Consider the following 139497-nt stretch of genomic DNA (forward strand, 5'->3'; position numbering starts at 1 on the left):
TAAAGTTTATTATCAGGCACTGTGTAAGCACACTGAGATGTTTTTTCCCAATGAAATTTTTCTTAAAAATGCCATAAGATAATCTACACTATGATCCCCATTTTACAGATTGGTAAACCAAGGTTCAGAGCGTTACATGACTGGTTCAGGATCATGTCGTGTCTGAGCAACAGAGAGAGGGGATTTGAACTCTTAATTTTGCCTCTAGAAGCCCAAGAGCTCTACAGTCAGGGTGTTCTCTCTCAGCTCAGGGCCCTGCTTCTGCACCCAAATATGACCAGAATGCTCTCGAAGAGGACAGCAGAGAAGCCTCATAGATGGAGCCTGCTCTCTCCTCCACCTGTCTGTCTGCAGGAGAGGGAGGCTAAGGGGAGAAAAATACACATGGGCTCATAGCTACAATAAAAAAAAAAAAAAAGGATAATTTGCAAGACCAGTATGCTTCTTGATTACACAATGTAGACATAAAATAAAAATAGTAGGTAATAATAATAGTAATGGCTAATATTTGAGTGCTGACTCCATGTTGACAGGTACTATTCTAGTGAAGGATGATGATTTTAAAAAAGTAAACTCTGGAGTCAAAATTTTAAAAAGTGCCTGGTTTCAAATGCTGGCTCTGCTCTTGTTCCAAGCCTCAGTTTCGTCACCTGTGAAATGGAGGAGACAGCACACAGCAGTTGTCAGAATCACGCGGATACCAGACGTAAAGCCTGGCGCAGAGCAAATGCTCGGAAAAGGCACTGCCTACTACAGTGATCTCACCGAGTCCTCACAACAGCCCTGGGGGCAGAGAGGGTCAGTAATGGTAAGTGGGAATGTAGATACTGCCTTAGACAATGAGAAACTTGTCTGAGTCCATTTCTAAGAAGTGCAGGTGGTATTCAAACCCGGGGGTGGGGGTTGGTTCTGGGATCTGCAATCTTAACCAGCGTGGTAGACAGTGCAGGATCTTGAACAATTTGTAAAGTCCTATTTTTTTCCTTGTTCTTCCTTTTTAATGACACTTTCCATCTCAGTTTCTCGAGATGTGGAAAGTGCCTGCTCTGCCTGCCCGGGGCTTTGGCCGCAGCGTGTGGGACCGTCCACAGCTCCGCGTGAGCACAGAGAGGCAGCTGCCCCCAGGGGCTGCGGGGCTCAGCTGATGAGTTGCCCGGAGGTCCCGGCGCACCCCAGGTGCCACAGGTACCCCGTGGCAAGCTACCCTTGCCGAGAAGGCTGGGGCTACAGCATGGCCCGCTCTTGGGACTGCTCGGGCCCCGGGAGTGTCGGGGAGGTGGAAAGCAGCCCCGGACCGGACCCGGGTGAGCCTGCCCGGAGCACAGAGCTGCTTCCTGGGCCCGCTCTGTTGTCCGCTGTGCCGCCGACGGCTCGGTGCTGCTGACCTCTGGTGGCGATGAGCTGCCACTCAGCCGAGTCCCAGCCCCGGCTCCCAGCCCAGCCTAGGGGACGCAGGCCCCGCAGAGGGCCCGGCTAAGCTCGGCCTCTCTCCTTCTTCCAGGCCTCGGTGGCATCCGGAATTGCCAACCCCAGAATCTCACCGCTTTGAGGCTGGAAGGGCCCTCAGCAAAGGGGCTTTACTTACCCACCATCAGATCCGCTGACGCTTCTGAGGCTGAGCAGGTCCCGGACCCAGCACAGGCCCGGGTCGCCTGGAGCATCGGCCCCCTCGGCCCCTCCACCCAGCTCAGTGTTTCCAGCTACGTGTCCTCTCCTGAAATGTGGTTACACTGCACCATAATAATCCAACATCATATTGTGACACTGATTTAGGAAAAGAAATGTTCTTGTCTTATTATTTTCTCTTTGGGTGGTGCGGGAGTAAAACCGAGAGACGTTGAATCATCCTCAATATGATTCATGACTCTTCCTCAAGCATGTCATTCTGTAAAGATAACACATGAAAGGGAAAACGTAACTCTGGCTTATTAAGGAAAACTATGGACTCGAAAGAGACGAAGAAAATTTTTTTTTTTTTTTTTAGTAAATTGACAATTGATAAGAAAAAAGTTGATAGTTACATCCCTGGAGGCAGGAATCTCATTGTTGAGCATCCAGCGCCACCTTGTGGCTGTTTATGGGACAGCGACCCCAGCCTCTGCTCATTTCTTCATCCACCCCTTAAGATTTATTTATTGAGCATTTCTTATGTGCCCTTTCACCTCGGTTCCTTTTCTAAACCCCTTATCTGGACCTTTTACCTCGATGAAATTTGCACTGAAATCTCTTTCCATACAGCCACTAATTTTATCATGAAAAAAAGACTGCGTACGCTCAACGCACTCTTAACGCAGTTAAGTTGGCCCAAGCAAGAAGGTGCCTATGGAGAATTCTTTATCTGTGACCCCTCCAAGCTATTCCGATCTTAGCCCTGGGACCCTGGAGGTCACTTAGAGATTTAATTAATCATGTCTCTTAAAATGTGTGTGTGCCTTTTCTTTTTCTCCCTTTTTCTCGCTGGAAATCCATTTTCCTATTTCTCAGGCACCAGCCGCTCTGGTAAGGCAGGTGAACTTTAGCACACACAGGTGGGGCGTGCGGATGTCAGGAGGTCCAAAAATTTGGATTTGAGACAATGGCTGTTCTGACCTGGTGGGTGACCAGGTAGACAGAGGGTGGCAGGCCTGAGGTTTGACGAGAATGGAGAAGGTACAAAGGGGTTGTGGAGGTGACAAGAGGGTCACTGAGAATGACGCAGCCTGATGTTGCCTCACACTCCTGCCGTCTGGCTCCCCCGGGGCCGCTCTGCCTTTGGTCCTCCGTGCAATGCCGGAGGGCTTCTCCAACATAAGCACTCATGGAGGGGGTGGAGGGAAATGGTTGCCAGGCCAGCGAGGAATGAACAGCGTCACTCAGACCTGGAGAACAGCAACAGAGAAGTTCAAAAGACAGGAGCGAGTCAGCACGGAAGGGCAGAGGAGAGGGAGACTCCAGCTCCAGCCTGGACATACTGAACCAGTGGTCACCGATCGGCAGGGCCGGCTTCGTGGGCATGCCATCTGAGCAGTTACCAGCAATGGCTCCCTGGCTGGTTTAGTGTTCTGCTGTCGCTGTCTTGAGATTCTTAGCAAGTTTTGAATAAGGGGCTGCATGTTTTTATTTTTCACTGGGCCTCACAAGTAATGCAACCTGCCCTGCCCTATAAAAAACACTCACCTGTCCAGAACATGGCCAAGAGTGGCTCCTGTACAGTTGGGAAAAAGTCCTAAACAGAGGGACTGCGGTGGTTTTATTGTTCAAAGACATTTACTGCTGCCCCCTAGGGAGAGGGGATTATGCTTCCTCACCCCTGTGGCACCTGGCTTGCCGTATGATTTTATGATTTGCGTTAGAAGAGCGAGTGCCTCCCTCCTAAGCAGAGACTGTAAGCCCCTGCACGTGGTTTATTTGCCATGTTTTATTTTCCCTCTGTTATGAAACCAGTAATGCCCCACATAAATGGCTACCCTATCAGCCAGGATCCTGAAGTGACGGTGTCCTGGGGAGGCGCCACAGCTGAGCTGAGGTGGAAATGTACAGTGAGTAAGAGAAATTTTGTTGCATTCACAGGCACTGCAATTCAAGGGTTATTTGTGACTGCAACATAATCTAACTTATCCCGACTATTAATAACACAGAATGGCCTCATTTCCTAGGTCCACATCAACTTAAAATCAGCCAATTATGAGGTCCTAGGGGGGCTCTTCTCTAATCTCCAGGACTTGGCTTTACATGCAATATGCTTTTGTTAAATTCATAGTAGGGAACACTGGCCTTCTCCAAATAATGTCCAAACTCCTTCATCTGTATTCACAACTCTCCAGGCCAATCTTGACAGCTTTATCTCCCATGACCCCAAAAGTCATCTGTTCATTTATTCATTCATTCATTCCTTTTTTTTTTTTTAGAGATGGGGTCTTGCTATGTTGCCCAGTCTGGTCTCAAACTCCTGGCCTCAAGCAATTCTCCCACCTCGGCCTCCCAAAGTGCTGGGATTACAGGTGTGAGCCACCATACCCAGCCCTATTCACTCTTTTATCCAATATATACTGGTTCCTGCTCTGTCACAGGAGGGTGTTTGGTGCAGAAATGTGTACACAGACTGGGTCCCCAGACCTTGGTCATGCCATTTCTCTCTGTCAAGAGCATTGCTCTGACCCCCTCTGCCTGTTTTAGCTGCTCACCATCCTTCTAGACACAACACAAACCCCGCCTCCTTCCGCTAACCCACTCATCACCCCACTTACTCCGGAGCACCCTCTCCTTCCTCTCAACTCCTCCACCAGTTCTTTGCTTCTAAATTACTTGCCTATTAGTTATATCCTGCCTGATGGCCTCTCTCCTGTTGTGTTTTGAGGATATATTTAAATCTCATTATTAAAACAATTATATTTTTATCTTATGTCATTAAAGAGGCCCATGGAAGCAGCACATTCCTTAATGCAGACTGAATTAATCATTTAATTAAAGCCAAATGTAGTGGCCTTATTTGTATTATCAGCCTTATTTACATTCAACCAATTTTGACCCAGAAAAATAGAAATTTCCTGTGGTTCAACCTGACAATTGTACTGTGGAAAGCAACCTGTTGGCTTTGGAGGCCTCTTCCTTGCTTGGGTTTCGAGGAAAGAACCAACACAGCCTGTCCTCGCACGGGTGCCACTCGCTGCCTCCACCCCACTGGCCCAGCATCCCCTAAACTCTCACCCCTCAGAGACAGTGTCGGCAGGAACTGGGGGAAAGAACTGATCCCACGGCATCTGCTCCTTCCAACCTCCTGACCAAGTCTGTCCCTCTCCTTCTGCACCAGGCAAGCTTCCAAAGATCTAGCAGAAAGGAAAGAGAAAACCAAAAAGGGGGAAAGTAGTGTTAGTTGAGCATCTGCTCTGGTCAGGCCCTTGGGCCAAGTGTTGCGTGTACAAATGCTCGTTTGATCCTGCAGGACAACCTTAAAAAGTGAGCACTCTCCATTTTCCAGAGAAGGAATCAGGCTTCAAGACTCGATGTGCCATGCTCAAGGTCACTCAGCAGCAAGGACCAGTGTCCCCTTGCCTGTGATATCCATGCAGCCGACTCATTCTGGTCTGGTTTTACAAAGCCTCTAGAGGACTCGTCCCAGCTATTCTGCTTGATGGGTATGATCTCTGTCCCCCAGACGCAGAGCTGCGCTCCAGACGTGAGCCTGGCCTCTGCCGTCACAGCAGGAGTGAGTGACAGGAGGAGAGCTTCAACAGGGCGTGGGAGTCGCCCCGCTCGGCCTGGCAGACTTATTGGCACGGCCGAGCCAGCAACAGGATGCTCATGCCGGGTGGCTGAATGATCAGAAGCAGTGAGGCCTGATCTCTAACCACTATCATTTTAAGGATTATCATGCACAGTTATTTCAGCTAATTAAACCTTGAACACCGGCCAGCTCAGCTTCCAGCTCAGAGAGGAAATGCAGGCATGCACCGTCTCAACTTCCCCTCCAGCCTCTCTGCCCCCCGAGGGGCCACAGAGCTCAGAGCCCAGGGGCCTCTTCGTTCATCCGGGCATGGCAGGCAAGGGGGTGAGTGGGGTAGCAGCGAGGGGAGGGGAGCAGACGAGCTGGCCTTCAACCTCAGAGAGACCACCTCCCCCCAGGGACAGGCAGGTCTGGTCTTTGCCACAGGAAAATTCCTTGACCTCTGTTACCCCTCCCAGGAACGGGCAGTTAGGGCCTGTGCTTTAAGGTTCATCAGGGAAAAGCCAGGCCTGGCTTGAAGCCTGGGGTTAATGCCAGGAGCAGAGTTGGAGTCCAGCTTTGTGGCTGGGAGCGGGGAGGACTTGGAGAATCCCCTGTTCTGTCATCTGCCTGCTGTCTGAAATGTAGCTTCACCATATAAATGAGGAGACAGTATAACCTCGTTCTGTGCCCGTCCGATACAGGAGCACGAGCCACACGGAGCTATTTAGATTTTAATTAATTAAAATTAGATTAGATTAAAAATTCAGTTCCTCGGTCACGCTAGCTGCTGCATGGGACAGGGCAGCCATAGCACAGCTCCAGCATCACGGACGTTCTCCTGGACAGCACTGGCCGCGTGATTGGGGGTGTGTGCACTGATGTGACTCTCGGATGCAAATCCCAGCTCCACTGCTTGCTGGTAACCCTGGCCAGGCTCCTGAACCTCCCTTCCCCTCAGTTTTCTCACCTATAAAATGGGAGATTACAGGGCCAAGCTCATAGAGTGGTTGTAAAGACTAAACGAAAAATGTAAGGCACCTAGAAGAATGCCAAATAATGGTAAACACACTACAAATATTAGCCCTTTCTACATCTTTTGGAATATATATATAAATTCACACCAGTATGGGGCTTCACAGTTCTACAAATCAATTTCAAAATCACCATCTCGTTTGCACTTCACGGTGGAGGCAGGCAGGGGCAAGAAGAGTCAGCTGAGCCCAAGGTCACGTGACTTCTTGAAGGCGTGACCGACCTAGGACTTGAACTGTGTGAATAATTCAGCAACTAGCATTGCTGCACCCTTTCACACTCCATGTTCTATTTTGGCATTAGCATAACCTCAGGACGCCAGGGACGTCCCCTCTACTTTAAGAGTGAGGTTCTGGGAGGGGAGTAACCCTAGCACTCACTAGCCCTTGCACGGCGTCTACTGGGTGCCGGGCACTGTCCTGGAAGCTCCACAACAACCCAGTGGGGTAGGTACCCATATTATTTCCATTTTAGTGATGAAGGCAAAGCACAGAGAGGATAGGTAACTTTCCCAAAGTCACACAGCCAGGAAGTGGTGGAGTCAGGACATGAGAACCCAGGAAGTCTGGCTCCAGCCTGGCTTGAGAGATGTCTCGCTTCACTCGCCCACATCCCAGTGCAGGTGAAGGAAGCAGGAGGAGGACGGATCCCCTTTGTTCCCAGGGCCTCTCTGTTTCTCTCCCTCTCTCTCCCTCCATCACCTGTGTCCAAGGAGGGAAGAATGCAGGTCCCTAGCCCCTGTCAGGGGGCTGCTGGGGGGAGATGGGGGTGACATATGAATTGGAGGTGGGGGAGCAGTTCAGGCCACAACACACCCCGCCTCCCTCCTTCCCTCCTGCGCAGTCCACTTCCTGGCCACCTGGGAAAGTCAGCGGGAACAAGACTCTGGGGGCAGAACTGCAGGGAGCTGGTGAATAGAGAGGAGTGTTCACAGGAGGACAGCAGACACTCTGGGCCCCAAATGACAGCCTCCACCACTGTCCACCGGGGCCGAGCGGGACAGATGAGGGGAAGGATGGCATTGTTAATCATTGCAATTTACTGACTCAGGCCCTTCAACACATCGTCTCACTTCATCTCCACAGCAAGCCTTTATAACAAGTTGGTGTTAGTATCCCCTTTTATGGATAAGAAAAATGATGCTCAGAGGGATATAAAAGCCATCTGGAGTGGGGAAGCCATGGCGTTAAGAGTCATGGGCTCTAACTTCTCAGGTTAAACAGCCAGATAATTCATCCTATTTGTTTTGGTGATGTTGTAAAATTAATAACAAAGCTTCTCTGAGTAGAAAAATAAAGAAAACCTACCATCTACCAAAATCTCAATATCTCAATCTCTCTCTCTCTCTCTCTGACACACACACACGCACACACACACACCAGCATTTCATTCATGCTGAACCTGTGCAAACAGAGGTGAAGTAACTCATCGAAAGTCGTGCACCGAGCACATGGCAGGGCTGGAGCTTAAACGTGGGTTCACCCGACCCACTCCCTCTTTTCTCCACATTAGAGTATGGCAGGGGTAACTGGAGAAGGAGCCCACTTCCCTGGAGATCTTAGAGCAGAGTCCTGGGAGGAGTAGGCTTGGTAGTCGGCCTGGCAGGTGGGTGTGAAGATGGAGTTTGAAAGAAGCTGCCATAACACTGGCGATCATCTCCAAAGATGGTGCCACAGATTCCTTTCCTCTCTGTTCTTGCTCACAACTCCTCATATCAGAAAGTGAGAGCTCTTTTTCCTGCCCTTCAAAGTTAGGCTTATGACTTGCTTTAACCAATAAAATATGGCAAAATGACATTGTGCCAGTTCTGAACCCAGACCCAAAGAGAGCTGGCAGATCCGCCTCCTTTCTCTTGGAAGCCAGCCACCATGTAAAAATCTAGGTCCCCTGGGCCCACCATGCTGTGACGAAGCCCAAGGTAGCAATGGACAGAGACACATGGAGAGGAACAAGGGCCACATGGAGTAGCATCACGGTGCCAGATACAGGAGTGAAGCCTTCATAAACCTTCCATCCCAGGCCAGCTTCCAGCCGAAGGCAACTGAGTGAGTGAATCCAGCCAACCAGAAGAACCATCCAGCTGAACCCTGCCCAAATTCCTGACCCATAGAATCATGAGGAATCATAAACCATTGTTTCAAGACATTCAGTTTGGGAGTAGCTTGTTTTGCAGCAAGAGTTCATTAAAAGACTACCCGGAGGGAGAGGAGATATGGACGTGTGTTATGAGAAACAGGCAGAGGGTGGGCAAGGGGGGGTCAGGCAAGAGCCAGCAGGAGAACATCATGAGCCTTAGCTGGGCAGAGGAGGTCGTCTACAGGCTGGCCCCTGATGCTCCCTGGTGCTCCAGGCACACACAGCTACGTGCTGATCTCTAACTTTCCTACCACTTTGCCTTTGCACGTGCTGTCTCCTCCTCCTGGCCTGCTGTTCCAGACCCAATTCAAAGGGAGACCAAAAATTATAGGAAGGAAAAGGCCCTTAGAGTCCCATTTGTGTCTATTTCTCCAGCTTCATCTCACACCATCTCCCTCCTCTCTCTTTGCTCCAGACACACGGGTCTTGCTAGTTCTTTCCACATGGCTCGCTCCTTTCCTCTACAGAACCTTGGCAGATGCTGTTCCCTCTGCTGAGGAGGCTTCTCCACCTCCACGCTCACTCCACTTGGCTAGTTAATTCCTGCTCCTCCTTCAACCATCAGCTGAAGCTTCTGCTAGATCCCAAAGCCAAGTCTGGTTCCTTTGTTATTTGTTCTCATAGCATCACGTTCCTGCTCTGCCCCACAGGTTGTTCTGAGAAATCAAATGCGCTTGTTCCCACTAGACTATCAGCTCCTTGAGGTCAGGGACCGTATCTACTTGGGGTCATCACCACATCCCCGTACATAGCAGAGTATATAGCACATACTAAGTAGATGCTCAATAAACACCTGTTGAATGAATGAATATTACCTCCTCTCAACAGCCTTAATTGACACTCCTTCCCCTCTGAGATTCAGGCTTCCTTTCTCCTCTTGGTTCCCATGACACTGAGTTTTTATTTTATCTCTGCACATCTTAGACTGAGTTGTTCTAGTTACGTGTGTGAGCCCCTCTAAACTGTGACTCTTTGAAGATAAGGCCCGGGTCCCACTCATTTTTCTATGCCAGGAGCATAGCTCCGAAGCTGGTACAGAGTAAGCTGTCCACTGTGGACTATGGAAGGGTGGAAAGGGAGCAAGTGGAAATGCATGCTGGTGGTGAGATTCCCCATCGCAGGTTCAGAGAGCCAGAGATGATTTTAGAGAACCAAGTCAGTGTACCAATCAGGACTCCCAAACAACCGAAAAGTCCAGCGGCCTCAGGTATGGTGAGATGCAAAGGCTGACAAACAATGGCATTGGGGTGTGGCCTCTGTCCTTCTCTCAGCACTATGCTTTGCTGTGTTAGCCTCACTCTTAGGGAGACTTTCTCTCTGTACTTAACTAACTTCCAAAAGCTCTAGGGCATAGCCTTCCAACTATGAGTCCACCGAAAAGAGAGATTCTATTCCCAAGTAGTTCAAATAACAGTTCATCAATAGAATCCCATGGGACCGATTTGGCTGCATCCTCACCCCTGAACCAATCACAGTGGCCTAGAAGAACTGATACTGTGATTGGTGAGGCCTGGGTCCCTCACGCAGCCCTAAAGTTGGAGATGGAATTGGCCCCGTGGAACCGATGGATTTAGAGCAGGCTCCGTAGCCAGGAGACGGGGCAACGGACACCGGGCACACAGAACCCACCACGCTCACGCTGGCCAGTCTCTACAACTCTGTGCACTGGTGCCCCTGACACACCTCCGAGGCTGCCACAAATGCTGCTGCAGAGGCTCACGGTGGCGCATCCCACTCATGGTGGCTCTGAGACCTCACTTGAGTGAAGCACAGCCTGGCTTCCCGCCATCCTGCTCTCCGCGCATCACCCCAGAAGCCTGGTAGACTGAAAGCCAGAGACCTGCCACTATGGTACCCAGGATGGAGAGTCCCCACCCCTCCCCACCAAGCCCCTCACACGGGGGGACCCGCCCAGGAGAAGCACTTAGCCGTGATGCCGGTTTCCTGTCACTGCCCTTCCTCTCAAGACGTCACTGGCCCTGGCTCCCTTCCTGATTTTTCTATTTTTTTCCCAGCTCCTATTAAAGAGGCAGCAGGACAGTAAAAGGACTTGTCCAATAACCCCAGTGTCTTAGGCTCTATCTGCCTGCTGGTTAGAGACTCCCTCGCTGATTCTGAGAATGATGTGTATTAAATTTTTCTTTAGTTTGTTGGGTGGGTGGATGGATGGGTGGAATGAAGACTGCCTGACTTGGTTCCAGGTGCCCTCAGAACCCCCATCTCCTCGTCTTTCCATACTCACCATCCTTGGCTCCCGACTACTGCAAGGAGAGAAAGCATTTTTCCTTGTCCTGAAATCAGTCCCCCAGTCCTTCTTTATCATAACAAGGACTGATATTTAGCGTGGCTCATTTTATCAAGGACTTACCCTATTTTAGGCACCAAGCTAAGTACTCATTCGATCTTCACAACAGCTCCAATAATGGTTGCCATTATGGTCTACAATTTACAGTGAAGGAAACCAAGACCCAGAGAGACTAACTCATCCAAGGCGCACAGGCAGTCAGTGGCAGAGCTGTATTCAAACTGCGTGACCTTAACCGCTATGTTATAGGGCTGTGAACAAGGACTCTCAGTTCCACGCACACCAGTTTTCTCATTCTCCTTTGACTCTCGCTACTCTGCCTGGAATAGAGTCTAGGCTCTCCTCCCCTCTGTGTAGACTGATAGCAGGAAATACATGTGTCAGAGTAACGCTAGGCTACACCCTGAACAAATAAACCACCAAGTCTCAGTAGCTTATCACAACACAGTCCTGCGCACGACACAGATGGATGTGGGTCGAGAGGCCCTCCTGCATCTTCAAGGCAGCCTCCCACAGGGAAGGGAGAGATGGAAGAGGAACATGGGCTCTTAGTTGTCTCAGCCTAGAGACATTTCTGCTCACATGTCATTTCTGCTCACATGTCATTTCTGCTCACATTTCTGTGGCCCAACCAAAGAGTGTGTGAACACACACTGGCAAACACATACTATCTCTGCCACAAAGAGCCACACAGCTTCTCCCAAGGGGCAGTCAGAAGATAAAGGCTCATCCCGCTCAGGCGGCCACTGCAAATTGAGGGGATGTGTGCAAAATGGCCAAGATCCAGGCTGGTAGTTGGGGAGCGGGGAGGGATGGAAAGGATTCTGGGATTAACCAAGTACAAAGCTCCAAAACCCAGAGCTTGGGTGGGACCTCATTTCTATTGTTTTGAATATTGCTCAGCAGTGAGCCAACACTCAACCTCTTGGCTAAGACTCAGAACTCTTGTTATCGGGATTTGGGGCTGTTAATTACAGGATTTGACCTGAATTAAGGGAACAATGTAATAAGAATAACAATCCCTGACTTTTCAGACTTTAGAGTTTACAAATCACGCTCACAGCAATCATCTCATTTGACCCTCACGATAACCCTATGACGTAGGTGTGCTATCTCCATTGTGTGGAAGGAAATCTGTAGGATGATGTAATTGACCAAAGTCACCCAGAACCTGTGCGCGCCGGAGGACTTCTCAGGGCCAGTTTTCCGATCCGCTCAGGGCTCTTTCTTCTACAGCTCAGCCGCATCCCATGCAAATGTCTATGGAAATCGACAATGTGAAAAAGAACATCAACAGGATCTGGATCCAAAAGCGTGGGTGCTCGTGCATCAAGAAGGAGGAGTTTAAAAGTGCAGGTGTTGAAGTCAGACAGCCTGGGTTTTAATCCCAGCTCTGCCACCTGCTAGCTGGCTGATAGCTGGCAAGTTACTCTAGTTGGGCTCACTTTCCTCATTTGCAAAATAAAGATGAACTGTAACTAACCCATAAGGTTACGGTGGGGAGTCAATGAGATAAGGAGTAGAAAATGCTTAGCGTGATCCCTGGCTCAACGTTAAAGCTTAATAAGCATTGATTGATGCTGCCAAGATCCTTCTGGGAGACAAAAAGATGCCACCCTCCCTTCCTTGCTCCCCGGGCATGATCCTGTCTCGCTCCCTTACACTCTTGGCTTCAGCCGGAGAACAATGTGACCATGTAACCCGGCTTCTCCCGCTACTGTCTACAGAAGGGAACGTTCTCTTCTTTGTCTGAGAATCAGCACAGGCCATCGCCTGCAATCCCCAGGCCTTTGTCTCAGTTTTGCTGCCACCCAGGGGCCACTTCGTGCCATGCCAGGGTTACTCTCAAAAGTGCTCCTTTTAGGATAGTGGTTTTCAAAAGAAAGTGGGGGGAGAAGGGGCGGGATGGGGGAAACACACCCAACTCTTGGGGGTGGGCGAGGCTTGGGGGTTGAAAGAACCCCACAGGGGACTCTGACGTGCCCTCCACTCTGCCCCACTTGAGACCCACTGATTTAGGCAAAGCTGAAAAGAGAGATGAGGGGAAAGGGAACCAGGAGGACCCATCTGTTTTCACCAGCACCAGGCAGGTGCATGAGCTGTTGCTTCCAAGGGGTGGCAGCTCTGCCTCGGGGAAGGGCCAATGATTTGTTTCTGATGCAATTCTCCAGCCGGTAAACACGGGAACAGGGAAGTTATGAAATGGCCTTTCAGAAAGATCCTGAAAAATAAACCAGCATAAAGGACTTGCATTGAGAATATATAAAGAGCTCTGACGACCCAGCAATAAGAAAACAAATCAGCAAAAAGTCTGAGCAAGGCCAGTAAGCAAATGGAAAGGTGACCCATAGGAAATGCCAAGCAAAACCACGAAGACGGACCATTTCATATGCACTAGTTCGGCTAGAATCAAACAGACAGGTGTGGGTGAGAATGTGGGGAAACGGGAACCCTCATACACTGCTGGAGGGAATTTTAAATGGGTGTGAATGCTTGGAAATCAGCTTGGCAGCTCCCCAAAAGGTTAGACATATGACCCAGCAATGCCACGCCAAGGCATGTGCCCAAGACACATGGAAACATACGTGCACACAAAAACATGCACACAGATTTTCATAAAGGCATGATTCATAACAGCCAAATAGTGAAAACAGCCCAAACACCCACCAAATAAAATGTGATCTAGTCACACAATGGAACCTTATTTGCCAATAAAAAGGAATGAAGTACTAATGCATGCCACATAACATGTATGAGCCTTGCAGACACTATGCTCAGTGAAAGAGGCCGTCACAAAGAACCACATATTGCACAATTCCGTTGATATGAAATGTCCAGAATAGGCAAATCCATACAGACAGAAAGTAGATTCATGGCTGCCGAGGGCTGGTGGGAGGAAGGAGAGATAAAGGATTATGGCTAAAGGGTGTTGTTATGGGATGATGAAAGTGTTCTCCAACTGTTTGCGATAATGATTGCACAACTCTGAATACACTGCATGCCATTGAAATGCACACTTTAAATGGCTGATTTATATGGAAGGTGAATTATACCTCAATAAACCTGTTAAAAAAATAAAATAAATCAGACTCTTCTTTGTACACCTGCTTGAGGCAAGGGCAGTTTCCAAGCCCCTGCATTCCCACCAGTGTGGTTCACAGAAAACAAAAGCAAAGATAGAAACAAAACGAGCCCTCTGGAAGGCCAGAAGCTTTTACTGTGCTTCGAGCCCATGTCCAGAGGGCTCCTCGGTGGCTGCGGCAGCTTGTTGGCAGTGGGCAGCATGGCCAGGCTCACTGAGGCTGGAGCATGCACGACGGAGGGCCGGCACCGGGTCCCAAGGTGAGTGACGCAGCACTACTAGCCTGGGTGTGGCTGTGAGGCCGGGTGGAGGCATGAAGCTCCGCAGCGGCACACACGGAACCAGACCCGCAGGCACCTACCTGCTCCGCAGACAGAGACGGAGCAGAAGCAGCACGAGCTTTGGCAACAGATAGACCCAAATTGGCACCACGTCTCCTCTCTTAGCTCTTTGACCTCAGGCCCATATTTATCTGTTAAAAAAATCAATAATAATGCCTATCGTATAAGCCGCCCCGATTCCAGCCTTCCCCCGGACCTGCTTTGTGTTGTTTTGCTTGGCTACCGTTTATGGAAGGATTCCTATGTATTTCATACTAAGCAAATGCCGTACATGCATTATTATTTCTGTTAGGCTTCACTGCAGCCCTGGACAAATCCAGGACTAGTCCTCATTATGCCTTTTTTTAGGGACAAGAGGACGGAGCTTCAGGGAAGAAACACAATTTCTCCATTGTCACACAGCTAGCAAGTGACAAAGCCACTATGCCCACCCGTCACTTTAAATGCCATTCTATACTGTATAGCAAGGGTGACATTTCATAAGTAGATAAAGAGCTTGACACAGAATCGGGCCATCAGAAAAGAGTTCTGAGAGCCAGGGTGCCAAAGCCCTTCTTGAGTGGTGGAACCCCTGGCATGAGGAGGGAAGGGTCATGTTTTTGATACGTGCATCTCTTGAGCACGACGTGCCTGGGGCTGTGTTAAGCAATTTGCTTGCACATTCCAGAGACTGTCTGAGCTCCCCAAATATCCCATGTGCCCCCCTCCTCAGCAGAGTCTGACAGGGAGGCAAAAATCTGTGGGAGGAATCACACTCTTCCCAGGAGATGCCTTGTGCTCTGCGGGGAGAGAGGGCAAAGAACTGACGTCTTGCCTAAAACAAATCAGAGAAGCTGTGAAGAAAGGACCAGAGGATGAAGCAGAGGCCAGGCTGTGAAGCAGCCAGTGGACTCAGGAAGGCAGGTTTTCTTGCCATTTCCCAGCGAGTGAGGAGCCTAAACTCACTGTTCCACAGTCCAGCCGCCTCTCACCCTGTGTTCTAGTTATTATTGCTACATAACAAATTACCCCTAAAATTTAGCATGTTAAAACAACTATTTCATTATGCACCTGTGCTCTGTGGGCCAGGGATTTGGGCAGGGCACAGGGTGAACAAGAAGACCACAGGGCTGACTTGTTTCTGTTCCGGGATGTCTGGGCTTCAACTGCAAAGACTCAGAGGCAGGGAGTGATTTATGGCAGGGGCTGCCTCACCTGAGCCCATCACACACATGCTGGGGGACTCAAAGCTGGGACTGACCACAGAGCACCCAGGTGTGGCCCCTCCAGGAAGCTTGGCTTCCTCACAGTACGGTGGCCTTAGGGGACTGAGACTTCTTCTATGGTGGCCCAGTGCTCCAAGCACCAGTGTTCCAGCTAATAAGGCAGAGCAATGTCAAGGAATTTGGAGACTGTGCTTTAAAACCTTCACACCGTAACTTCCAGGGAGGAGCCAAGCTCAGGGGCACACATGGAAGAGCCAGAAGAGGCTCTTCCCTGATCCAGCCACTCGTTTCCTGCAGAGTCCAATGGCAGAATCTCCCACGCAGAATCACAAGGGAAAGAAGCCGGTTGCCAAAGAGCGCAGACTGTGACTCCATTTCTGCAACACTCAAGGTAAGGCTGAAGTCAGAATAGTCGATACCTGGCGGCGGGGTGCAAAGGGGTACAAGGGAGGGAGCCTGCTGGACTTCTGCCATGTTCTATATCTTAATCCCAGTGGTGGTTATACTAATGCATTCCTATGTAAAAAATTCATCAAGCCCTACACTTGAAATGTATGCACTGACCACACTATGTATTTTCCAGCTCAATAAAAAGTTTTAAAAAGGATTATCCAGCCAGAGCACGTCAGTCTCCATCCCTGCCCCCAGCCAGATTTTCATGCCCTGGGAGAGCAGATTCCCAGTCCTCTCCACTCTGGCCGAGGATGGAGTGTAGAGGCCGCTCTCCTTAGGGGGGCGGGAGCCTGTGCACCCCTCCTCTGCCCTTCTGTCCCCACTGCCTTCTCGGTTTCAGAATCCAAAAGTGCCACATGGGGTAGGCCATTCCCTGGTTTTATGGTGGTGGGGAACAGGAAGCAGAGAGGTGGAGGAACTTGAGGTGCACCAAGGGAGGCAGCGTGGCGTCTCCGACTCCCAGCCCAAGAAGGCCACGCCCCACTGCAGGGACCAGGCTTCTCCTTGGATCTTTCTCTCTATGAGCCATCAGACTCTGCTTAGTGCAGGCTTTGTACAACCGTGTCTATCCGAATGGGAGTTTCTGGAAGGCAGGAAGATTCTCCAGTTGATAAGCTTCTGGGACCCAGCCAGCTGGGCAGGGATTTTCCACAGAGCCCAGGCAGGAGGCCAGTGCTGGCCCCTTCTTGGGGCATGGCCCGGATTACCAGCCCTGGAGGCTGTGGGCCTGAGATCTCACGCCTCCCAGGCCTCCCAGAATTACCAGCTCTGGGGACAGGAAGATGAGATGCTTTCACTTTCCAAGGGTCCTCCCGAGGTCTAAATCAGGAGCCAACACCTTTAAGTCCTAAAAGGTGAAGCCCAATCCTGACAGTCAAGGCCTTTCCTGATCTGGCTTTGCCCACCCGCCCCAGCCCCCGCCCCAGGCCCACTTCTCCCCTCTTCTACAGTCAACTCCTGTCGTGAGCTAAATTGTGTTCCCCTAAAATTCATATACTGAGGTCCTAACCCCTAGGCCCTCAGAACATGACTATGGTTAGAGTAGGGCCATTAAGGAGGTAAATTAAGTTAAAATGAGGCCCTTATCCAATCTCACTGGTGTCCTTATAGGAGGAAATGTGGACACACAGAGACACCAGGGATGGGCATGTGGCAGAGGAAACTGCCCGTGAACACACAACAAGCAGGCGGCCACCTGCGAGCCAAGGTGCGAGGCCTCAGAGGAAACTAACCCTGCCAGCACCTTGCTCTTAGACCTCCAGCCTCCAGAACTGTGAGAAAATAAATTTCTGTTGTTTAAGTCTTTGGCATTTTTTATAGTAGTCCCAGTAAACTAACACAACTGCCACTTTCTGAGTGTCACCCATTTCCTCCCTCCTCCTCTGACCCTCCAACAAGCTCCGCCTGCCAGGCCTGCCTTGCTCACTGCTCAATGACATGTCCCCTCAAGCCCCGCCCCCGAAGGCTGGCACTGTGCATATGTCGCCACTGCCATTGCTATGACACCACATTCTGGCTAACCTTTTTGCCAGACTTGGAGCCCGGAGACAGGGGCTGTCCCTGACTCATCTCTGCGTCCCCAGCACGGTTAACAGATGGCTCCATAAAACGTCTGTAGGAGAGGATCGAACTGGGGAGTCTGCCGAGTGCCTCAGCATCCCCTAGCAGGGTCTCCAGTCCTCAGACCCCCGCGGCTTCCCCTTCAGGGCATCGACCTCGTGCCCTGCTCAAACGCTAAGAAAGGCCTTCAAGTCAGAAGAATTAGCACTGCCTTAGAGATTGTATACAGAGGGTTCCGGACTTACGACAGCTCAACTTATGACTTTTTGACTTAAACATGGTGCTAAAGCTATACACATTTGTAGAAACTGCACTTCAAATTTTGAATTCCGATCTTTTCCTGGGCTAGCAGTGTGTGGTAGGATAGTCGCGCGATGCTGGGCAGTGGCAGTGAGCCACAGCTCCCGGTCAGTCACGCGACCGGGAGGGTAAACAGCCCATACCCTACAGCGAACCCTGTTGCCAGGTGACTTTGCCCAACTGTCGTAAATAAGTGTTCTGAGCACGTTTAAGGTAGGCCAGGCTAAGCTGTGACGTTAGGTAGGTTAGGTGTATTAAATACGTTTTTAACTTTATATTTTCACCCTGCAGTGGGGTTTATCAGGCGTAACCCTGTGGCAAGCTGAGGACTGAGGAGCATCTGTATTCTAAAACAAAAGCCCAGGGAAGGGCAATGCTTAACCCAGAGACACGGGTTGTTAGTGATGACAGTGCAGGATGCCAGGGGCAAACATAGCTGACTTAGGGGAGGGGAGGCCTTTCCCACCTTGCCAGCACCCCAAAGCTTCAGTCAATAGCTCCTTCTCCCACTGGGAGAGCTGTCTACGAATCTGGCCCTGAGCTGTCTACGAATCCGAGGAAATGTGTGTGTGTGTGTAGTGCACGTGTGTGTGTGTGTGTGTGTGTGTGTGTGTTTTGGAGAGGGTGGGCGGGGGGGAGAATGTGTGCATCTTGAGGTGGAAAAAAACCCTAAACTCACCTGTGTGGTACAGAGCTGGCGGCTTCCAGAACCCTCGGGAGAGCACAGCCTTTGAAGTTCAGACAGACTGGGTTAGCAGCCTGGCTCCCGGGCTGCCAGCTGATCAAATGAGCCACACGGTCAGATGAAAGGGGCCGGCGTAGCTCCTGGCCTTGGGGGACGCCCTTCCCCTCTGAGATGCTACTCTTCTCCGAGGTCCCTCTCGGCTAGTGCCAGAGTCCAGAACACACAAGGCATCCTGTCTGGGGCCAGGCTGGCTGGGGTTAACAGGAGAAAGGCGGGCTGTTTCCCGAAAACAAAAGGCTGGGTCAATAAATCTGCGGCAGCAGCCATTGATCAGCGAGGGCAAAGGCTCCGCGGGGAGCTGCCAGCCAGTTCCTCCGCAACAGCCCGCACACAGCCATCCGGAAAAGCGAGGCCAAGGCTCGAAAGGCCCTTAGGTCCCGGGGTTGATGTCATCAGGTCTCTTTCCTCACCCCCAGGACCCCTAGGGATCAGACCCCGAGTCACAGAGCTGGAGGAGACCCCAGGCACCCTCCATTTCAGTTCTTCACCCGGGGTCCCTGTTAAGAATTCAGCCATCTATTGGCCGGGCGCAGTGGCTCACGCCTGTAATCCTAGCACTCTGGGAGGCCGAGGCAGGTGGATCGCTTAAGGTCAGGAGTTCGAGACCAGCCTGAGCAAGAGCGAGACCCCGTCTCTACTGAAAAATAGAAAGAAATTATCTGGCCAACTAAAAATATATATGTAGAAAAAAAATTAGCCGGACATGGTGGCGCATGCCTGTAGTCCCAGCTACTCAGGAGGCTGAGGCAGTAGGATTGCTTAAGCCCAGGAGTTTGAGGTTGCTGTGAGCTAGGCTGATGCCACGGCACTCACTCTAGCCAGGGCAACAAAGCGACACTCTGTCTCAAAAAAAAAAAAAAAAAAAAAAATTCAGCCATCTATGAACTTAGACTGAGGGGGAAAAAGGTTCACTAATCTGTAGCTGAAATGTAGCATTTCTTTCTATTACGAACATAGGCAACAAACTACAGAAGAATTAGGAGAACCTAAGACTTTGTCACCAAGGATAAGGACAACTATTTTCACAGCTCATTACAGGTATTGCAGAATTCTCAAAACACTTTTACTATCACGACCTTAAAATTGAAGTAATGACTGTGCCTACCGCTAGATCTTGTTGCTTCATGCATTAATGAAAAAGTGTATCACTGTATCACAAATTTGTTTTTTTTTTTTGAGACAGAGTCTCACTCTGTTGCCCAGGCTACAGTGAGTGCCGTGGCGTCAGCCTAGCTCACAGCAACCTCAAACTCCTGAGCTCAAGGGATCCTCCTGTCTCAGCCTCTCAAGTAGCTGGGACTACAGGCATGTGCCACCATGCCCGGCTAATTTTTTCTATATATATTTTTAGTTGTCCATATAATTTCTTTCTATTTTTAGTAGAGACGGGGTCTTGCTCTTGCTCAGGCTGGTCTCGAACTCCTGACCTCGAGCGATCCACCCGCCTCGGCCTCCCAGAGTGCTAGGATTACAGGCGTGAGCCACCGCGCCCAGCCACAAATTTGTTTTTTAATGGTTTGATAACTGTACTTCAGTGTAGTTAACTCTGTTATCCTACGTATTTTATTTTACCAGCCTGCCAAAAGTGTCCATGACACAACAAAAGATTAAGAATTCCTACTCTGTTTCGAGCCCCAATGTCGATGGGGAAACTGAGGCCCAGAGCAGGCAGGGCTTGTCCTGGTCCGATGGGTGCACGGACGGTGGATACATTAACGCATAGAAGTACAAATGAAAAAATAGCATAGTAATAACAACAATAGCCCTCACTGACTGCGTGCCCCGGGCCAAGCATTGTTCTAACCAACTGAACTCTCACAAGGGCCCTATGAGACAGATAATGTTCTTGCCCCCATTGAAAAGGTAGGAAAACTGAGGCATAAAGGTGTGAGGTGACTTACCCAAGCCTACAGAGCCAGTAAGTGGAAGAGCTATGATTCTAACCGCGGAGCCTACACTCTGAACCAGTCTGGTCAAGCTTGGTCTGGTGCTAAACTCAGGGATCATAAACCAAGCACTGATCTCCAGGTCTGCCACTTGCAAGCTGGTGACTCTGGGCAACTTAGTGCACAACCACACGTTACAGTTTTCCTCCATGGCATCAAGACAGCAGCATCACCTCCATCGTGCGGTCGCAGGTGGATTAATAAGGCACGGAAAGCACTGGGCGCGGTGCCTGCCACACAGCAAACGCCGGACACTTTCGTTTTTAATGAATGACAAGACCAAGGCACAGACCCATTTAGAATGGTGATATGTGCCTCTGTGCCAAAAAATCTCCAGAAATAAGAAAATAAAAGTGGCAAGGCTGGAACCCAGATCCCAACTCCTGGCAAGATTGATGAGTCACGAGAATTAACAAGTGCCCTGGAACTTTGCTTTCATTTTGGGAATGATATAGATAAGCGGATAGGTTTAGACCAGAAGTAAATTTATGAAAATGCTAGTGATTATTGACTTCCTTCCAAAGAGTACAGTTTGCAAAGCGGGGGGACGAATACCTTTACAGTGGAGAACACTGACAGGCACCACCTTGGCCAGCTGATCAAGGCTACGGTTAACAGTGACAAACGGTATTGACAGCATGCACCTTTGATGTGCTATATGTACTATCATAGGTAGATGGCACTTCACCTCTGTCTCCCAAAAACCATAACCCCAAGTCTAATCATGAGAAAAAGTATCAGGTAAACTCAAATTGAAGGACATTCTACAATATACGTGGCCAAAACCTCTCAAAACTGTCAAGGTCATCAAAAACAAGTCTGAGAAAACTGTCACAATCTAGAGGAGCCTACAGAGACAGGATGACCAAAAGATCCAGAACAGAAGGGCATTAGGTAGAAAACAAGGAAATGTGAATAAAGTATGGACCTTAGGTAACAACACTGTGTCAGTATCGCTTGATCAGTTGCAACGAATATATCATATTAATGTAAGATATTTAGAGGAAACCGGGGGTGGGGTACAGGAGAACTCTGTACTAACATGTCAACTTTTCTATAAATCTGAATCTATTCTAAGAAAGAGTATTCTTTTTAAAAATGCTACTAGTATATCTGGTGGTGAGGTTACAGGCAACTTCTTTTCTTCATTTTTGTCTGCTTGTTTAATTTTTTTTTTTTTTTAGGGATGGGGTCTATTCCAAGTGCAGTGGCTTCTGACAGCCATGATCGTCACACACTGCAGCCTCGAACTCCTGGCCTCAAGCAATCCTCCCCACTCAGCCTCCCAAGTAGCTGGGTCTGTATTTTTTAAGTGGTCTACGATGAATATGCTTTGCTTTTGTCATCAGAAGAAAATTCAATACACATTACTTTAGGAAAAAAAATGAATGGATGCTGGGCCCTTTGGAGACAGAGCGCTATATAAATAAAAGTATAATTAGAGTTATTCCTTGGGCAGCGATTAAAACCCACTTTATCACTCTGCGCCCAGGCAGCTCTGGCCACCAGGGCCTGGCACTCGCCCCAGGGGAGGGTGGTGTGTTTATGAACCCTGCCAGCATTTTTCCTGTCTGTGATGGGCACTTGCTGGCAGGACAGAGCGGGGGAGTCTGGGCAGCTGCTGCCGCGGCCAAAGGGCTGTCCCAGGTGAGCCTGCCCTGCTGGCTCAGAGAGGGCCCAGAAGCAAATTGGCCCGGGGAAAATCTCATCCACCAGCTTTCAGGCCAAGCATCAGCCTGGGTCATCGGCCCAGGAGGCAGGAGGGCTGCAAATGGTCCTCAGCTCCCACCATGTGAACAAAGGAAAAGACCAGACCAGCAAGGAACTCATGCTTTATCCCAGGCACTCGGTTCACCATTGTCCGGAATATCCAGACCTGGAACAGTCCCGTCAGGTGGATTCTCTATTTCTGCACCTCTTTTAAAACTGAGGCTCAGAGAGGATCCCCCGCTCACTAGGGTCAGAGCAGGATACAAATTCTGATCTGCTCACTCCCCCTCCAGAGCTGCCCACGAGAAGGGCACCTGTCTCACCTTCTCGGGGACAAGACTGCGACCACGGCAGATGGCTGGACCACATTTGGGAGACAGGACGATGGAGGAAGGCAGAGCCAAACTGTGGGTGGCAGCACCCTTTGGAAGACACTCCATGACACTCCACTCCACCACCACCGCCCCAATACCAAGGGCTGGGCAAAGGACAAAGAGCCAGCTTGTTCTCAGGCCCAAACACCAGGTCCACCTCCTGGCTCATGGAGAACATAGGGAACCCCTAGGACTGCCCCCCCACTTCTGGCTCTACTACCAATCAGATCCCAAAGGCATCCTCCGCCGCCCTGGTGTCCATTTCATACATGGATGGTCCCTCCCCTCGGCGAGGGCCTCAAGCAGGGGCCAGGGGAGAGACAGCATTTAGACATTTCCAACTGTAATGGGATTGGGACCAGATTCTCCGACAGTTGTAACAAGCACCCCAGGGAGGAACAGCTCGGCTTTCTAACAGGTAGAAAAGGGTTTGATTTTTTTATAAACACATTCAGCTGTTGCCTTCAAAGTGGCCCCCAACTTATTCTAGTGACTCCTCCAGAGCTCATTCAGCCCTTCATAAATCAGAGCCACCTTTGACCAGAATTGATCAGCCTGCTTGATTGTCCAAAGTATTCCCCCACAGGGGCATCCAAGTGACCTTCAGCTGTTTCCAAAATCCAAATTCAGGTTCAAAAGACCAAGACCTGCCCCTCTGAGGCCACTCCCGAGAACCCCAGACGCAGTCTGAGACAGGGCTGCGTGACATGAATAACATCACCTTCCCAGTTACGTCATCTGTCAGACACCTGCCTCTGTGGTCAAAGCCTGTGTGTGTTGCCCTCCTCACTCCCTGACGGCGCCACTGCCCGACAGTGGGAGAGAGGGGGACACCCCAATCCACACTCGGGACCGGCTCTGCCTTGCCCGGAAGTGGTGCCCCTGCCTCGTCTCCCTCCCAGCACAGAGCCCGGCGCTGGGATCGGCCCAGGCTCCGTTTGTTCCTCTAATGAGTCTTAAGTGTTTGGCTTGGGCTTCTGCCAGGCCTACTCCTGTGGGGAGGAGGAGGCAGGAGAGAATGGGACAAAGCTCATGCCAGCTCAGCTCTGCTGGGCCCGGGGAGGACTGGCACCGACCCACCCAGCAGTGCAGCCAGGCACCCCCGAGAGGCTCACAGTCTTTCTTTACCCTCCACGGCAGGGGCTTCCCACAATGCAGATTCCTGGACACACCTCTAGGATTGGAGTCCTGGAGGCAGGCCCAGGAATGTGCATTTTCAATAAGCACCCCAGGAAATTGTGATACATAGTGCAGTCTCAGAAACCCTGCTCCAGGAAGTCAGTGATAGGGATTTGGGCTGGTTTGTAAATTGTGTACACAGCTTTGGTCAAATTCTCAAATTCGGTTGATAGTCTCCATACTCCTTAAAGAAAAAAAAAAAAAAGGCTAAGAGGCACTGGTAAATGACATGGTGTCTCAGTTCAGCTGTAGCTCTGATCTGCCATAGCTCAGAGACTCCGTTCAGGCCCCCGTCCAGGCAAGGTCACAGGTCCCTCTCCTGCTCCGAAGCCCCAGGGAAAGACGATGCCGGCCCTGAAAGGCTGGCAAATCTGGGGAAACCAGGAAGACAGAGAATCAGGCAGAGGGACACGAGGATGCCAATGGCCAAGGGATCAGGTGGGGAAGGACAGAGCCTGGGGGACACTCCAGAATGCCTGGGCTGAAAGGACCCTTAGATATCAAAGGAACCAACCCCCTGGCAAGAAGGGTAAATTTCCACCGATACCCAGTCCTCCCTGGCCACACAGCTAAACTACGTTTCCCACTCCCCACAGTTAGCCGGGGCCATGAAGTGACTTCCGCCCAGTGGAATGTCGGTCTCTGCCATGGTCTGAATGTTTGCGTCTCCCCAAAATTCCTATGTTGCAATCCTAACCCCCAAGGTGATGGTATTAGGAGGCGGGGCCTTTGGGGAGGGGATCAGGTCACGAGGTTGGAGCCCACATGAATGGGATTAGTGCCCTCCTAAAAGGCCCCAGAGAGCTCCCTTGCCACCATGTGAGGACACAGTGAGAAAGCACCATCTATGAACCAGACCACACACGGAATCTGCCAGGGCCCTGACCTGAGACTTCCCAGCCTCCAGAACTGTGAGGAATATATTTCTGCTGTTTCCAAGCCACCAAATCTATGGCATTTTGTATTAGCAGCCTGAACGGACTTACTCTTCCACAGGACTTCCCCCTCTTTCCACTTGACGCTGCGGAGGACTCGGCCCCAGAAGATGGCTGAGCCACAACAGGGAAAGAGCTTGGGCTCTGAAAGACTTCGAGGCACAGAGTGCTCCCACCACCAGCCCACCCGGGACTGTGCCGTGGGTGAGACACAAACCTGTGTTAAGCTACTGAGATTTGGGGGGGTGGAGGCAGCACCTGAATTAGCAACCAGCCTATTATAACCACACCCTCCTCAGGGACACTGAGCCCAGTACACAGAAGGGTCATGACGTGCCCAACGTCAGAGGAGGCTCCAGGTGAGACAGAGCTAGAACCAGCGTTTTCCAACTACAGCCTTAGATGAGGGGAATGGGCAGCCACGACCACACCCCACAATGTGGACAGCACCAATTCCCAAAAAACTTTATTGTTTCAAGTGGCAAAATGTCATTGGTCTCTGTGGGGCACCTGGTGGGGCAGAGGGAGACCTGGGCGGGGGCAGGGGTAGAACTCTGCCCATTACAAAAATCAAAGGCTTTTTATAAAAAATGCTATAAATTGGTATCAAAAGAAAACCCAAGGGAGGCTGGAGGAGAAAGCAGAGAGGGAGGGGGACCAAAACCTTCGACCACTAGTGACGGAATCAAGGCTGGAGGGAAGGTGCAGAGGTGGGGGTTTGGGGAGGTGATACAAAGTGCATAAATGTGCCTCCCAGACGCTCCTCAGAGGTGGAGGGGGACAGAGGCTGCAGCCTGGGGCATGGTGGGGCTCCAGCCGTCTCCTCGCCCGGGCACCCCACAGGAACAGGCACTGCCTGAGACTGCCAGATGGGAGAGGCCCTGCAGTGAGGAGGGAAGAAAAGAGGTCAGGAGAGGACACCGTGGAGGCTCCGGCTTCCCCTCCCCCACACCCCTTCCGGCTCCCACAGCTGAGCCCAGGCATGAGAAAAGTCCCTCCTGGGACCTGGTGGGTGTCCCCAGGGGTCTCAGACCACACAGGCTAGCTGACCACACTCGGGCCAGACACAGGGGATGGGGGACTGTCCTGTCTGTCCCTGAGCCCAGGGAGGCAGGCTGGGATGACAGCCCTCCTCCTCCTCTTCCATCCCTGCCAGATAACACCCTGCACTGTGGACAAAATCTAGGGGGAGCCAAGGGCCCCACCGAGTCTCTGGAGCTTGGCTTTGCCTGCCTGTTTCCAGCCTCGCAGAGAGAGGGGCACGGGGAGGTAAGGGCCAAAGGGGAACGGGCCTCCCGAGTTCCCCAGGGCAGGCCCCACTCACGCCCAAGTCCCAGGCTGGGTCCAAGCCCAGGATCCTGTCCTCACCTCAGTGGCTTCTCAGACCTTCTTCTTCTTTAGCTTCAGGGCCTGCAGCCAACTAGGTGACGATCCCTCTGACCTAGAGGGCAGAGGATAAAGTCCAGAAGGTGAACTTTGGGGAAACTGAACAAAATGAGGTGTGTAGGGACAGAAATCCCCCTTCAACTGAAGGCTGCAGGGACCGGAACTCTGCCACCAATTAACACAGTTCACTATGTCAACCTTCTCTCTAAGCATCAGGTTTCCAAGTAGGGGCTTCCCTTTTCAGGCTAATACAGTGGGGGTCAATGCTCAGAGCTCAGGGCACCTACCCTGAGGACTTCTCTGGCTTGGGAGGTAACGCGAGGGGCTTCCCCAGCCCCGGGACCTTGCAGGACTTGGAGCGCTGGACTGCGGACTCTTTCTGGCTGGACTTGCTCTCCACCGGCTCCCCTTCCTCAGCCGAGCGGTTCCGGGGGCGCAGCTTGGCCTGGGAGACAAGTTCAGATGCAGACAGATGTTAGAGGAACAGGCAGAAGGATCCACAGAGGGCCAGGCCTTCTCTGAATCAGAGTATGCAGTCCCCAGAATCAGACGGACACCCCATGCAGTAATTTCACCCCCATGCACGTGGAGTCACTTAAAGATGCGCTTCCCTCAGAGCTGAGTCAAGCTGTGCACACAGTAGGTCCTCAAGAAGGTACTGCAGGACTGAATTCAGACAAACTGGGCTGGACAAAGCCATTGCGGACCTCCCACCCCTGTTCCCTCTGCCTGCCACACCTCCCCACAGCCAACTCCTGTGCCTGCCTCAAGGCTAAGATCAAATGCCTACAAGAGTCTTCCCCACGCCCCTCCCATGCCCACCACCCCCATTGGGAAATAACTCCTCCCTCTCGGAACAGGCCCAGCCCTTATCCTGCCTCCCCAGTGACACCAACACTTCTCCCCTCACCCAAGCTAATTCTGGGCATGGCTCATGTCCCCCCCACCCACCGCCCCGAGGTTCCAGGACAAGAACCCAGCTTGTTCTTCCTTCCATCCTGCCTGGCACACAGCACAGGGGCCAGCAGGGCACAAAGGGATCTTCTGGGGCCCTTACTGGGGAGAAGCAATGGGGGAGGGCAACTGGGGAAGTGAGAAGATGGTCGGAGAGAGGAAAGGCTGGATGCCAGCGGGGCTGCATGTGCTTGCTGAGTGATCAGACGGTACCTTCAGGGCAGACGGGCTCAGGCCAGGAAAGAGGTTGACTTTCAGGCCCTTGGTGCCCAAGGACATCCGCGTCCGGCGGCTCTGAGGTTCCTCCGCTACCTCTTCGTCCGAAGACGGCACCCGAGAAGCCCGTGGCTCTGCAAAGGCCCAGGGAGGGGGCTCAGCACACCCAGATCACCTGCCCCAGCCTCTGCACAACCTGGGCCAACGCCCCAGACATCGACAGAGACACCATCAAACGATACATCGGCCCTACCCGTGGAGTCCTGGAACAGGCGTGCGTCCGAATCTGCTGCCTCCGACAGGCCCAGGGTACCTCCGGGCCGGATGGCGGGGGCTCGGTGCCCACGCTTGCGCCCCAGGTTAGCACGGCTGCGGTACATGGCACTGTCGAGGATCTCAGTGTCCTGCACGGGACAATGGTGACAACACTGCCACTGCCGCCCCACGGCCCTGCCCCACCACACAGGACCCCCACAACAGCAGCTGGCCACGAGCTGAGCCCTCCCTGCTCCTGTTCACGTGACATGCCCACAGCCCTCTTTCTGCCTCCTGGACAGAGACAACCAGGCAGGCTCCAGGAATGGGACTCTGATCCCACCACCCACATTCCCCCCACGACAGCCCAGCCACTGTCCTGGGCTCACCACCCACTGACCTCAATGAAGGAGAAGTCCTGACTGGGGGTGCTGGGGAGAGGGCCTTGGGAGGGGCGCCGAGGGGTCGGGGCCGGCCCCTGCTCACCCCGCCCTGCCCCTGAAGGACCCCAGGTGCCGTCCACATCTTCTGTCCGGCTGGCTTCACCATCAGGCTGGGGCCTCCAGGAGGGCAGAGGGTCCCTGCCAGGCTCCAGAGGCGCCCCTTGGTCAGCACCTGCTGCGGCTCCTTCCTCCTCCAACTGGACCCTGAGGCCCGAGGTCACCGAGTCCCTATGGGCCACCGTCCGGGAGCTGCTGGCGGCCAGCATCTCCTCCAGCAGGCCCTGGGAGCCAGAGGGCGGGGAGCGGGCTGGGCACCCGCCGGGGCTGCAAATGGACAGACCGAAGGACAAGGTCACCCGTGAGGCCCCGTCTCCCACCCCGAAGCCCACTTTATGGCATTCTCCTTCCCCCAGCCTCTCCCTCTCCCTCCTCTCCATGCTGTCCCCAGACTCCTCAGCAAGGACACGGCCAAGGCCTTGAGCAACAGCACACAGGGTAAGAGCTGGCTGGCCCGGCGGGCTCAAATCCCTGAGACCTTGGATGAGTCCCTTCCCCCACAGACGCCTCGGGCTCCTCTGTATGGAGTCGCTGCGGGTACAAAACAAGAATCTAAAGCACTCGGTACGTGCCCCATAAGTAACAGCTATCATTACTGCTGATGCTGTCGGTGTGTCCCCTCCCAGGGGCACCTGTCTGGGCAGTGACACTCTGTGGGATGAGCCAGGACTGGCCTCTGCCTGTCCAGGCTCATGTCACCTTCAACCCTCACACACTGCTGTCGTTGAACAAGCCGTTCCCTCGCCTGAAAAGGTCCCCCCCACTGTCCCTTCATGTCCTTTGCCCTCCATTCAATTCCCCTTCTGATGCCGCCCCGTCCCCTCTCCAGGCACCGTGGCCACCTCAGCTCCTGCGTGTGCCAGCCCCTGCTTCTGTTCTGTGATTCTTCGCCCCACTGCCTGTCTGTGAGCTCCTCAAGGGCAAAGACAGGGTCCTTTTGCCTTTGTGCCCCCAGCACCTGGCCCAGAGCCTGGCCGGGAGCCGGGCTGAGCAAACATTTGCAGAGTGAGCGAGAGGCCGGGTCACCTTGGACCTCGGTGGAACTTCTGCATCTCCTGCCTGCTGCTCCCTCGAAACGCGACACAAGCGCACCACACACCCTCACTAATTCACACCTCACACACTGTCCGCTGCCACTCCCTGAAATACAGACATACACTCACACACTCATCACACACACTCGGGCAGGAAGCATGGCACTGTCCGCCTGTCACTCCCTCGAGACACACCTTGCACCCACCACACCTGCCGGCACAGCCCAGAGCCCCACCCGACACACGCATGCACCCCACACGCACACCACGCAGACTGCCCGGAAGCCAGGTCGCTGGTTCCTACCAGGACTGGAGGGGACGGAGACCGAGGGCAGGTGAGACAATACTGAGCAGGAAGAGGGGGCAGAGAGAGAGAACATGTGTCAGTCTGTCCTTCCACGAGCTGCTGACAGATGGAAATTGAAGCGGCCTGGGAAGGGGGGCGGGTGCAGAGGCAGCGGCGGTGGTGGCGGCTGCAGCACACAAGGCAGCAGAATGGGAACAGCTTGGACGCGGGCCAGAGCCAGCTCACCCTGACGACCAGCTTAAAATCAGGGAGGCCCAGGAGGGAGGGGGCGGCGACGGGACCCCACCCAGCCTGCAGAGGCCGTGCCCAGAGCCTCTCCCTGGGGTGGGGCAGGCCTCAAGAGCTAAGGGGAGCTGGCAACGTCCACCCCCAGAGCGAGAGCTGGCCCCCAGCCACGCAGGCAGAGGTCAGCGTAGGGAGCTCAGTGGGCTCTGGGGGTGGCCTTGAGGAGTGGAGAGTGGGGAGAGCCCTGGAAAGTACAGTGTACGTCAGCCCCGCCGGACTGCCTAAACCCCACACGCCCTTCACACCCACAGCAGAGGCCTTCCCGGCAGGGCAGCAGAACATTAAGAACGTGGGTGCCAAGCCCTGCCACTCCACGACAGAGCTTGCCTATGTCCCCTACTGTACCCGTGGCCTTGGCCACAAGTTACTTGCCCACTCTGAGCCTCAGTTTCTTCATCTGTAAAATGGGGTTAATAAAAGTACCTAAATTTTGCTCTGTTGGCAGAAATATGTGCCTAGCACATAGGAAGCACTTGATAAATATAACGAATTAGTAGGCTAATCATCATCACTCACAACGCGGGTCCCTGGCCTGGGAGGACGTGCCTCATCTTACACTGCCTATACCCTGCACCCAGCCTAGACTTTAGAGTATCCTGAGAGCCGTGACTCTATCCAACCCCACACTCCGCCGCTGCTGCAGGGACAAACGTGGGGGCCAGATCTGCAAACAGTCAGCTCCCCAGTGTTCCCGGGGAATGATGTGTCCAGAGGAAAAGCAGTTGGCCTCGCCAGAGACACAGGCGGGGCGCCCAGACAGGACCACAAGGCCGGGGCCCGAGGGGACATGAAGAACCCACAATCACCAGTTGTGGGAACTTCAGCAAGTCACACTGCCTCTCTGCACCTCAGTTTCCCCAGTTTTGCGAGAACTAATTAACTTAGTCCTCACGAAAACACTATGAGTACTGGGTGTAAATGATTCCCAATTTACAGATGAGGAATTGGAGGCCCTGAGAAGTAACTCGCCCCAGGTCACAGGGGTGGTGACGGAATCAAAGCCATAACCTGGCAGAGGGACCCAAAGTCAGATCACTCTGAGTTATTCTCAAAGACTTTTTGTTAGAAAGGGACCCTCCAAAATTTTCTTTAAAGAGCAACTTGCTATATACTCTGCTTTCTCTTCAGATCGTATAAATCTTTTGCCTTTGAAAGAGCAACTTTCCAAAGTGTAGAATTTCCCTGCGTCAGATGCTTACTTAGCTCCCTGGACCTTAGTCAAGTAAGTCTGGGAACCGCTGCACCACGCACGTTTGGGGCACTAACTAATTCGTGCTAACACGCAAGCTACGTCTCCCGCACGGCCCCGGCATCTTCCAGACACATCCGCGGACTGGTATTCTTGAGGACATGCTTTAGAAAAGGCTGACCAAAAGCATAAAATTCAAACAAACCCCTCTAAGGCAACAGTTTCCTTTCAGCTTTGGAGGCACATTTTCTGTTGCACACCACGAGGCTCCCCTTCCACCGCGGCCAAACCCTGAACTTGGGGAAAGTCAGCACAGGCCAGATTACGGTAACGTGGGCAGAAAAACCTGGGCGCGTTGAAGGCGCGACGGGACCAAACACAGACAACTGAGTGCTTCTCTGCCTCCCTCAGAAGGGAAAAGCGGAGAGCTGTGGGTCCCACTCCGAGCGAGTCTAAGGGTCTTGAACCCAGCGGCCACCGCTGAAAGCAGTTAATAGAAACAAGGTGGAAAAGGGTATTGCGGACTCTGTCACCTTGAGCGGGTCACACCACCTCTTGACCTGCCAACAGAGAGGATAAGAACCCCTTTCCTGCTTCCCAGGGCAGCGGTGAAGATCAATGAGGTAAGACGTGCCCTGAGCACGGGGCATGCAGAGCCGTGCGAGTCCCGGGAAGAGAAATCGGGAGCCGCCGCGCTGAGCCTGCACCAGGAACGTTAGAGCTGGAATCCCGGGTTTCCGAGTCCAGCTGTTAGAAACAGGCTCGGAGAGTCCAGCAACTCGCTCAAGCTCACAGGAGCCTCCCAACTCCCAGTCCTGCGCACACCCTTCCCTGCAGTCTTCATCGCAGCCTCCCCCAATGCCCCCCTCAACAGCTGAATCTCCAGAAAGCACCCCCTCCTCAACCCCCCTGGGCCCCTGCTTGCCACCTTCCTCTCTCCCTCCTCCATCCCAAATGCCTCTCCTGACCCCCCTGACCCCAAAACCCCAACAAGCCTCTCTAGCCCCTTCCTGGTCCCTCCTCTCCTCCCACTACAGCCAGCCCCTTCCACTTAGAACAGTCCCCAACCACCACCTCCCTTCCCTGCCCCCTGCCCCATGAGAAGCTCCCAGTCCAAGGCTGGAAAACGTAAAATGTTCTACTCCCTAAAGAGAATAAAATAAAATCTCGGGGGATGGAAATGTTAATGAAATAGATGCAATGTCTTTTTAGCACCCTTTCCAGATGCAAAATGATATCAGTTGGTTGTAAAACAACCATGAGACAGACTGTGGTTGGCCTGTAAAACTACCAGTCCGTTCCTTTGGAAAGTTCTCTTTCAGCAACTTTGCGCACAGAGGCCAAGGTCATGGGGCCAGAAGCCAGGTCCCAACACCCTTCAGGTTCTTAAACTTGCTCTCCCGGGCGCTAGGACAGGGCAGGCAAGAAGCACCAAGTTCCCAAGAGACCTTTCTGAGAGCCAGTGAGTGTCGCACTCCCAGCTGCAGTGGCACCGGCCAAGAAGACACAGAATCCTCCTTCCTTCACCGATGAAAACACCCGTGTTCCACGGCCCAGGAGCACCTGTGGCTCAGGGCTGTGAGGCCTGGGGAATGACCACTGTGTAGAAGAGTAGAAACCACCAGAAACTATCCACGTTGTGACAAGTACCACTTCCCCCTGCACTGTCACAATTCAAAATCACCAAGAAAGCCCAAAACGTGGGTTACAAAAGAATAACACCTCAAACATTACAGTCATCCTTCAAAAAAGGAACTCACCTGTGTGTCATACCATTTTTTTAAAAGTAGAAATAAAAATTCATAGTCCAAAATGTCTCAATTTTCCAAATACTAAAAGTTCTTGGGAAAAACTCTTTCTTCCCCCTTCAAAGGTTCCGATTTCAGACAGCTGCCGCACTTTCCCTCCCACACGAGGATGGGGTTTCCTTACCTGGCTCCAAAGCTGGGGCCTTCTCCTGTCTCCATTCTGGGGTCTTCGGGGTGAGTCTCCAAGGAAGGCAAGGAGCTGTCCTTGCCCTGGGTCTCTGGCTCACTCGTCTCGCCGACCCCCAGCTCCCTGGCCACCATGGGGTCTCTGGCCTCCAGGCCAGGGGACAAGCTGCTGCTGTTCCCCAGGCCAAGATCTGGGCACTCGCTGACCTCTCCCACCCCACGCTCCCTGGCTTCACTTGGGCCCCCAAAAAGCTCCACATTCCGGGGCCCCAAGTCCTGGGCCCAGTCCATCTGCCCCACTCCACATCCCCGTGGCTCCCGGGAACCTCCAGACTCCAGGTCACAGGGCACCTCCAAATTCCTCAGGCCCAGGTTGTCACCCCACTCCATCTGGCCCACCCCCAGCTCTCTGGGCTCTCCGAGGCTGCAGCCTGCCCCAGGGGCCATGTTTCTCAGCCCCAGGTCAGGGGTCCAGTCTGCCTGGCCAACTCCACGCTCTCTTGATGTAAGAAACTCTTGGGCCTCCACCCCTGACCAGTCGGTCTGCCCCACGCCACTCCCTCTGGCCTGGCTGTGGCCCACCTCCCCCGCCGTAGCCAAATCTCTGCTCCTCACCCCGACATCAGAAGTCCAGTCCTTCTCCCCAGCTCCAATCCCCCTGGGCTCTTCGGACCTTCCACTTTCCAAACGGCTGGCCAGGTCCACGTCTCCCAAGCCCAGGTTGTCTGACCAGCCCATCTGTCCCAAGGCATTCGCCCTGGTGTCACTCGAGCCCCCAGAACCCACACAGCTGGACACTTCCAAGTTCCTGAGACCCAGCTGATCAGTCCAGTCCATGGGCCCGGCCGTGGCCTTCCCAGGAGGCACAAAGTGACCACCTCCCATCTTGCTGGAAGGGCTCAGGCCAGCACCACTCACTCTGTCGTCGCCAATGATGCCAAACTGATAGCTCCTCTCGGGGGCCTCAACACAGACGTCCCCGCTCCAGTCTTGCTGCCGTGGGCTAAATGCCACCTCTGGCCGGGGGGCAACACCGAGGCTGAACTCACCAGCCCAGCCTCGCTTCCCCATCTCCCCATCTTCCAGGTGGGGATCGCCAGGGCTCTGAGCCCCCGCCTGCTGTCTCTCCTGCAGCCCTCCCACCTCGTGGAAGGCGTCGCTGCCTTGCCAGGTGCTCTGGTCTCTGTGCCCAAGTGCCCCATCCCGCAACGGGGCGGTACTGGGACTGAACAAGCCCCCGGATTCTCTCTCTTCCGGCCGGCCTGAGTCCCCACCGGCCTCGCCAAGGCTGTCCTCACCACTCTCAGTCTTCTTCTCAAATTCCTCATCTTGCTGCTGGGCTTCCTCGGGGCTGAACCCAGAGCTCAGGGCCCTCATTCCGAAGCCTCTGTCCTGGGTGCCGACGGTCCTGGAGCTGCCACTGCTACCGAAGTCCCTCATCCAAACACTCTTCCCAAACTCCTGGTCCTGAGCGTCTGCACCCCGGCTGCCGTAGGCACCAAGTGAAGAATCTCTCTTTTCAAACTCCCGGCCCTGCTCCTCGGCATCCTGGCTGCTGAACCTGCCCACGTGGTCCTTCTTCCCTGACTCCCGGCCCTGCTCATCCTCATCCTGGCCGGCGTAAGCATCCAGAGAATCTCTTTTCCCAAACTTCCAGTCCCGAAGGCTTGTATCTCGACTGCTGTAAGTGCCCAGCGAGTCTCTCTTCCCGAATTCCTGGTCCTGGAGTTCCGCATCCCGGCTGGAGTAAGTGCCCTGGGAATCCCTCCTTCTGAACTCCCAGTCCTGAACGTCTACCTCCTGGCTCCGCTGAGTGCCAAGGTGGGCTGGCTTTCCAACAACCCGGTCCTGGGCTGGGAGCCCCCCAGGGGCAGACGCTTCACTCTGGTCTTGGCCACTGCTGACCTCAGCCTCCTCCTGGCCAATGCCACACCTGCTGGCCCACTCCCTGGTGCTCCCTTCCCCCACTCCTTGCCCATACTTGCTGGCCCAGTCCCTCTCTCCAAGGCCTGGGTCTCCTCTAGGGCTTGTGCCCCCAAGGCCATAGTCCTGAGAAGCACCTTGGCACCAGCTGGAAGGACTGAAACTGCTGGGATGTGGGTCTGCTGTGATCCCAAATTCACTCTGCAGATCTTTCTGGGCCCAGCCAAGGAGTCCCTGGGAATCAGAAAAAGAATAGAGACAAAGAAAGAATGCTGAGTCAACTGAGATGGGAGTCAACCCTGCCTAGAGCCTGACAGCCCCACTTTGGCAACAGAAAGCTGTGTGACCTTGAGCAAATAACTTGACCACTCTGGGCTTCAGGGCCCTCAATTTTAAATGAGGATAATTCCTACTGTGTGGGGCTGGCGTGACCAAGCATCCAGCACAGCGCCTGACACACAGTGGGCACTGCATCCATGATCCCATGGTCATGTTTACAACCCTTGGGCAACAACTGGCTGACAGCCAGAGAAGTCCTGCCCGGAGGAGAGGTCTTCACGTAGGAACTGGGAGGGGAGAGGAGGTCACTTTCAATTAGGAGAGGACAAGACTCAAAGCCCCTCCGCAACCTGGCTTGCAAGGCAAAATTCCCACACTAAGCAGACCCCTTCCAGCCTGCCCTTCTTCCCTAAGGACAGCGCCCCTGCCTAGCCCTCCCCAGGAAGGCCTCTCAGCTCTCACCTCGGCCCTCACCTCAGCCCCAAGAAGGCAGGAGAGGCAGCCTCTGGCACAGGGGAAAATCCCAGCCAGGGCTTCTTGCACTCCACCCCCTCCCTCTCCCTGACTCACCCCCGCGGGCGGGAGAGCCCTCGGCTCAGGGCTTCGGAGCCTGCCGGCCTCATCCCGCAGCGCCGCGTTGGCCAGCAGCCGCTCCAGGACAGACATGCTGGCCTCCCCGTCCCCGGGCCGGGCCATGGCTCCCCGCTCCCCACCCCCAGCCCGCCCCAGGGCTGCAGGGTGCGGCCAGGCTGGGCGCAGGGACAGGGCTGGGACCTGTCCGACGGCTCTGGCTCTCACTCACCCTGGCCCTGCTCCCTCCGGAGCAGCTGCAGCTCTGGCAGCCCCGCCCAGGAGCCAGTTGAGTCACCCACATCCCGGGACAGACACACCTACTGCAGGAGTCGGCTTGGTCTTAACCCTTCCTGCTCCTCCACCTTCTCCCCCTGCCCCCAGGGCCCCCTGGCTCCTCCCCCTCTCCAGCCCCGCCTCTACCAGCACAGGCCAGGCTTGAAAAATACATTTCAAAAGCCACCTGGCCCCCAGCCCTTAAATTCAGAGGCAGCCTGGTAGGACAAAGGGCACTGGGCCGGGAACTGGTGCCGGCCCAGGCCCAGGCCCAGGCCCAGGCCCAGCCACCAGCTTGCTGGGGAACAGCACAAGGCTCTGCCTCCTCTGGGCCTCAGCTGCCTGTCTGCAAAGCAGGTCTTGAGCTCAGTGCTAATAACTATCGTTTGTAAAAGCCAACACTTATTAAGCACTCACGATGAGCCAGGCACTATTCTTAGCACTTTACACATCTTATAACTCATTTACTCCTTGCCATCGCCCTCTGATAACTTGCCATTGTTATCCACGTCTGTGAGATGCAGAAATTGAGGCAGCGGGTGGAAAAGCAACCTGCTCAAGGTCACCCCTGGGCAAAGAAACAGCAGAGCCAGGAGATGAACCCAGGCAGTTTGGTTCCAGAGCCCACGCTCCAAATGGCTACGCTGTTTTGCCTTGAACAGTATTCACAGACTGAAAACCAAGCACCAAGGGCTTTGCATATCTCCCTGACCCATAATGCAACTCTAAGAGGCCAATGCTATTATGATGAAAGAACTCTGAAGCTTAGCAGTGAAGGCACATTCCCAAGACCAATCAACTAGTGAATGCTGGAGTCGGGACAGGGACGCACGCTAAGCTCTACGTGCCATCCTGTGCGGCTCTGCGAGCTTTGCCAGACCTGAGAGCTATGAGGCCAGGTCCCCCCCGCCCCCGCCAGCTGCCTTGCTCACCGCTGTATCCCAAGTTCTTGACATACAGAACCCATGTTGAAAGAATGAAGCCCACCCGAGCCCTGGCCTCCTCCCTCAGAGCCACCCCCACCCCCACCCCGCGCCCATTCTCACCTCGGAGCAGGCACTGGGGGACTGTGCGTCCTTCAGCTCGGATCCAGCTCCCCGCCTTGCGCTGCCAGCGCTGGGCGGTGGCGAAGCCAGGAGGTCATCCAGCCAGTGAGAGCTGCTTTCTGGGCCCGCAGGCTCGGGAGACGCCCTATAGGAGTCTTGAGCTTCTGTCCTGGGTTGGGTGGTCTCAGCCCAGGCTAGGGTCACGGCCTCCTCCTCAACAGGCAGGGCCTGCCCAGGGCCAGGGGCATCAGCAAAGAGGACACAGGGCTGGTCAGGGGGTGCTGGCTGCTGCTGCCCCAGGGCCGGCTCCAGGACGGGAAGGGCTGCTTCCCTGGCGGCCACAGGGAGGGGGGACTCCTCTCCAGCCAAGGGCTCCCGATCCTCACACCTCTCCTCTGCCTGCAGCAAGGGCGATGCAGGTGCACCCCCAGGTGTAGGGAACACCTCAAGGGGAACAGCTGGGGACTGAGGCTGACTCTCCCCATCGCCCCTCTGGGTTGGGGAGATGCCTGAATCATCCCCCTGCACCCAGGAGCCAGGCCTTCCTGCACCCCCTGGAGCTGACCTGGTCCCTTGCCCCTGCTGGGACACTCCTTCCTCCCTGCCAGACACAGCCCAGTTGCCAGACTCAGCGGCCTCAGCTGCCTCACTGGCCTCGGTGATGGGGGAGGGGGGTGGGGAGTCCAGCCGCCACACGCCCAGACCCGAGGGCCGCGTGGGAAAGGTCCATTCAAAGGACTGTGACAAGCTCCAGTTAGACTCTGTCCCAAAGGGACGATCCAGGGCCGACTGGCTCCCCTGGGTTTGGGGCAGGGCAGCCAGAGAGCCCCCCAGCTTCTCCTGGTCCTGGCCAGGTGGCCGGAGCACGCCTTCGGAGAATCGGCGCTGAGCCAGGCTGCTGGGGCGGAGGAGGGCTGCGTCACCCTCGAATGCCCCCTCCTCCCCAGATGGAAACGTCCGAGCGAGACCCAGCAGCTCAGCCCCCTCGATCAGGGGCCGGGGTGAGGAGGCTGGGGGCTGCTCTGGGCTGTGGGGCCCCGAGGCCTCCTCAAGGGGAGGGCTGCTGGGTCTGGGGGCCTCTGGGGCTCCCTCCGCAGGGAGGCCCGGGCTAGGGGTATGACAGGGGCCCTCATCTGGCAGGGCTGCACTTGGGGACGCTGGAGTCACAGGCAGGCAGGGAGAAGCCTCGGAAGCTGCAGGACTCTGGGCTTCAGGAAGCTGAGAGTCGCAGGGAGAGCTCTCATCATTGGGCGAGTGAAGACAGAGGGACCCCGGGCCGGGGCCTGAGGCTTCGGTGGGGAGGCCTGGGCTGGCAGAGCCTCCGTTCTCTGAGGCAGGGCCTGGACTTGAGGGGACCTGGGGCTTGGAAACCTGCAAGAGGAAGTCAAGAGCCGTCATTCACCCCTCGGCTGGACGGGGGAGGCCCATTCCAACCCCACACAGACCCCCCACTCAGCTCCTCCTCGGGATCTCACCCCACAGACCGGGAGGAGGAAACCAGGACTCAGGGGGCACCTCTCAGGAGCACTTGGGAGGCCCCCGAGATGACTTGGGGCAGGGCTTCTCAAACTTCTTAGGGTCACAGAGCCTAAGATTTGTGCACTGGCCTCTCGGCACAGGACTTACACAATGGCTTCAGTGGGACACCTGGGAGAGAAAGGGGGCGGAGGGGACACCAAGCACCTGGCGCTTCTTCACCGCTCCACTCTACCTGCCCCTGACCAGTGAGTCTGGCTCTATTCTGACCTCTGCCCTCCCAAGGTCACGCGTCCCTTGCCATCCTCTCCAGTGCAACTGTTTCTCCCCATCATCACATACTAGGTCCAGGTCTGGGCAGAAACAGGGGTCCTGCTTGCTTCTCAAGGCTTCTTCATCCTCCCTCCCCCTGCAACATTCTAGTTTCAGAGCTTACACCCTAAAACTACGCCACCCACAACGCTCCTGCTATTGTCCCCTACAAGCCCCTCACTCCTTAAAAAGCGCAGCTCCTGGATCACTGCAGGCCCCTCGGGCACCGCTGGTAACTCACAGTGATTTCCACAGCCAGGGTGACCCTTCCAGCATCCTGTTCCTTGACCTCCTTCCTCTTCCCCAGTGGTTTTGCAACCCGTCCTCTCCCAAGGTCACACCTTAGACCTTGTCCTTACCAGTGACAGCAACCCCTGCGTCATCTCGATCCCGGTGTCCCGCTCACCCACCCCCACCGCCAGTCTGTCCAGCTCTATTTCCCAGCGCGCTCATTGTCAGCCCTTCTGGGAAGCACAGCCCATTAACCCGAACTCCTTCTCACTGCCCCTCCTGCCCACCCCGTACCCCCGCTTCTCTTTGTACCACCATTACAGTCGCTCTTTACACTCCGCCCAATTCCCTCGCCGCTTCATCATACTGTTTGATGTGTTTAGATGCAGCTCTCCCCGCACCAGGCCTGGCCCAGCACCTGAGCAGCTGAACGTGGCTGCAAAAAACTCGCAACCACGACGGCTGGCCTTACTTCAGACCCACCACTGACCTCAAGCTGGTCCTAGGGCCGCCCAGAGCCCCACCTCACTCCCCCTTCCATTCGTGCCTGACGCCTGACTCTCCTAGGCAAACCGCCGCCACCTCCTCCCGTCCCATCCTCTCTCAGCTGATAGCCTTGCTTCCTGTCCCTGAGAACACACAGGCCACCAGCAGGGAACACCAGCACCCTGCACACTCACACCACCCGCCACCGGCACCCTCACACCCTGCACCCCACACCACCCACACCCTGCACCCTCACACCACCTGAACCCTATACCCCCACACCACCTGAACCCCCCACCCGCACCCTCACACCACCCACACCCTGCACCCTCACACCACCCACACCCTGCACCCTCACACCACCTGAACCCTATACCCCCACACCACCTGAACCCCCCACCCGCACCCTCACACCACCCACACCCTGCACCCTCACACCACCTGAACCCTATACCCCCACACCACATGAACCCCCCACCCTGCACCCCACACCACCCACACCCTGCACCCTCACACCACCTGAACCCTATACCCCTACACTACCTGAACCCCCCACCCGCACCCTCACACCACCCACACCCACACCCTCACACCACCCGTACCCTCATACCACCCACACCCTGCACCCCACACCACCTGTACCCTGTACCCCTACATCACCTGAACCCCACACCCGCACCCTCACACCACCCACACCCTGCACCCCACACCGCCTGTACCCTATACCCCCACACATGAACCCCACACCCGCACCCTCACACCACCTGAACCCTATACCCCCACACCACATGAACCCCACACCCGCACCCTCACACTACACACACCCTGCACCCCACACCACCTGTACCCTGTACCCCCACACTACCTGCACCCCACACCCGCATACCATCTGCTACCTGCACCCTCACACCACCCACACCCCACATCCTCATACCACCTGAACCCCACACCCGCACCCTCACACTCCCCGCACCCTCACACTCCCCGCACCCTGCACGTGAGCCCAAGTGCTCTGCAATCAGGCACCGTCCTCGCTCGTGGCCAAGGCCAATCCCTGCACCATTGATTTTTCCCTCTCTACTGGATCACTTCCATCATCACACAAACTGCTCTAATTTCTTCTGTCTTAGAAAAACAAAGAGGCAAACCAAAAAACCACTCAACTCCACATCTCTCTCTAGCTACCACCCATTTTCTTGAAAGCATCATCTACACTATCTATAGGGCCTCTTGTCCCATCTCTCTCTCCAAACAGGCTTTTTCCCTTTACCTCGCCACCTAACTACTCTCATCAAGGTTGCCGGTGGCCTCCTCGGAGCTGAATCTCTCGGTGCTCACCGTGGCTGACCTCCTATCCTGCAGGCTGCCTTCCCGTGGCCGGGCTCTCCTCCGTCTCCCCATCTACTCCTTCCAATCTCCTCTGCTAGGCCTCGGGGTCCTTCCACCCTGCACCTTGCCCACTGCCCTGGCGATCTCAGCCAGTCTATGGACAATTCCCAAGTTTTCCTAACTTGCTTATCTTCCCTGAATGCCAGACTGAACCATCCAAATTCCCGCTTGACGTCTCCAGTGGAATGTCTGAGAGGCATCTCGCACTCAGCAAATCCAGAAGTAAGTGCCTCCTATCTCCCCCAATCTGCTTCGCCCTTAGAAGTCCCCATCTCAGTAAATGGTAACCTCATTCTTCCAGATGCTCAGGCCAAAAGTCCTGGAGTCATCCTGGATCCTGCATCTGCTCTCTCTCCTCACATCGGTCTATCTGAAAGTCCTGTCCACTTCACCTCCAAATTCTGCCCAAAATCAACCACTTCTCACCGTCTCCACCACAGGCTGCCTCCAGGGTCCAAGCCACCATCATCTCTCTCCTGGATTATTCCAACAGCCCCCTGACTGGCCCCTGGTGCTGATCTTACCTTCCTGCAACTGATTCTTAAACCAGCGAGCACGGTGACTCTTTACAACCAGGTCAGCAGCATGTCACACCTCTCCTCCAAACCCCTCCATGGCTTCTTCCCCTCACTCAGGCCAAAGTCTTTATGGCGGCCTGCGAGGCTCAATGCAATCTGGCCCTGTTACCTCCCGGCCCTCACTACCTCCCACCTCCTCCTCTCTCTTTGATCCAGACATCAAGGCCTTTGTACTTGCAGTGCCCTCTGCCAAGAATGCCGTTCCCCAAACACGCACACAGCTCACTCCCCGCCCTTCACGGTGGCACCCTGGTCCCGGCACTGTCTCCCAGCACCCAGCTCACAGCAAATGCTCAGTCACCGTTTGCTGGACGGGCAAGTGAGTGGAGTCAGGTCTCCAACACAGGGCAGGCAGCACAGCCTCTGGCCAGTGAGGGCTCTGCGAGCAAGAAGGGCCACCCCATACCCCGGTTACCAGAGAAAGCTGGTCCCCACCCCCCAAGCACACTGGTGGGAAGAAGAGGAGGTATCACAGGAAACCCCAAGAAACTCTCCCCTCTTCCGAACCCAAGAAAGGCAGCCCAGCCAGGGCAAGCACTGGAGGCAGACGCCGCAGTGCCTGTCTCAGCCTGAACCTTTGTGAGCCCTGGCATCCTCGTCTGCCATGTGGGACTAACAGGGCCCGCCGGCCAGAGCCATCACAAGGACTGACATGCCCAGCACAAAACAGGCACTTAATCAATGCAGTTGTTATGGGTATTATCGTTACTATTATAGCAAACAGCCTCGTGGCCTGAACCACACTTAGCCGCCTTGGGTCCCAGGCCCAGCCCTCAGGGAAGTTACCCACTCCATGGGCCTCAGTTTCCCCATCTGAACTACAAGGAAGGTGACACGGATGATCTCAGATGACCCTTCCGGCCCTACAGTACTGTGATTCGGATTCATAACAGGAAGATAAGATAACTCACAGCAGCAAGCGGCTCAGAGCTGGCCGGCTTAGCCAGGTCCCCATTGACGGCCAGGTCAGAAGCAGGGGTCCTGTGAGAAAGACAGAAAATGCAAGCACAGAATGTTAAAGCCTGGCACGGAAGAGAGAAGGCGAGAGTCTATGCAACTTTCCCAGCAGGCAAAGGTTGAACACCCCCGGCCATTTACTCCTGAGCCCTGCCTGGAATTAGGAGGGACACAGACGCTGCCCAGTTTCCACAGAGCAAGTGGCCGCTCCCTACCTGCACGTGAACAGTTAAATTCCTCCAGCTCCTCTAGGAAAAGCATCCTGTATGCCCAGACCCCTCAGTGGTTCCCAAAAAGAGAAATCCTCCTTCCCCTAACCCATAAGGAGTTAAAGTTCTCCTCCAGCCAGGAAGAGCACAGCTGGTCCCGCTGCCCTGCCAATACTTCTTGAAGAAGGCGAGGGGAAGGGGGAGGGGGAAGAGTGATTTTCCAAGGTTGAAGTTGTTCCTCTTAAGCCTTGCTTGGAGCAAGGGAGGGAGGGAGGATGGAGGGCGGAGCTCAGCCTGGGCACCAGTGTGACCTCATGGCACACTGGTCCGGGACAAGCAAAGGGTTAACTCCAGGGCCAAGCCTCCAGACACTTTCAGGTGAGCAAAGGCAAGGCCAGACGGCAGGGCAGGGCAGAGGCCTTCAGTTTCCCGCTCAGCCCAGACCACAGCAGCCCTTCCTTCCCCTCACAGCAGCAGGAGGGGGAAGGGAGCCTCTGGGCCCAGCCCAGGGGACCTGCCAGGCCCCAAGCTGGCTCTCCCTGCCCTGAGGATGATCCCCACACAGCTGACGGCTCCCAAGACCCCTCAGCCTCTGCCTCCAATGTCCTGGGTCCACCGCCCCAAGGGTGGTCGCCAGCCTTCCTTCACACTAGTGCCAACTCCAGAGAAGTGTATCATACGCAAATGTCTCCAGCCAGCCGTAATCTCTGCGCAGACACCAGCTAGCCTGGCATCAAGATGTGCTCCTATCTTATCTGTCCCATCAGATTCCTCCTCACGGGCAGAGACCGTGCCCTACTCGTCCCGACACATCCACCTCCACCCCAGGACTGGCACACTGCTCTGCCATGGTAGGAGCTAGCAGTTAGGACAGGAAAACAACAGACCCGAACTCAAACTCCATCTTCTGCCTCTAAACTTGCTGAGAGGCCATGCGGAGTCATAGTGAGCCTCGGTTTCCGCATCTCTAAAATGGGGCCTAATAAATAGTCCCTTCAACAAATGGGATGGCCATGGATTCCATGAGGCAAAATTTGAGGCCCAGCTCTCAGGATACAGAAACTAAAAATAAACTTCTATACTGTACATTTGAACTCTTTGCTATAAACATGCATCAACTCTGTAAAGAGAATTGCAGCTTTTAAAAGCATACAATCTGACAACACCATCTGCTGGGGAATGCTTTGTGACTTAGATCAGGGTCCACCTGTACTCACCACACATAACTAACCTGAAGGTAAAGGTCATAGCCTGGGGACACCTGCTGGGGCCCCAGCCCCCAGCTCGCTCCCCTCAGCCTCCCACCACCCCCCTCACCTCTCCTCAGGGGTCTTGCTGTGCTGCTCTTCCTGGCACTCTGTGGAAGACTTTGCTGGCCCCTCCTGGGACCATCCCCTGGAAAGGGTCCTGCCATCTTCATCCCTGGGGCCTGTGGCCACACCATAGCTCCTGGGGCCATATCGTGAGCTGCCATCGTGGTTAAACGAGAGACGGGAGCCCCAGAGACGGTCAGGGCTGGCAGGGATCTCCTTTCGAGGCTGTTCCATCTTGGCCAGGATCTCTTCCACCGTGGTGGCTGCAAAGCGCTCTGAGGCTGGACGGAAAGGGGCAGGGGCCTTCCGCACACCACCCGGGGCAGCACATCGGGCTGGGGGTGTCAAAGGGGGCAGCTCCTCTTTCTCAGTCTCTTGGGTGGCTTCTCCTCCAGCAGGGGCCTCGGTTGTAGGCCTTGGTGCAAAAGGAAGGGGACGCTTGCTGCCACCATAAGGCTGGGGTCCCGCTAACATGTTCATCTTCCTGGCAGAAGGCAACTCAGCCAAAGGACCCCGGGGAGGCCGAGGCCCAACAGGCACCAGCAGGCTGGGTTTGGCAGGCAGGGCTGGCTTGGCAGGCAGGGCCCGGGGTTTGGGCTTGACAGGGGGTTTGGCCGGAGGGTCACCTACCAAAAGGAAAGGGTCGGTGGGGGAAGGGCTGTCAGAAGAACCAGGAAGTAGAACCTCTTGTGTTTCTTGTCCCACTTCATCTCCCACCCTCCAATTTAAGAATATTCACATCCTTCAGGCACAAGTCAAATGCCAGCTCTTCCATGAAGCCTTCCTTGATTTTCTACACACATCTCAGAAGCATCTTCTTCCTTCTCCAAACTCCCAAAATGTCTAGCCAATGTCTCTTGTAAGCTAAAGCTTTTTGAACACCCAGCCAGCACCTTATTTCTCCTGTACCCTACTTTGCACCAGACACAAGTTCTTATTAAATGAATGAATGAATGAGAGAAAGAGCAAGTAAGCCAATAAATGAATGCCTTCCTGCCCACATCAAGCAGTCAGCCCCTGTCTCCCCAATCTAGTCCTTTCCCCTTACATGACACCCTACTGTATCATCCCAGCTCAATTTCTCCTCCCCTTCCCTAATGTACCCCCAGGCCACCTCCCCACTGTCACCCGGTGTGTGATCAGGAATGCAATCTAACTATTGACCTAAGTCAAACAAAATAAATCTGCTACAGGAAAAAAAAAAAAAACAAAGCACAACCAGAAACCTACCTTCTGTGTAAGGTATTCCAATGCCAAATAAAAGACCTTGGAATTACTCACGGGCACAAACCTTCTAATAGAGTCCTATATCACCTACCCATTCCAACAGCAAAAGAAAAGAGTCTAGACAGGGAGCCAGGAGGCCTGGGCTCAAAGCCCCATAGGTGTACTCCATTTCTCCCTCTGAGCCTCAGTTTCCCCTTCTGGAAAACATGTGGCTCAACCCACATCATCTCGAAGGTCCCCATCTACTCTGCTGCCTGTTGAAGACCCAAGATCTCAAACTGTCCCAAAGTCTCAACAGAAGCGGAGAACCTTTCAAACTCATCCGGCACTTCCTCAGTACTCCTTCCCTCCTGCCTCAACAGAACCATCACTCAGCCACCCCCACAAGAGAAAGGGGGTGCCGCCCCCGCCATTCCTGCCCTCCTCCCAGCCACCCCACCCCACCCTGCACCCATCCATACCTGGCTCGGAGCCAGCAGGCACCAGCTCCTCCTCCATCTCCCGGGGCAGTGGGGAAGCCATAGCCGTGCTTTCCCTGAGAGTAGACACTTTCATCACATGCGGCAGACCCTGCTTGAGAAGTGGGAAGCAGAGGGGTGTGAGCCAGGTGTCTGAAGACACAGGCCGGTGGGGGCGGGGGAGAAGAGAAAGAAAAAGAGTTGGGCTTTGGCAGTAGGTTTAGCCGAGGAAGTCGCCTCTTTCCAGCAGAAGTCACCTCTTTCCAGCTGGGGCCAAGTGTGGGACAGGAAGAGAGAACTGGGGAGGGGGGGCGAGTACAGGAGGTCATGGGAGGTTCCCAGCAGCCAGATTCTCAACTCTTCCCAGATCCTCTCCAACTGGTCTCCTAACGCCCAAAGTCCAGGAGCTTCAGGGAGCCACCCACTGCTCCCTCCTCTGACAAGCTCTCCCAGACACCCCACTTACAGTCCCAAGGCGCCCCTTGGGTCAGGCGACCCCGCTGGAGCTATCTACTCGACTCGAGGCAGAGCAAGAGGGCCGCGAAGTCTGAAGTCTCTCCGTGAATCACCTCATGGGAGACGGGAAAAACCCGCTCCTCCCCAACCTGGGGCTCCGCCCCACCGCCTGCCTCCCCCTTCCCGCTCACCCTACCCTTCCTCCCTCCCCCCTGCAGCTGGGAGTGGTTCCCTCTCCCTCTCTCCCGGGTTCTCCTTCCACATCCCTGCCCTACTCCCCCCTCCCTCAGAGCTGTCTCATCCAAACACGGAAAAATAAGGAATAAAAAGTAAACATCTGGAATACATTTTTTTCTTTAATTTCTCAATCGCTTTGGCTTCAGCTTGGAATTTGATGAGGTAAAGCCAGGGCCTAGTCCTGTTGCCATAGCAATGGCCTCCCACTGGATTTCCAGAGCCTCGCCAAGAGGAAGGAGGAGCCGGCCCAGGCTTGGGCTGGGAGAACGGGACAGGGCTTGAGAACATCCGGGGGGTGGAGTGACTTGGGGGAAAACTCCCTCGGGTTCCCCCTTCCAGGACAGTCAGAGTGGGATAGCCAAAGCCTATGAAAAGGGAATATGTGGACATCACTCACCAGCCCAGGGTTAACCTGAAGGAGTTTTGAGGGACACAGAATAATTAAGTGACATACCAGCGCTATGGTAGAAGCAAAAGATACCCTTCCTTGAAGCCTGTAACAGGAGCTTCAAGGTCTGATATAGCAAGATTCAATGCTGAGTGTGTCTACCACTTTCTAACCATGTGACCTCTCTAAACCTCAGTTTCCCTATCTGAAAAATGGGGTTACTGAGACTCCTAGAAGTCATAAGTGATACAAAGCATGCAAACTGCTTAGCACAATGCCTCAGCATACAGTAAGTGTCCAATAAATGTTGGCCATTATTGCTGTGATTCCATTCAGTGTCAGCAATGAGCTAACATCCCTGGTAACCACCTCCTCCTCTCCCCTGACCCCAGGCTGCCAGCATTCCCAAACCATTCCTTCACTCCCCAGGCCTTAGTCCTGTCACCTGTTCTTCAGGTACTCCACCACCTCCTCAGTTCCCATCCCGGCTCAGGAAGCACCCTCCCACCGTCAAGAACCCCCAGGCTCTCCAGCCAGGGGGATAGAGCCCTGCCTCTTTCATTCAAAAGCAAGGAGGATGTTTCCTATCACCTGGTGTGCACAGAGCCCCGTGGACAACCCAACCCTCTCCAACCTGCAAAGGGTACTGCCTCCCTTAAAGTCACCCATTCCAGCTGGTCTGGAAAGACAGCACCACATTCAAAGAAGGAAACTCTGGTGCCCAACCTTTGCAAAACCCAGTCCCCCTCCCCCATCTCTGACCCTGCCCCAGCTTGTTTCAAAGATGGGAGAGGGTATGAAGACAGTAGAGAAACCCAGTACTGTCAACCCATTGGTCAGCCAACTACCAGGGAGGACTGCCCACAGTGGGTGGGTGAATAATTGTGCAGAGCCAGCCCAAGTGTTTGGGGGGAGGGGCATATGATGGAAAAAATAAAATTAAAAAACACAAGATTGTTTCCTTGTCCTTGAAAATTATTGCAAGGGACATGGTGTGGGTGGTTAGAGATGCAGAGGAATTGTCCCAAAACCGAAGAGCCCTTTCACCTGGGGGGTTTAATAGGCCCCTCTGCCGTATGAGGGGCTGCAGCAATGAAGGCAGGCTCAGAGGCCCCAGCCAGGAGCCCCAGGTGACCAAGGCAGTGGCCAGAAGCTGCAAAATCGCAGCAGCTTTGAGCACTACCCATGCCCAGGCTGGGGGGCCTGGGGGATGCGAGGGGGGGGGGAGAGACGAGCTGACCCCAGGGAGTGAAGGCCGCCAGAAGGGCTGGCTGGGCAGCTCCAATCCCGCGCAGACGGGGTCGCCCCTATGCACCACTGAATCTCCGGCCCCATCTGAGGCCGGAGAGGTCGGCAGGGACAGCGTGTAAACTGCTGGTAGAGGGAGGGACAACGGGAAGACGGAACAGCCCGGGGCAAGGGGCTGTCTAAAGGGGCCCAGTGGGGAGCTCTGGACACAGAAGGGGCCGCGGCCCCCGAAGAGGAGGAGGAGAAGAGGGTGGTGGAGGAGGAGGGGGTGGCGGTGGCGGCAGAAGCGGACCGGCGCGCGGGATGTGAAGCAGCAGGCGAACAGACGGTGGACTGGGGACGCGGACCGGGTGGGGGAGGACTGGGGTGGCTGGGGGCGTGCCGAAGAGCGGGAGGAGGGGGAAGCGTGGCCCGGGGGAAGCGGGAGGTAAGGGTCCCTCCAGCAGCTCTGCCCGCCCCCGGCCCCGCCCCAAGCCCTCGCCCCCTCCCCCCTTTCTTCTGCTCCGCCAGCACGAGCCCCAGACCGTGCGCCCTCCGCCCCGACGCACACACTCCAGCTCCCCCAGGCCCCCGGCGTCTTTAGAGCCCCCGGCCCCTGCAAACTTTCCTGGCGACCCTCCCCACAACCGGAGGTCCCGGCTGGAAAGCGCCCACTCCTATGCCCCTCCCCCGCCCCATCTCGGACCCCGCCCCCTCTGCCCGCCCGCCCCCGCGCACTCACGCGCTCCCCCGGGATCAGGCTTCGCTCGCTTCGGCGCCCGGACGCCAGTCCCCGCCACCACCGCCGCTGCCGCCGCCGCCGTCACCGCGGGACCAAGCCTGTGCGAGCCCGGCGGGGCCCCGCCCCTAGCCCCGCCCGGGCCCACGCCCCCAAGGCACTCATGAATATTCATGAGCCGGTGGAAACCAGGAGTGGAAGTCCGAGCGGGATCCGTCCCACTGTAGGCAAACAGGCGCCCCCCAGTGCTCAATTATTCATGAGCCTTGCAAATGAGGGGCCAGCCCCAGGCTGGGTCTCGAGCGAAACTGACGCAATCCGGCTACAAGCGCCGGGGAAAAGGGCCACCGAGACGACTGCCTAGACTGCCCAGCCTCAGGCCCAGCCGCCTGCACTGATTGCAGCATCATAGAGCCACGGCTAGAAAGAAGGTAGCCGTTGGCGGACTGGAGAGGTTTCCTGTTACAACCACCTGAGTCCTCCTGAGGACGTCCACAACGTGGCCTCCCCACGTGTGTAAATTCAGGCTTACAGCCACCGTGAGGAAGTCTGACAACTCTAGTTTCCTCGTTGGTGCCCTTTATCTCCTTTTAGGCCCCTTTCTCAGATATAGGTTCTTACCAACCCTAAAACTTGGTATTTCCTTTTCCATAAGAACAAAAGCTTCATACATATTCCATACCTTTCCATCTCACCGCACCCCTCACCACCACCACCCCACACACAAACATCGTCCTCTCCAACTCCCCAGCTCAGGTTTCCACTCCCCCAGTTGCAAGAAGGATAGTCAATCCTGATTATATTATCGAAAGCCTTGGAAGACCCTGGACTCATAGGTGATTAAGGATGGAGCCAAGAGCTTCCTCCCCCTAGCTGGGCTAATGGAGTGGAACTGTGAGAGTGACTTCCTAATCAGATCAGCTTTCATTTCTAAGCTCTCAGGTTGCTCATCCCGGCAGAAGAGGGTGAAAACCAATGCTTGTCCAGCCGGGAACAGAACAGAATGTACCTGGAGACTTGCTTCCCGGCCAGCCAAGAGGGCCCTGCCCAATCATGACACAATGGTAACCGCCACCAAGAGAAGAGGGAGCAATACAAAAGGGCCAGAAAAAATAGACATAAGGACATAGTTTCCAAAGTCAGTTCCCTTTATTAAATGATTTTCACAGACCAGAAATACAAAATAAAAGTAGAAATAGGCCCCAGTTAGGAGCTACAGGCCTGACCTCACATGACCCCTGCTGCGGCAACTTGAATAAGACAAGAAGCAGCTATATCCCTAAGGTCGGGAAAGTAGGATGAGGATTTGGATCCTGCATTACCCTGCCTCCCACCCAGTCTCTCCCCACATTATAAAGAGCCATCCTCATGAAGCAGCAGAGTGAAGGGGCCTCCCCTGCTGCCCCAGTGAAGTGCATACCAGCAGGACAGCTTGTTCAGATGGCACAGAATCCAAGGGCTACATTTCTTGAGGAGAAACTGGTACCAAAACATGGGTGGGGAGCCTGGGGGTGTGACAAGGCAAGCACAAAGAGGGAGAATCCTCCTCCTCTCTACTCATCGGATCCGGATGCTGAGTCTTCTGAGCTGGGGGGAGTACTGGCTAGTTCCTCTTCTTCGGAGTCCTGAAAACCAAAGGTCTCTTAAGGGGAAAGGTGTGGAGTCTTGGCTGGTCTCCTGGCCACTCTCCATTGGCGAAGAGCCCCCAATTCCCTACCCCTCCCTACAACTGCAGCACCCACCTTTGGAACCTCAGAATCCCATCCACTCCAACTCATTATGCTTACAGACCACCCCCCACACGCTCACATGCCCTCACCTGCCCAGCCCCACAGCCCCCACAGGCACACCTCACTCCGCCTTCTCTTCTTTTTGCTCTTGTTCTCTCCTGAAGAGCTCTCATCACTAGACACAAATTCTTTGCTCTTGAAGCTCTCACTTAGCTGCCTTGACGACGAGGATGACTTGGATGAGGAGCCCCTAGAGGGCGTTGATTTCTTCTCCATCTTTACCTTTACTTTCTTCTTCTTCTTTGACTTGTCCCTATGTTAGCAAGAGGGAAAAGGGGCTGGGCCAAACCTCTCCCAGCTTTGACAAGGCCTTTCCCAATCCCAGCCACACTGCCCATTTCACTCTGAATGTAAACAGCCATGTCACCGGAAGGGAGAGCATCGTAAGTGAGCAAACCAAAAGAATCAAGATCATAGCCTGAAGCAACCCATGCACAAAACTTATTTGATATTTCTTGGTTCATCTTTAAAAATTCATGTGAATTGTGCATTGTGCCCCATAATAATTTAATTCCCCCATACCTTCAAATAAAATGGACCCTCCAGGAAAATGGGCTGTGTTTACCGGTGACTTGAATCCCTACCACATCACCCATGCTTGGGCAATGGCTCCCAAGTTTGAGAACACTGCCCTACTGTGGTCAAAAGCGTATCTACTATCCTTAACATTCCAGTGCTCACCTCTGACCTGCAAAAAATACTCTGCCAAAAAGGCAGTTACTGGGCCATGTTGTTCCCAACACTCACCTCTTGGAAGACTCGCCTCGGCCCCCTTCATATTCTTTCATGGCTTTTTCATATTCCCTCCTGGCATCCTCAGCCTTGCGATCCCACTCCTATCTCACACACATACACACACACAAAAACAGCAAAGACTGAGATCTCTTCCCCGATGCAGGTGAAATCTATACAGAAAGGTTCCGCCAACAGCTCACTCTGGCCCCTCTGTCAGTTACATCACCACCCCAAGAAAGCCCCTCTCACCAGCCTATGAGATTCACCACCCCCTTCTCTGCTGCTACTCACCTCTTTCTTCTCTTTGGACATTCCTTTCCAGATCTCGCCTGCCTTCTTGGAAAGATCTGTGATACTGATGCCAGGGTGGTCTGACTTGATCTTCTCTCGACTGGCATTGAGCCACAGCATGTAGGCAGACATGGGCCTCTTGGGGGCATTGGGGTCTTTGCCTTTCTTCACCTACGTAAGAGAGAACTCAAATGCCTTCAGCTATCTATTTCCCTCAGACCACTCCCCCACGACCACATTCTCCCAAAGAAATTATTTGGATCACCGAACTTGGGGGAAAAAACCAGAGGAAAATAGCATCAGGCTAGACTGAGAGTTCCCTAAGGGCAGGGATCATGTCTTCCCCTCTGTCCCCCAGTGCCTAGCTTACTAGGGACCCCGTTTCCTCTGGGCTCCTGAGACAGAAGAAGCCTGTCTGCTAATTCAGATCTTCTAGAAGCTAATTACCTCAGGACCAGAGAGAAAAATTTCCAAGATGATACCCCTCAAGGTAATAATTACTGGCTACAAAAAGCAGCCCCAGGAAGACGAATCAACAGGTCCTACTGGTGGTAGACAGAAGGTAAAGAGAATGGATTCCCGACACACACCCACCCCTCCCATCTAGAGGAGAGTCTGCACCTCCATAGGCTTCTTGCGGCTCTTGCGATCCTTGGCCATCTTGGCCTTTTTGAGCTGTTTCCGCTTCTTCTCATCCCGGTCACTGTCACCCTCATTACTGGAGGAGCTGGCTGAGGCATTGCTATCAAACCTGCCAGAACGTAGGGTTTACACTCAGGGAGGGAAGACAGGACCCCATAGCCTCAGGACAGGAGCACAGTGAATCCAAAGACACTTGCCCAGAAAGGACGAGGGAGGAAGACCAGAGGACAGCCTCCCCCCACCAATCCCCAACCCTGCTTCCTCCCATTTGCTGAGGTGGCTTCTTCCATCCCCTCTCCACACCCAGACACAGCAATGGGTTAGTTATTGAATCAGTCAATGAAAAACAAATGAACCAACAGGTTTTAGCTGCTCTCCTTGGTCTTGGCCTAGCCCAGGTCCTAGTCCATCCCCAGGACATGGCCCAGGTCCACTTCACCACTTCCCTTAATCATCGTAATCTACCCTACAGTCCATTCTGATTAAGAGGTAATTGGCTACTACCAAAAATGAGGAAAACCAACTTCAGTGCAACCCAGTGTGCACCCATATGGCAGATAGTCCTGCCAATACACATGAAACTCTTCAGAAAATGGAACTACCTCACACCTATACACTGCTGGGGTTTTTAAGGTACTTTCACAAGCATGTGGCAAGCTGAACTAGGGGACTCCTGTTGGATGTTTTTTCTGGAGTTTTCTGCTGCCCAACATTCATTCCCAATCCTTCTGGATTAAGACAGTGGAGTCCCAATTTCTGTTAGGAAATACCTTGTCCCTACTTAGGAGGGGCTCACCCCAACCACAGGCTCTAAAGGTGGGCACTCGCCTCGTCCTGGCCCATTGGAGCCATGCACATCCTCCTAACTCAGGCTAGGAGGAGGCCGTTCACTATGCTGTTCACCAAGAGAAGAGACACTTCCGGGTATTAAACCAGTAGGATTAAGCCTGCTCAGAGCTTCTGAAAGTCACTGGGCACCCCATGGGACAAACTTATCTAAAACTAAGAAAATTGGAAAAAATAGATCTGAGTGCCTGGATCCAGTAGTGCCAGAAGCCAGGTGTATCCCCGGACTCTGCAGTTACATGAACTCACAAAATTCCCTTTTATGGTCAGTTTGAGTCACATTTCTGCCACTGGCAATCAAGAGCCTTAACCAATCTGGCACAGGTACTACTGCCATTCACAGACGAGGAAACAGATTCAATGACTTGTCCAGCAACTCCCAGTGAGCAGGTGGGCAAGCATGGGCTCTCATTCCAAAACATGTCTTGTACTTATAAAGCCCTTGCCAATTTCTGAAATGTTTTCATGTATCGCTTCATTGGAGGTCACTTTCCCACCCTGAGTCAGTGCCTAACGCTGGGGCACACGAAATGTCCAGAAATCTTCTGGTCTCTCAAGCTTGTAGGTCACCATCTCACCCCAACAAGGTACAACCAAAACTCACTCCTCTGCCACATCTTCTTCCTCTTCACCTGGGTTGAATGACTCATCTGAAAAAGGACAAAGGATGTATCAGCTTCCCCTCAATGGAAATCCCGCCCCCTTTCCCAGACACCCATCTGTGGCCTAAGGGCAAGCCCCACCCAGGCCACAAGGAAGAGAGTCTGACTGTCCCTACGCCCCAGCACTGAGGCTAGCCCACCAGTTTCTTCTCCTGAGTCATCGCTGCTGTCGTTGGCATTCTCCTCCCGGATCTTGCCCTCCTCCTTCATTCTCTCCAAGTAGGCATCATGCTGGTCTTCATCAGAGTCGGCATACTCGTCGTAGCTGGGGTTCATGCCCTAGCCAGGGAAGAGATGGGAGTGAGGACCAACTCGCCCTCAAGCCACAATCCCTGCACACTCAAAAGCACTCCCCCATGCCTGTAAAGCCAGAGCAGCAGCTCCCAGAAGACCCTGGGGCTGGAATGTCCACACACAGCCAACGTGCAGGGCCTGTGCCCGGGTACTCCTGCCAACTGGGTTAGTCCAAGCCCCTCCCTCCCTCAGCCCCACTCAGGGCTCTTGAGGGGCTGCAGAGACTGATCTAAAGTCATGCAGAGGAAACCTGCACCAGGAAGGGAAAGGGTCACACGCACCTCTTTTTTCTATAAGGGTAAGAAGAGAAGAGAGAATGAAAAAGAAGCTGGAAAAATCTCTGCCCCTTTCTCCCCTACAGAAAGAACAGGAGAGAGGCTCTTCCTTCCCACACAGAGGTACCTCTTTCAATCCTCGGTTTTTAATGTTGAGCTTTTTTGCGTTGACAAAATCAAACAGCTTTCCATACTCCTCCCTGTGAGGGGAGATGCACTGTGTCAACAGACAGGTAGGGCCAACACAGGGGTGAAGTAAACAGTGTTCTGACACCGATGGGCCAGGGTAGACTACGGGACCTGGAGCTCTTGACCACACTATCCAACCCAACAGCTCAGAGACCCCCCCCCCCCCCAAAGGATAGCAGCAAGGAAGAGTCAGACATTAGCCCTGACAGAGGAACCTGCATGGCTCTGAAGAGCTCTGGGAAAGAAAAGGCAGAGAGGAGTGTGTATCTGTTTACCAAATACGCACTGAGCAGGGCAAGAGTGCGGGAGAAGGGATGTTTCATCTTTTTATTGGCATTTCATACTTCACAGGGTTGATACGAGGATTAAACATGAAGATGTTTGCAAAACATTTAGGCTACAGTGAGCACTCAATAGACATTAGCTGCTATGTTCTCGAGCACAAAGCTCATCCCAGGAAAGAAAGAGACAGAATGTCCATCATGGGGGGAGTGGAAGAGAAAAAGGGCTAATGCTGAACACACATAGCTTTCACGATATGGAAAATAACTTTTTTTTAACAAACAGAAGGAAAGCAATGGAGAGGCGTCCAAATCTGCTTACTCCAGAGAAAAGGACTAAATCCCAATGAAGCAAATGAAAAATTCTGCTCAGGGCTCAGAGAGGGGCCCCGGCCATGCTAGGCTGCCGTTCGAGGGTGGAGCAGGACCAGGATGCCCAGGAGTGACTGGCGGAGCTCTCACCTCTCAATGCTGCTGAAGGTATACTGAGTGCCCTGTTTGGTCTCAATTTCAAAGTCAAAGGAGCGAGTGGTGGTGGTGCCACGGGCAAAGTTGACAAAGGAGATCTCATCGAAGCGGATGTGCACGGGAGGCTTGTGGACATAGATGAAGCCCCGCTCCAGCGGGTACAGCAGTCCTGAGCTGGCCTTGTAGGAACAGGTGATGCACTGGGCCCCTGAGTGCCTATTGAGTGTGCAGGGAGCCCAGTCAGCGCCAACCTCAGCAGAGCCAAAGGGCATATCTAGCAGCAGTGACACGTGTGTCCTCAGGCCCTCAACTGAGTAAATCTCACTAAGCTGCTCTGACGAAGGTGCTGACACCCATGATGACACAAGGTCCCATCCAGGCCTCTAATAGGCTGCATTCCCAACTCAAAAGGGGTTTAACAAAGAGTCCAGGCATTTCCCATCCCCCGGCAGGCCGGGGCCCTGGGCCTGCACTCTCACCCTTGGAAGTTGCCTGGCACTGTGATCTTGCGGTTCACCAGTGCTTTCATGACCCGGCTGACCATCTCGTAGAGGGATCCTGACATGTTCTTGGTGAGCCGCCCCTCAAAGCGCTTCTCCACCTCTTCCCTACAAACAGAGCAAGATGAGGTCACAAGCACTACTGACTTCTAACAGCATGCCTGTCTCCTGCCTAAACAGTGGCAGGAAGCAAGTCCAAGGAGACACTCACTCGTTCATGTTCAGAGTCAAGGAGATGTCCTCGTCCTTGGAGAAGAGGAGGATCAGGAAGTGGTAACGGGTTTGGCCCTGCTTGATGGGGGGATCCAGGCTGATCTGGTAAGGAAAAGAAGACAGCAAGATGTTCCACAAGAGCTTGCAATTAACCAACAGAGAACCCTGAACCCAGTGAGATCTATCTGCTAAAAACTGAGGTAACAACCAGAATTATCCACCGCCCGGGGTTGCTGCTTACCACAAAGAACATCTGGCGCTGGTCCTTGTGAGGCAGCAAAAAGAGACGCAGTACCGTGGTATAGGGGATCTTGTAGTCAAAGGTCTTGCCGTGCAGGTGCAGAAAGGTGGGGTAGATCCGAATGTCATAACGACCACGGGGAGTCAGACACTGCAGCTCCCGGAAGATGCAGATGGCATCTCCGGTGGCTTGGATTACGTCCGCCTTTGACAACACGTTCTGGGCAAAGGCCTGCAAAGGCACACTGGTAATCAGGCAGCAGGCCCCAGCTCCCAAGCCAGCCAAGGCCTGCTAAGCTCCATCTGTTCTCAAGGCAACCAGGGGAAGCCTCACCTCAACAGGGTCCACACCATCCTCTTGTGTAGGAGGGACGTAGAAGCGCACCTCCATGAGAGACACCTCTGCATCATCGTTCTGGTGGAATTCCAATGTCACCTCATTCTTGCCTGTAGTGCACTGGGACACGTTGCTGAGGGGTATCTCAAAGACCGGCTGGTCACCAATGTCAAAGGAAAGCAGCTGCCCTGTGAGGAAAGAGCTTATCAAGCCACAAGCTCCTCCCCTAATGTCTGTATAAACAACATTCCCACCAAACTGGAAGTTCCATGAGGATAGGATACTGGGATGATTTTGTTCACACTGTACCCCAAGACCAGGCACAGTGAGTGCCTGACACACTGTAGGTGCTCGATAAATACACGATGAACATGCCAACTGATAGGGAATCAGAGACACGGGCAGAGGGAAGAGAGCAAAACAAGTTAAAGGCTGAAACCCTTCATCCTATTTTCTCCCCCAAACCTCAATCTTCCCTGGGACTCACCACCAAACTTCACTGTCCCCCAGTTCCAGCCCTTCACACATAAGTCCTTCTCCATTAGCTCAAGGCAATAGTGAGTTTTGAAGAAATCAGAGAGTTTCTCAAACTCCTGTGGGTGGAGGGGAGAAAGCACAATCCCAATAAACCCTGGTGGCCTTAACACAGACTTGAACGTCCTGGTATTATGTATTTCTGAGAAAACTGTCCCAAATACCCTTTATCATAAATCCATGCTGACTTAGCATCTCAGGCTCTAAAATTGCTTAAAACATGTTGAAAGAGGTTGCCTCTGGGAACTGGATCTCAGGTTAGGGGAGTAGAGTAAGAAATTGACATTCCTGGTTATGGGCCTCACAGTGCTATCTGAGTTTTTAAACTGTGTCCAGGTATTGCTTTAATAGAAGTAGGAATTAAAACCAAGTCTTTAACTCAAGCAGTTCAAATTCAGAAAAGAAACCCAAACTGAAGCATCAAGATTCTGAACCTGGATAAAAGTGGAAACCACCATCTAAACCAAGACAGGAGTAAATCTTCTGGAGTCAAGGGACAAGGAAACTCACAAGACTTCGATACTCAAAGCTGAATACTGTTTGCTTAATGGCCTCCGTAGCTCTGCTCTAAGGAGCTCAAACTAGCAACTACATGGTTATCAGAGGAAGGAACCCCAACTCTCAATATTAAAGCAAGATGGCACAGTAAAAAGGAGGCTTATACCAACAGGACATCTCACCGATTCTCGAAAGCCATCATACTTGTAGACATGGCCATTCTTTGTGAGTAGTTTAAGTCCATGACCCAGAGCTACACGGCGCCAGATGCCTTCTGTTAACTCCCCAGCCTGGATGTTGTCCACTTTGCCCGTCTTGCTATTCTTGAAGATGATGCCCTGGCGGCTCAACCTCAGCCGACCATCATTCTGTGGGAAAAGCAGGCCCAGATGCATGGGGACAGTACATAGCATGTGCTGGGTACAATTCTCCACGCAACACCCATTCTGGCTGCTAGGGGGCTGGCCAAATTAGCAATGCAAGAGCAACAGCTGAAGTGGTGAGGGCCAGTAATAAGAGACAAGTGGCCAGGAAGTCTGGAGTCTAAACCTGGCCCTGACATCCAGAACACTTGCAGGTCCTCAGTTTCCTCCTTTGTAACACAGAGATTTGGGATTGAACAGCATATACGGTCCCCATGACTCTTGAGACACTCAGCACTGCCTTGTGTTGGGGGAAACACCAGGTATACACGTTGTACAGGGTCTTCCTCTTCCAAAGTAAAGCTTATGAAACGAAGCTCTTGTTAACGGATAAAAACTCTACCCTCCTTCCCTCTCTCCACCTGTATTAAATACCCAAGCCATTCTCACCATGGAGCCTTTCACCTCCTGATAGACGTCGTTGAACTCCAGTGTCTCTGCCATGTTGCCCTGCCCGTGGTGGCCCGGGCACAGAGCCCTAGGCTGCACAAGGGGAACCGAATGAACTGCGAGCTGGGCCCCAACTCCTGGGTGGGTGTGCAGATACTCAGCGGGTTGGGAGTCTGAATTCAAGAGAGAGATAGATAAGCAAGAAATACAACACTTCACTGTGCTCACGGATGGAGCCAGGTGGCTTGTTCTGGCTACGCCTGGGATGTCTCGGCATCTCTTCTGCCTGGAAACCCACAGGCGGGCTTTGCAGTGCTCGTAAGGCCAGGCCCAGGCCTGGCTGGAGAACCGGGCCTGGAGTAGCGCTTACTTCCCAACCCCACATCCGCTCTGGGCGCTCCACTGGGAGCCATGGCAACGAGCAGCGGAACCACAGGGCCTGCCTGGAGCCTGCACTTTGCCCGCGCCCCAACTCAGCTCAGAGTGCAGGGTTTCCCCTCGCACCGTTCCCACCACGGCGCGGCCCCAGACTCACGGTTCACCCCTCCCCATAAAATGGATTCGCCCGCTGCCCGCGGATTCGAACGCGGAACGGTCCATTTCGAGCGTCCCGGGGGGGGGAGCGGGCCCTTCCCTGGGGCCAGGGAATGCCGACCACCTACCTCCTCAAGCTGTAGCCTCGCGACCGCCCGGGCGCGGGAGGTGGGCGCGATGGGGGGGACACGGAGGGGGGCGGGGACGCGGGGGATTGGGGGGGAACGCTGGGGAAGCTTTTCCCGCGTGCGCGGCCCCGCGGCCCGCCACCGGAAGCCGCGCGCGGACCATAGAGAAGACGAGCTGGCTATAGAGGCACAAGGCGACCCGCCTACGAGACGGTCACATAGAGCGTCGACGACTCTGGAGGACCTGAAGGAAGGGTGGTTGCGGCGAAGTCCCACCCAGGTGGCGTCTGACGAATAAATGGGACCGTGTGAGGCTGTTTAGAAAGCTGCAGACACTTCCTCAGTGGAGACCAAATTCTAAAGGGAAATTGTGTACTTTTGTCTTTTATTTCATGAGACTTTCTCCGGGGGAGGGGGGGCTGGTTTGGAATGATGCAGGTCACTCTCTTCTGCCAAATAGTTTCTGTGGCGTGGAAAGGAGTCTGTGGGACAAGAAGAAAATTTAAAGAGTTGTGGAGAGAAATGCAGGCGTTGGTGTCTTTGTGACTGTACTGCTCTCTGGCTGTACTGTGGAGTGGGATTGGGTCGTTTTTGAAAAGAGTCTACACCCAAAATCTTCACATCCATAACCACAATTTATGGATCCCCCGCAGGAGGCTGGCAAATGTCAGTATCAAGTTCAAGTGCTGGTGTCAGATTCTCCCTGGAGGCAGAACTGATTTGAAACCACATGGTCCTGGGGTTGCGGAAGCCAGGCCTCCCTCCTATAGTCCCAGGGTGCATCTTGCAAAATCACAGAGGGCCAGACCTGGAAGAGATGTTTGAGTTGTTCTACTCCAACCTCCTTTTACAGATGGGGAAACTGAGACCCAAAGAAGCGCTGCCCAAGGTCTCAGTGAGTTGGCAACAAAGCTGGAGACTAGAACCCAGTTCTCTTCTGTCAGAATCACAGTGACTCTATGTTCAGAATGACTGATTATGTATGTCCTGTACAAAGACATTAGGACAGAATATTTAAACTCAAGATTTCTCTGACAATCATTACACCAGTCTGCTAACTCAATCCTGAGATAAGAGATAACAGGAATGCACCCTTGTCTCCCCTGAACTTATAGCTTTAACCGCTGGTTATGGCTATTCCAGCACTCTCTGGCAATATAAATTCATTTGAGAAACTAGTGAACAAGTTTCAGGAAAACATAATCTAATGAATGATTCACGTAACTAAGCTGACAGTAAAAAAAAAAAAAATGTGATAACTGTTATGCTACAGGTAGACCTTCAGCCATAGCCAACTGGAGTTATAAATATGTGACTCTTTACTCATCCCAACCCCGGGAGTCCCAGAAAAATGTTCAGGAGACCCCCTCCCCCTAATCCATGCCACTGGAGGCAACTCAGGGGAAGGAAGGGGATGGCTGCAGAATTGGGTGGGATTCAGCAGACACTCAGGAATGAAGGAGGTCCTCAGCACAGGCAAGGCTGTTAAGTGACTGGGGGATGGGACACTGCAAGGGGCTTTAGGGAGAGCGTGAGCAGCTGGTGAGCTGGAGTGAGGATGCAGCAGAAGAGAACAGAACAGAAATAGTAGACGGAGTGCAGATAAAACACAAGTCCCAGAGGGCCCCCGCCAGCTACATCCCAGGCAATCAGGAGCCCAGAACCGGAGACCCCACCCCTGCTGTGACATCACAGGGGAGTGGAGTGGAGATGAACATAAAGGGGTCCCCCGCCCTGGCCCTGGCATCTTGGCAGCCAGAGTGACAAGAGCAAAGAGAGCCTGGACACTGACTAGGGTTGCCTGCCTGAAAGGAACAGGCTCCCCATTCCTTGAGCCCCTCTAAGCTGCCGCTTCCAGGCTGTGATCTCTGTCTCCCTGTCCCAAGGACCTCGCTCTCCTGAGGCTGCTATCCGGGCTGTCCGAGTGGTCCCTGAGCACTCTCCCGGCATGAACTGCATATCAGACTTCTTCACCTATGAGACCACCAAGTCGGTGGTTGTGAAGAGCTGGACCATCGGGATCATCAACCGAGTTGTTCAGCTTCTGATCATCTCCTACTTTGTGGGGTGAGTCTGTGGCCCTTCAGGTCCTAGGAGGGGAGGGCTGCCTGGCATCCTGTCCTGCCCCTCTTGCCTCAGTGCCACCACCCAGCTTCCTGAGCTTCTCCTCTCTTGGGGGAAATGCTTTCTTCTGCAGAACCATGTCCTAAGGTCTGGCCTCTGCCATCCCCACCCAGGACCTGGTCCACAGATGAATTCTTTTTTCCAGTAAATCCCCCAGAGTTAGAGAGTGGTTTCGAGACACACACTCTAAGGAGTAAGATCTCTGCCCAGGCACTGCCCTCCACCAGGGAGGTCCCAGGTGCTCCATCTCCCCTCTCCCTCCTCTCATCCCTCCAATCAGAGAACAGGCAGCCCACCCCATCCCCATCTTCCCATTCCCGTCAGTCGACTCTTTGGGGTCTCAGAAGGACAAGGGAGCACAGGAAGAGGGAAGGGAAGGCACTGAGACAAGGGAGATGATGGCAGGTTGATCAAGTTGAAAACGATGGGGAGGGAAGGAGAGAGCTGGATCTGCTTTAGAAGGAGGAATTCCCTCCTGACATGGACGGCGAGACGGTGAGGGAGCTTGGCAAGGGAAGAAGCTCTGGCTCCTGGAGGGTAGGACAAAGGGGGAACTGCCCCTTGAGGTGAGGAGAAATGCAGGCACAAATAACGCTGAAGGGAAGAGTTGCTGAGGAGAAAAGTAGCTTTTCTGAACGTAGGGCAGATTCCCTAAGAATCCAGAAACGCTCCTTTGTCAACAAACATAAGGTCCCTACCTTCCCCTGACTTTGGGCCACGTAACCCATCCTGGGAGCTGCGAAAGAGCCAGGAAGGTCCAACCGCCTGCTCTCAGCCCCCATGTCCTGGGGGCACACACACCTACACACACACACACACACACACACACACGCACACAAAGGGCCACAGAGCAGACAATGGCTGGCAGAAGAAACGCAGGTTCTGTCTTTCTTGTGGTCGTTTCCACACACTGGTGGGCACCAGGAAACACGAGCAGAAACTTCAAAGGTTTTCTTTCCTGATGTGCGGGGTCTCTGGTGTCATGCTGTTCTTGAAACAATGGGTCTGTGTGTGAGACAGCAAGCCACTGCCTAACTGTCGTGAGTTGATTCAAGCAGGTCAAAGGGGACATCCCTCGGGCATGTGGGCTGGAGCTGTGTGTGCGACGGCCTGTTTGCCTGGAAGGTGGGAGCAGTGTGAGGACGTGCGTGGAAGGGTGGCTAGATGCGACTTTGTAAGCGATGTATTTTGCTCTGCGTGCTCAGAGAGAGCCAGTAGGCTTCCGGACATACGTGAGTATTGTAACAAGGCTGTACATCCAGTGCTATTAGAAAAGGATTGAAACTTTGGAGTAGGATTAAATGGCCTTGAAGTTCCAATGTTGAGGCTTTGTGAGACGTGAGCTCTGCTAACATTTCATGTCTGTATCTCCAGGGCTTGCTTGGCTCAAAGTTAGTTCATGAATGTGCTGTGTTTGCGTGATATTCAATGCTATGATTGTTTATGGCCGCAAGACGGTATGTTGGTCCAGGTGAGTGCAAAAGCTGGCTCACCGCATTCCCGGCCTGGCCCAGCTCCATTGGCTCCAGGTGGGAGATTGATGGGGACTAGAGACAGCCGGTTCCTGGGCCGGCCCACTCAGCCCTTGTCTCTTCTCCCCATCATGATCAGATCGAATCCTCCAGTCCTCAGGGCTGGAGCCCAGCCTGCCAGAGCAAGCATGTGAGGCTTGTGGCATCTTGATATCCATCCTCATCCACCTTCCAGCCTGACAGCTCCCCACGGACAGCGTCTTCCTGCTGCATTAGTGCACTCTGTGGCCCAGCCCCCGGCCCGAGCCCCATCTGTGTGAACGGAAACCCAGGCGCTATTGTGACTTCATGAATCCACTGTCAGTAATTTAGCAAAAACATACGGAGTGTCTGTGCATGCCAGGCATCGTGCACTGAGGACAGAATGGGGGGGCGAAAGCAGACGGCGGGGTCCTTGCCCTCGTGGGGCTTGCAGCGTAAGGCAAGAGATGGACATGAATCCGCTAATCTCCACAAACAAATGTAAAATTTCACCGAACTCAGAGGTGCCCAGTTCCAGGAGAGAAGCTTCTATGGAGCTGTTTGACCAGCTCAGGGAATGAGGTTTTCTGGAGCCAAGACCTGAAGGACAAGTAGGAGCAACCCAGGTGAAAAAAAGGAAAGGAAGAGGGTCCAAGGCAGAGAAGCCCGCCCTTAGCCAAGGGAAGGAGCCTGGCAAACCAGGGGTGGGGGCGGGGGGGTATAGGGGGAAGAAAAGAAGGTCGCCGTGGCCAGAGTCGAGGAAGCAGAGGCGAGTGGTGTAAGGTGGATGGGAACAGAAGCTGGACCTCAGACACTCCCAGAGAGCTTTCATTTTTTTCAGGAAAGGAATGAACAGGAAGCTACAAAGCGTTTTAACCTGTGCATGTGTGTGTGAGAGTGAGACAGACAGACAGACGTGATGGATGAGAGCTGAGTCTGGGAGATGGCCCTGGCTGGTGCGCCAGAGGACAGAGGGAGCAGGACAGAGCTGGAAAACCTGCAGAGGCCATGCAGCCCTGTGCGGAGAGATGATGGCTTGGACGCACTCGAATCTGAAAGGATTTTTAATGCTGCAGTGTTAACTCGAATATCTTCCCTGTTATCCCAGCCAGGCAGGTAAGATGCACGGCCTCTCCTAGAGCGTGCATAGCCGAGCCAGCGTTTATGGCAGCAACACACCCACCGCCTGGCCTGGAGGCTGTCGCACTCTCACCCCACCCCTCGCCCCAACTGCTCATCTGTGGTCGGCACCTTCCCCACTGCTTTCCTCTCCCCAGCCCAGGTGAACAGAGAGGCCCGGACTTTCCCCCATCTTTTCTGGGCCCAGGTGGTAATCCCCGATGTCTTCTGTGGGGTGGGACTTCGTAAGGGCCAGTCCCCTTTCTGGATCCTGTGGGGACCTGAGGAGCAAGTAGAAGGAGATCCCTGGGGCCTGTGTCCCTGGAAGCACTGGCGGGTGCTTGGCCTGAGCTTGCCTTCCAGGGCCTTCCTGAAAACCAGCAGGGAGGGCACTTCCCAGCCCTCTGATGCCCCGTTCCTCAGGAGGACCAGCGTGGTGGTGGATGGAGCCTATATCACAGCCCTGTTCTCCCTGCCCTGTCCCTCTCCCCTACGAGGCACAATCCAGCAAACTCACCATCTGTGTGGACACCCCCTTTGATTCGTAATATTCAGCCTCATTTCGGATTGTAGGTAGGAACTCAATATAGAAGGCAGTTAAAAGGGAGGAGCTGCTCTGGTTTAAAGAGAAGAGCCTGGACTCCCACCTTCCTGGCCCCCCACCCATCCTTGCAGCCCTCGTCGGCACACTGGTCCCCAGAGAGGAACATCTCTCACTCCCACCTGCCTCTCACCTCTCAGCAGCCCGGGGAGCATGGAGCACCCGGATAGAAGCCTGGCTCTGACCCCAGCCAGGAGTGGAGGCTTGGCTGAATCACTTCACATCTCTAAGTCTCAGTCTCTGTATCTGGAAAATGGGTTTGGGAATAGCTCCTCCCGGGGAGTTACGGGGAGGGCAGGTAACATATGTCAAGCTCCTTGCTGAGATGGTGATTCAGTAAGAGCTGGTGACTATTTCATAGCCTCCCCATCGCGCCTCCCCCTTTCCCTCTGCCTAGCTCACACTTTCCTAGGAGACCCCTCTCCTCCTGCACACGCAGCACACACTCTTCACACCCACTCCCTGGCCGCCTCCTTGACTCCCTGGGGGTGGACGGGAGGGTGCTGGGGCGCTGCTCTGGCCTCCTTCCTGCACATCCCACCTGCCAAGGAGCTGCCACCCGCCTTCCGCTCTATAAATAATAAACCAGGAATTCGAGAACAAAGTAAGTCAGAGCCGCAGAGTAAATGCCAAGAATTGAAGGCTCAGTGCTGCCCCAGCTCCTAAGCCCTGGCCTCCAGAGACAGACTCAGCCCCTCCGTTCTGGAAATGAAGCATCCCCTTCTTTCGAGCTGCCCTGATGAAGTCCTCGGGCCCTGTGGGACCACTAAAATTCTTCCACTTGTTATTTAACTCAGAGAGAATTCTAATGTGGTCTCTCCTCCCCGCTGGGCACAAGAAGGAGCCTTGAAGGCGGGGGAGGAGGAGGAGGAAAGAGATTGGTTAATTGTCCCTCGGAGTCCCGGCCCCTTCCTCTTGAGACTTTCCTAAGCTAGGAGATGGTCTCCCTGGTGATGAGCCAGAGCCAGCAAGACAAGCACCAGCATCTAGTTGAGGGGCCAGCGTGGCCTAGCCCTGAGCTGGGATACAGCTGGAGAGCCCAGAGTGAGGTGCTTGTGAGTGGTCTGGGGCCGGCTGCCTGGTTTGGAACACATAGACCAGCTGTGTGACCTTGGGCAGGTTAGCACACCCCTCTGTGTCTCAGCTTCCTCATTTACGGCCTGCAGGTAATAAAGCTGTCCTATCAGGAAGGATTCATCAAAGGACTCGGATCAGCATGTGCTGTGTTGGTTATATGATGATAATAATCTGAACTCTGCTTCTCATCTGCAAATCTTTGTGGACTTTAAGGACAGGTGGAGCAGCCTCAGAAAACCATTTCCTTAGATCAACGTTGAGAAATGTGTCCATTCTGTGGCTAGGCACGTTGAGGTTCCAGAAGGGTGCGTTTAGACTGCGGCTTGCTCTCTGGTGAGTGTACAGCTGCGGCAGAAGCCATTGTAGCTGGGCCCGAGACCTCACCCCTTCACTCTACAGAGCCCAGGGCCTTGAGCTAACGATGCTCTTTCGGATAACTTCACTGTTTTCTCTAACAAGGATGGTCCCTGCTCTTCTGCTGGGACATAACATGGCCGATGAGATTTCCATGTAGGGCATACTTCTTTGTGAGATCTTAATAAAACCCCTCCCCTTCCGTAAAAAAGGACAACAAAAGTGCTGGAAAGGTAAAGCAAATGACATCACAGGCCTCCATAGAGGCTGCGGTGTTCATAAAAGCATTTTACAAGCATGACAATAAACTCCTAATGGTGCGTTAATCAGGATGCTACCTGCTATAAGGCAACGCCAATAAAACAGGTAACAGGTCTGGAGCTATTTGCCACTGCTGCGACTCCACCCTTTCTCTCCCACTCAGGAAAGCAAACATTCATTATTCAAACAAGTGACACTACCAAAAATGATAAGCCGGGCACAGTGGCTCAAGCCTGTACACCCAGTGCTTTGGGAAGCCGAGGCAGGAGGATTGCTTGAGGCCGGGAGTTCAAGACCAGCCTGGGCAACATAGCGAGACCCCGTCTCTACAAAAAGTTAAAAGAAAAAAAGTGATGAATATGTGAGGTGATGGATACATGAATTAGCTTGATATAATCATTCTACAATGTATACATATATCAAAAAAACATTCACAGTGTACCCCATAAGTATATGGAATTATTACTTGTCAATAGTAAATACTGTTTACTTATCAAAATAGAAATTTAAATATGAAGGAAAAAAAGAATTCAAGTGAGTGAGGGAAGCCCCGTTATGGGGCTAACTCCAAACCCTCCAACTAGAAACTGAACAAGGAGCCACTTGCAAGCATCAGCTTGTGTTTGCAGTAAATGTGACAGTGGCATCCAACCTACAAGTGACTGTGACCCCAGCATGTCCTGGGAGCTGCTCCCCTTGGCATCTTCCAACAGTGGGAGACCCCGAGGTCATCCGAGCCAACCCCCACCCGAGGAAGGAGCCCTCTCTCAGCACGCCCGGAAGGCGAGCATCAGGCGGTCCCGGAGTCTTCCCGGGCACGCGGCTCACCATCTCCCACAGCAGCTGGCCTGGTTCTGGGCTTGCCGTCCTCACCCACCTCCTTATAAACTCCTCGGGTCAGCCCCAGTGCTGCCGTGCAGCTTCTCGGCCTCGAACTCCCACAGCTCTGCCTTCTTGGGCCACACAGTCTCAAGTCCCTTCCACTCACCTTTCTCTGATGTGTTTTTCCAACTTTGGACCACCCTGGTTAGATGCAGAAAATGACCCTAACCCAGCATTTCTAAAAGTGCCCTCTCCTCGCTTCTGTGAGATGTCATTGGCCCTTCTCCCAAACCTGACCTGGTTTCTAAGGTCAAATAAGATTGGGAGACAATGAGGATAATAAAATTTAGCAGATGTGTATTTGCTTGTTGATACTGTATGTTTCTCTCTGAAGCGGGGGTGGGTATCGCACGGCATTTTCCAAACGTATTCAGTAAGATTTTCTCATCTGTAGAATGGGGACAGTAACAGCAGCTACCTCCCAGTGAGCCATCAGGAATAAATGGAGCCGCACAGAGGGCTGTAAGGGCAGTGTTAAGTGAAACTGAGCATGGCTTGAGCCGTGGGGGCTGCGATGGAAATGGAAAGGCAGGCGCCTAACAGAAGTGCAGGGGAAAGCAATGTTGTCAGCGAGTGTCTGCAGGTCTTTCTTGCTGCTAGGGAAGGCTGGGAGAGTCTGAGGAGGCAGGTGGGGATAGAAGGGAAGGAGGCCTTGCCCCATCCACGTGGTCCCAAACCCTGGGCTGTGGACCAGTATGGGCCTGTTAGGAACTGGGCCACACAGCAGGAGGTGAGCTGCAGGTGAGGGAAGCTTCCTCTGTATTTACAGCGGCTCCCCATCACTCACATCATCGCATAAGCTCCGCCTCCTGTCAGAGCAGCAGCAGCATTAGATTCTCATAGGAGCTCGAACCCTACTGTAAACTGCGCATGGGTGGGGTCTAGGTCGTGTGCTCCTTATGAGAATCTAATGCCTGATGATCTGAGGTGGAGCTGAGGTGGTGATGCTAGAGCTGAGGAGTGGCTGCAAATACCAATTGTCATTAGCAGAGAGGTTTGACTGCACAATATAGGTAATGTGCTTGAATCATCCCAAAACAAGCCCCCCCCCGCCCCTCCGCCATCCCATGGGAAAACTGTCTTGCATGAAACCAGTCCCCTGGTGCCAAAAAGCTTGGGGACCATTGCCATAATGGCTCTTGAAGCTGCAAGGAGGCAGCAGTACAGGTAAATGGCCACTGGGTGGCAGCACGATCCAAGGAATGAGATATAGGGCCGTCCCCACCCAACCCCCAACCCAGTTTCATTTACCTTCCAGGTAAAGGCTCAGTCACTGCCCCTCCCTTCCTCCTGTGTCCTTCTCAGCTGACATTTGGACAGATGGAGATTCTGCCAGGCACCCAGCTCCCAAAGGCAGGGTGTGCCTGGCAGATTGATGTGTTTACTGAACATCTACTGTGTGTTGGGCACTCAGGATACAGCCGTGAACAAAGCTGAGATGCACAGGACCAGAAGCCTAGGATTCTCGGCCCCTTCTCTCTCTCTCTCCCTCTGATGCCTGCCAGAAAGGTGTCCTCCAGCTGGCAGGGAATGACTTTAACCCGTACATCCTCAACAGGGCCATATGGCCCTCAAGGGGGTGAAAATTGGTTCTCACTCTTTTTATGCATAAAGCACAAATATGCATACATTACATAAACAGATACCTGTGACATTAAAGTTTCATGAAGGGGAGAACAATTAGGAGGGAAAGTCTAAAAAGGCACAAGGGTGGGTGGTAATGGGGGACAGGGAAGCCAACCAAGGACTCAGTCTAGGTCCCAGGCCTCCAGCAAGGGCTGTCCCCCCCCCCCCCCCCCCCCGCAGACACACCCTGCCAGGCACATCCTGATGTTGGCAGGAAGGACACCTCTCCCGGCCTCTGCCTGCTGGGTCTAATGGACTCCTCTCTTTCTCTTCATCTCTGCTCTCCTGCCCCAGGTGGGTTTTCTTGCACGAGAAGGCGTACCAGGTGCGGGATTCGGCCATTGAGTCCTCGGTGGTAACCAAGGTGAAAGGCTTCGGACTCTATGCCAACAGGGTCATGGATGTGTCTGATTATGTGACCCCACCCCAGGTATGGCCCCTTGCCCCAGGGAGACATGTGGGTGCCCACACGCTGGGTGGGTTGGAGGGGAGGCAGCAGGGCAAGGAGGGTGCAGACGGAATTCCCAAACCAGAATCCGTGGGCTCACTGATCCAGAAACCCTCTCCCAGCAGCAAGGAAGCCGTGGGGGGAGCTTGGGCCTGCAATGCTGGGCATCAGGAAAGCTGGGAGCCTCTCCAGCCTCTGCCACAACTTTCGCTGTGGTCAAGGACAGCACACAAAGGGGCAAGAGGGACCATGCCCTGGTTGGAAAGAGCCTGGGCTGGATCCCAGCTCTGCCCTTTAGTGGTCCCGTGGCCGTGGCCAAATCACTTAACCCAAGCGTCAGTTTCCTCATCTGTAGAGTGGAGATAATAACAGTTCCTGCCTCTCGGGTTGAGACTGTTGCATTTTTTTTCTTCCCTTCGTCTCCTTCCAAGGGCACCTCTGTCTTTGTCATCATCACCAAGATGATCGTTACCGAAAACCAGATGCAAGGATTCTGCCCAGAGGTGAGGGGAGGGAGGAAGGTTGGGGGAGGCAGGTGCAGAAGGAGAACCTTGGTGGGCATGAGGGCAGGGAGGGGCCTGGGAGCTGTGCCCCGGGACCTCCAGCCTCCGGAGGCTGCCTGCTGTGGGAGCCAGGCCTGGCCAGGGTCCTTCAGCAACCTGCGGACCTGTGTGCCCACAGAGCGAGGAGAAGTACCGCTGCGTGTCAGACAGCCAGTGCGGGCCGGAGCGCTTCCCGGGTGGGGGTGAGTGCAGCCCCTTCCCCACTCCTCACAACCCAAAGTGTTAGCAGGACCTGGGGGCAGGAACCGCCCCCGCCTCCATGGAGGAGAGCCCACCCTAAGAGAGCAAGTGGGAATCAGCCTGTTCCAGATAATTCTGCAGGCATTTGTAGATGCTCCGTGGGTGCCACACCCAGTGGAGTGTATGAAGGTGGCACGGTCCCCACCCCGAGAGCATTTCCCAGTCTAGGGAAGATGGTGACGGACAGGGGCACTGTGCTGTCCAGGAGATATTAATACAAAGGACTGCGGGGCCGGGGGAGGGAGAAAGATCGGTTTTGGGTGGGTGGCACCAAAAGGCTTCCGTGAGGTGACATCTGGGATGGGCCCTGAAGACGAGTAGGATTTGGCAGGATAGAGGGGGCTTCAGAAAGGGCATTCCAGGCAGAAGGAATAGCTGCAGCGCAGGCTCAGAGGCAAGGAAGGAAGAGCAAGGATGCCAGGGTGCTGGGGTGGCTGGGACATGAGAACAGAGTGTAGTCACCTCCCTTCGGCTGGGGCGGGGGCTTGGAAGAAGAGGGAGAGAGGGCAGCTCCCCTTTCCCTGCCTGTGTGCTTGTCCTTTTCCTCCACCTGCCACAGTCCCTGGGAGGGGGTTGCGGGGGGGGGGGTGTCCTTGATGAGAGGTGGGCAGGGCGAAGGGAGTGGCAAAGGGCAGGTGTCCCCCAGCAGCTGTGGCTCCCCCTTTCAGGGATCCTTACTGGCCGCTGCGTGAACTACAGCTCTGCGCTCCGGACCTGTGAGATCCAGGGCTGGTGCCCCACCGAGGTGGACACGGTGGAAATGTAAGGCCCTCAGCCAGGTGGGAGGAGGGAGGACCCCACCCTGCTCCCCTTGGCCAGTGTGGGAGCCTGTGTCTCTGCGCATCTCTGAGCTTGAGGAGGGCCTGTGGTTCCCCCAGTACTGTCCCTTGCTGGGGTGGGAAAGTGGCCTCAGAACACCTCCTTCCACAGCCCATCTTGCCTGCCCCTACGGGGGCGCCAGCTCTCAGAGGGCCCTTTATCTGCCAAGGTCTCCCTTTGGGAGGAGTCCCCCAGGAGAGGTGGCCCCTGGGGCAAAAGCCTCCTGTTTTCCCCCCCTTCTTCCGGAGGCGCTAAAAACCTCCTGTCGCCCACAGGCCCATCATGATGGAAGCCGAGAACTTCACTATTTTCATCAAGAACAGCATCCGTTTCCCCCTCTTCAATTTTGAGAAGTGAGTCCTCCCTTCCTCTCTAAAGCAGAGATGTGGGCACCCCGCCCCACCCCCACCTCAGGGGAGGGCAAATGTCCCATCCACCCACCGCCCTGGGGCTCCTAGTCCCAGCCTCCCAGTGGGCCTTGACCCCCGAGTAGCAGGTGGACTTTGGGGCCAGGTTCTCTGCCAGCCTCCCTGCCTGCGGGCTCAGAACGCAAGTGGGAGTTTTGCTCGGGGCAGCGGGGGGGCTTCTGGGTCACAGATGCCTTCAGAGGTCCAGCCGAGGGGCTGGTTCCATTTTATTCCCTGCATGAAGCCCACGTGTGGATAACGCTTTCTCAGGTCAGCCCCCTGCATCACGCACATTCCCCAGCTACTCGCTGGGCATCGGCCTTCCCTGTGCAGAGCACAGTGCCAGGCCCTGCGGAAGTGCCTGAAGGACTCAGCAGGGACTCCTGCCCTCCTGGAACCCCAGCCTTCGGCTAGGGGAGATCAGTCAGGGACACACATACCCCTTACAGGGGCAGAGGGTGATGGGCGGGACAAGAAAAACGCAGGGAAAGAGGGGAGGGAGACGGCCCGCCCGCTCGCGTTAACCGTGGCCTTGCCTCTCTCCTGTCTTCCTCCCCAGGGGCAACCTCCTTCCCAACCTGACAGCCAGGGACATGAAGACGTGCCGCTTCCACCCCGACAAGGCCCCCTTCTGCCCCATCTTGCGGGTGGGGGACGTGGTCAAATTTGCGGGGCAGGATTTTGCCAAACTGGCCCGCACGGTGAGGACCTAGCACAATCTGAACCGGGAAGCTCAGCCCTCCCCCAGACTCAGGGCCCCCCCAGAATTGGCTCCCGACCCAAGCCCCAGACCCCGGCCCTCCAGCAGGCCCGCGGGGGGCTGCCAAGGAGCTGCCGCGAGACAGCGCCACCTGGTGGAAGCACGCGGGGCCCACAGCTGGCTCTGTGCCCGCATCCTTTGTGTCCCCCGCTGCCCTGAACGGTCTTGCCTCGCCTCACCCACTTCCCCCAAGCCTCAGTTTCCCATTCCCATCTTCACACTTCACCTCAGGGAGAGGCCTCAGATGCCTGGAAAGGGCCACACGGTGGGCGAGTGCAGCTTGGGACTGGAGATGTAAAGTAGGATCCAGAGGCTCAGGGGTTCTCACCCTGGCCGAGGCGCTTCTTCACTGCGAGACGCGTGACAAGCCACTGCTCTCCCTGCCTCTTTCCACCTAGGGAATGGAAAGAAATTGTTGCTCCTAAATGCCCCACTCCTACCCTGGCCACGTACAGGGGCTCAGAGGGCCAGGGGGGAGCTCACATCTGGCCCCTTTCTTCAGGGCGGAGTTCTGGGCATCAAGATCGGCTGGGTGTGCGACCTGGACAAGACCTGGGACCAGTGCATCCCCAGATACTCCTTCACGCGGCTCGACGGCGTTTCTGAGAAGAGCAGCATCTCCCCAGGCTACAACTTCAGGTAATCCCCTGGTCTCCTGGGACCCCAGGAGGAGAAGGCAAGGGCTGCTCTAAAGAACTTCGTGTCCAGCCGCAATGTGTGTTGGGAAGAGAAGGTCCCACATCCCCACCGCTCAACCCGCCGTCAGGTTTTGACTCAAAATCTGGAAGGATTTTCTAACAGCCACGTGGTGATGGTTGGGTGTCTTGGGAGACAATGGCCTCCGTCCCTGGAGGGTTCATGCCAAGGGTTCCGGCGCCAGGTCAGTAGTTAGACCAGATGGCCGAGGTCTCTCGAAATGTTGGGGTTCTGTGATTCTTCTTAGCTCTGGCCCTGAAGTATGATGTGTCTGAGTAACTCCCAGACGGCGCCTTTCCTGTCCAGTGCCTGAATTTTCTAAGGTTTCTCGTTCCCCCCAAAAAAGGATGATAACTGGTTATCATTTTACTAGATGGTAATTTTGTATTTCTGTCCATAACCAGAACTTTCATGAGTCACAGATAACAATTGTAACTGTTCCTAGTTCTTCTTCAATGCCTTTCCAAACAAGAACTCAAACCAGTCTTTACAGTATCCCAGTGGCTTTGAGACTTAAGGGATCTTTTGAGGTTTTTTTTTTCCATTTTGAAGAAAGGGAAAGAGAGGAAGCAGGGAACAAACTATCTGGAAGCAGCTGAAAGCCTTTGAGCAAGGCCTTGGCCTTCTCCCGGCCTAATTTCCCCACCGATCAAATGGCGATAGCACGGCTGTGACCTGGAGGATCCTACTAGCTAATTTATGGAAACTTCAGCTCTCTGTTTTGTGTTTCTCTTAATTTCTTTCTTTGGTCATTCATCCATTAAACACTCAGGGATTGTTGGCTACTGCTGGGGACCATAGATGGTTATCTTAGGTCAGCAGTTCTCCAACACTGCTTTTTTTAAAGTTATATTTTAGTTTTAATTGACAAATAATAATTGTATATATTTATAGGGTGCAATGGGATGTTTTGATACATGTATACATTGTGGATTTCTCTTAATATTTGAAGATCCTGAAGTTTCTGGCAGGGTCCCGCTTAAGTACACAGTGTTATACACTAAACAGGCTAAGTAGACTAAATGGGCAGTGATCAGGGAAAAAAAATATGTGTAGGAATATACACATATTTTCAGTTATATATTCAAAGAATTTGTTACTCAAATGTCTTTTGTTGTAGTGGTATTCTCCAATCTAATGGCATACATAGGTCCCCCAAAAAATCATTTCAACCTTTTTTACCCTGATTTGTAGCTTTAGGAAAAAAATCACCCACCCCATTACACTTTGTATTTAATAGTTAAAAAAAATATGTATATTCTCTGGAAAGAAGAATTTTTAAAAATTGAAAGTGCTTTCATAATCAACTCCAAACTTTAAAAAAAATCATAGGAAACAACACATATTTTAAAGTAGGTTAAAAATACTGTTTGGCTCACTGGCAGAAATTGGCATATTTATTCAGTCAGTGCATCACACTGAGATCAATACAAAGGATATGTGTATGGTGGCTTAAAATAGTAACATATTAATAAAATCCTCATGATCTAAAATGCAAGGGTTCATCTTCATAACTTCCCTCTGGCCACTGGGAATTCTTCAATCCTCCAAGTAACTCATTTGGCAGGAACACTTGTGAAAAATGTAACTATTATGAAGACCCCAAACTACTGGCTTCATACAGTTGTAGAGCAGCGTCTAGGAGAATTGGTTTGGAGTTGTTTGTCTCCAGTGCATTGCGCCTCGCCCGCCTCCCCTCCCTCCGCACCTGGGCCCAGCAGGACGAGCGATAGACCTAGTCCCGAATCAGCTTGGGTTGGATCTGGGGAGATGGAACAGAGGGTCTCTAGGACCCTGCCAGCATCATTCCCAAAGGCCTAAGGGAAGCCATCTGAGAGGTGCGGGCCCCTCTTTGGACCCCAGGTAACTGATCCCCTCCCCAAAGGCCTCCAGGCCAGAGTAGAAAGGGACAAAGCTGCTTCATTGGACCCTTGTGATTTAAGAGTTTCCGGAGGGCCCAACAAACAGCCCTGACGTGGGGGAAAAGCTGACATCCATGGCAAGCAGAGGGCTCTGCCCGAGCCCCCCAGACCCCTCCACCTGGACGCCCCCACCACACTCACGCTGCCTTCAAGCCACTGGCACCACACTGACACCCAAGGCCTAGCTAGGAGCCCACGTGTGCAAGGCTGCAAGGCCACCTTTCTGAGTCCTCGAATAAGAGACAAAAGGTCACGAAGCCAGGTTCAGGGCGGGCCACGGTATGGTTTCTATGATACAGTTAAATGTACGCTGTTCTTTAGAATCTCACAAAACCACTTATCGGTAGGAATGATGCTGGTTGCCCCGTGTGCAAAGCATTTTGTGTGCTTTGGCTCATTGTTCCGTACCCACCTTACAAAATAGGTGCTCCAATGCTCGTACTTTACAGATGAGAAAACGGAGGCTCACAGTTGAATAAGGTTCTCAAAGTCACAGAGAGAGTAACTGTGGGAACCTGGACGCAAAACATATTTTCCGGGATGATCTCCACCCAGCCAGGAAGGCTAGGGACATTTGCACTTGTAAATCTTCAGAAAAACATGCCTGTGTGGTTGATACTCTCATCCCTGCTTAAAAACAAAGAATCTGAGTTCCAGGGAGGCTAAAAGACTAGCAGATGCTGGCGGCATAATTCATAGCCCGGCCTTTTGTCTCCCAAACAAATTCATTTGCCTCTGCCTCCAACAGAGGCCAGATTTTTCAACGTGTTTGCTTTGGAGGGAAAGGAATTATTCAGCCAAGATTTGGCCTGGTTTTAATCTGCAAACTCAGACATCCAGAGGCAGCTAGAGACTCACATTTCCATCACTAATTACTTCTGCAGCTCCTTTGCAAATGCCACCCCCTCCCCTTCTTTGCACAGCTCTTTGCCTGCAGAATCCGAGATTCCAAGAATTTATAGCTGTTGAAGAGCCCTTGGAGACACCTAGACTGAGGTGGTCATTTTACAGACGAGGAAGCAGAAGCTCCAAAGGGGAAGTGACTTGTCCAAGGTCACGGGTGCATCTTATAGTAGCCTTAGAGGTCACTGGATCCCAACTCCTACATCGTGTCTCTGTGACACAGCCACAGACAAGGTGGCCTGTCCGTCATCGGATGGCTTCAGTCATTGGAAAGGTGGCCTCACATTGAGCCAACACGTGTCTCCCTTCAACTCCTACCTAGTGTACTTGGTGCTGTCCATCTACGTTAATCTTTATTTGTGTGACCCCTAAAGGTTCCTGCTCTTCTACTACCTGCTCTTCTCCTACTCCTCAGTCTATTCTGCATGGCTAAAAGATTCCGTGGGCCGTTTTAGTACTTTTATGAAGCCTCTTTCCAAGTACATTGAGAGTGTATTCGGTGGGGTCATCTGGATTTGTAGTGGACAAAGTGTAGCATTTCTAAAAATAAGACCTGGTAGGAGTCACCAGTTCAATGGTGCTCAGGTGAGAGACACCAGCCAGCAGCACCTGGAATCTCAGACAAGGGGCTCTGCGCTGGGGGCCAGGTTCCTGCCGCCCAGGTGGACCCTTGGTTCACCCGGGCAGGATTTTAGCCAGAGCACTGTATTCTCCAGGCAGGCAGGGTTGTGAGTGTGCGTGTGCACGTGTGCATTAGAGAGTGGGTGTGTTTGTCAGGGGGTGAATGTGTGAGGCTGAGAGTGAGTGTGTCAGTGTGTGAGTGTGTGAGTGAATGTGTGAGCGTATAGGCATTGATGGTGCAATGACAGATTAAAAATACTGAATCCATCAGGGTCCCAGCAGGAAACAGATGGCACATTCAAACTGGGTAATTTGAGGCAAGTTTACTAAAGGGACTGTTTCAAAGGTGTATGGAAACCACAGAGGGGAGTGCCCTGCCTGTTACTGTTCCAGAGTAACAGGACCTTGGTCTGAAGGGGCGAGGGGAGGAAGCCATCACCGGAACCTGGAGACAGACAGAGCTGTGAGCAGAGGGCAGCCTGGAGGGGGGGCTGTGACTAAGGCAAGATCCACCAGAAGCCAGAGCTGAGGCAAAGCAGCCCACTGAGGCAGCCCAGGGCGGATGAGGAAGGGAGGAGTGTGGATCCAAGTGGCACCTGCAGAATTGTCCAGGACAAGTGCTAACAACTTTCATTTGTGAAATCATAGCCCTTCATTAACTTTCAGAGGCCCCTAACCTCTTTATTCTCCTGAATAAATCAGGGACCATTGCCCAAGAATAATGCATGTATTCACAGACATGAGCAGTTTTGCAGGCAATTTCTTTTTTTAAAGGATGCTTTGTATTTCTACAAATAAGATATAAATGCATTCTCAGGGTGATAAATCCAAGCCATACTGATATACACAGAATAATGACATAGGAACTCCCCTTCAATCCTCCAGGCCTGCTCCCCTTGCAGGAAGGTAACATCGGGACAGTTTAGTGAGTTTCCTTCCAGTCTTTTTCTATGTGTTTATATTTATGCAGCATAAAATTCCGGGAGTATGAGGACCTCTAAAAGCCTATTCCTGGACCTCAGATTAAGAGCCCTGGAGTTAAGTTTGCAAAGCCCTTTCACGTCTATTTTTTGTTTGTTTTAAGAAGTGGGGACTTGCTCTGTCGCCCAGGCTGGGGTGCAGTGATAATAGCTCACTGAAGCCTTGAACTCCTTTGGCCTCAAGCCATCCTCCTGCCTCAGCCTCCCATGTAGCTGGGGCTACAGATGCATGCCACCATGCCTGGCTAATTTTTTTAATTTTTTGTTAGAGACATGGTCTTACTTACTATGTTGCCCAGGATGGTCTCAGAAATCCAGGCCTCAAGCAATTCTCCCACCTTGGCCTCCCAAAGTGCTGGGATTACAGGCATGAACCACTGTGCCTGGCCCACACCTGTTTTTGACAGGATTCAGGCTCACCACCCACCCCAAAGGTAGGCTCAGAAAGATTTTGAGATTCCTGAGATCATACAGCCTAATTAAGAGGCGCTTCAGGATGCAAACCCAGGAACTTGATCTATATCCATCGCTCTTAGCACACCTTCCACCATCACAGGGCTTGCAAAAAAAAAAAAAAAAAAAAAAAGCTGTAAGAGATATACCCGGTGGTGATTGCTGGAGTGATTGATGGGAGAGAAGCAAAACAGTGCATTTAGCAATGCCTGATTTCTTGTTTCTACACTGTGAGTTCCTAAGACAGCTTTGCTACTAAAAGGCAACACAGTTTTGGATTTCGTCTCTTGGTGTCTGGGACAAAAAAACACTTGTTCAGCTGCTAGATGTTCCTGGTGCAGTAGGTGTTTCTAGTGATCGTCTCGTGTTGGAAACATACCCACAGCAGCTTTCATGAAGCTCTAAGAGTTGGCGCCTGTTCCACTTCCATGCAGAAACGTGTGGATCAGCAAGATCTTAGGCCAATTGACAGAGACAGAATTGAAGTACACCCTTGGCTTTGATCACTCTCTCTACAATCTGGATTTTTCTCCTTCCAAAAGCCATAGAATATGTGTTAAAAGCAGCCATCACCATCATTTCCACAGAAACACTTGAAGGCTCTCTTCCATGGGGGATGCATTTGCCTGAATTCTCATGATCCGTTTTCTTCTTCACCTTCATCAGGTTTCAGTGGGAGGTGAGGCTATGAGAGCGATCCTGCATTTACACGGCCCTTTATAATGTTCGTGTTTACCCGATCCTCACAACAACCAGTATTATCGGGACAAAATATTAGCTAACATCCACTGAGCATTTGCCAATGAGCCAGGGACTTGGCAAGTGCACAGCGCGGAGCATCTTGCCGACCCTGATGAGAGAGCATTTTGTAGCTGGAAAGCTGAGGCTCAGGGGTTCCACTGACCTGCCCAAGGCCACACAGCTCCTACTGCTGGAGCAGGAATGCAAACCCCAGCAGCCTGGCTCCAGAGCCTGCGCTTGCAACCACAAGTATCCTGGTAGGACCAATGTGGTTACCCCCACTTTACAGATGAGGAAACTGAGGCCAAGAAGATCACTTCCGGGAGCAGACAGCTAGTCACCTGGCTCTCAGGTACATCTTCTGGCTCCACGTCTGTTGATCTTTCCCCACCTCCTTAATTAAAGATAAATTAATAGTAATACATTTTTTAAAAGATCAATAACAAACCATTTTTAAATGTCTGCCTTTGAGGTTGATTAGTTTCCTGGAATACGAGTAGATAAGCATGGCTTTGGGCTTTCTGTAAGGGGAGGAGTTCCAGCCTGCTCAAAGAGGTTGCCCCACCCTGATGCAAAGAGTCTGCCAGGAGATATTTTCCTATCACCGTGAAATCAACTGTAAAAGTGTATTTCAGCTGGCGAAGTTACTTTTCACCAGGCAAAGCTTTGCTGAGAACACCACCTCCTTTACTAAGAAACCCCAATTCCAGGCCCAAGTTTTCCCTTGCAAGTTGAACCAGGCTCCCGGCAAGTTTGTTGCTGTTTTTCCTGCTGCTACAACAGTTACGTGTCCCTGCTCTAGGAAGGAATTTCCGCCACTCTGTCTGAGGATGGATCATTTCTAAGCAGTGAGAGCTTCCAGGGGATTTGTACATCGTGATGAAAACCCTTCTCCATTCAGCAAACATTTATTGACTGCTGCAAATGTCAGCTCAGCGTAGGGAAGCGCTTCTAACGGTTGGAGCTAGCCAAAGCTACAACTGGGCCACTCCTACAGGTAGTGAGGTTCCTTGCACTGGAGGTATTCGGGCATCAGAAGGGAACCCCCTCATGGATAATGTGGGGAGAACTTTCAAGGTCTCTTCCAACTTCTAGCTTATGTCATGTGCTGGGCTTTGTGGCTGATACAGAGATGAACCAGACCAGTTCCCAGGATCAAGGGAGTTTTAATTTAGTGGAAATGACAAACCTGAACCCAAATAACAAAAATGTTTATACAAAAAAATATTCTGTACTGCGGCAAGCCAAGGATAATCAAGATGGGGCAGAGGAGAAGCAGAGAGAGCCCAGGCTGTGGGCTAGGGTTTAGGGGCATGCCATGGACGCTCAGTGGGACTGTAAGCAATTCTCATCCCCTCTGTGGGCCTCAGTTTCCTCCTCTGTAAAATGGGCTTGTTAAACGTAGTAATCTCTAAGACACTTCAAGCTCCACAAGTCTGAATCCGTGTGTGTGGGTGTCTAGGGAAAGGCTTTGGGAACTCAGGCTGCTGAAGCGTTCACTATTATTTATAGACCTCTCACGTTGGAATGGAGCTCCAGCCCTGCCCTGCAGAAGCACGTCTGACAAATGATTTATTACGGTAATTGACGTTTGTACTTACTCATTCTTTATCTATTGCTGCTAATGGCACAAGGAAGCACAGGCACGCACAATTTGGTCCTGTGCTGGGGGTGTCCTGTCTGGCTACAGAACAGATGTGTCAGTGAAGGTCCCAGCGGGAAAGAATATTCAGCCAGGGTTCGTGGAGAAACTTACACAACAGGAACCAACATGGAAGCCTAGGCACTCGGGCACGACCAATGTGGGAAGCTGTCACCACCCCAGGCCCGCAGCCGCCGTAGCGGGAATGGGAGCCTGGTTTTGCCAGAGTGACACAGCCACGGCAAAACCAGGGCAAAGCAGGGAGGCAGTGAACGGCACCATAACCCCCACCTCTTTCCTTCCTGCCCTCTGCTCCCCTGCAGACCAACCCCTCAGAAACCAGAGTTGGGGAGAGCCAGGGAATGTAGCCCGTAGAGGACAGCCTGCAGGACTCCCGAGACCAGAGTCAGGGTCTAGGAGCACGTCCAGGGTAGGCAGCCCCCCCAAGTAACCATCCCCACTTGCCTTCCAGTGCCTGGGCTCAGGTGGCCCTTCCAGCTGGGCCATCAGAGAAGCTCCCGGCCATGACAACTCCAGCCCTGACTGCGCCCTGGGGGCTTCTTTCCCCTTCACCAGCTCAGCGCTAGCAGGTGTCCGGGCTCTGTTCTCTCTGATACTTACGGCATCCGCGTAGGCACAGCCATGCCGTGCTTCCCTCCACAGCTGAGGTGTTTTCCTGGGGAAACATCAGAGGTAGGCAGGTGCTTGGATTCAGGCGGCCCAGGTTCAGACCCCAGCTGTACCCTGCAGGCCCAGTAGCCTGAGCACTGCTGTACTTTTCTCCAGCCTGTGAAATCAGGACAGCGTTGCCTGATGACCAATCGATAATACTAATTAAAAGCTGTGTGCCAGGTACTGTGCTCAGCCTCCACATCCAGTAGCTCATTTAATCCTCTCAACAACCCCACATCTATTGCTATTCTCTCCATTTTACAGACAGGGAAACTGAGACCCAGAGAGGTAATTTGCCCAAGGTCATATACATGAATTCAGGTGGCAAAGGCAGGACTGTCTCATTTCAAAGTCCCTAAGCCCCCAGCTACCCCTTTGTGCTGTTGTTTGTTTTGAGCCCTAAATGAAATAATGGGCGTGGAATCCTCTAGCCTGGTGCTTAGCAGGAGTGAGTGCTCCACGTATATTATTTACCTCCTCTTTCCCCATTTCCTCAGTACAGGGCCTGGCTCCCACCAAGAGCACCTACTTTTCTGCCTAGCCAGCTGCCATATCTAAATGTTTTCTGTTTGGTAGAGAAACAGCCTGCAGTTGCCACCTTACACTAGCTCTACCTGCAGAATTGGGAGCATTTTGAGAAGTCAAAGTCAGCAGGATGGAGCCCTGAGGACGGCATTCCTAAACCCAGTCTTTGAGATGTCCAGAACCTCAGAAATTCGTTCTCCCAGCAGGCATCTACGCACTCCTCCAGTGGCCACTGGGCCTTGGGCAAACAGAGACAGTGAGATGTGGCTCATAGTCCACGGTCCAAATGATAACTACAGTCTGGTGTGGCAGACACTGTACTGGAGGCCTGAGTCCTAGTGGGGACAGGAAAGCCCAGGGGCTTTCCCAGCTCAGCTGGCAAACCAGCTCCCTCCGGAAAGGAAAACAAAACCCTGCTTTGTAGTGTTTACCAATTTCCGGTGGTGTGAACACCACCATGGCCAATTGCAGACTATAAGCGTGAAGCCACTAAATGTGGAATTGGGAAGAGACGCATACAGTTGGCTCCACCAGCTGGGGCGTGCGGAGGCAGCCACTCCATTCCCATTAGTCCCTACCCTCCAGCCCACTGGCCCTCCTTCAGCTTCCTCAGAAACACCCTGTCCTTTCCAGGAGAGGGCTTGCAGTTCCCTCCGCCTGGAAAGCTGCTCTGGCCTCTGCCCTTCTTGCCTTTTAATCCCGCCTCCTCCAAGTGTCAGCTGTAGTGTCACTGTCACGCGAAGCCTTGCCTGACCCCAGCCTAACTGGGCCCATAGGGCGGTGAGCCTCTCCTCCCAGCCCTTCCTTATGTCTAATGTTAGCTGCGCATGGGACTGTGGGATTAGTGCGTATTTCTCTCCCTCTCCTGAGAGCCGAGCTCAGCAATGCACCCGCAGTGCCTAGCGCAGTGTCCAGCACAGAGTGGGTGTGCTCTGAATATTTGTTGAATGCTGAAAGAATGAGAGGCCATCTGAGCGGGGCCCTCATGGATGAATAGGAGTTTGCAAGGTGGAATAGAGGAGTAGAGGGGAGCAGTGGGCAGGGGCACAGAGGTCCATGTCTATGGAGTGTGTTCAGGAAATAGAGGTAGTCCGGTGAGACTGGAACTTGAGTGTGTGGTGGGACCTGCACATGAGGCAGGCGGCCTGGGCCAGGTTGAGAGGGACCAAGGTATCCAATGGCAGTGTCATTCTCACCAACCCCATTTCCCAGCCAAGAAACCCAAAGCTATCTGGTAAGAATCAGAGGACTTGAGAGAAATCAAGGAATAGCTCAGCCCTCCCCCTTTCCAGATGGGGAGGCTGGGGGTCGTCCCGACCCTGCGTGGCTCTTCTGTGCTTCCTGTTCTACTCTCAGTCAGCGACTCTCTGGCTGTCAAGTCCCACCTAGCAAATGCCAAAGGGACCCCAGCTAGAGAACAGAAAGAAATTAGTCAGGACTTGACAGAAATCAGGCTACAGAAAGAATAATCTAGAATGCTGGCTAAGGGTGTGGGCTGCAGCTGACGCCTGGGTCTGAACCCCAGCTTCACTCACTGTTAGATTTGTGACTTCAGACGAGCAGCTTAACCTCTCTGGTCCTGACTCCTTGGCTTTGAAATGGAAATCACAGCAGAACTTAATTTCATGGCTCGGCTGTGAGCATTAAACGAGCTAATGAGTGTAAAGCGCTTAGCCCAATGCCGGGCACAGAGTAAGCGCTCAGTATATGCTGGCTGTTATCATCGCTAATTATCCTCAGCACTCAAAAGAGTATAATGGTTAAAGTAAATGTAGAAGTTATTTCATTTTATCCTGATGCTAGGCTAGGATAAGCAAGAAAACGGACATGTTTTAAGCACTTACAATATGTGGGCACTCTCTCAACTCATCCTCCTCCCGGCCCTTTCTCCTCCCATTTTCAGTGGAGGTAACAAGCTCAGAGAGGTGGAGTGACTTGTTGTGCAGGGTCAAGAAGCTAATTCACGACAGACAGACAGACAGACGGTCATCGTACCACACCCAGCTCGCCTAGGGCCTCCGTAGGAGGCTTGAATCTAGGATGTAGTATCATGGAAACTTGCCTTCTCTCTGTCTAATCCTGAGTAACTCCCCAGCTTCAACTCATTCTTTGTTGTTTGGCAAATTGTTTCTCCTTCCTGAGCCTCAGTCTTCCCAGCTATGAAGTCATGGGAATTTGTAACAGTCAGGGTTAGTGTTGCTAATTGCTGTAACAAACAAACACCTCATCTCAGTTGCTTAATACAAAGATGTATTTCTTGCTCCTGGCTCAGTGTACTGTGGGCCGGCGGGGGGCGAGCAGTGGAGAGCTCCATGCATTCAGGGATCTGGGCTCCTGCCATCTTGACTCAGTCTACCCTAGGGCCTCAGAGTCTTCCCCTGGCTCCGGAGCAACTGGCCATCAGGTGAGGACAGGGAAGATGTGGAAGGTACACTACTCTAAACCATTACTCAGCACAGACGTAACAAACCTCACTTCCATTCCCGTTTCATTGACAGGAATAGTCATGGGGCCCCAGCTAGATGCAAAGGCCTGCGAAACATGGTCCAATCATGTACAAAGAGAGGAGATAACCCAGACCCTGGTGACCACCGAGCCATCTCTGCCGCAAGGCTGGGCCAGATTCCGCGATCCCCACCGACCACACTGGAGTGCAGAAGCTGGGGCTCCCGGTTCAGTCCCCTGTCTGCAGCCTGGGCCTGCCCTCCCTGAGCTCTGTTCCTCTTCCCTCCACCCAGGAAGAGAACCCGTCCCTGCCAAGCCTCCTCACGGGGTGGGTGGTTGGTGAGATAATGATCTTACCATGCTTATTGCCTCTTGGAAGGCAGGTGCTGGAGAAAAACCAAGTCCGCTTTGATTTTTCTCCCTGTTCCTTTCACATTCCTTCCCAGGATAAATTTAGCCAGCCCTCGCTTTGAACGGCAGTGCCCGGGATGCGACTTTTTGTTCCCGGAGTCGATGTCAGAGCCGTTTTCATGGTTGCAGCCTTAGGCCAGCAATGAAGACTTCAGCACCACAGGCCCAGCCTCTGTCCTGACCCAAACGTCTGCGACCCACCTTTTCACCCCTGCCCAGTCCCCATCGGCAGCAGTTGCCACATCGCTGTGACAAGGGCCTTGAATCCTTCAGTGATGTGAGACAGAACACAGGATGTGGAAGGGCTTTGAGATCTTGCACAAGGGCTGCCCCGTCCTTACCAGCCACCTAGAGCTCAGAGGCAGGACAGCTCAGGGGGCGCGAGCATGGACTCTGGAGGCGTCAGTATGGGTCGGAAGCCTGGCTCAGGCAAGTTACCTTCTCATCCGTCTCCTCACCTGTGACGTGGGTCACCAACAGTGTGGTCTTCATGAGATTAATGGAGATGCTTATCTCAAGGGATCTGCCTCTGTTTCTGGGGCTCTATAAACAGTGGGTGTGGAGATGGTGATGGTCTGTACTTACCCTCAGCCCAACCTGAATGCCACAGTAAGGACTTCCTGGGGCCTTCTGCCCATGCCAGTTACTTCTTTCCTAGACTTCTTTACAATAATCTGAAAGCCTATTGGAGAATTATGTCCTTGGACCTCATCATCTTTGTAGATGTAGCATCCTTTCAGGTGTCTGTCCTACTGTTCTGCTGCTGCGACTTGAATTCATTCTGTTTTGCCTTGTTGTGAAGCTCCCTTCCCCCACCACCCAGACGGTAACTGACCACAGTTTTGAAGACAGGTGAGCCCCTCCCGTCTTTCCCCCGACCTCCAAGCCTCCTTCCACGTAGGTGGTTGCACTTCTCTCAGGCCCCTTCCTGGGGCCACTCCCATGTCGACTCTGGGCCTTACTCTCTTGAGAAGATCCTCTTGCCTCCCTGCCTCTCCCTTCAGTGGCGAAGTGCGCGAGCAAACACTTCCGGGTCAGGCTCTCCCGGAAACCTTTTTCTCACTGAGTGGTTTCCAGCCTTACTCGGGCAACCGGTGCCTCGCTCAGGCACACAGCTCTGGCCCTGCCCACACACAGGCAGAGACAGATGTGCCACCTGTCGTCCCGCGCTCCTTCCTGACCCAGATAAAACTCCCTAGGCCTGAGCTTCCCCCTCTGTAAAATGGGGGTGGTGAGGGTGGTTGTCCTGAGAGGAAACAGGGGGTGGCCTCAAAAGGGGTGCCTGAATGAAGGGACTACGCACAAAGGTGCACTCATGGTAAAGGGCACCAGCAATGCAGGTGAAGGACCTCAGAGCTGGCAAGGTGGGCCACCTGCTATCACCTAGGCTGGCAGGGGCAAGGGCGCTGGGGAGCAGTTCCCAGAACCTGCAGAGCTAAGCCACTGGTAGAGGCTCAGCAAACTGAACACCCTGCACCTTTTTTTCTGCCCACCCTCTGATCTCCCAGTCAGGGCCTTCCACGGCTGAACCCACCTGGAATGGGGGGTGGGGGGGGTGGGGATAGGGAGCTTGGTGGAATTAGTCTCTGCAAAACAGACTCCCAGGGCCCAGTGCCGGGCAGAGGAGGAGCAGAGAATGGGTGTGTAGGCAGACACAATACCTAACAAAAGAATCTCGATGGTGCCGGCCAGAAGGGCCTCTCCCCAACAGACCAGCGAGGGGCACGTGAGCACACCCACTCTTATAAACGAGGAAACTAAACACCCTAAGGGCTAAGTAACACAAAAGGCCAAGCTGCTAGCCAGGTGCAGCCAGGATTTAGGCTCCTTTCTGCCTGATTCCAAAGTTCCCCACAACCAGATGGCAGCAAGAGCAGGCAGTGGCCGATGTTTTGTGATTTAAGGTGACCCTTCCCCATCATAAATTTTCTTCCTCCCGCACCTGCAATCCCTCCATTATTGATGCGCCTGGGCTGAGCGTACCCTTCTCCCTGGCGTACAGTTTCAAATGCAGGTATCTCCAGGAGGAGTATCACATCCATCATTGAACACTGAGGGAACGAGTTTCCAGAGCCCTGCTGGGAGAGGCCTGGGAACCTGTGGGAACCTGTGGGGACTGGAAACGCTGAAAGGGACGCACCAGATAAGAGCGATGTCGACTCCAGACCGTGAAGGAGCTTTCTGGGCCCTTTGACTCCCAGCATCTCACTCAATCCTCACCACTTTCCAAGGATACTGGCTTCAAGAGCCCGTTTTACAGCTGGGAGACAGTAGCCCAAAGAGATTACACTTGGCTAATGTTAGAGTTTTGCCTGTGATGGGCACAGCCACACAGGGGAACGTGCACTGGCTTTAGAAGCCAAAAATTGATAACAGTTTGAATCCCAAGTCCAGCGCTTAATAGCTGCAAAGCTATAGGCAAATCTCTTCCCCACCACAGGCATCTGCAAAATGGGGGTATGAACACTCACCTCTTTGTGTTGAACACCCACCTCAGATCACTCTCCTAAGTCCCCAGCATGGCACGCGGCGCCCAGCAGCCAAGGCAGAGAAGGTGTAGAGAGGTCAAAGTCTTGAACTTGGGCAAATCTAGCACTGGGTCTTGCCGGCTGGGAATTCCCGGACAAGCCACCCCACCCCCTTGGAGCCTCATTTGAGAAACAGAGCAGCACATGCCCGTCTGTGTTAGTCTGTCTTCTGTTTATAATAGAATAGCTGAATCTGGGTAATTTATAAAGAAAAGTAATTTATTTCTTACCCTTATGGAGGCTGAGAAGTCCAAGGTCAAGGAGCCACATCTGGTGAGAGTCTTCTTGATTGTGGGGGGGCTCTCTGCAGAGGGTATCCAGGGGGCTGAGCGTGCTAATGTGCTAGCTCAGGTCTCTTTGCCTCTTGCTACTGAGTCACCAGTTCCCCTCCCACGATAGCCCGTTAATCCATGAATCCATGAATGGATTAATCCACCTCTGAGGGCAGAGCCTTCACCATCCAATCACCTCTTAAAGGCCCCGCCTCTCAATACTGCCACACGGGGATTAAGTTTCAACATGAGTTTTGGAGGGGACATTCAAGCCATAGCACTATCCCACGGGTTTGTTTCACAGGTGAAAGGAGATGAGGTGTCTGAAAGCACTTTTTAAAGCTGTTCTGTAAATGTGAACATACTTCTTTAGCCACAACAACAGGCAGCATGAGCGAATATTCCCTGAGTGCTTACTATGTTCCGGGCCCTGTTCTAAACCCCTGACGCATGTAGTTTCACTCAATTCTCATGGCAACCCTATGAAGCCAGACTTTTGTATCATTCGCACTCACAGATGAGGAAATTGAGTCTCAGAGAGGTTAAGTAACTGGCCCAGGGTTGCACAGCCGGTGAGTGGCAGAGAAGGAGACCCACACAGATAGAACTGAAGAAATTTGGAGTCCAGCCATAGCTCAAACTTTTGTACACACCAGAATCATTTAGGGAAATTATTTAAAAGGCAGAGTCTAGGGCTCCATCACAGACATGCTGATTCTATGGGTTCGAGGTCAGGCCCAGGAATCTGCTTTTTTAACGAGCATCCAAGATGGTGCCGGTGCAGAGGGTCAGCTCTCCACACTGGGAGGACCGTGGCAGGTGTCTCACAAACCATTAGTAAGGGTTGCTCGGTAGGTGAGGGAGCCAGAAGGTTCAGGCCGGAGAGACAGGAGCCCACGGTGAGACCCACCGTCGCCTCTGCCTCCAGGTTTGCCAAGTACTACAAAATGGAGAACGGCAGCGAGTACCGCACACTCCTGAAGGCTTTTGGCATCCGCTTCGATGTGCTGGTGTACGGAAATGTGAGTTCCGGGGCCAGGCGGATGGGGTGGACAGGGCGGGTAGACAGGGGAGGCAGCCCAGACCTGCTCATGGGCCCTGAAAAGGCTCCACTAGGGGGCAGGGGTCTGCCGCTGACCAGCTTTGACACCCTCAGTTGGTGGCTCTCCCGTATCCTCCCCTGTGCCATGAAGGGGTGGGACCTGCTGATCCACCAAGAACCCTTCTGGCTCCAAGTTCAGCCGCAAGCCTCACCTCCACCCTCTGCCCACGCGCCTTGGTCTTTGTACACACAGGCTGGCAAGTTCAACATCATCCCCACCATCATCAGCTCCGTGGCGGCCTTTACTTCCGTGGGAGTGGTGAGTCCAGCCCCTGCAGGCTGACAGGAGGCCAGTCAGCGTGGGGCCCAGCCTGGCACGGGTGGGCAGGGGAGCGACCGGGGCAAGCCCCCCCTTGCCAGGCGCTGCAGCTCCTTCAGCACGTCCCTGCTGTGTGGGCCCTGGCTGGACCGGCTCCAGTCAGGGAGCACTGGTTACCTCTGGAAGCGCCTTCCCTGTTTCAGGAGGCTCCACCTGTTACGCAGTTGCTGTTTCCCACCAGGTGGGGGAAGAGGCTCCAGGGTTGCCACAGACCTGAGATGCCTTAATGAGGAGCAGAGCCCGCATGGCTGGGTGGGGACATAGCCCGCTCCCAGGGGCTTCTACCCCTCAGTCCTGCTCCTCCCACCGAGTCCTCTCTCTGCTTTTTGTGGTCTGGGGACGACCCCAGGAGCAGGGAAGGCAGGCCATGAAAACACCCTGCAAAGTCCCTGGGCATTTTTCTAAGAGGAAACATCTGTCAGGCCCGTCTAAAGGACTCGCCTCCCACCCTGGTCTGCTGTCTGCACAGTTGGGGCAGCCCAGGGGCTGCCTGAGCCCACCCCGCCGCCTGCCACCCTGCTCCTACCCACTCCAGGGCACCCTCTGAGCCTGCCCTGCTCTCCTCCTCCAGGGGACTGTGCTCTGTGACATCATCCTGCTCAACTTCCTCAAGGGGGCCGACCAGTACAAAGCCAAGAAGTTTGAGGAGGTGAGTTGGGGACAGGGCAGGGAGTGGCCCTGGGCCCCAGGGGACTCTCAGGAGCTCCCCTTTTGGGATCTTCTGAAGGGAAGTTCACTGGGCCTCAGTGAATATTTCAGGTCCACACAGGAGAGACTTTGGGCAAGAGTGGGCTCTGAAGAGAATCTTGGGGGTCCTGCAGCTCATCACTGCCAACATCCCCCCCATAGTCCCCTCTCCATTTCCAGCTGTGGGATGACTCAGGTTTCTGTTTGCCCTTGGGCTACACGGAAGAGTCTTGGGGTCACACAGACTTGCTCTAGCTGCCCCAGTGACCAGGCCAGCGGCCCTCACTGCTGAGTCTGTCACATGGGGGCACATAGGAGGACCCTCTGCCTGCAGGTGACTGAGACCACGCTGAAAGTCGCCGCCTTGACCAACCCAGCGTACCCCAGCGACCAGACCACGGAGGAAAAGCAGTCCACAGATTCGGGGGCATACTCCATAGGCCACTAGGGCCTCTTCCCAGGGCCCCACACTCACCCTTGGGCTCCAGGCCTCCCACAGGGGACCCCAGCTGAGCAAGGGGGTCGGGGAGCAGAGGGGCTGTCTTTTCTGCCGCTCACCGCATGAGGCCGCGGCTGGGACTCGGGCATCTGGGCCTCCCTTTCTCTGGCAGACAGGGAGGGCTCCCTGCTAAGACCCCAGTCTCACCTTCGCCCCTTGCCTCCCCTGCTTCCCAGGACCCCAGGGGCAGTAGCACCTGAGTCATCCCCTTTCCAAAGAGTAGAGATAATATTGTTAGGACAAGTGGCCATGAGGGCCTAGGGAGTGCCAGGCACTTTCACACACATTATCTCATTTAATCCTTAGAATAATCCTACAAGGTAGATATTAGTTTTCCTTGCTTTGAAGATAAACCAAGGCTCAGAGACACTGAGTCATTTGCCCCAGGCCACATAGCCAGGAAGTGAGAGGGCTGGGATTTGAACCCGGGTCTGACTAACTCCACCACCCACACCCCTTGAGAGAAGAATGAGCTCCTGGGGGTTCAGCTCTGCTGCTTCAGCCGCCTCCACCCTGACCGTGACTCGGTGAATGACGAGTAAGCCCCGTGCTCTCCGCAGGAACTCGGCCGCATGTTAGGGGAGGCCAGTGGGACAGGGGTGTGAGGTCTCATCTCTGACTTGGGTGGGTCTCAAATTCAGAAGGAAACAGGAGGTGTGACTGTTTCCTTCCCTCACCCCACAGCTCTGTCCCCAAACCAGGGCCGTTCCTGTTCTCCCTCTGGGACCCCACACATTCCCACACACATCTGGGGCCCCTCACTCTGGGAGCCTGATTAGGCCACCCCCAGGGTGGGAGGTGGTTCCAGACCTAGGGTCCTGTCTTTGTAGGTGGGGGCCCTGTTCCCAGAAGTCAGGTGAGGCCCGACTCCCTGAGAGCTGACCAGCCAGGTCAGCCAGGCCTGTCCCCACAGAGTCCCAACACGGTGCTCAGTCCCCTAAGCTTAGAAGGTAAAGGGGCCCTAGAAACTGTCTCGTCCAACTCTCCAGATGAGCAAACTGAGCCCAGAAAGGGAAAACGACTTGTCCAGTGCCACAGAGTTAGCGACCAAAAGAGACCCAGGTGTCCTGCTTCTCAGGGAAGGAGGCAAGAACAGGAAGCTGGAACCCCTGCCTCCACTGGCCCAGACGTCTCCTGTCCCAATTCTGGCCTCTCCTCCTACAGCGAGAAGCCCAGAAATCACACCTGGGCAGAGCTCAGGGGCAGACTCAGTTCTGCGAACCTGCAATTTGGGGGCATCTTTTGAAAAATAATCTGGAATCAGATATTAGGAGGGGCTCATGTAAGTGACTGGCCCTAAAGTATATGTTTCATTAGCTTCACGGTAAGGCTCTGGAAAAGTTGGAGTGGGCGTAATCATGAGGCCTAAGCAGACAGGAGCCTAACTGCAGATGGAGAGCTGGTCCCTCAACAGAAGGTGCAGGCACTGGGGGAGGGGACAGCCTCAGGAGTAGCTCGGGAGGCTCAAACAGTGGGCACTTGCCAAGGCCTGACCCCAGTGATCCCCCACCCCAGGGGAGAAGGGGTAAGACTCCCCCGACATCACCCCTCCCCTCCCTCTGCCCTGACCCACTGCCCCGTCCTCAGGATGGTGGGGCAGTATCCCCCCAGGGCCAGCCTCAGGAATTGGGCAGTGTCCACAGATCCGACCAAACTTCATTTCTCGGGTAGAGACATCAGTGAAGGCAGCACCATGTTCTCCAACTAGGAGTCCCCCACGCCTCCCTGGTGAATCCAGCTCTCAGGAGGCTGGACAGAGGCTGGGGTCACAGGGATGCTCTCGAATGAGGAGATGGAGGCAGCTGTGTCCTAGAGGGACCCTCTCTCCCAGCCCCTCCCTTCCCTTCAGACTGGGGTGGTCCTGAGCCAGCCAGCAAGAGTGCAGTGAGCCTGATGTTGTCTTCCCTGTATCAGAACTAAGTTACCGCTTCTGTGTGCTAGACGTAGGGTTAATATCAGTAGTAAAAACAACAGCTAACTTGTCTCTATTGCATGGTGGTTTACCCAGCACAGTCACCAGCATAATCACATGGACTCTCACACCAACCCTGGTGAGGTTGCTATGGTTCGTTATTAATCTATTGATAGAAAAAGAAATTTGCAGTACGTGGGAACGAGAACTGGCAGCCATGCTCATTCCTAACACTACACTGCTGCTTTGATCACTCAGCACGAAAGCTAACATTCACTGATTGCTCACCATCGGCAGGCACTGGACTACGTGGGTGACAGGCATTGTCTAATTCAACCCTCATTGTACAAAAGAAGACACTGAGGCTTAAGAAACTGAAATGGGAGAATTGGGACTTGAACCTAGAACTTTATGAGTCTAGAGGGGGATTTTGACTTCTGTGCTATATCTGGGAAAACTCTGGAAATTTGTTGGCACCTTCTATTATGTTTTAATTTGGCTAACTCGGGTTTTGCTGCAGGAACAAGTAAAATGTCAAGGTTTAATGCAACAAAGTAGGTCAGACAGCCCCCTCGATCTGGTAGCTGTGCCGTTTGAGACATGGACTACGGGATCACTGAGGCAGGGAAAGTGAAAACTGGAGGATCAGAAGAGATCATTTAAAGACCAGGCCCGGATCTGGGTTACTTCACTGCCCACCACATTCTATTGGCCGGATTGAGTAGCATGTGCAGAGCCCATCTCTACTGCAAGGAATACTGGGAAATTCCTAGTCTTCTTGGAAATAGGGAGCACAGCACTCTCTCTGTTTTATTATCTCCTTTTTAATAGCTCCTTTTCTCCCCCTCTCACCCCACCCCCAGCATGCCCACTGACAATTCCACACATCCTTCCCTTCTATGTTCCTTCTCACAAAACCTTGTTCTCAGCAAGTTGCCAATCAGCCTCCCAGGGGTATTAATAGATAACATTTCTGGGGAATTTCTTCTCTCAAGAGTATTTGCTTTTTAATCAAGGGCTATTCAAGACTAGAAGGCCTTAAACAGCCAAAGGAATGAATATGTAAGGGTTGAAGTCAAGGCCCAATAACAGATAGTGCTGGAGATTTGAGGGACATCTTATCTACGCTGGCCTGCCTCAAGTAAGCTTCAGCCTGGAGAGGTCTTGGCCCCTCTCCTCTCTCCTCCCTACCGCTACTGGTTTTGGCTGGCAGGGTGTTGGGCCACTAGGTTTGGCTAGAGTCCATTCCCCATCAGGGAAATAGGTGAAGACTGATAAAAGGGGGCTTGCAGTCAGCTGAAATACCAGTCCCAGAGTCACCTATGTAGAGCTTCCCCTACTGCCTGTCCTTGAGTTGCCGCTGTTCTTCTAGAAGCATGGCATCAAGAATTGGCTTATTGCAATGTGCAGTACAGGGGCTATGTGGGGCCCAACTCCTGGGCAGCTCCCCTTCCATGCCCCTGGGGAGAATGCCCACCCCTGCCAACCTGCTGTGATTAGGAGCTGCCTGACCCAGTCGCCATCCAAGGCAGATGGATAGATCCCTCTACTGAGGACAGGCCTTGTCACCTAGAGACCATTCCTGGGGCCCAGCATCGGTGAGGTTCGTGGCAGCACCAGGGCCTATTCTCCTGTTGCCAGAGGCCTGCTCATGTTCAAAGGGCTCATCTCAGCTGTTTTCTCCACCACTCACCTTCCCTAGGACTCTCTGATCCTGTCCTGTTCCCGCAACTCCAACACCCTTAGAGACACAGCACACCTGGGAAAACTGTTCTTTTTCCTCCTGAAACCACATCCCATCAGATGCTTATATAGATGCCCATATACCCACACAAACATAGACCTGTACGCAGGTGTGCACAGACACACGACACAAATACACACCCACATACATACTGGCTAAAGACACAGAGGAATACATGTGCACGCACACACAGATTCAGGCATATAATAGTGCAAAGGTAAACAGACATACATGTTCACAGATGTACACATACAGTCATATCCATAAATATACAAAGATGTATGAATGTATGCACACTCAACACACAAATACACACTGACTCACAGATTTATGCATATTTACATATATAGATTCACATAGATACAGGTATGCACGTATATACAAAGATTAACTCATGTACACACCAAGATATATATGTACACATGTACATGTGCACACACACAAATAGTTATATATTCTCCCTGGGCCCCATAGAAACACCTCCCCCAAAAAAGTCAGTGTCTGTCTTTGTCTCTATCTCAGTCTCTCAGTCTGTCTGTCTCTATCTTCTTAATGCCTAGTCTCAGGTCTGAGCTCCCTACTTCTTCAACTCTAAATCCTTCCTGGAGCCCAGTAGCTCACCTGGGACAAAGAGTGACAATTGTATTCTCATGTCCCCAACGTCTGAGACAGTAGGGGACAGACAGAAGCTGAGGCCTGGGCTGCAGAACTGGGCATGGGAACCACACGGCTACCAGACACCCTGCCTTTGGTCCAAGACCCAACTGTCGAGGCAGCTTCCTGCTAAGAATGTGGCCCCTCTAGGGAGGTAGCCAGGAGGGAGGAGGGAGGACAGCCACCCTCCTGGGAACCGACTGGAACACACCTCAGAAGAGGCTGGGGGCTTTGAACTCACACAGCGGTGGGTGGCCGGGGAATGGGAAATGGGGGCCAAAAAAGGCTTGGGGCCTGCCCCACCCCCCCACCCCACCCCCACCCCACCCCCACCCCCTCCACCCCCCACCCCCGCAGCCAAACAAAGCCAGAGCACCAGCTCCCCACCCCGACCCCCACCCCTAACCCCACCCCCACCCCCACCAAATGCTCCCCTCCCCGGGAGCGCCGCCTGCAGGGGACGGGATTTCCCACCCCAAAGGGAGCAATAACGAGAGGACAGTCAGGAAATGCTGTGGGTAGTATGTATTCACGACCAGGAGAGGCTAGGGACGGGTCCGTGCCGAGGTGGGGCGGCCACACCACAGGTGTGGAGACGAGGCTCCCGGGCAGGCTCCCGGGGCACCGGCTCAGGCGGAGCAGACGAAGGGCAGGCGCCTCCGGCAGGGCGCTCGTCGCCAACGACCCCCTAGCAGCAGAGATCACAGCGACGTCAGCTGCCGGGCTGGGTCTGGCGTGTCCCCCCTTTCCTCCTCGGGCACCTGTTATGTCTCCTTCTACGCCGGTTGTCATTATCTGCCAGCTGTATACTTCCCGCACATCCCTGCTAGCTAACATTTATTGAGCTCTTAGAGCAAGCCAGGCGGTGTGCTAAGTACTTTAGATGCACCGTGGCATGACGCCAAGACGTACATGCCATCATCCTCTCCATTTCACCGATGAGGAAACTGAGGCTTCGTGGAGATAAATAACTTGCCTGTATCTCAGCGTCTCAGCGTCTCAGCTGGCAAGTGGCCGCGCTGCGTGCAAATCGCCGCGGTCTTGCTTCAGCACATGCGGTCTTAGCCGCTGTACTAAACTCCCTCACACCTGGCATCCGTGCTGTTGCCCACATCTGCCGTTAGAAGCCGGCATCTTGTCTCTCAGCCATCCCTAATTCCCACATCCTTTCTTCTCCCTCATCCACACCTTATATTCACATCTGCTGCTCTCATTTGTCACATCTGTCATTCAAATTTGTCACCCTCATATCAGAGGTGGTGAAGGAGCCCCCATCCAGACCCCTCCAGAGCACCCCCATCACCTGGTTTTGCTTAAGGAATCTCGGTATCTCAGCCCTCCTCACAGACAGGGCTTTGGTTCTCCCATGGTGAGGGGAGGGTGTGACTTTGGGGAAGTATGTTCAGGCAGCTCAAAGGGACAGTAGTGAGTCCACCCACCCCTTCTCCTTGCCCCGGTGCCCTTCCCCCTCACCTTTGGTACATAGGGCAATGCAGCGGCCTCTCCCTTTCCTGGGCTGCCCTGCGGCCCAGTATGCAAAATTCCAGCGGCTCCCATCAGTCCAGCGATACCTCCTACACAGGAACTGGAGAAGGGACAGGTTAGGTCAGAGGGCAGAGGTCCAGGAAGACAGGCAGACCCAGGGCCCCAGAGAGCACCCACTGCTGGCTTCTCTCACTGCCCACCTGGCCAGGAGCCAGATACCCTCAAGACCCATCCCTGAGGGTTTGCAGGCAATGACAATGGAAGAGCAACCTGTCTGTCCCAGCCATCACGTCAAGAGTAGGCTTCTCAAACTTTACTGTTCATCCACATCTCCTGGGGATCTTGTTAAAATGCAAATTGACTCAAGAGGTCTGGGGTGGAGCCCAAGATTACAATTATGCTAATTTTTTTTTTTTTTTTTTTTTTTTAAGACAGGATCTCACTCTGTCACCCAGGCTGGAGTGGACTGGCATAATCATAGCTCACCGCAGCCTCAAACTTCTGGGCTCAAGCCATCCACCTGCCTCAGCCTTCTGAGTACTTAGGGCTACAGATGTGTGCCACCACACTCACCTAATTGGGGTTTTTTCTGTAGAGGTGAGGTCTCACTGTGTTCCCCAGGCTGGTCTCAAACTTCTGGGCTCAAGCGATCCTCCTGCCTTGGCCTCCCAAACACTAGGATTATAGGCATGAGCCACTGTGCCTGGCCAGATTCTCCATTTCTAAGAAACTACCAGTAATACTGATACTGCTGGCCCAGGGACCACACTTTGAGTTCCAAATATAATGGCACTATTCATCCACAATTTCAGAGCCGAGAGAAAAAGTTTCCCATTTCAGAGATGAAGAAACTGAGACTCAGATAAAGTTATTGAGCTAGTAAGTGACCAACCTGGGCCTGGAATCTGTCTCCTGACTCCAGTGGTATTTAAAAACCAGCTCTGGGAGAGGATGAGAAGATGGGGAGTAGGAAGGAAACCTGATTTGTAGCAATTGCCAATTCCTTTGGTGTAGATACTCCCACCGTGGCTGATTTCAAGCCACAAGCATGTAGTCATTGAACAGGGAGTTGGGAACAGATGTGCACCCTCAGTTTTCCAGAGCCAGTACCAGCCAGCTCCAGCACATCGTTGCCTGCCACTCTAAGGACAGCTTAGCTGCTGGGCTAAGGCTTGGCACCAGCAGGTGGTCCCTCAAGACAATCAGAAAAAACTTCCTATGCCTGAGAGTTGACCCTTTACTTACCCAGCGCCTGATGAAGCCTCCAATCCAGACCTGGGCCTGATTGAGTCTTCTAGTGAAATAAAGAATCTGACTGTTGAGGCTGTAGCTGTGGATGGAGACGAGGTTGCCTCTGTAGCATTTTCTGCAGACATTCTGCAGAGAGAAGAGAAGTCAAAAATGCCCTCTCATTTATATCAAGTTTCTGAGTCTACACGCAAGAGCCCTACGTCCCTTTCCAGGTTAAAAATAAGGGATCTACTTGCCTCCCTCAATCCTCTTTTGCTCCTTAATTAGCTGCCAGGATAATCTTGTAGGATATAATGATAATGATATAATATAATGATAGTAATTATAACCACCATTTATTGAGTTTATTATGACCTAGGGATTATTCCAAATACTTGCCATGTATTATCTTATTTAATGCTCACCAAAACTCTAAGGGTTGGCACTATATTATATATATTTGTAAAACTTCATTTTACAAATGGAGATACTGAAGCTCTGAAAGGTGAAGTGATTTGCCCAGGTAGCACATCCAGTAAAAGGCAGAGCCAGGATTTAACATGGGTATATATAATACCAAAGTTTCTTGGCTAAATCTCAAAGTGCAGCCCCCAGACCAACAATATCTTCACCACCTGGAAATTTGTTATAAATGCAAATTCCCAGGCCCCACCACAGACCTTCCTAACCAGGAACTGTGCGATGGGGCCCAGAAATCTGTGTTTTAACAAGACCTCCAGGTGATTCTGATGCATGCTAGTCTTTGAGACCCACTAGTCTAAATGAATAGGGAACCACAGGTCAAATCCACTCTGTTCTCCCTGCAGTAGCCTCCCTGCTACTTACCTGAGCACGCTTAAATGTCTTGGGGGTCCGCACCAACAGGTAGCGGCAGGTCTTGCACCCAGGACTTCCCTGCACTTGAACTGTGTCCTCTTCTTTGGGGCACTCCAAGTCCTCATCTAAGGCATCTGGGTCCGACTCCATGGCCTCCTCGTCCTCAAAGGTGTCTTGACAGGCAGAAGTCTCAACCTCTTCCCTCTCTGACTTAATCACATCCTCAGTCAAGGCCAACTCTCCCTCTTGATCCCCTGAACCATCCAGATCCTGGCCCAGGTCTGCCTCTGGCTCTTGGATCTCCAGATGGGGAGCATCATTTTCTGGGAAAAAGAGAGAAAACCGGCCAATGTCTTCCAGGACCACGGACAGCTCCAACAACCTCACTCAAGCCTTTCCTAGCCAAGCCATCTAGATCCAGGACTGGAGATCTCCTCAGTATTAGCTGAGAAGAGATATCTTGGGTCACACCCACAAATGAACAAGAGCCTGACTTCTGGCTGCCACCACAGGTGTGTATTTTGGGGGTGAGAGGAAGCACGTGTGAGAAGCCTGGAATGGTCACCAGCCCTTCATCTTAACAGGTGGGTGGGTTTTCCTTCTGAAAGTTTGGGTCGTGGTTCTGAGGCCAGGAGAAATCTTACCAGCGATGAACTGGGGCAACTGAAAAGAGGCGACTGTGGCCCTAACCCCATGGGAGCAAGAAAGCACGTAGGAAAAAGGGATGAGAAGGGAAGAAGAGGACTTACCCAGATGAAGCGCAGCCACTGTCCCCAGCAGGGCAAGGAGCAGGAGCAGGGGGTGCTTCATATCTTCTCGGTCTTGTGCGAAAACCCAGCTCCACCTTCCTTCTCCAGGCCGTCCTTGTGTGTCTGGCACAGCCCTAGCACATAGCATAGATGCAGTGTTTAATTGCTTGATTAAAGAGCAAACTAGATTGTTTTCTCCTCCTCCAGTGAACAGACCCTGAGCTGGAGAATGTGGAAAAGGAATGGAGGGAGGGGAACTCAGGTACAAAAGTCCCTTTGTCCTCAGATCTCCATCACTGCTCCCTGGAACCACACTCAGCTCAGACCCTTGTCCCTGCAGGGACAGGTCTGCTCAGGGTCAGGGCTGATTTTGCTCATGCTAGGGAAGAAGGAGGGGGAAGGACAGTGGCCAGCATGGCCCTAAGGACAGGCCACCTAGGTGTTTGCCATATAGGGTGCTACCTCCTCCCAGGCCCAGACCCTTCCTCCCTGGGCAGCCAGGAGAGAACTCACCTCTCAAGAATCTGAGGCCTTCACTCTGTGTCTCTGGCTGCAGGGCCCCAGAAGCAGCCCTTATACTGGGATTTTGGGGAAGTAGGATGATTGCCCCAGGCCAGGGTGAGGGGCAGTGGATCTGATAACGAAGTTTGCTCAGTCTTCCCACCCTGGGCCCTGCTCTCTACTGGAACCGCAGGGACCTGCCTCCTGGGGCCTCCTGCCCTGTATGGTGCCCACACACCCAATTTGCCTAGGAAGGCCCCAGATGTTATGCCTGTTGTTTAGGCTCAATTATTATTAGTGCCCCTAAAGTGCCGCAGTCTGAACAATACGCCTTAACTTCATTAGCAGCCTCCCACTTACTGTCAATATCCCAGGAAGTGGGGTGGAGATCCCAGGGAGCTGGCGGGAGACCATGACGCGGGTAGAGGAAGCACGTGGGAGAAGCCTGGAGAGGCTGCCAGCCCTTGGTCTTAGCAGGTGTTAACAGGTGGGTCATCAGCTCCAGGGCGTCCCACCTGAGGCAAGGGGGAGCCTCGGCCTTCCCGAGCACTATCCACTGGGTGCTGTATATGCGCCCATCCCTGACCTTCATCTTCACTCATCACCACCCCAAAATGGCATTCAGAGAGGGAAAGCGACTTGCCAAGGTTACACAGGAAGTGAGGGCACTAGAATTTCTAAGTCTTTTTAGCTCTCTCTTTCTCTCTCTCCTTCTCTTTCTCACCTTTAGTGTGTGGAAAACCTGTGCTCTTTCTTTTGTGCTGGGAATCTAGATCCAGGTTTCTCAACCTTCATACTATTAATATATGGGGTCAAATAACTTTTTGCTGTGGGGGGCTGTCCTGGGGGTGGCACAAGGTTTAACAACACCCCCTGTCTCTACCCGCTACATGTTAGTAGCACCTCCCTCCATTAGGACAATCAAAAACATCTGCACACATTTCCAGATGTCCTCAGGGAAGCAGAAGGACCCCAGCTGAGGGTCACTGGTGTAGAATGTGCCACCTTGTCCAACCTCAAGGAGTATCTTCAGGGCTGGCAACGAGGCAACAGCTGCAACGAAAAGCTTCCTGCAGAGTCTCAGACACTCTGTAGACGGCCTTCCCCACCCCACCCACCTCCCGTCTCCCCTGTCACCACCAGATGCTCAGGGCTAGTATGAGGCCAGCAAGGCGAAATTTAAGGGGGTACGAAGAAATTCACTGTTCAAGATAAGTAATATTTGAATGCAATCTTTCTTAAAAATCTAAATTAATGCAAAACGTCTCTGATGAACAAAATATCAGAATTTTAACCAAACACTAGCCAAATGTACTGCAGTTTAAAGAGAGGCCAGCAAGTGATGAGCCTTGAACTTGCTGGATGACTTGTCGGTGTGGATGACTCAACTCGGGGAGCACATATGCGACCCCTATATTCTAGTCCAGCCCTCCGGGGATCCAGGCAGAAGGGACAAGTAGTCCAGAGGGTGGGAAGGCCTGGAGTCCTTCTCCTCCTCTGCTCTCCCAAGGGACCCACAAACACACAAGCAAGTCAGAGGTCCCTTCTGGGCCTGATTGCAGAGTAACGGCCTTGACCACTTATCTCCCTGGTCCAACGGACCAGATCCCTTATCTACCTAACTGTGGGAGGATTAGCCAATTCCTGGGCCCAGAAACCCGCTTTCCAGATTTCAAGCTTGAGACCTCCCTAATGGAAGAGGATGAGGGTCATTCTTCCTCATTCAGAGGCCCGGGCCAGGGGCACCATTTCCCCTGGAGGTTGGGTTGATCAACAAGACTGTCCACTCTTGCAAGCCAGCACCGCTATATGCTTGCCACGTATTGTCTCCTTCTACAGATGAGGAAATAGCATCTCAGAGAGTTTGAGCAGGTTGTTTGAGATCACACAGCAAGCCAGAGACAGGCCTAACCCCAGGTCTCCCAGCTCCTCGTCCACCCTATAGCTGCCTTTCCTCTGCCTCCTCTCACCTCCCTCTCTCAGTTAACCCTGTTTCCTTTGCACACAAACCCTGGGCAAAGACATTCCAAGGACTTCAGTGACCTTGCCAATGGTCACAATAATAACATTTTGGAAGGTCCACCATGGACCAGACATGATTCTTCACTAAGGTTTTTATATTCATTATCCTACTTAATCCTTAAAAGTCATCCTACAAATTTGGTATGGCTGTCTCTCGTTTACATATGTACTTCCAAAGCTCCCGGGGATCAAATGCCCAAGCTTGCACGACTAGTAACAAGTGGTACCTTGGACCCTGGTCGGCCTGACTCCCCAGTCCTTGCTTTCTTTGATACACTCAGATGTGTTGCCCCAGACAATCTAGCCAATGGTGCCAACATTGTTGAGAGTGGCCCCTGTGCCAGGCGCTGTTCTGAAAGCTTTTCTCATGCTGATCTCATTAGAAGAAGGCTCTGTCATTAACCTTAGTTTACAGGTGGGAAGACTGAGACACAGGGGGGCTGCCCAGAAGCTTGTGATTTCATTATACATCACACCACACTGCCTCTCAAGATGCCACAGCCCAGTCTCTGCATAATGTGGGGCTGGAATGAATCTTGGGACAAGAGGCAGAGCTTGAAACCCTTCTAAACATAAATGTAAACAGCAAGCCAGAGACTTCCAGCCGTGGAGGCATAAGGGTTAAAGGAACATGCTTTGGCGCAGAGAGAGTCGCATCCCAGCATTGGTCGGCACGGAGATGTTCAGCCTTGCACAGGTCTTTTAACAGGTCATAACTTTTCTGAACCTGGTTCTGTAAAATGGGGGTAGTAATTATTGATCACATGATGCCATCTGTGTACGGTGCCTACCACAGCAGAGGGTACCTTGTGAGTGCTCTGCAAGTGGTAACAACCAGTCGATGTTGTTGTGCTTATGTTACAGGCAGCTGTATGTTCCTGAATGCAAGGTGCTGTGTCTTGTCATATCCCGTGGCCTCATTTGGAGTCTGACGCATGGCAAGTTGTCCTCTGTGGGGTTTCCCCAGAAGCAGACCCTGAGACAAGGATTTGAGTGCAAGTAGTTTATTTGGAAGTTGCAGAGACACCAGGAGGGAGCAGAGAATTCATACAGGGAAGGGAAGTCAGCCAATAAAATGTGTGCTGTAAGGCCAGCTACCTCAGCAGGTCACCAGAGTTTAATCTCGTTGGGAAACCCTGGGGGATGGTGCCCAGTGCACGTTAGATTCATGCCACTGGAGGGGCAAGGGACTGGGGTACCTAAACACTCACTCCTGAGAGTTGTGGCTTGTCCCCAGGGACATGTAAATTTCCTTGCATGTCAAACCAACCACACTTCTGGGGAAGGGGAGACAGAGAAAAGGCCCTCAGACATGGAGATACAAATACAGGCCCTCAGGAATCCACCTAAAACCTTGAAAGGTCTGAAAGGTATGGGTGGGGTCCTGGCAACACCAGCTACTCAGGTGCCCAGAAATTGGGTGTTCTATGAGGAGAACTGTCTGAGCCCATTCCTCTGTCTCCAAAAGGCCCCGTAGACTCTCCATTCCCCTCGAGGAGTGGTAACTTCTGACCCTTTCTCTGAAACGTGTGTCGTCGGGAGGGACAACAAGGGAGAAAGGTCAAGGGTGAGGGTAAGCAGAATGGATCAATGATCAGAGAAGAAAACCAATCATTTTGGTAAAGCAATTTTATTGCAAGGAGCTGGAGGGAGGGGCAGCAGGCAGGGGAAGGGAGGCGGCTGCCCAGGAGGAAGCAGCTCTGAACTCCCGGCTGGAACCAGCTCAGTAGGAACAGACGAAGGGGAGGCACGCGTTGCAGTTAGAGAGACTCCACTGGCCTCCTGCAAAGGCAGAACAGGAAGGTACCTTCAGCCCCTTGTCCACCCCTGCTCTGCCCCCAGGAGGGTCTTCCCCTTGTCCGTCTCCACACCTCAGTAGAGATGGAGTCTAAAGACCCAGGAAGCCTCTCCCAAAAAAGGTCAGCCTCTTCCTTGGGCCTTCCCACCGTTCATCCCCAGCCCGTCTTACCTGAGGTATACATGGACACACATCTGCCACTGAAGATCGAGGGCTGGCCGAGAGCCCAGTATGCAAAGTTCCAGCAGCTGCGGTCAACCCAGTGCAAACGTGTGCAGATGCCCTGGGGAAGGCAGGAGGGGAAGAGGTGGGCTGGGGAAGGGACAAAGGGAAGGCAGATCTGCAGAATTGAGAACTTTCTGGGGTCAGGAGGTGCCCCCCACTTAGAGCTTACCCAGCCTGTGGCCACACCTCCGATCCAGACTTGCCCCTGGTTGAAGGAGCGGGCGGTGCATTGGATTTGTAAATTAAAGCCGTAGTTGTGGATGGAGGCCAGGTTGCCCCGGTAGCACCTCTGGCAAGTTGACTGCAGGGCAGGATAAAAGGGGAAGAATGGAGTGTCCCTCCTGCATAAATTCACATGACCACAGTCTTGGGTCTCTGAGTCCCCAAAGTTCATGCCCACGCTCCTCTGCTACAGCCATTTGAAGGCTCGAGACCAAAATGCAATTTCTGTTTGTTTCCATATGGCCCTCCCCTCTCACCCCAACACCCCCAGGTTCCTCAGTGGGGAAAAGAACCAGTGATATGAAGGCTGGAGACACGTCCCCCACCCTTCACCCCAATTCCCTTCCCCCAGGCCTCAGCCTTAGCCACAGGCCACTCACCTGAGCATGATTAAAATTTCTGGCAGCCGTCACCACAAGGAAGCGGCAGGTCTTGCACCCAGGGCTGCCCTCCAGTTTTATTGTGTCCTCTTCCTTAGGACACTGAAAGTCCTTGTCCACCACATCCAGGGCTGAGGCCGACTGAACAGCTCCCTCTTCTTCCAGGGAATCTTCACTGCCACAGCGCCCCTCCTCCTGTTTCTCCAACAGTGCCATCTCCCCAGGAGGGGGCTCCTCGGCCTCCTGTTCTGGCATCTCCCCATCCTGGGGCAGTGTCTTGGCTTCCAAGGTGCTCTCAAAGTTGGAAGTTTTAGCCCCTGGCAGGAAGAAAGGCCACATGTGCTTCCTTCCCATGTTCACATCTTCCCCTGTTCCTCCCAAAACCATGGCAGCTCCCGCCTTGCTCTGGGCACCAGAGAGCTCAATGCCGCCTGGAAAGAGGAACCTGGACCAAAGTCTCCATGAAGAGCACCCAACCTCCCCCACAAGGTCAAGGTGGTTAAAAGCAAGGTTGCTTTTACTAGCTTCATTTCTTCATTGGTGAAATGGGTATACAACATGACCGACCTCAGGGGGATGCCACAAGGGTTAAAGGAGATAATGCACAGAAAATGCTTAGCACCCGGCATCGAGTAAGCTCAAAAGGAAAGGAAGCTATTGTTATTGTGACCATCATTAGCATCACGAAGAAAGGACAAAATTGGGAATGTCACAGTAGAACCAAGACCGCAGACATAACAGCTGCCCTGAGGAGTCCTTTCAACTCCTGGCCATAGGGTCCGTATCCTTTTAAATGTTCAGAGATTCTGAAATAGGGGATGATCAGAGAAGGGGGTGGGTGTGTGACTCTGACCCCGTCTACTATAGAAAGGAACAAAATAGAAGAGCAGAGACTGAAGGCGAAGCATACTTACTCAGATGAAGAGCAGAAACTGCCCCAAATAGAAGAGCCAGAAGTAGGGGGAGTTTCATCTTGGCTTTGTCCTACAATGGAGAACACAGTTTGTCACTGAAATGTGCGCGCGCGCGCACACACACACACACACACACACATTGCAGCCACACTGTTAGGGGACTGCAGGAGTGAGGTGCAGAAAAAGAAGGCATGAATAGAAATCAGGATGGCCCAGAAAAGCTTGAGCTGAGCCCAGCCCTGGACGCTCCAGAACCCAGGATGCAGAGACCTCTTCCGGAATAGAATGACGTGTCCGAGGCTGGCTTTCCTGCAGGCCTGGAAGTGAAGGAGGGAATATTACGCTTATTTGTTTGTACTTAATAGGTCCCTCAGAGCCTATGGTACAAGAGAGGAGGGAGGAGCAATGATCGTTGGCCTTCCTAGGAACACACAGCACTTATAAAATGTGTCCCTTCCTCAAAGCTCAAAAAGCCACACACTCCCCCCTGCCACCATCTGCCTTCCCCAGCCAAGGAGAGCTTTCATGTACCTCAAAGGAATGTGCAAGGCAGAGGATGAGATGTGCTGCCCTGCTGGCACCTGTACCCTAAAAGCCACATGCAGACACACCAACCCTCCAGAACCTGTCAGCTAAAGCCAGGCACCTCCCAGGAGACCCAACCGTCACCACCACTGAAGTCAGCTCCAGCTCAACAGAGAAAGCACTTGCCTGCCCAGAAGCCGCGTTGGGTCCTTGGGAATCCTCAGAGCTCGGGCCCTCCTTGGCTCCATCTCACAAAGACATTAATACATATAGAGGCATTGGAGGAAGTTCTGTCCACCCAGGAAGGTTTGCCTCAGAGGGGAAGGGGATGGGAAGGCTGATAAGAACCATTTCTTCATTTCCCCTGAGAGCCCACTCATTCATTCACTGCCTATCCTCTACTGACACCCCTTTCAGGAGCCTGGGCCCATCTGGAGCTGCCCTGGGCCGATGGTTCTTATCCTGGGCTGCACTTCTGAATCTCCTAGGGAGTTTTTCCAAAATACACTTGTTTGCTGCTTTACTGGTAGGGATGTGAATTGCCACAGACATTTCAGGAACAAATCTGGCAATATCTATTAGGGTTAAAATTCACACATGATCCATTTCACTCTTTGGAGACTGAAAAGAACCTGTAAGTAAGAAAACTTGTACAAAATTACTTGACAGTTTGTAGAAATGAAAAGAATGTGGACAGTGAACTGGACCATGAATACAACGTGACCCATCTATTCTACAGAACATTATATTGCTGTGAAAGGAAGAGCTGACCCTGTATCTATAAACCTGAAGTGATGGGTCTGCTCTGTTATGGAGTGGGGTGGGGGGGTGTGGAGCAAGATACAGAGGAAAACATTTGTATGAGGATAGTTTTACAAAGAGAAAACCCCATGGGAGTGCTTGTCTTTGAGCTTCCTTTATGCGACCGTTGATAGAGCTGGAACACCGAAAATGATTCCCACCGGACAGTCGACCCTCGTGCCTCCGGAGCAAGGGAGAAGGGGAAAGGGAGCTGAGGGAAGTTGTTGTTTTCCTTCTTTTTATAACTTCACATTTTTCCATGGTTATGATACATGTGTGCTAAATCTGTAATTTTGGAAGAGGCCTTATGAAAGATTTTTAAAATACGCACCCTGGGAAATTCAAATTGGCCGATAGGTCTAGAGTGGAAGGCAGATGTCTACACTTTGTAAGTTTCCCAGATGACTCTGATGGAAAACAGATCTGGGAATCACTGTCCCGGGGCTCTCCAAGCACAGGAAATGCTCACGTGTGCCTCACCCCTTTCTCTCCCGACTTCACCGCTCACTTGGCCACCTACCAGCCTTCATTATGGTAACACTTACTGCACAGTTTTAAGTGCTGTGCGTGGCAAGTATTATCTCATTTAATCCTCTAAAAATACCAAGTGTGCGTGGTGTCTGCTACCTCCATTTTCCAAGTGGGGAAACTAAGGCTCAAGGTGGCTTGTGACCTGTCCCCCCTCCCACTGCCCACACTGGAGCAGCTTCCCCTCCGTGTGCCATTTTGTAGCTCCAGGGTTTGTCCTTATGGCAGGTAGTTGTTTTACCTTTTTGGTGAAATTATCTGGTTAATGGATTAACAACCATCTCCCTCCCTAGATGATATGCTCCATGATGGCAGAGGCCGAGACGCTTCACTCAGCAGCGTATCCTTGGTGCCTGGTACAGGGCCTGGCACATAGTAGGTTCTCAATCATTATTCATTGAGGGAATAAATGCATGGTTAAGTAAATTGCTCACAGGTGAGATTCAAACTCGGTTCTCTCTGGTGCCAAACTTCTCTCCCCTCCCATATACTTGCTTTGTGTCAAAAACGATGCCGTCCAGGTGGAGACGAAATCAGAGTAAGGCATGGTCCTTGTCCTCAATGTGCTACTATCTAATTGGTAAGATGACGTAAGATGAGACAAATCCAGCTGAAACAGGAGGAGAAGGGTTAAGACCCAAGCTTGGGAGTGCTCTCTGCCAATTCAGAAGGAAGTCCATCCATAGAGAAAGCGGGCAGAAAAAGCTCCCTGAGAACTGTCTGGATGGAAAGGTGCGACTAGGAGGGAAAGACACGGGCACTCCAGGTAGAAGGAACAGCGTGAGCAAAGGTGTAGAGTGGGACGACCTTGGCATATGCACAGGGAAGTGTTTTTCCTTCATAACCAAAGTTAACAGTATACACGTTGGGAAAAGGCAGGAAAAAGGGGGAAGGGTGCATCTCATCGTGAGCCGAGGGTGGAGATAGCCTTCCCTTGCCGCCACTGATTGAAAAAGACAGAAGCAAGCACTAAGAGAACACTCGAAAAGAGCCCAGACAGATGCTCTGAGCTGGGCTCTGCTCAGTCCCATCCCCAGCCCCTCCCTGCAGGGCCGCCTTGTGCTCTGGGCAGAGCTATGACACTCGGAAAGAGGCAAGATGGGGCCCATTCTTGGAAGCCAGTTGGCTACTCTGGCAACCCCACCGCTAAGCAAAGTCTGTCTTTTAGGTTACACAATCCAGGGTCTGAAATCCACAGTTTAGTGACCCTGGAAATTCCATTTCATCAACATTCGGTGGGGGGTAGAGCGCAGTGGCTGAGAGTGCGGGTTCTGGAGTCAGACAGTCCAAGTCAGGCTCAAGGTGTCTGGGTGTACCACTTAATAGCTGTGTGACCCCGGACAAGTTCCTTAACCTCTCTGTACCTCATTATCACCATTTATAAAGTGGAGATAACAATACTTACAACACAGTGTGGTGAGAGGAACAAATGGGACAAGGCGTAGGCAGCAGAGTACCTGTGAGCTGTCCGGCCACCTCACCCCTTCCTGTGGTTTCTGAGATTCTTCTTTCTAAATATCTTGGTGGGGGATGCAAATCTCACTATTGAAGACAAAATACCAAACAGATTTCCAGCCTCCTTTGCAGCTATGGCATGTGACTAGGCTCCGTCAAAGAGAAACATCCATTCCAGACGTTCAATCTGGAGCAACAACCAAAAAAACAGGGGCCAAGAAGACATTTATCTGGCAGTGGTGATGACAAGCTCAAGTTCCTGGGGCTGCAGTGCTCACCGTGCTAGAGGATGGACCCAGGGTCTGAGCCCTACAACATGCTGGGTGCCAGGCACAGGGTCTGCATCTCAGCAGCAGCAGTGAGACCCTCCCCAGACCCATTCTGCAGCCCAGTTTTGGCCCCATGTCTGGTTCTCTGGCCCTTCTTGCAATTTTATGAACTATCCCATTTCCTTTCAATAAATTCATTTTTCTGCTCAAATTAGCCAAGGAGAGTTTCTGTTGCCTGCCACTAAGAACGCTGATTGGTACAACATTTAGCACAGGAGCCAGCATTTAGTTATTGTTCCATAAATGAATGCTATTTATATTATTAGGCCCAGAAGTGATCAGGGTCTTTGTAGCCAACCCACGTTAATCAAATTCTCAGGAGACTAATGTCTACCTCTGGTGCCAATGACATAATTTAGGTTGACCTGAACCCACAAGTGGTTGCCTGGGCCTGCTAATCAGCACATTCTCTCCCTGCATCACAAGCTACAATGTGCTCAGTAGACCTGGAGTTTGAATGGGAGCAGAAAGCTAGAGGTCTTGGGGTCCAGTGCATTTGAGCAAGGGGCGCCTGATGCCCAATATCTCAACTTCAGCCTCAGACCTGTCTTCTTCCCCAAGAAGTGTTGAATCAACATTGCAGGATCCCTAGTCTTAGGAATCCCCCTTTCTACCCCTAAAGTTACTATAGAGCTTGGATGGCCCTAGACAGACTCAATCAACCAACTCAATAAGAGTGCTCCCATGGTAGACCCCGACAGGTCACCTCTGCATTTAATCTTTCTTAATTTCACCCTCAGGGGCTCATCCCAAATTTAGGCTTGTGGGAGAGCTTGCTGTAGCATCTGGTACAACCTGTCCAGAGGCAGACCTGGCACTCACAGGTATGAGCTGCTGCACAAGGTGTATGATGTGTGTGCACCAGGCACTGAGCAGATGTCACCTGGACAATGGTGTCTAATACCAAAGAACTCTGAGTATGTCCCTCCCATGCCCATCTCCCAACACACAGCAGCTTCAAGGCAGAAAACTGCAGCTCCAGATACGCAGCCACACTATTCAGCACTCAGGATAGGCTCCAGGGACCATGAATTCTGCAATCAGAAACAACATATGGCCAAGAATGACCTCCCACCCTTCTTCACCAGTAAAGTCCTGTTTGGCCTTTGTGATAGGCAGAATCTGAAGATGTCCTCCAAGATCTCCACCCTCTAGTGTACACATACTGCATAATCTCTGGGACTGCAAATAGGCTGGATTTTCCTCTTGTGGTCACATTGTATTATATGGCACAATTGACTTTAGGAAAGGGAGAATATACACAGTATGTCTGAGCCAATCAGGTGAGCCCTTAAAAGGGGACTGAACTCTCTTTCTGAAGTCAGAGATTCCAGGCACAAGGGAGATCCAGCCTACGAGAGATTCTCCATTGCTGGCTTTGAGAATGGAGAAGGCCACATGACAAGGAATGTGTGCAGTCCCGAGGACCTGACAGCGGCCCCATCCGACAGCCAGCAAGGAAACCAGGACCTCAGTCCTACAAACCACAAGGAACAGAATTCTGCCACAACTGCCTGAGCTTGGAAGAGGACCCTGAACTCTGGATGAGAATGCAGCCCAGCCAATACCTTGGTTTTAGCCTCATGAGACCCTTAGCGGAAAACCTAGCCATGATGTGCCCACACGCTGACCTAAAGACCTGTGAGCTAACAAACTTATGTTGTTTGAAGTCACTCAATTTCAGGTGGCAATTTGTTATGCAGCATAGAAGACTAATACAGCCCTCAAGTCCCATCTCCTTCCCAGGATGAAATTTATAGTTGGTGCAGTTGGTGGAGGGATTGGCAGAGAAGGGTCCCAAAGGGATGGGCTGAAGACCTGCTGGAAAGGAACCCAGGGACAGCAGAGCAGATATAGATGGACAGAAAGAAAGAGACATTAGGCTCAGACCAGAGGTCCCACCTCCCTCTCCTTCAGGGTATGAGAAGCTAAATAGCCCTTTCTAGTTCCAAGTTTTGCTCAGGGGGACTCTCCCTGCCCTCAGAGAAACTTCTGGGGCTGATCAACTGCTTGCCAGATGGGCTTGGCCAACATCCCCATGGGGAGATAAGAGGTGGCAAAAGGGCTAACACCATCCGAGGTGGAGATAGGGACCTGTGCCGTTGCTCTGTGAAATCAGCCTTGACAACAGCTCCTCTGACACTTCCCCATTCGTATGCCCCAACAACTGACATAGACCAAGATGACTGACGTGCTAGATCCAGAAGGGCCCTTAGAGATGAGCCAGTCCAGGACCCATGTCTCAGATGTGGAAGGATGCCCCAGACTGGACCCAGATAGCCTGCTTCCCAGTTCAGTGTTCTTCCTGCTTCCTCAGTGAGATGTCCCCCCTCCCCTCCAGGGACCCCCTATCCCAGAGACTATGAACACTCAGCAAGCTTAAAAGGAATATGTCTTTGCAGTCAGTACCTCCCCTGCCCACCTCCCACCTCCAGTACATCCCAATCCATCTACTTCTCTCCATCTCTGCTGCCACCTTGCTGGCCCCACCACCATGTTTGATAACATGCATCAGAGCCCATTGTCCCCACACTTCCCATTCAAAGTCTAGCAATTAACCCAAACCCATTACCACAGCCTGCAAGGCCCCCCATGGTCAGGCTCTTGTCTACTGGTCCAAACTCCCTGGAACGAGTGACCCTTGTCATACTGGTTCCAGCTCCATTGGCCAAGCAAAAGCCTTTGTACTGGCTCAAAGGTCACCTCCTCAGAGAAGCCTTCTCTGAGAACTCTTTCTAAAGAAGCTGACCTGCCACTCCCCCTCGTTATCTGGTAACTTTGATCCACATCATTCCATGTATTCCCATGAGAGAATTTACCAAAATGATATGAGCTTGTTTATTTATTGGTTTCTTGTTTACTGTCTCCCCCCATAGGAAGTAAACTTCTTGACAACAGGGACCTTGTCTGTCTTGTTCACTGCCTAGAACTCAGCCCAGGTCATAGAAGAAATTTTTTTAATTACATGCTGAATTAATTAATCAATTGACTAATAAACTTGAACTCGACCCTTGGGGAAAGTTTAACTGAGTTTAGGCCAGAGTAAAAGTCCATTTGTTTAAATTCTATAGGTATTTTCTTTTTCTTTTCTTTCTTTTTTTTTAAGATACAAGTTTATTTACCATGTATACACACAAGAGCCTTCAGAATGAAAACTCAATGCTGCGATGGGGTTTAGAAGCTTATATGCCTTTCTGGTAACATGGGTTATGGGGTGTGGGGAGAGGAATTCTGTTGAGTGGCAATAAAAGATTACTAGGGAGGATGAATCTCACAGGTATTTTCCGAGCTTCACCCACCTTAGACATAATCCTCGACCAGGCCCTTTGCTCTGGATCAATGATTTATTCGTTCACTCAGCAAATACTCAGAGATAGTCTCTACTCTCAGAGAGGTTTAAGGTAGCTGACAAATAAGGCCAACAGAACGAACTGATTAGTAAGACAGGGCACTGTACTGAGGGCATACTCAGAAGTGTAGAACTTACACAGACTGGAAGACACAAACCTTCAGAGTGACCAGAGTCACAGAAAGGGCTAGGGCAGGTAGAGTGGCTTCCTTAAGGAGGTGGCACTTGGCCTGGGCTCTGGAGGACTGTCAGAGAGGATAGGATAGGCAGAGGAGACATCAGAGGGCACTTCTAGGGCCAAACCATGGCCTGTAGTGCTGGAATTTGAACCAGGATATGGATGATTTGGTGTTTCCTGGAAGTTAAGTCAATGAATGAGATGGTGTCTCTGCTTTGCACCAAAGCCAAGCTCCTCCAGCAGCAGGGTCGACTTGCTGGCCAGTTCCTCAACCTCCTCTTACTCCTTACAGCATAGCAATCTGTTTTCTGTTCTCCTGTTGCTCCACCAAAACTGCTCTTGCCAAGGTACCCACTGACCACCCAATTGCCAAACCCAACAGACACTCTTCAGTTCTTATCCTGCTTCACCTCCGTAGTGAGTGATACACTTCACTTCCTCCTTCTCAAAAACTGTCTCCTTTCTTAGCAACCTTTGTGGCCATTCCTTCCCAGTTTCTGCTGGTGGGCTTCTCTTCTTCTTCCGGAAAGTCAAATATTGGGGATCCGCTGGTTTCTTGGTGCCTTTCTCTCCTAACTCTACACATTCTCCATGGGTTATGTCACCTACTCTCAGGGCTCAAGCTACCAAATATATGTACTGATCACTCCAAAGTCTTCATCTCCAGCCCCAGACCTGCTCCTGAGCTGCAGATTCACGTATGTGGTCACCCAAGAAGCTTCTGCACTTGGGTGTCCCATGAGCAAGGTGAATTCAACACATCTCTAACTGAAAGACAGACAGACACACACACACACACACACACACCACACACACACACACACAGTGCTCCAATCATATCGAACAGTCTGCTATTTCTCCAACATTCTATGATCTCTCAGGCCTGCATGGTTTTGCACATGCCATTTCATCTGCTCAGACTGCCCCTTCCTCACCAACTACTGTCCTTATTCCTTCTCTTCATCTAGGTTTCAGCCAAAGATCACCTCTTCCATGAAGCCCACCTTGACTCCCCCAGAGAGATGAGGAACGGAGCCTACTCAGGGCAATCCCAGCCCCCCTCCCACCTCACTGCAGCTGTTTCCCCAGTAGAGCCGGAGCCCTGCCTTACTCACCCGTGCCCCTCTGGCCCTGCATGTTCTCGAAACTCGATAGGGACTCAACTCATGTTTGCCCAGTAAGTGAGTAAATGAAGAAAAGCAATTCTTGTTTAAGTTCACCACAGATTGAGCTGGGCAGATGCTCCCTGCAGGAATTTTAATAACGACAACAATAGCAGCAACTAGTATTTAGGAAGTACTTTCTATGTGCTATTTTAAGTGCTCTATATCATTTAATCTTCTAAACAACTCTACGAGGCAAGTGCCATTGCTATCCCTAAATTATAGACAACAAGCTGAGGCTCAGAATGGCAAAGTGACTTGCCAGGTAAGTGCCAGAGCCAGGACCTGAATCTAGAGCCCACACTCTTCCCCTGCCTCCCTGGAGCAAGGCATTTGCATGTGTTCGCTAATGTAACTTACGGTGTAAGTTACAGGGGGCAGGTGATGATTTGGGACACAGGAAGACTGTGGTCCTCGCTTTAAAAAGTCCTTGGCTCCATTCCTGCCTCTGCTGCCCATGGCTGGACCACCTCTGTCAAGGTCCCCTCATCTCCCAGTCTGCTTTTTCCCATCTATGAGTTAGTTAAAGATGACCACCTCACAGGGTTTGGGGAGGACTAACTGCAAGGCAGTACTGCAATAATCTACTAAGTGCCTGAAACATAATAGGCCCTCAACAAACAAACAACCATTCCCATTTTATAAATAGAGAAAGCAAGTCTTGAAAAGCTAAGCGATGGTCCAAATTGCACATAGTAGCAAAATGGCGGAGCTTGGAAAAGAACTCTAGCCCATCTGTCATCCATCAGGAGAGATTTTCTGAGCACCGTCTACCTACATGCTCATCACTGTGTGGGACAAGTCACAGTCCCCACCACTGAAGGGCTAAGCATGAGCACCTGGAATTATAACTTTGCTCTCCCCAGCTGGGATTGGAGGTTGAATGTCTCTCTCTCTCTCTCTCTCTCTCTCTCATCCAGTATTATTTATTGAGCCTCCATTCTGATCCAAGCAGGGTGCAAAGCCCTAGGGATACAGTGGGCAATAAGAGATACGATTACTACCTGCATGGAGTTCACAGCCTAATGAAAGATGTGCCTTAATATTTTTAATAGTATGATCATATACTAAACTACAACTGTGGCAAGCTCTATGCTGGAGCGGTACCTGGTGCTATGGAATCCTGTACTAGGTAACAAGGAAGGAAGGGGTATCTGAGCTGAGAGCTGAGGGAACTGCAGGAGTTAACTTTGGGTTGGGTAGGACACGTTCCAAGCAAGGAAAAGAAAACCATTTCACTGTTAAATAGTGTACTTGACCTGTAAGGTGATTTTGCATATGTAATAAAAACAGCTGCCATTAATTAAGGACCTACCATGTGCCATGACCAAGCACTCTTCATGTGGAGCCTCGTTTATCCTCACCACTCTCTGAGGTGGGTACTGTAAGCCCCGTTTTCGGGTGAGGGAACAAAGGCAGTTAGAGGCTACATGACCCCATCAAGGAAACCCAGCCTGAGAACGCAAGAGCGAAACCAGCACTGTCTGCGCTCCTCCCGGCCCCCTCTGGGGGAGGAGCACGCAGCCCCGCCCCTAGTAATTGACATCTCTGTGCACTCGGATTTTCTACCTTGACTGTTGGGGAAACAAAAGTAGCACAAACATTGAATATGAAGATTGATGTTTTTCATTGACTTTGGCTTAAGATTTTGGGTAATTAGAAAGTCTCTTTTTTTTTCTTTCTGCCTTTGAAGTTTTCTCATTCCAAATAATAAAGGAGAACTAGAGTCGCTTTCTTTGTGAGGCAGAAACAAGCTGGAACAAGTGCTTGCAGGGTGGTTTTCCATCCTGCAGGATGGCGGTGGCATTCAGACTCCAGCAGGAGTGAAACCTGAACGCGCCTCACCCTGCCTTCCCCCCAGGGAACCACAGATGTTACTAACATCTGCAACTACATACCGCAGGCCTGCTGCCGGCCAGGTGGTTTGTACCAATCACTCACCACGCACCAGGTCCTCTTTGAAGTGCTTGATGTTCATTAAGTCACCTAATCCTTACAAATGTATTCCTACTGTTACCCCATTTCACAGGTGAAGAAACTGGAGGCTCTGTGAATTTAAGTCCCAGAGCTTGTGTGGGGAACAGCTAGAAGCTGGTCTTGGACAGTCCAACTCCGGAGTCCAAGCTGCTTCTACCTTTTATCCCTCAAGTTTCTAACTCCTTGCAACAAATGCCTGTGGTACTTATTATCTTCATTAAGGTGAGGAAACTGAGGCTCTGAGGGGGTGAAGGGCTTCTTCCAGGTCACACAGCTGGCCAGCGCCTGCAAAGCCCAGAGCCTTTGCCTTGCACCCTACTCTCTAGGCCCCCATCAGGCCTGGGAGGTGACACTGGACCCACGAAAGAAGATGCTGAGCAGCCTGTCAGCAGATGCTTGTGGTTAGAAAATAAGAAATCAAACCCCCTGGAGTAGGGGCCAGTGCAAACCCAAGCCGTGATCTTGGGTTTCATCACCTGCTGGTGAGTCAGCCCCTAGGTGGGCAGAAGTGGGCTGCAGTCTGCCCAGGGGCAGCCAGACGTGTCCCATGGGCGACTCCTCATCGCCAGACAAAGGGCTGGAGCCTGTGCCTTGGAGCCTGGATGGGAAGTGTCCTTCCCCAAAGAATGTTAGAGGAAGGACTCACTGCTGTGCCCCAGAGTCACATCCAAAGCACTGGGGAATCATCTATCCCCCGGGGGGCTGGAAGGAAAAGGGCCTCCAGGCCGTAACCACTGGGCCATTGCTCCAAGCTCTGAATTTGGGGAGAAAGGCAGGCAGCACCCAGTCTGTTGGCAGCTGGCACCTTCAGCTAAAAAACAGTTGGTACCAGATTATGAACAGTGATTAGGGGACATGAGGCCATTCTCTGGAAACTTCCAAGGCGGCTCTTTTGTGATAAGCCCACTTGACCACATCTCACGCCCCTGAGTTCTATTATTAAATATTATCTGTACTCTCGGGTCTGCTGACCAAGCTGCGGTCTGGCTCACTGTCTGGGACCCCTGCCCCGGCAGCAGAGGGGAGCAGAACGGAAGTGGGGGGTGTAGCCATAAGATGGGGTGTAAGCAGCCATTTAAAATCATGCTTTCGGTGACTATTTGATAACATAAAGAAAAGCTTATGAGATCATTTTAATTATCACACACATCCAGTCAAATGACGGGAGGAAAGACGCCAACACGTTAAGCACAGCTAACTCTGAGTGGTGCGATTAACAGTGATGCTTCTTTTTCATGCAGCTCTTTATTTTCTGATCTATTTTACAACAAACATACCTGTCTTACATAAAAATAAATGTACAGTAAAGGTCACGTCTAAATGAATGTGACCTTAGGAGACTGACAGACCTGGTTCAAATACCAACTCCACGATGCACTAGGTGGTGAGCCTCATCTTCCCCATCTGTAAACTGGGGCCGATCGTACGCAATTCCCTGGGGTGAACAGGCTTAAAGGAGATCGTCACCCAAAGTTCCTATTTCATGGGGTTGGCTGTGCTCCACATGGGAGGTGCCATCCTCCTAACGGGAGGCCCGGCCTGGCACCCGTGGGGCCCGGTGGGCGCACATTCGCCTCCGGTTCCTCTCTGCTGAGGCTGGTAGCAGGAGGGAAGGGTTGCATTGGAAGCCTCTTGCTGAGTGAAATCAAAACTTGTGAAACTCCTGGCTTGCTTGCTTGGCCAATTGAGAGAGCAGTTGGTCCCATCTGAGCAGGAAGAAGGCCCTCGGGGCAGAAAGATGAGCCTGCTTCTCCTGCTCACTCCTCTTCCCTCGATATCATCTCTGACTCTCAGAATAGAAGTGTTCTCTGCACTTCCTAGGGAATCCAGGCTTTTCTTTTTTAATAACAGCTTTATTGATTTGTAATTCATATACCATGTAAAGTGTAAAATCCAATGATTTTTAGTATATTTAGAGTTGTGCGACTATCACTATCAATTTCAGAAAATTTTCATCACCCCAAAAGAAACTCCTAACCCATTAGCAGTCACTCCTCACTCCCTCCTCACCCAGGCCTAGCCAATCACTAATCGACTTTCTGCCTCTATAGATTGGCCTGTTCTGGACATTTCATATACAAATGGAGTCATGCTACATGCGATCTCTCGTGACTGGCTTCTTTCACTTAGCATAATGTTTTCAAGGTTCATCCGTGTTGTAGCATGGATCAGCACTTTAGTTCTTTTTATTGACAAATAACATCCATTGTGTGATACATTTTATTTACCCATTCACCAACTGATGGACATTAGGCATGTTTTTTGGCTTTAACATATTATCTGTAATGCTAGCTGTGATCTGTTCAGTATCTACCATGTGCCAGGCTCTTGACCTAATTTCTAATCCTTACAATAGCCCAGAGAGGCACGTCTGTTTCTCCCATCACACTGATAAAGAAACCGAGATGTAGAGGAGTGGCCCACCCAAGGCCACACCAGTGACAGAGCTGGGATTAAAAAGGATCCTTCCCTCTGCAGCACATTGCAGCCCCACCCCCAAGTGCTCTGTGTCCCTCCAGTGGACTCTGAAGCCAGAACAGGAATCCCCTCATCCAGTGATCATTCATTCAAAAGCCTTAGCTGGCACCGAGTGGATGGCAAACACACAGTAATCAGAACCAGGGGACACCAGACCCCCCCCACACACACACACCCTTAGAGTTTGCTGCCCAGGTCGGGAAAGTTCACCAGGAAGGGTACGGCCAAGTGCCAGGGCCTCAGACAAGCCGGAGAGCCCAGGGAACGGTTTTCAGAGGCATTTTGAACAGGATCCAGCAGACCAGGTGGATTTCCCAAGATGGGACACAGTGAGCCACCCATGCAGAGGAACTGGTGTGCACACGGGCCCAGAGACCAGGACCTTTGGTCCATGGGGATGGGGTCTGCCCCTGTTGGTGGGAGGTGAAGCGGGCGGGAGAGAGGTTGGGATCACACTGCTGAGAGCCTTGAATGCCAGGCTGGAGTCTGGGTTTTGTCCTGTGGGCAGAGCGGAGCCATTGAAAGTTTTTGAGCAGGGAAACAAGATCAAATCCACCCATTTCAACTCTGGTGTCCTTTCAGACACCGGTTCCTAGGCCCTGGGAGACGGAAGCGCTGTGCTTCAGACCCCTGCGCATCTCCACATCCCCAGCCTGACAAGTGTAGGTGCTCAAAAGACATTTGTTGAATGTCTGAATAGATGAATGAACCAATAACCAATCTGCCCGCCAGTCCCCTCGCTTCCCCACCCCCATCCATTCCTCATCCCTATTTTGGTTAATTGGAATAAAACAGCTGGTGTGCTCCAGGTTCTCCTGTCTTGCCCACCTACCCTCTCTCCTCCCTCACCCCTTCCTGCCATCCTTCTCCCCACCCGCCATGAGTAAACACAGGAGCACACGCTCAAGTGCTCTCACCACGTGCCAGGAGCAGCGATTACTTGACGTTCTCACGATCGCCCCCAGGGGCAGAAATGAGTAACTGCACTTTGCAGATGGGGAAATCGTGACTCAGGAGTAGTTAAGGGATTTGCCCAGCTGCCGAGGGGCAGAATGGAAACTCAAACTGTGACCTTCTGGTTCCGTCTAGTGCCTCCAGCTGGGGGTGTGTGTGGGGGTGGGGGGTTCTGTGGAAGGTTAAGGATGTGGGGAGGAAGAGGAGGCAAAGGAAGGGACTCCCGGGGTAGGGAGTCTCTGAGCCTGCAACTCAGGACCAGCAGGTAGATCCTCGTCTGATGGCTCCTGCCCCAGCCCTGGGTGTAGCCAGATCCCTCCACCTGCTCCAGCACATTCATACCCCGGGGAGGGGGCGGGGCGGGAAGGGGGCAACCTCAGGAAAACACACACACACACACACACACACACACACGCACGCACGCACGCCCCAGCCCCAAAGCCTAGAGAGGTGGAAACAGTAATTGCCTTAGATACAGAGGCTTTATTTTTCTATAAAATCATTGCCCAGAGAATTTTTTATAAAATGCCCAAAGTAAATGACTATTGAAGAGGAAAACATCCCCAAGATGGTTCATCAGAAATCCATCGGTCAAGCATGTCAGCTGGTTCCCAAGGCCCTCGGGGTGGCCTGACTCTGTCACTGTTCTTAACACCTTCTAGGACATTAGCTCTAGAAAGAACCTTTAACTTTACAACACTCTCATTTTATAGATGGGAAAATGATGCTCAGATCAGGAAAGGGGCAGGCCAGGGTCATCCAGCATCTGTGGCAGAGCTGGGACCAGGCCCAGGACGTGCCTCCCCCCCATCTGCTCCTCTTGCCCCCAAAGCTCACTGCAGTTCTCTCACCAAGGCTGTGCTACTGAGGGAGAGCCGGGGCTGCAGCTGGGACCACCGCTAGATGCCAGGCGGTGTAGCTGAGGCCATGACGCTCTCGCCCTTCACCTGGGAATTTACCTGGCGGCGGAGGGTCCAGGCACACACAGGCACAAACAGGCCTACAGAAGTAGGTGGCACCCCTCCTCCTCCCATCACCTCTCCTGGGGCCAAGGTCTGCCAAGGCCACGTGCAGGGAGACACTCCAGCCTCCACGTGCCTTTGCTTTCGGTCTGTGTGACATCAATCCGCTTGGCTACTGAGATTTTTCTCTTGCTGATCAGAAGTCCTGGCTGGTAGTTAAATAAGGTTTTGGGTTTTTGTTTTTAAGATAAAATCATGGCTACTTAATATAAGTAGCCTGGGTAGGCAGAGTCTTTCTGGACATGGAGTCCTCAAAGGTGGGGAATGATTTGAAAAGCATCCCAAGGGCTGAAAAGTGAGGGCTTCTGAACTACGCAACTGCAGGAGGACTTCCTTTCTGCGCGCGGCACTCCCGGTACAGCAGGAAGGGGTGGACAAACGTCAGAAGCGTGGTGAGTATTAGCATCACATTCACCTGCATGGGAGGGAGGATGGAGTGAAGCAAAGAAATCTGGAAATCTGGGCCCCGCCCATAACCAACGAGGGGACCGGAATGCACCTAGTTTATATTCAACTTTCCACCTGACACCCTGGTGCCCTGGAGGAAGGACTTCCAGTATTTTTCACTCTGCCCTCTGGGGTGGGTGGGGGGAGGAATATTATGCCCATTTCACAGGTGAGGAAACAGAGGCCTAGAGAGCATTCAGTGATCTGCTCAGGGTCACATGGAGAGCTCATAGAGGCACCGGCTAGAAAACGCATCTGAATATATCATAATCAAGTAATTCTCAGTTTTTAAGTTTAGTCTTTTTTTCTGCAAGGGACTGATTTAAACTCCTGTTCTACACTTTGCCGGTTTTTACCAAATGAGGCAAACAGAGCTGTGCAGTGGGTCAAAACACTGAATTCAAAGTCAAAAGGTTTCTGCTCCTTACTGGGTGATTCTGAATACAGAAGTCATGTGACCTCTTTGAGCCTCGGTCTCGGCAAAAAGTGGGAGAGTCATGCCCACGTCCTCAGGCAGGGCCCATGAGCACCCCTCCAGGTGTGGGGACACAGGCGCGTCCTGCACCTCGGGCCAACTGTGGAAATGCATGCACGTGGTAGCCCTGGAGGAGAGGCCAGGGTGGGCCTGCACTCACCACAGGCAGAAAAGACCCCTGAAGTGTTAGGTTTATGCCTGAAATTTTGCAAGGATTTTTCATCCTACTCCAGAGTATGTCTATTTGCTCCCTATACACACAAAAATATTTTCTCCCCAAATCTGAGTAGCATGGACTCTTTGGGAAGCTGCACCACACCGATCCTGTGGCTTCGGATACCCCCAGCACAAGCCTGGGTACTTCCACCACCCCAGTTTGAAAAGCAAGACCAGGGATGCACCCCTGTGCGGCACTGTTGCTGCAGGGACCACACCCAGGCAGCCAGGTATGGGTGCCCCCTGCTGGGGCCCCACTGAGTCGCCCCAGGTCCCCCCAGGTCTGAGGCCGGGGCCCCTGCTGGGGACATCCATCCCCACAGTACTCACGTAGAATGGGTCATTCTGGAGGGGGCCTTTGATGAGGGTGAAGATGGGGAACTGGAACAGGGACACAACGGCCGACAAGGCCATCATCAGCCCAAAGAGCTTTCCAAAGTGCTCTGAAGGGAAACTGGGGAGAGAAAAAAAACGGGCTTCCAGTGAGCTTCAGGAACCCTCCCTCCAAGCAGACAGCTGGCCTCAGGGGGCCTTTGTCAGCCACTTGTTCTCACCTGCCTATCCTAAGCCTGCCCTCCACCCACCATACCTGCCCAACCCTTCCCTCTTCGTCTTTGCTCAGGCATTCAAACCACAGAATATAGAGAAGGCACCCGTGAGGCCCAGGGAAAACAGCAGGGACCCAGACACAGGCTGTGCCCAGAAGGCCTTAGGGAAAAGACAGACACATAAACAGAACACAATATGCCAGGCTACGTGTACACACCAAAGGTAGCAAGAATAGAGTACCAAGGGCACAAAGAAGGGAAGAAACCTTTTTTCCAATTCTCCCCTGGGAGAGCTGGAACAGAAGTGGGCTTTGGAGGGTGAATAGGAGTTCACCAGGCAGAGAACAGAGGCAGAAGGCACAGCAGATCCTTCCCACCAGCCTACAACTCTGGGCATCACCCCCTCCTCACCTGCTCCCAAACCCGGTCCCCCTCACCTGACCACCTCCAGGCCCACCCTCGCTTCCCAATTTCTTTATCTTGCTTGCTTCCCTTTGTCTCAGAGTGTCCCCACTATGGAGCACATCCCAAGGCCACTTACGCAAGTGTGAGGAAGGCAGCATTGCCTCCATAGAGGAAGGAGCGGCTGATCACTTGCAGGATGAAGGTGACATACTGGAGGGGGAGGACGGGGACTGAGGCACAGATGGTGAAGCCCAGGCACAGCAGGGACGTCAGGGTCAGCGAGGGCACTGCCGAGCGGAGGGCCGCCATCGAGGTGGAGCAGCCTGGTACGAAAGGGAGGAGGAGAGACTACTTGGAGACCAACCCAACCAAGGGCAGGGGAGGGCCAAGACAGGGGGAAGAGGCGGAACCACTGCCCACCCACCTGTCCTGGGGGTCATCCTTGAACCCTCTTGCCCCCACAGGCCCCATCTCCAGTCCATCAATAATGCTGATCATTCACCTCCTGAACACCATCCCAATGGTCCGCTCCTCTCCAACCCCACTGACTCTTCCTAGCTTTAAGCCACCATTAACGCACTCATAAATTATTGCAATGGCCTCCTGACGGGCTGCACACCTGCTCTGGCTCCCTCGAGCCTGTAGCCAGATATTCCTCGTGGCACTACGGGTAGCAGCAAAAGACTGGAAACAACCCAGAGAGCCATCAGCAGAGGAAGCTGCATCAACTGCGCTGCAGCCACATAACGGAGAACTAGGCAGTGGGTAGAAGGAATGAGGAGAGGGCCCTGCCGCGGAGCAGGGTCAGAACAGTTACACGAAAAGCCCTGCAGAACCGTGTCTATAGCACGCTACCTTTTATCTAAGGAGAGAAACATACACACACACACACACACACACACATACAAAATGTCTGTCCTAAGAAAAGCAATAAAAATGGTTACCTAAAGAAGAGGGAAAGAGAGGGCTACAATAAACAGCGAAGGAAACTAAACTGCTTTGAATGTATCTTGTTTTGCAGTTTTAGCTTTGGTAAAATGTAAGTGTTTGATATGTGTATGTTTTGCAAATAAAATTAAATACAAATAATAAGAAGAAAACAAGCAAAACACTTCCCCAAAATTAAAAACAAAATAAAATGAAACCAATGAACATAACGACTCTTAAAACACAGCAATTTGTACATCTCTCGTGGGATACGTCCTAAGGATGAGAAAGGAGGGAGGGAGGTCAGAGAGGAGCAACAGCATTTAGCTGTTGTGTTGTTATTAGCAATATTGATGTTGCTAAAACCAGTAATTCTATTTAAAATGTCATACATATACACATATATACACATAATATGTATATGTATATATACACATATATAGTGTTATTAGGAACCAAGATTTTCAGAGGAAGAGAAAGAGCTAGAAATGAATAATCAAGGAAATAAAAATTTGAATGAAAATGTCAGTATTAAGTATTCATGATTTTTTTTCCTTAGGAAAATTTATATACACCTTAACTCTCTCCAAGGCCCAAAAGCAATGACAACCCAGGAGCAATGAGCAACCCCATATCCAGCCTGAAGTCTCTAAACACCATTTCCCATCAGAGGACCCCAGGGCTAGTAAGAGAAATGGCCAATTTCAGGTAAGGGCACTGTCTAAAACTAACGGGATTCTGCCTAAAGGACACAGATGCTGGACTGGTAAAGTTCCCAGTGGCCAAAGGTGAGACCATTTGAGCATTAAGAAGAATCATAAATAGATTGAAAAAGGTCAAGTATATTTAAAATGAGACTTTAAAAAAGAAATAACTAGTAGTCATCCCTGGAAGTTGCTAGGGCACCAACTCATTATTCTGCAACTGGTAAATAGAAGGGAAAACCAAGCATTTATTTCAGGGTGACAAAATGGTAAGGGAAAGTTTTTCTTTCTAGAAGGAATTCCAGCTATTAAAAGCAGAAGACAGAAAATCCTCCTTTTGCAACCCTAATAAAATAACGGGTCTAGGCATTGATCAGTAATGGCTACTAAAACCGTTAGGTGTACGGTTGGTTCATGGGAAACTTTATAATGGACGGATCAGACTGACAATGTCTGAACCAGCTCATCAATCTTAACATCATAAGGAGACCACAGACACTGGGGGCTGCCGATGGGAGGCAGAGGAAGCCCACAGCTCCATCTCTGTGCTGTGCTTGCCAAAAATAATAACAATAATGATAATTGACGGTAGGCCGAGGCAGGATCACTTGACCCCAGGAGTTTAAGACTAGTCTGGGCAACTTAGTGAGACTCTCTCAAAAACAAAAACGAAAAAATTAAATTGTATCTCCCCCAAGCCTCTAATCCACACATTTACAGGAAATAATCCAAGGAACATTTTTTTAAATGATGCCAAAAGGATGCCAAATCCAAAATGTGGGAAACTCGACAGGACAGATGACCAGTTTCTTCAACCAAAAAAATGAGACATAAAAAGCGGGGAGAGGGAATACTGTTAAAGATTTTAAAAGATACAGAAGACACAGCAACCAAGATACAGAAGACACAATGCATGGACCATGTACAAATCCTAATTTGAACAAAAACTGTAAAAAGACATATTTGAGATAATGAGGAGAATTTGCACAGTGACTGCATATTAGATAACATTAAGAAACTGTCATATTTTTTAAGGTGTGGTAGTATTATGGTGATGTTTAAGTAAAAGAGGCCTTATTTGTTAAAGACACATACTGAAGTATTCACAGGTGAAACGACACGATGTCTGAGATTTGCTCTGAAATCCCCAACGGGTGCGAGGAGCAGCGCGTGGAGTTGGAGGGCACAGAGAGACACGCTGGCAGATGTTACTCTCTGCTCCTGTTCCCCCAGACGCCCCCAGGGTAAGACCCCTCAGCACCGCTCCCTTCTCCAGTCAAGCCCAAGGATCAGGCCCCAAAACTCCTTGGCGTGGGAAGCAGCCTGACCCCTCCTTACCTCTCTCCCCAGCCTCTTCCCTGCCACTCCTGGCGCGCTCGGTGCCCTGGCCAGCCTGCCTCACCTCCCAGACCCCTCCCATTCCTCAGTGTCTCACTCTCCCCGTCACCACTCCGCCCCACTGTGTTCCTGGCCACCTTCCCAGGCCCCGCCCCTTCCTCTCTTCACTTCCTACTCATCCTTCGGGTCTTGGCTCAGACCCACTTCTTCCAGGAAGCCGTCCCTGACACCAACCCCATCGGTACCCAGAACAGGTACGGTTCTTTGTGTCCCCACGGCCACCTGTAGGTTTACTTTGCCAATTGCAATTGCCTGATGCAATTGCCAACTGCAATTGCCTGCCTTTCTCCATCCTCTAGACTGAGAACAGCTTGAGCAAAAGGGCTTATCTGTCTTGTCCACTGTTGAATCCCCGCTGTCTGGCACTATGGCTGGCACATAACTGTCACCCAGTGACTAGTGGCTGAATGAATGAAGAGTGCAAGTAGAAAGGGTTAAGAACAACAGAGGGGGTAGGCATGGGGGTAAATGAAGATCCCTCCCCTCCCTGTTCCCCAACCCCCCATCTCACCTGTCCTTCTAGCTTCCTTCTGGTACTTCTGCCTAAGCCTGTCCATGAGCAGGCCATTCCAGGGGGCACACAGCACTCCGAAGAACTGAGTGATGGCGAAGGCATTTGTGTAGGTGCTGACTGCAGAGGATGGAGAATGGGGTGGTGATGAGAGGGCTCCAGGACTGCCTTCCGTGATTGGACTCTCTCACCCTGCACTTGGCCTGCCCATCCCTCCTCCCCCACCCTCAGAGCCTCCCCTGGAGCACACAGCCCTGCCAGAGGCCCCAGTCCCCAGCTGGGACGGGAGGACAGGCTGCCTCCCAGCCCCGCCACATACCTATCACCCTGTCCCCGCCCGCCAAGCTGGTCAACAGAGAGTTGAGAGTGCCGATGAAGAGGTAGTGATACAACTGTATCACAGACAGCCACACCAGGTGCCAGACAAAGCGCCGAGAGAAGACGTAGCTCCAGAAAGAGCGAGGTTTCTGCTGCTGCCCTGGTCCTGGGATCTCTGGTGGGGAAAGGATCCGGGCATGAATTACAAGGGAAGTGGAGGGATAGGATGGGCGAGAGCACAGAGGCCTTCATGGGACAGCCTTGGGTCAAGCCCTCCTTCCGCCCTTGTCTCAGAACCCGCACCTCTCCACCTCGCTGCACCTCCCCACCTCCCTGCTTCGTCATCCTGGCCCCACCACCTTGAATGACCCTCCCCGCAAGTTCTCAGTCTATTGAAATCCGATCTGTCTCGCACAGCCTGGTCAATGACACTTCTTGCAGTAACACCTTCCTGATCTTTCTCAGCCGGAATGGTGAAAAGGACAAGGGGAGGAGAGAGTTAGAGGTGAGATGGGGATGAGTGCTGGGCAGCTACTGTTCCTGCCGGCTCCTCACCCTTCCCTTTCCTTTGGTACCAGCAGCCCTGGGAATCCATCCCCTGCCCTATTCTCCGTGGTCCACATGGGACTGTGAATTGAGAGTTCTGTTCCTTACCCAGCGTTGACCAATTAGACTGTTCTCCCTAAACAGACAGACTGGCCATGATTTTTAGATTGGGACGCCCAGAGGTATCCTGGTGCTACTCTTCCTAGAGCCTGGCAAGTTCAATTTTCCCCCTTGATTTTTCAAGCTTCCCAGAATCCTATTCTTATTTCTTTAAAAAAAAAAATAATAAATTCTATTGTGTATATTTAAGGTATACAACATGACACCATAGGATACATGCAGATGGTAAGATGGTTATTTTAGGGAAGCAAATTAATGTATCCATCATCTCACTTATTTACCTTTTTTTTTTTTTTGTAGCAAGGGCAGTTAAAATCTACTCATTTAGTAAAAATCCCAATTACAAGACAATTTTGTTATAGTCCTCATGTTGTCCACTACACCTCTAGAATGTTCACCCTGAGTATCTGCTACGTTGTATCCTTTGACCTCCCTCTCCCATTTTCTCTACCCTCCCCCGCCCATTCTTATTCCCACTGTAGCCAGCTGCGGTTTGTGATGTTTGTAACCAAAGACCCAAAACAGACAGAGGAAGGAAAGGAGGCAGCGGTGGAGCTGGGACAATGACAGAGGGCAGACTCGGGAGACCTGCAGAAATGGGGACAACTGAACCAGACTGAGGGCAAGGACATCACAGAAGAGGGCAGAACAGAGGAGCGGGGGAAGGGAAGGCAAGTCATGGCAGACAGACTTTGGGGGTGGGGGTGGGGGATAAGAAAGAGAAAAGAGAGAACAGAAAAGAGACAAGGACAGAAAAGAGGCTCTCCCTGGACCCTCTATAAAGCGAGGGGGCTGAGAAGATCCTTAAGGTCCTTTCTCTGCCTGACCTCTCCTGATTCTGGTCCCAGGGTGGTGAGGGGGTCTGCAGGGGAGGAGCAGGGGAGGGAAGAGGAGAGGCGGGTTCTGGGGGAGACGGGTGAACAAGCAGGGGGCTCACCGTCCTTTGGTGAAAGGAACTCCTTTGACTGCAGCTCCCTGCTTTCATGCTCAGCTGTTTTCTCCTTTGTGGGGCCGTTCCCAGAGCACAGGCTGTGGACACAGAAGCCCCACCAGCGAGGCCAAGGACTGTGAGCTGAACCTGAGGTTTGGACTGGAGGGAATCACAGGCTGTACCCTGAATCTCACCACACTTTGGAATCACCTTTTAACCACCCCAGTGTCCAGGGTACAGTCTAGACCAGTTAAATCAGAATGTCTGTAGGTGAGAGCCAGCCTTTCTTTCTTTTTCTTTTTCTTTTTTTATTTTTTAAGATCTCCGAGTGATTCTGACATGCAGCAATGTTTGGGAACCACTGGAGGCCTGGAAAGAGTAGCACAGGCCTGGGTTCAAATCCCAGCTCTGCCTCTTCCCAGCAGAAACATGGCTCAGACTTAACCCTTCTGAGCCTCATTCTTCTCATTTGGCAAATGGAGACAAGGATATCCGGGAGGACTGTTGTGAGGATGAAATCAGAGAGCACCCGGGTCTGACAATCCGTAAGTGAGTAGCAAATGAATGCCCCCCTCTAGTCTTTGCAGTCACGGAAATGGTCCCATTTCCTCGCCTCCTCTGCACCTCCACTCCCTGCAATGGGGCTTTGCAGCTCTGTTTCCCCCTGCCCTAAATCTAGGCTGCCCTTGCGAACTGCCTCAGCCAAGATAATGCAGCAGAAGTGATGTGCTAATTCCAAACCTAGACCTCAAGAAAACTTGTGCATTGTTGCACTTTCTCTCGGAACCCTGAAACCACTGCGTGCTCAAGCCCGTGCTAGCCTGCTGCAGGGCGAGACCCATGTGACCCAGACAGATATCCACCATCCTAGGCCAGCCGGTCCCCAGCTAACCTGCATGATGCTGATAGGAGCCATAAGTACGCCCTGTCAGGACCATCCGAGTCTGGCCCTGAGCAATAGAACCAGCCAGCTACCCACAGACTTGTGAAAAATAATAAATGCATAGCATTTTCGGCAGCTGAGTTTTGGGCCAGTTCACCATGCAGCAATGGCTAACTGATACAGCCCTGCTCCAGTCCTCCTCTCCTGTGACAGGTGTGCTCTGCCCCGTCTGTCCCACCCCTTGCTTCCCACCCTAGGTCAGAAGAGGGGCTTTGGCCCACAATCGCCAGATCACAGTCCTTACCCATAGCTGTAGTTGGGAGGCAGTGGGTAGGGGATGTGACCCCGGGGCATCAGGAGGAAGGTACGTGTGACATGCCAGGTACTGCAGACCGAGAGGAAGATGAAGGAGGCCCTGAGGCTGATGCCTTGTTCATAAAGCAGCTGCAGAAGGAGGAGGAAAGAGTCAGCATGACGCCCGTGTTCACAGCAGCACTATTCACAGCAGCCAAAAGACGGAAGCAGCCCAAGCACCCATCAGTGGATGAATGGCTAAACACGGTGTGCTATATACATACCATGGAATATTCTCCAGCCTTAAAAAGGAAAGGAAATTCTGCCACATGCTACAACTTGGGCTGAACCACTAGAACATTATGCGAAGTGAAATGAGCCAGTCATAAAAGGACAAATACTGTATTATTGCACTCATGTGACGTACCTAGAGTAGCCAAGTTCATAGAATGGAAAGCAGAATGGTGTTTGCCAGGGGCTAGGGGCAGGGGGTGGGAGGAATGAGGAGTTAGTGTTTAATGGGTGCCGAGTTCCAATCTCATAAGATGAAAAGAGTCCTAGAGATGGATGGAGGTGACAGTTGCACAACAATGCGGATGCCTTTAATGCCACTGAACTGTACGTTTAAAAATTGTTAAGACGTCAAAATAGCTAGAAGAGAGGACTTGAAATGTTCCCAACACAGAGAAATGATAAATACTGAAGGTGGTGGGTACCCTAAATGCCCTGACTTGATCATTACTCATTCTGTGCACATAATAAAAAAATCACGTGTACTCCATAAATATGTACAAATATCATGTATCAATAAAAAAAATAGTTAAGACGGTAAATTTCATGTTCTGTGTATTCTATCATACATAGTAACATCAGTGCAAGAGGCAGGGGCTGGAACCTCAGTTTCCAGGGAGTCCTAGTACAGGCTCCTGCCTACCATCCTGGAAGCTAAGGACACCTGGTACACGCACCCTCCTCCCAGGGCCCAGTCAGCAGCAGGGGAGTCACCATGTGACCCATCCCCACAGCCTGTGGAGCTTCCTAGTGTGGCTCCTTAGAGATCTTCTAGCCCAGTGCCTTTTTCCCCCCAAGAGCAGCAAAATCCTTTTGTTCAAACATGATTTTACACAAAAATTCAACGTACAAAACACATCAATGGGGAGCTGCCCACTCAACCTCCCCTGCATTCTTCTTGGTGACTGACAAAACACCAAGGGAGCCCCTAAGTTCCTCGATACCTAGTTTGAAAACCACTGATCTAGCCCAACCTCCCCATTTTACAGAGGACGACACTGAGGTCCAGAGAGGAACAATGAATTGTCCAAGGTCAGCGTGAGCAGCAGCAAAGTCAGATGGAACTGAAAATTCCAGCACCCTTTTCCCTGCCATCTCTAAAGAGAGAGGAGAGAAAGGGAGGGGCCCCAGGGGAAGAAGTAAGAACCTGGAAAGTGGCTTTTGTACCAGGAGTAGAAAGGCTTGGGTGTCCCAGGGCCAAAGTGCTTATGGGACTAAACTAGGCTCTGGGTAGTGACAGCCAGAGACCCTCTTCTCTTCCCCCATGGCCCACAGGTTGACACAAAGCCCAGAGGGAAATCTCAAGTTAGGCAGCTTGGGCCCCACATTCTTTCATTCCTTTCACTCAGCCATCTTTAGTGTGTTGGCTTTTGTCCTTCAGCTTGTTGCCTTATAGTCAAAGCACGGCTGCCACAACTCCAGCTATCACATCCTCCCACTGCAACGTTCAATGAGGAAGGGTAAGAAGGGGGACCAAGGAGGAAGGCATTCTTTTTACTTTGCTCTCACCTTCCATCAGGAAGGAAATGTCCCCCAAGTCCTCCACTATACACATCCCCTTTATCTCATTACAAAGGACTGGACCACTTGTCCACCTCTACCCATCACTGGCAGGGGAGAAAGGGATTGCCATGGTTGGCTTAGGTCAATAAGGATCCATCCCCTGGGCCGGGCAGGTCACCGCTGAGATAAAATTGCTAGCAATGAATAAGGCAGAATGGTGGTGGATGGACTAACAGTCTTGGCAACGGTTCATCTCTCTGACATACAACATCAGCCTTTGGGAGGGCTGAACAGGCCTATGTCTTCCCTTCCTGCCCCACTTGCCACTTCCCACCTCCTTGTGCAAACTAGAAGCTCACAGCAGCAAACACCCCCATTCCAAAGGGCTCCCAGCCTCTGCCCAGCACCTGCTCAAGCACATCATGCCACACCTTTCCTTAGCCTCTTCCCAAAAAGCCTGGGCAAGTGTGAAGAAGGGGCTTAGTGGTTATAAGCTCAGGCTCTAGGACCAGACAGACCTGGCTCTAAGTTCTAGTATCATGGTTACTAGCTGCAGAACCTTCAGCAAGCTTCTTAACCTCTCTAAGACTCAATGCTTTATCTGTAAAATAGGGATAAAATAGTTCCTACATGAAAGAGTTGACGGAGAGAAATCATGCAAGGTTCACAAGACGAGTGTCTGGCATACGTGAGTGCTCAGTAAATAGCTATTGCTATTTTTTACCTTAATAATAAGGAAGACTGCAGAGGAAGAGTCAAATGCTCCATTGTAGAGGGTGATGATAGTCGAACGATGTTTGCCAAACAGGTTCCCAATCTGGGAAAGATAGGACCAAGCTGAATCATTTATACATAAAACAAATATGTCCTGAGTGCCTAGCATGTGCCAGGCTCTCATTCTACCCAAATCCACCTTTTACCCCAAGCGCTTCCACCCTGGCTTGGGGCAGCTACAACTGAGGCAAACAACCATAGAAAGTGCCTTTTCCTCCCTCTGCCCGCCACCCTCCCCTCCATCATCCCCTCCTGCTAGGCGGCTGGGATTAGGGCAGGCTCCTACCTGCAGGTTGGTGATGAGAAACAGGATACCCCCAACGCTGAGCATTGGCATAGCCAGGAAGAGCAGCACAGCTGAGTCTGGATCACCAAAGACAGAGGTGGAGTGTGTCATAGTGCAACCCAAACATGGAGCTCCGAACTCAGCTCCCACCTCCTCCAAATTCCCAACAACCCTGGGGTCAGGGCCAGCCTTCTATCATCCTTCAAGGGTCTTAAGATACTGGCCAAGGGTCTTAAGATACTGGCCAAGGCTCCCTGATATGTCCCTGCTGTCTCCTGAGCCACTTTCTTCCCCGCCAAAGATGGTCTTCAGTCTATGGCAGACCTGGACGCCTACAGTTAGAGAGAGGACTCGAAGCGAAGCCACTGACCACTCCCTTCCCTCACTAAACCAGGAGAAGCTCTCCTAGTCATCCTCAACACTGTGGGGGAGGAGGACCCGGGACTCAGCCCCCTGGTTCAGGCCCCAAGCCCAACCCCTAATTTACTGAATGACCCCGAGCTGGTTCTGAATCTGTGCCTTGGTCGCTTCATCTGTTAAATGGGAACAACAGTCCCTGCTCTTCCCACCTCGCAGGGGTGCCGTGAGATCTCAGTGAGAAAATGGCCATAGTCTTTCCTTTGTTCATTAAGCTCTCAGTACTTCCTTTGTGCCAGGCATTGTACTTGGCATCGGAAATGCTGGGTAAGTAAAACACACTCTTTGCCCTTGAACAGACTGACGCGCAAACAAATCATTACAACAGGTCTGGTAAGTGTCGGCTAATAGCAGACCTGCTCAAGGGCTACAGGAGTCCTTGATAAATTAGTCTTTCTCAAAGACCACAGACTTCTGCCCACCTTCATGATTCTGGCCATAACCTATGCCTGTCCTATTATTTGCTAGAATGTGTTGCTTTTTTTTTAAGTTGACTCACTTGTAGCCCAAAGAAACCTATTGTTTAAAGGACACTTTATATCACTACTGTAGATGAAAACATTTGCATTGCTTGTCATGAATAGGAAGTAACTATAGAAATAAATACAATGAAAGGAAAACACTGTTACTAAATTGTAGCCAGATGCAGTTGCCCTTAGAATGTTCAAAGCCTGAGACCTCCTCTGGCCATCAGTGTTAAAATCATACTGGCCCTACACTGAGACTTTCTTTCATGAAATCAGCAGGGCTGAAAGAGAATATAAAAAGGGAACAACTTTTCCACCAGGTGATTCAGTGTTGGTTAATGTAGTTAATGTTGCACGCGTGTGCCCTTAATAGCCCCTTAACTACTGTGCTATACCTTGGGAAGCCCTGCCAAGAGCAAATTTTAGAGCACTCACGCTATTTACCACCAATTTGTCTTTCTAAAACGTACGTCTCTCCTAGTACTAAAGGTGGGAGATCCCTTTCACAATAGAGTCCCTGCAGCCTCCACACTTTTTCCAAAAAACAAAAGGCGCTATTTTATGGGGAAAGGCAGGTATTATTGCTAAGACTATCCCTAAAAGTGAGTCAAACATTAGCCAGCTACCACCTCCATGTTCGGCCTCTTGAAAATCATTTACAGGCTTTTAGAGTAGATGGTGCTGGTTTGATAAAGAGAGAGGCCTGAAATAACCGGCATGAAGTGCCAGGCTGTCTCCTGAGATCTGTTTGGATGAAGACAGCCTCTGTGTTTGCCCAGCACGAGTGGAGATGACTTCATGACGCTGTCTGGCTTCAGCATAGCTACCACAAACACTAGAATTACGTACTTTCCTTTCCTAAACCAAAAACAGAGCCATGTGATCTGACACTGGGGAGGAATATTGGGAGGCATCTGGTGGCCGCCATAACCAAAGCGCTAGGACAGAACCACCAGGGACTGCAGCCCAGGCCCACTTCCCACTCACTTTCTTTGTGGCTTTGGGCAAGTCTTTGCAAGGGGTCCCTCTCCAGCCTCAGTTTCTCCTCTATGTAATGGGTCAGGGGAGTGTGAGGGGGATAAACCAGATTGGAATTCCCAGACTTATATAAAGTGGTAAAATTTGAAAACCAAGCTTCTGAATACAGCAGAGCTGTCAACTTTTACCCTGCTAAGGATATTTTCAAAATTGTCATTCATATTACCATTTCATTAAAAAGAGAGAGGACATTTTAACACATATAAGAAAAAAGGATGTAATGCTTTAAATGAATTCTGCTCTCTAAAGCAATCTCTCTCCATCATCCTTGTTCATGTTTTCTCAGCAGACTAAACTATTTTCATAGACCAGCAATAACTCAACATCCCTCAAAGATCCTTTCAAGCTGTGACTCTCTGAATAACCATGCGGTCCGTGTGTCTTGCCCCTGACCTGACCTCTGCACCTGCCCCCTCCACCAGGTGCCCCCTCAGCTTGTGTCTCTCCCACACACCTGACAGCACTCACCTGCAGAGGTGAAGGCTATGGTGAGCGTGGCGCTGGTGTAGAGAAATCTGAAATACAGAACAGGAGAAGGAGAATATTGTCAAGAACAGAGAAACCTAGGAGACAAAACATGATTCTGCTCACCCAACCTCCAAGTTTAGGACTTGACTGCATTTTCAACCGGCATTGAACTGGGAGTTCAATGGGCATCGGTGCCTCTTGAGCCCCGGGCTCAGAACCAAGTGCAAGAAGCCTTAAGATTGAGATGTGGTCCTGACCTCATACACAATGCATTTTGCTCACCCCAAAGTCCAAGGCCAGGCTGGGGAGCCCTGGACAATGATTGTCTCAGGACTCAGGCAGGCGCAGAGTGGGCAGAGCCAAGGCCCTCCCACTTGGAAGTTCCAACAGCTCAACTCCTTGGAGAAAGAAGTTCCAGCCTGGTCTGCAAATCAAAATCTGGAGTTACAACTCCTCCTCTGGTGTGACTTTGGGGCAAGGTGCTGCCCCTCTCTGGGCCTCAGAAGTATTTTATTTTATTTTATTTTATTTATTATTTTTTTTATTTATTTTATTTCATTTCATTTTTGAGACAGAGCCTCACTCTGTCACCTGGGCTAGCGTGCTGTGGCATCAGCCTAGCTCACAGCAACCTCAAACTCCTGGGCTCAAGCGATCCTCCTGTCTCAGAGTCCTGAGTAGCTGGGACTACAGGCACGCACCATCACGCCCGGCTAATTTTTCTATTTTTAGTAGGGATGAGGGTCTCACTCTTGCTCAGGCTGGTCTCAAACTTCTGACCTCAAGCAATCCTCCCACCTTGACCTCCCAGAGTGCTAGGATTACAGGCATGAGCCACCGCGCCCAGCCCAGAAGCCTTTTCTATAAAAGGGAATGACTGGACTGATCTAAGAGTGCTATGATTTCAGGACTACAGTCTCAAGGTTATAGAGATCCCTTAGCCCTGCAGTCCCCAACCTCCAGGGCCACAAACTGATACCGGGTCCGCAGCCTGTTAGGAATCTGGCCGAGTCACCGCCTGAGCTCTGCCTACCCTCCCCATGGAAAAATCATCTTCCATGAAAATTAGGAACCTGGCTGCACAGCAGGAGGGGAGCAGCAGGCGAGCCACCAAAACTTCATTCTGTATTTACAGCTGCTCCCCGTCACTGACATCACTGCCTGAGCTTCGCTGCCCCACCCATGGAAAAACTGTCTTCCATGAAGGTTAGGGACCGCTGCCTTAGCTGTTGAGGGTCTTGTAAGGCATGGGGTAATCAAAGCAGTGCACTAAGCCTGGAGAAGAAGGCAGGGACACAGGAAGGAAGGGAAGAGGAGAACACAGGCAGCCAAAGATCAAGACAGACTGAGATACAATCACCATGTCCCAAAGGCTTGACGTGTAAGGGCTTGCCTTACTCTCCAGCTGTTCCCTGGCCCAGACCAGGCCAGCCCTCCAGTCCCTGTCTCTGACAGCTGATCTCACACAGGCCTCCCCAGGGGCACCTGCTCTGGGGCATTTTCAGCCCTTAGCAGGTACTGCTTATCACTGAACCTGGCCACAGAGATCAGGATGCAGCAGCACACTGTGTGGGCGAGATCAAGTCCCTAACGCCCTGAGTCATCTGCATGGGAACTCCCATTGTCTCCCCTCCAGTCAGAAGGGCCCTGTAATGCTACCACTGGAGATACCCTGGAAATTTCATTAGCTTAGCTACTGGGGGATGATGGCGGGTAAGAAGGATGAAGATTAAGCCTGAGCGACCTGGATGTGAGGCTGGGTAAGAGATGAGGACAAGGATCTTCAGGTGAAGGCAGAGAGAGCAGCAATTTTAGGTCTTGCTAATTTCATAACCCTGGCCCCAGGCCAGCCCTCACAGGAAGTCAGCCTGGGCTCCTGCTCCATTCAGCACATGACACAGAAGACATATTCACGTGGAGTGGGGAAGGCAGTGAGGAAACGGAAGCAGGGCTGTGGGAAGAGGGTGGACCTAGAGAGGTTCCGTACCCCCCTGGGGCTGTTCCCAACAGTTGCCAAGAGCAGTGCCTGGCACAGCTGCCCAGTTGCCCAGTCTGTGTTTCTCTCCAAGCTGGGCTGCTGCCCAAAGAACTCCTCTTGCCCACTTCTGCCCAGACTGGGCCTTTAGGACTTACATGGCTATGAGGCGGGCCACAGTGGTCTTGAAACGGTCAAAGATGTAGCCAGTGGGGAATGTCATGAAGTTGTTCATGGAGGATGCCAGGGTGAAGATGAGTGAGAACTTCTCATCCTGAGCTTTGCAGTCTGAAGAAGAGAAAAGGTCTCCCATCCAACCCAGCCTCCCTGCCAGGTGAGCACTTCCTGCCTGGGCTCCCCTCCATCTGGGACAGCTTGCCTGGTGGCAAGTTGTTCCTTACGCTGAGTTGGAAAGTGACTGCCCCTAAAATTACCCCCTCAGGAGCTCCCATTTCCCTCCCAGGTACCTCCTAGACCTTGTGGAGGAAAGGGCTGTGCTGAGCCTTCCTCTCACCCTAGAAAGGCTGGCAGGGAGGGCTCGGGGCAGGGTCCCTCCTACACCTTCCCCCCACCCGGGAACCAGACTTAAGTTCCTTGGAAGAGTCACACCTACCCTCAGCAGCCTGCTCTGTGGCATTGCCCAACAGCCCAGCATTTGGTTCACACAGCTCCTTGAAGTAATTCTCTGCTTTGAAGACAAACACCAGGGAAACCCAACCAAAGACGACGCCCGCAAAGCCAAGGCACTCCAGCAGCCCTGTCAGCAGGGTGGCCACGTACAGGCCCCGGCCTGCCATGGCCCAGCGTAGAGCAGATCCTCAAATCCCGCTTTGTCCGCCTGGACTGCCCACAGGAGCTGCAAGCCCTGGCGTTGGAGCACCTGGAAAATTCCTTTGGCAAGCCCTCCCCTTCACGTAGCTCTCTGGTCTTGACTGTTTCTGGCTTGGGTGAAAACCAACAGTGGGTGATTCTCTGGATCCTGTAAAATAAAGGCAGAGGCTACCTGGAAGATGAGGCTTGTGGGAAAGGCAGAGGTGGACAAGGGGTTCTTTGTGGGCTGCACGAAGGGGCAGCATGACCGTGACCACTGGCAGCGAATCCGGGGAGTAAATGCTTTCATAGGCCATCTCATTCACTGCGTTTGGTAACAATCTGGGTAGCAGACAAAGGAAGTGCCAAAGCCGCCTGAAGTCACAAGTGAACGGCTTAGCCGGTAGTTATCCGGGGAGCTTGCAGGGAAGCAAGAACTCCCGAGGTCAAATTTGAACGCAGGTCCACTAAGATGATATAAACGGCCACTCTGAGCCGGGCGCAGGGCGAGGGAGCATTCATACACACACGCTGGCACAATTTCCCACAACAGTCTGCCAAAGTTGGTGTTTTGTTATCTTCAGTTTATTGACAATGAAACAAAAGCTCCAGAGAATTTCAGGAACGTGCCCAAGGTCACACGGCTACTTAGTCACAGCGCAGACCCGTCTAATTTCAAAAATATCCCAACTCCCAACCCGACGGGGAGCGACCGGATGGCCCACGTGACGCTCGCCGAGGACTGGCATTCCCGCTCCCGGGCACCCGCCTGACCCCGGCCCCTGCCAGGAGAGCGCCCGAGGCCGCTGCCGCCACCTGCGCACCCCCGACCTCCGCGCCCGCCGCAGACCGCGGGCTCCCGCCCCGGCGCCCCGGCCCGCGCCCCGGCCCGCGCCCCGGCCCGCGCCCCGGCCCGCCGCCCGGGCGTCCTACCTGCGGCCCCGCCGCGGCTCCGGCGCGCTCTCCACGCGGGCCGCGGTTCGGATTCGCGCCTCTCGCTGCCACGCCCCGTCCCCTGCTCGCCCCCGCCTGCCCGGAAGCGGCCGGGCAGGCCTCGCGTTCTCCATCACTTCCTTCTCCCGGCTCGCGGCCTCCCACGCCCTTTTGGACCCTCCCCTTCGGAGCCTCTTCCCCTCTCGTCCCCCTAAAACCCTCTGTAACCCCAGCAGTTCTGATCTCCCCTCTCTCGACTGTCCCTCCCCTGTCCAGGTTAGTTTCAGTGGCCTTAGGCACTCAGGCCCCCCCGCGGAAAGAACACAGCTCACAGCACCCTGAGGAAACAGACAGCTGCGTGCAGGCGCGGGGACACACGCCCTACGCCATGCGCTTTACCTCAACCACGCCTCGGGCACGGAACACAGTTTTCCTCATGTGCTCACCAGCTAGAGCTGCCAGAAAATCCCAACCGCAGAATCAGGGAGCCAAGAACCGGGACTGAGAGAGAGCTTTTCAGAAACCAGCCCCTGGAGGGGTGTCTTGCCTTTTCACCCCCCAAGGACCCCTTAGATGACTCCCTGCCTCGCCCCCAGCCCGGGTTCTGAAAGAGCCTTCTAGCCACACTACGCTGATTAACTATTTATTCATTGCCCATTTTTTATTAATCAAAGACATATCTAATTGCCCATCGGAGCTTGTGATCAGCATGAGGTAACCAGCCTAACCAGCTGTGTTACTTCCAGCCTAGAGCAAGTGAGCTGATGTCTGTCTTCATTGGCCTGTGTGGCCGGTTCCTCCTCAAAAACTCAATTTGGGGGAGAGCTTCTTGCATACTAGTCTGCAGCCCGCCACCCCCAGCTTCCCGGATCCCCTGGGGGCCCAGGAGCTCAAGCTATGCCAAGCCCACTCCTCTTTTTAAAGATGAAGAAATAGAGGTTAGCACAGTGGAAGGCCAGAACCCAGGAGTGTTTTCCAGATCCCTACCAAAGCACAAAAGATAAGGTCTGTGACCACCCAAGTGACTTGACTGTGTAGAGGAAGGGTGGCTGTGGTCCTGCACCCCAGATACTCAGCTATTAACACAGCCCGAGGCAAGCTCTTTGGCTGCCCCACCCATAAGATGAGGATAATAGCACCTTAATTACAGGAATTGTCATAAAAGAGGCATGAGATGAGTCTATAAGGTCCCTGCAGGGAGCAGATGCAGCAGGCAGACCTTGGAGTAGCGGTCTGTTTGCCAGGAGAAGCAGCTTTGGGAGGAAATTTCAAAGGAACTTGCCCAAGGTCACTCTGCAAAGCTGCCGTGCCTTCCCAACTCCCAACCCTGTGCCCTTAACACTCCCAGTCTCAACAGCAGATATTTGAACATTAGAGAAAACAAGCCTTTTCTTGAAAAATTAATTGATAGGAAAAAAAACATAAAAACATAGCAGCCCAGGACAAACAGGCCTTATGATGCTGGATTTTTTATTTTACTGCAAGACACAAAGACACTGAAATTAATGCAAGCCCTATCTCTGGCTCTGGCTTACGTTTGGATCTCCTGAGGACCTGAGGATCAGTAAGTGTGGAAGTAGCAAAGGAGGAACAGAAAAAGTCAAAGCAAAGAGAGGGAGATTTTAGAATGTAAATCTGCAGGAGCGGGTCTGAAAGGCCCAGCTCTCGGGCTGTCTGAGCATCCAGGACTGGAGCACAGGACTCGGGACAGGTCATCCAGGGCTCTATTCACCTTATCTCGTTATATCTCTCTCTCTCTCTCTCTCTCTCTCTCTCTCAGCTCTCAGAGCCTCTACCCAACACCCTCATCGATGTCTACAGAAGGCACTGCCTCTACTGACAAGACAGGCTTACTGAAACTGTTGGGACAGAATATTAGAATATTCTCTGAACCATTCCTGTCTTCTTTGGTTCGAGTTCCAGCGGCTAGCAGAGGCAGATGCTATTCTGATCACTCTTCATGCTTCGCTCCGATGAGGATTAACCCGTAACATCAGAGAAAGGAGTGATTATCATAAGGTCTGTCAGTGCACCCGATGTCTTCATCCCTTTTCTCCTCACTTCCTCCCCCTTCACCCCGCGTCTTTTTACATTTATTGATTGGCTCCACAAATACACATGGAGCACCAGGCTCTGTGCCCGGTGCTGGGATTTGGAGAGAAGAGATTCAGTGCCTTCCCTCAAGGAGCTCATTCTCTAGTGGGAGAGACAGACAGATAAACCTGAGATTTCTGGAGTGCGGGGATGGTCTTCCAGGCAGAGCCCAGCACAGCACACTGAAAGGCGTAGAGCCTGGACAGGACAAGGACATTCGGGAACCAGCTAGAGCAGAGAGTGGCAAGGGGAGTGGCAAGACTTGAGGCCGGAGTGGCTGCCTAAGTGAAGACATTTGGATTTCAGCCCATGGCAATCAATCTTGTCCTATTGATCCCACCCCTTAATACCTCTCCTAGCCATCCTTGGCCACCACCCTATTCAAACACTCATCGTCTCTCACTCAGGCATCACCTGCCTCCAAGCCGTTGCCATTCTGATGTAGGAGTTTATTTCCATGGTTTCATTTGATGACACTACTTAACTGCTCAAACCCCCTCAAAGGCCATAGGTCTAATCAACTAGCTGGTAAGGGCCAGTCCAGATCCTGGGGATACCAGCCATGGGACATTGCACAGGGAATGTAGACCTGGGTCTCTTGCATCTTACCCAAGTACTAGTGCTGGGGGCTTTTCCTTCCCATCACCAGCATGTCCGGATATCCAGGCTCCATCCTAGGGAAGTTTTGGCCAGAGTGGGAAGGTGAACGTATTTATTTAGGTCAGTGAAGAATGGTTTGCCAAACAGGGAAGCATGCGTGAACTGCACCAAATCATCCCCCTGGCATGAGCAATGGCTTGTCCCCTGGTCCTCAGCAGTACCACCTTCCAGAGCAGCCCCCACATCTCCAGGGACCTCTCTCTTCTCAAGCCTCCTCCAAACACCCTCAGCCAGAACCCACACCCCATCCCCAATTGCCACTCTTTGGTAGGGTCCAAATGCTCTTTCCTACCACCCCCTAATCTCTTTGCAGGTTTTTGTATGTGAGCCGTTCATATAAAGAGCTGATTTCTGATATGCCAAGCACACGAACAAAACATAAACTTTTTTTCCTTTCATAATGGGCTTGTGCAAATCAAAATGCTTGCTCTTCGCACCTATGGTCTTAGAAGGGGTTTCATGTGCCTGTTTTGGAAATCAAAAGGCAAAAGGTAGACGCAAACAAAGTTTTCTCTTTCATTTCAATTGGAGAGAAAAATTCCGATCATCTTGGAGCAATGCCAAAAAATGAAAAGCAAAAACAATGAAATACACTGAAATTAGGCCAATTACTGGTCCCTCTGAGCTTCTGTCTCCTCATCTATGAAATTGGTATTGGGTTATTGTATGGATTAAAGATAATGCATGAAAACTACCCAAATTAGTACACTAGCTGATTAATAAATAGCAGCTACTGTTGTTAAAATTATTTAATTACTGGAAAACAAAGAGAAAATCCAAACAAAAAGAGGAAATACAGTCATATTGGGGAGGATTGCAAAATGCTCCTAACCTAAAAAA

At 52.4% G+C, this 139497-nt stretch overlaps 6 protein-coding genes across 9 annotated transcripts; 1 reads left to right on the plus strand and 5 right to left on the minus strand.

The window, feature by feature from the left end:
- Positions 1–24943: 24943 nt before the first annotated feature.
- On the minus strand, positions 24944–48376 carry TNKS1BP1 (tankyrase 1 binding protein 1). Of its 4 annotated transcripts, none has more exons than XM_069471397.1 (12): positions 48329–48376; positions 45282–45390; positions 43598–44219; positions 42026–42095; positions 36643–38013; positions 32547–34705; positions 27700–28066; positions 27298–27448; positions 27042–27178; positions 26162–26319; positions 25857–25929; positions 24944–25369 (listed from the first exon to the last, which is right to left on the minus strand). In XM_069471397.1, the coding sequence occupies exons 2-11, from the start codon at positions 45373–45375 to the stop codon at positions 25869–25871; spliced, it is 5190 nt and encodes a 1729-aa protein (XP_069327498.1). In that variant the 5' UTR covers positions 45376–45390; positions 48329–48376; the 3' UTR covers positions 24944–25369; positions 25857–25868. The 4 variants fall into 4 exon arrangements, with proteins under 4 accessions (XP_069327498.1, XP_069327501.1, XP_069327500.1 ...); XM_069471400.1 differs by having other exon boundaries at positions 45282–45393; XM_069471399.1 differs by lacking the exon at positions 48329–48376 and adding an exon at positions 45745–45859.
- Positions 48377–49455: 1079 nt separating this feature from the next.
- Positions 49456–58762, minus strand: SSRP1 (structure specific recognition protein 1). Its single transcript, XM_069471401.1, has 17 exons — positions 58595–58762; positions 57933–58105; positions 57303–57488; positions 56576–56681; positions 56086–56276; positions 55753–55983; positions 55510–55613; positions 55278–55406; positions 54793–55014; positions 53988–54060; positions 53432–53570; positions 53234–53279; positions 51763–51892; positions 51142–51312; positions 50863–50951; positions 50176–50368; positions 49456–49950 (listed from the first exon to the last, which is right to left on the minus strand). Exons 2-17 carry the CDS (start codon positions 57984–57986, stop codon positions 49879–49881), a joined length of 2136 nt encoding a protein of 711 aa, XP_069327502.1. The 5' UTR covers positions 57987–58105; positions 58595–58762; the 3' UTR covers positions 49456–49878.
- A 1780-nt stretch (positions 58763–60542) lies between these two features.
- Positions 60543–88735, plus strand: P2RX3 (purinergic receptor P2X 3). Its single transcript, XM_069470016.1, has 12 exons — positions 60543–60661; positions 68426–68561; positions 69011–69082; positions 69261–69324; positions 70051–70144; positions 70477–70554; positions 71168–71309; positions 71871–72007; positions 87108–87201; positions 87475–87540; positions 88172–88249; positions 88622–88735. Exons 1-12 carry the CDS (start codon positions 60543–60545, stop codon positions 88733–88735), a joined length of 1194 nt encoding a protein of 397 aa, XP_069326117.1.
- Positions 88736–93725: 4990 nt separating this feature from the next.
- PRG3 (proteoglycan 3, pro eosinophil major basic protein 2) lies at positions 93726–97458 on the minus strand. The gene is made up of 5 exons (XM_069470620.1): positions 97398–97458; positions 96658–96971; positions 95827–95958; positions 94570–94681; positions 93726–93784 (listed from the first exon to the last, which is right to left on the minus strand). Exons 1-5 carry the CDS (start codon positions 97456–97458, stop codon positions 93726–93728), a joined length of 678 nt encoding a protein of 225 aa, XP_069326721.1.
- Positions 97459–101643: 4185 nt separating this feature from the next.
- Positions 101644–103517, minus strand: PRG2 (proteoglycan 2, pro eosinophil major basic protein). Its single transcript, XM_069470621.1, has 5 exons — positions 103460–103517; positions 102546–102862; positions 102113–102244; positions 101890–102001; positions 101644–101702 (listed from the first exon to the last, which is right to left on the minus strand). Exons 1-5 carry the CDS (start codon positions 103515–103517, stop codon positions 101644–101646), a joined length of 678 nt encoding a protein of 225 aa, XP_069326722.1.
- A 14207-nt stretch (positions 103518–117724) lies between these two features.
- On the minus strand, positions 117725–135961 carry SLC43A3 (solute carrier family 43 member 3). Its single transcript, XM_069470017.1, has 13 exons — positions 135904–135961; positions 134774–135139; positions 134319–134448; positions 132186–132232; positions 129796–129872; positions 129460–129552; positions 126952–127091; positions 125771–125862; positions 124169–124342; positions 123850–123969; positions 120446–120632; positions 119687–119810; positions 117725–118633 (listed from the first exon to the last, which is right to left on the minus strand). The coding sequence occupies exons 2-13, from the start codon at positions 134955–134957 to the stop codon at positions 118529–118531; spliced, it is 1473 nt and encodes a 490-aa protein (XP_069326118.1). The 5' UTR covers positions 134958–135139; positions 135904–135961; the 3' UTR covers positions 117725–118528.
- Between the last annotated feature and the right edge of the window lie 3536 nt (positions 135962–139497).

Source organism: Eulemur rufifrons, chromosome 6 (assembly GCF_041146395.1).
Source record: "Eulemur rufifrons isolate Redbay chromosome 6, OSU_ERuf_1, whole genome shotgun sequence".
In the NCBI taxonomy this organism is placed as follows: domain Eukaryota; kingdom Metazoa; phylum Chordata; class Mammalia; order Primates; family Lemuridae; genus Eulemur; species Eulemur rufifrons.

Bases quoted from the DNA above. Each gene is read 5' to 3' on its own strand.
- TNKS1BP1 (XM_069471397.1), bottom strand. From the start codon at position 45,375: ATGAAAGTGTCTACTCTCAGGGAAAGCACGGCTATGGCTTCCCCACTG. The intron at 34,706-36,642 runs GTGAGAATGGGC...TCTGATTCCCAG, and splicing joins CCCCCAGTGCCTGCTCCGAG to GGACTCCTTGGCTGGGCCCA. The intron at 27,179-27,297 runs GTAGGGCCGATG...GGGCCTTTGCAG, and splicing joins CCTGTTCCAGGACTCCACGG to AGCCACGGGCTTCTCGGGTG.
- SSRP1 (XM_069471401.1), bottom strand. From the start codon at position 57,986: ATGGCAGAGACACTGGAGTTCAACGACGTCTATCAGGAGGTGAAAGGC. The intron at 54,061-54,792 runs GTGAGAGCTCCG...CTCCCCTCACAG, and splicing joins ACCTTCAGCAGCATTGAGAG to GGAGGAGTATGGAAAGCTGT. The intron at 50,952-51,141 runs GTGAGTAGCAGC...TGTGTGAGATAG, and splicing joins TGTCCAAAGAGAAGAAAGAG to GAGTGGGATCGCAAGGCTGA.
- P2RX3 (XM_069470016.1), top strand. From the start codon at position 60,543: ATGAACTGCATATCAGACTTCTTCACCTATGAGACCACCAAGTCGGTG. The intron at 69,325-70,050 runs GTGAGTGCAGCC...TCCCCCTTTCAG, and splicing joins GGAGCGCTTCCCGGGTGGGG to GGATCCTTACTGGCCGCTGC. The intron at 87,202-87,474 runs GTGAGTTCCGGG...TTGTACACACAG, and splicing joins ATGTGCTGGTGTACGGAAAT to GCTGGCAAGTTCAACATCAT.
- PRG3 (XM_069470620.1), bottom strand. From the start codon at position 97,458: ATGAAGCACCCCCTGCTCCTGCTCCTTGCCCTGCTGGGGACAGTGGCT. The intron at 95,959-96,657 runs GTAAGTAGCAGG...TTCTCTCTGCAG, and splicing joins AGACATTTAAGCGTGCTCAG to AATGTCTGCAGAAAATGCTA. The intron at 93,785-94,569 runs GTGAGGGGGAAG...CTCTGCTGCTAG, and splicing joins CATTGCCCTATGTACCAAAG to GGGGTCGTTGGCGACGAGCG.
- PRG2 (XM_069470621.1), bottom strand. From the start codon at position 103,517: ATGAAACTCCCCCTACTTCTGGCTCTTCTATTTGGGGCAGTTTCTGCT. The intron at 102,863-103,459 runs GTAAGTATGCTT...TCTTCCTGCCAG, and splicing joins AGTTTCTGCTCTTCATCTGA to GGGCTAAAACTTCCAACTTT. The intron at 101,703-101,889 runs GTAAGACGGGCT...CTGCCTTTGCAG, and splicing joins TGTGTCCATGTATACCTCAG to GAGGCCAGTGGAGTCTCTCT.
- SLC43A3 (XM_069470017.1), bottom strand. From the start codon at position 134,957: ATGGCAGGCCGGGGCCTGTACGTGGCCACCCTGCTGACAGGGCTGCTG. The intron at 127,092-129,459 runs GTAAAAAATAGC...CTCCTTCTGCAG, and splicing joins CAGTCTTCCTTATTATTAAG to CTGCTTTATGAACAAGGCAT. The intron at 119,811-120,445 runs GTAAGTGGCCTT...TTCTCTCCCCAG, and splicing joins GCTGCCTTCCTCACACTTGC to TTTCCCTTCAGAGCACTTTG.